This window comes from Mauremys reevesii, linkage group 4 (genome assembly GCF_016161935.1).
Source record: "Mauremys reevesii isolate NIE-2019 linkage group 4, ASM1616193v1, whole genome shotgun sequence".
Taxonomy (NCBI): domain Eukaryota; kingdom Metazoa; phylum Chordata; order Testudines; family Geoemydidae; genus Mauremys; species Mauremys reevesii.
This window is the reverse complement of record NC_052626.1, coordinates 80,433,232-80,577,410: the sequence shown is the minus strand read 5'-3', so window position 1 is coordinate 80,577,410 and position 144,179 is coordinate 80,433,232. Positions and strand designations below refer to the sequence as shown.

The window sequence follows — 144,179 nt, the reverse complement described above, 5'->3', positions numbered from 1 at the left end:
AGGCCGCCTCACTACACGAGTCTGGTGAGCTGGCAAATTAGCCCGGTGAGGCAGGAAACAGTCAGGAGCTCAGGCCCTCAGGCAGGGGCTGAGCCAACAGTTCAGTAATTTAAGCCCAGGCTCCTGGGCCTGAGCGTCGGGGCGAGGGGGAGACTGCCACCCGTGAGTGGGGTGGCAGGGGGGACGCAGGCCCGCCCACTCCTCTGCGTCCCAGCCCGGGGCCCTAACAGCGGCAGGCAGCCTGCTGCTGTGTCAGTGGGGATCCTGGCCGCAACACACTGACATTGGCTCTGGGTGTGCTGCAGCCAGACTAGGGTCGGCTGCCCCCGGGCTACTTCCGTCCTCCCCCTCTACCGGTACCTCTGTCTCGGCGGCGTCTTCCGCAGCGTCCTACACAATGGGCTCCTCAGGATACTGAGCGAGGGGTAAACTGGGCAGCTCCTCGGGGTCCCTTTGTACCGGCCGGCCTAGGGGCTCTTCCAGTGCCTGGTCGGCGTCCAGGCTCCGCAGGTACGGCCAGTCCTTGGGTCGGTCGCAGGCGGCCGGAGTCTCCCCAGCGGGAGCTAGGGCACCAGCATCTGGCCTCTCCGGTGGCCAGGCTGCTTCTGAGCCCTGGGGCTGGGCTTTTATACTTCCTGCCCTGCGCTGTGACCTCTGAGGGGCGGGTGAAGGCTCCAGTGACTCCACCCACTTTGGCGTCCGTAAGGGCTCGTCCCTTGCTGGGGCGGCTGGGAGCCAGGCCGCCTCACTACACAGGGTAAGAGAGTAGTTTAGACTCTGGGCCTAATCAATCCCTGGAGTTCCAAGGATTGTCTGTTATGGGCTTTTCTTGCTCTTTCTTCTGAAGCATCTAGTGTTGGTCACTCTCAGAGACAGGACATTGGATTAGATGGACCACTGGCCTGGTTGGCAGTTCCTATAGTTGTATATTCCTCCCTGCTGAAACACCCCACAAAGCCCCAAATTACTATAATATGTTGTCCCTGGGGATGCCATTCAAATACTCTCAAGCTTGAGTCACTGCATGCTTCACTAACTCGTTTTTTGAGTGGGCTGAGCTGTTACAAATATACAAAACCACTGTTCTACTCTGGCTACATGTGATGGGCACTAATTAAGGAAAAAACATGCAATGTGTTTAAAATTTCCCCATCTTTGAGTAATTTCCCATTCTAAATAGAGGGAGATTCTTCATTAGCATCAAATAACACTGTGTAGTAAGTACTAATTGCCTCTCCATCCAAATACAGTCTACAAAGCTCTCCAGATACGGTCTCTCTCCTCATGGTCTGTCCTGTCACCTGTGATCTGCTATTTCACGCTAGCTGTGAGTTTCTGGGAGTTCCAGGAGCTGTGTCAAGGCATTTTCAAGGGGGAGAGACATCTGTGGAAATTGCCCTCTTTTATACTCTCTCATACCTTAAGCTTGGTGAGCTTGTAAGCACAAAGAACAGGAGTACTTGTGGCACACTGTTCTTTTTGCAGATACAGACTAACACGGCTGCTACTCTGAAACTTGTAAGCACAGCTTCTCTCTTTGATCAGGAGTTAGTTCAATATCAGCTATCTTTGCATCAGGGTCTGAGGAACTTCTATACTGGCTCTTAATTTTAATAGGCTTATACTTTGTTTATGTTATAGTTTTGCTGAGGTGGTTAGGTTATTTTCTACTGCCTAGAAGGGGTCCCATGTTTCTGCCTCACCCTGCCCCCCATACTCTATGAGTAGGCACCACCATAACAGAAGGTAGCATAGGTGTGTTGGGGGTTAAATCCTAGCTGAAGTCTCTGAGCCCAAGCCGAGACAATCCAGTGCTGAGCCTAGACAGACTTAGATCCTTAAAATAGGACTGGGCTACTACTCCAAAGGAAGGAGGGAGGGAAAGTCAGGTAGGTGGTGGTTGGCCACAAGTTGGGCAGGAGAAGCTCTGGATATAGAAGTGCCATCAAAGGCTTATTTTGGCAGATTTGGGCAGATTTTCATGGTGGTGGCAGAAGGCACATCCCTGACACAAGGGCCTCCCCCCACCAAATTTCAAGTCCCTAGCATGAGGTCACTAGAGTTTCTGAAAGAAAAGGTCATCGGATTTTTTTTTAAAATGGGCAAAACAATATATTTCCCCCTAGACATGTTTTCAGAAACAGCTGAACCATTTTGGCTGAAATTATATATAAAATCAGCTGGAGGCATAGTCCCTGTAAGCAAAATTTCAGCCCAGGTGATTTAAATTTGTTAAAGTTAGAAGTACCTATAATAAGCTCCTCGTGAGTCAGCAGATGGGAATAACTTTCTAGTAGAGCTGTACAAATAGTTAATTTTTCAAATTGCTGAATGAGCCAAAAAAAATTTTTTAGAAGAATTGATGTGGATGAACCTTAAACAAAAATGTTTTGAACTTTTCACCAACAAAATAAAAAATAAAAAGAAAGAAAAACAATTAATGTCTGGGTGAATGAACCACTTTCTTTCATTTCAGGTTGACAATTTATTTCATCTTTTATCTTTTTTTAAAATGAAATTATAACAAAACCTGAAATGAAAAGTCATTTTGTATCAAAAATATTTTGTTTTGAAAATATCAAAATGAAATATTTTGGTGTTTTTCTTTCTCCCCTCTCCCCGAATAATGTGGTGAATTGACAGAAATTTGCAAAATGTTTCAGCCTAAATCTTCCTTCCCTCCACCAATCTGCCCTTCCTGCCATAGGGTAAATTCTTTTGTTTCATGATTTAGAGTATTGGACATGAATCAAGCCAATTTTGCATCCTTTCAAAAGGACAGATATATTATTTGACATTTGCAGGGAACATATTTTAACTATTAGCTGAAGACTGTTTATAACATTTTCCATTCCCCTTTAAAAACTCTTCAGAGTTCTCTGGCTTTTTCTTCCCCTTTTTTAAAAAAAAAATCATCTAGAAATACTGGGGTGGAGTTTCTGATTGAAGAGAGGATAAAAGACTTATAGTGGGCTGGAACATTCAGAGAGGGGAGCTGAGCCAGAGTTTCTCTCTCCTGCTGTAGATGCTGTTTCTAAATGGCAGGCAAAAAAAAACAAAAAAAAAAACCCTTGAAACTATTCCAGATTTTAGTATTTCTGCTAGCTGCCAATGTTCCCTTTGAATTGTCTGAAGTAATTTCAAGGGGGGAGCTGCACAATCTTAAAACTAGGAAAGTCAAAAAGCAGCACCAGAAAGCTGGGGTTTATTGCACAATTGTTTTAATCCCCCTCTTTCCTGTACTCGTGTGGAAATCTTTTGCTTCTTTTCCCCCATCCCTTTCACTTTTGCTGTCTCCCTCTCACCCACTTATTCCTCTTTCCCTTTCTCTCTCTTCCTCCTTCCTATCCCCTCTATTTTTATTGTTCACATTAAACAGTAAATTGGGTTGTGGTGTGACTGTGCCATAATTTGCAAGCCAGGAGGCTGCCTCTTTAAAAACCCATTAAGGCCCTATATAGAATTTTCAGGGGTTTATATTCCGTTCCATCACATCCACACAAAGATGTATGCCAAATCTATATTTTCATACCCAGGAGTTAAAAAAAAAATCAGACTGGGGGGGTGGGGAGAATGAACAATGGTCTATTTGTGTTTTCACAGCTGAGGACCACACACTTCATGGCGGGTATTTCAGGATCTGCTTCTCCAGGATTGGGTGCACAATAATAAAACTGTAAGAAATTCAGAAGCTCGAGTGCTGCATGAGAAATGGAAGGACAAAGAAGTCCTTTTAATGCTATCGTTCCCAGCATCCCTGAGAGAGAAAATAAATTACTATCTGTAGCCTACTCTCAGAGGCTGAGAAACGGGGAATGTTTTCTTTGTAACCCAATGCTACATGCTAAGGTGAATGGAAGTCCACAGCCCCTCTATCTCTGCTCCCTATTTTCCTTGTCAGGTTCTGCTGGAATTAGTGAATCCTTAGACAGCAATGAAGTGCTCTTCAGAGGAATTCACAGTATGGATATTTGAAACATCTTGCTGAGAGAGATCCATCATTTCACTGCAAGAATTTATTAGGGCAAAATCTTCAAATTTATCATACCTTAGAATTCTAAAAGACGTAGTTTCATAGACCTTGGGTTATCCATGAACGCAGAAGCTATTCGGAAATGGTTTAAAATACCTGATTCCCGCAGATACAAAATTCTCTCTTCCACATGGTTTTGGTCTGGTTGCTTGGGAAAAAAAAAAAGATTTTTTGTTTTGATCTAGGGCATAGCTACCATATATTGTAGTGTTGTTATTTATTTGCATTGCAGGTCTGTGTTTGTAGAGCGGCTAGCAAAATGGGGTTCTGAACTAGGGCTCCTAGGCACTATGTAGGTACGAATAATAATTATAGTCAAGGCCTCAGTCATGGATCAGGAAGCCGTTTTACTGAGTGCTGTGCAGAAAAAGGTATTTCCTGTCCCATCTAAGTATAAGACAAGAGACAACTTGTGACTGCAACAGACAGAAAGGGAGGAACACAAGGTAACAATGAGACAGTACTGGTTGGGATGAAAAACATGGTAACTGTATGTCTTGATTTAACTGTAGTACCATGATGCTGTTAAATTGTGAATCTGGCAGTGGACAAAATACCTACATTGCCTTTAGGTAATGTAGTTCATTTCATTTATGTTTATTTTGATCTCAATACTTTGTTTAGTTCTGGGAATCCCATACCAGGTATTGATAAACTGGAAGAAGCCAGAGAAGGGCACCAAAATAATTAAGGGGCTGGAAGGATTGACTTAGGCAGAAAGATTAAAAGAGATAACTATATATAGTTTGGGGAAGTGATGATTAAGAAGGAGTCATGATAACAGTCTGCAAATATTTGAAGGGTGTAAACGCCAAGAAGGAAGAGGAATTATTTAGTGTGGTGCACTGAGGTAATAGGATGAAATTAATTAAGGGAAACTTTCCTAAGAGTTAGATCCATCAGGCTGTGAAATGGTGTTCAAAGGGATATTCCATTGCTTTGGACTTTAAAAAACTAGACTGGACGAGTGACTAAGGAAGGCATTGCTAGGACCAATGGGATGGATAATCTACTGGAATATTCTGTTCTATTTAGGTTCCTACATCACACCAGTTACCTTGGTACCTAAGTGTCAGGTCTTTCTATTTCTTACTTCTATGTTAATGCTCTCAAGCGGTGCAACAACTGTACATGTGAGATGAAGACCTCTTGGAGGGACTGCTTCTAGAGATGAATGTAATTCAGCCTTTATGATCTTTCAGTCCTGGATGTTTCTGTCAAACACACTTACTCTACACTGCATGAATTTACCATATCACCCAAGGGACACACAAAAATATTTTTAAAAGAAAAGTCTTCAATTCTCACTAAACACTTCCCAAGCTTCATCTTTCTGGAAAAGGCAGAGTTTGCAGGGTGAGGAAAGTGGAGAGAGTTCAACCACAAATTATTGGGCTCAATAGTATTTACTACAGTAGTAGGGATGGAAAAATCCCCACCACTGCAGGAATCACCAGCTGAACTCCTATGATTTGTATTTTCCAGGGCATATAAGTAGATAATAATAGTGGTTCCTTCCTACCTTAAACCCTTTGAACTAGTGAAATGCTGTCTCTTTTAGAAAACATCTGGCTTGCAATACCCAAATTACTGCACTATCAAAAGCAGAGGAAATCAGTTGATGAGCTGACAGTGTGATGCTCTTGCTGCTGTTAATTATTTAAATCACAAGCAGAAAGGTGTCTGTTCTAAGATGTTAACTGATGTATTGGTCTAATAATTTATAAACTCATTTAATGCTTTTCCCCCTTCTCGTCTGATTTTACCCATCATCTCCCTCATTTTAGGAAAGTCACCCTGTGGCACCTTGTCACAAATACACATGGATAATGGAATGGCTGCCTCTTCTATCCCAGTGTGTATGACTTCTATAGGAGGTGTCTGAAGAAGAGGGCCACCCCAGACCAAGCTATCTATCACAGCTTTGACATAGTTCTCTTGGCTTGTGCAGGCATTTGCATTAGAATTTGGAGACTGCCCATGCCTTAGTTTCAGAGTGAATGACATATCTGGGATGGCCAGGTATGCCTGGAATTTTGATGTGTGAACTGGTATCTAAGAATGCAAAGCATTTAGAAAAAGTTAGAATGCAAAGATTGTTGCTCTATAAAAAAAAAATCTTCAATGGATTATTTCCATTCAATCCATGTAAGAAAAAGCTTTGGGACCGCATCAGATCCTGCATCAGTGCAGGAACGGGACCTGCATTATTAGCCATATTTGAGCTTTGCTTTTGGGGCCATTGAGACTGTACAAAGGAAAGTAATGATCAGAACATGCAGGAGGGAGTAGGCTAGGTAGAGAGAATTGACATGGTCACGTTGAGTGGGAGATGCAGGTGGGAGCGTAGAAGAAGGGCGTTCACCCTCATCTGAAAGATATTGCCATTGCACATACCTTAATACAGGCAGAGAGGAAGAGGCTTGTTTTGTTCCAGGCTATTGGCAGGGATGCATTTAATCTTGGTGGTAATGTAAATAGCTAGCAGCCCTACTGAGACTATCCAGTTTGGTTTGAAGTTTTACAGAGAAAAAGCCACCAAAAGCCACTAGAACAATTTTCATTTTGTGATTATTTCATGGTCCAGAAATGTAGTTTGTCATGAAATTTTCATGACAAGTCTATAGTCTCTATGATGAGATGAGAAATTTTGAAATTTCTGGTGTTTTTAAATACAAATTGATTTCCACTGCAAAGAAATCTCTCTCTCTATATATATCTCAAAATAGGAACACTCTAATGAAAAAGGACTTATTTACATTCAAAAATTCAAAATTTTATAAGAAGTGGGTAGTGACTGTTGATTTGGAAAATTGGACCATTTTGACCAGTATCAAATAGGAAACTCAAAATACATGAAACTTGTGAATACATGAGGAACTCCAATAGTTTTACACTTACAAATCATGCCTGCTCTCTTAGCCTGCATCTGCACAGCAGAAGGATTCAGTCATACCCACAGCTCTAGCAATCCAGTACTGTGTGGTACAATTGAAAAGTTCATCTTTTATCTCCTCCAAATTTCTCAGATGGGGAAGAACCCCCTGTTTCATAGGACCTTTTGTTGCTCTCCACCCCTCCATCTGTCCCCACCCAGTGCCCAGATTCGACTCATGTGACTGTACATTTATACTCTCAATCCGTCTCCACACTAAGTAGATTCATGTTACATGCATCTGCTTTTAAACACTGGTTCAGCTAATATGGATTAAACACTCTTTGCTTGGTCTGTGTTTATCAGATGGACCATGTAACACGAGATTTAGTAAAAAAACAATGTTAGATTCTTCTGTCAACTACACTGATGTCAATCTGGAATAAATGTTTGGACTTCAATAAAGTTACTCTGGATTTACACTAGAGAGAAGAATTTGGCCTCCAGTTTCCAGTCTAGGTTCTTACGTATCTGTTAAACTAAGGCTATATCTGCACTACAATCTTAAGTCAACCTATGTTAGGTTGACTTACAGCCATCGCCTTAATTACTGTGGTGGCTGGTGACCACACTACCCTCCTTCTGTCGGCAGTGTGCGTCCTCACCAGGAGCACTTCCACTGACTGAAGAGGGGCAGTGTGGGGAACTGAGAGCCAAGACTCTCAGATCTGTGCAGCTCCCCATGGGGAGCCCAGTTCCCCCCTACCCCCAAACTTCTCACCTCTGCACTCCCAGCCGGGAGCAGGTGGGAAGCCACCGAAGGCTTCTTGCCTTTCTGTTCCCCACTGGGAACAGGGAGGCAGCCACACAGGTCTTCTTGTCTCCGGAGTCCGGTTGGCTGCCGTGCTCCCAGAAAGGAGCAAGGGCCCTGTGGAGCAGCAGGGCTTCCAGTGAGGATTGAGGAGCCTGGGCAGCTGCCCAAGCTGGCAGCCTGGCTTGGAGTGGAGACCTGGCTGCAGCCTGGCTTCTGAGCCAGGAAATTGACAAGAATGACAGACAACAGCTGATGTATCTACACAGACACTGCATCACCCTAACTAAACCGATATAAGCCCTACGACTCTCTTTGAGGTGGTTTTATTATTATGTCAGCATAGCATGGGAGTTACACTGGTTGGAAGAGCATTTCAGCATGTACACCATCACTGTTCTGTTGACAAAAACTAGTAAAGTAGGGAAGGCCTAGCTTAAGTAAAACAGCTTCTAGTCTAGATCCATGCACAGAACAGGATCGACATGCAGTGTTCTTAAACATCCTTACCAGGCTAGGCACACTTCACCTGTGTTAGCTGAAATCATTTTAAACAGAAACGTTGGGGAACTGGGGTACTCAGAACCTATAACCAGATCTGAATTTCAGAACTTGTCCCATCTCACTAATGGGCTGAACTACCCATCACATGCAAACATTTCCCACATCTGAACAACCTTGATTATTATTTTGGGGGTGGGGGGTGAGGAGGGGTGTCATAGGGATGGCCAATCGCAGCACATCAGCCCTGTCTCTAGTGGATACTGAGTAATTCTTATTATTTTGGACACATATTAATAGCAGCATAATATTGGAATTCCAACTAGGATAATACATTAAATATAAGAAGCAGAATGGCCTTCAGGTACTGCCAAGATAGACTGTACTGCAACGAGGGAACAAGAGACATAAAGCTTTATTTTCCCTTGTGAACTCCTTGAGTCACCTAGTTCCATGTAGCCAGTGCTGTGTGCTGTTCTCACTGGCTATTTTCAGCTGGGAACCATTTCTTCAGTCTGCCTCTTTGATAAGAGAGACTGAAAATAAATTGAACTGTTATTAGATAGTATGAGCTCCCTCTGAATAAAATTAGACCACCTGGCCTGCACGAGCAAGGGAAATGAATGCTACCTGTGGCTCAAGAAATAGTTAAGATTCAAAGCTTTCAAGAAGAAAAAAATATATATTGCTGGGGTTACGGGCCCTAATCCTGTGGAGGTTGAAAGGATTGCACTGTTGTCTCAGCACCTGATACAGCTGGCACCTCATTTGCTCCTACACAGAAATAAAACTAGGTTTTATTTGATATAAAGACTATGGAAAGTAGCAGAGCTCAGAAGAAAGGAAAGACAGAGCACCTGGAGCACCCTTTGTCACATAATCCATGTGTGACTCCCTTGGTGTTTGCTCTTGAGATGGGGAGTATCAATTCTTTGGTACTATCCAACATTTCTTCGACGTCCTTCCACCAGTACTTCATGTGGAAGGGGCTCAATGGGCTTTTTTTGGGGGGGTGGGAGGGAGAAGTAGGAGAGTTGCTGTATTGTGTGGCACTGTCCTCTGTGGAGCCACTGGATTGCTGTGTGGGAATCTGGGAGAGTGTTAATACAACTCCGGTGCATCAACTGAGCAGCTGCAGGAGGATCCAGCCTACAGTGGCATGATGTCTGTTGGGGTGCAGGTGCAGTGGATGGAGAGCCATTCATATATGGTGAGATATCCTTCCCTGCTCATTCCAGTGATTTGGTAGGCCTTACCTTCTGGAAATTCTACAGGGCCCCAAGCTCCTGTCACTAAGTGATATTCTGAGAGAGTGCCTTTCTCCCCTCCCTTGGGTTTCTTTATGGAGGCAGGGTAGAAGCAATGTGGTCCCAAATAATTTTCTTTCCTCTCCTATGATCCTCTCTCACCTTGCAGTATTACTAGGGCCCTACCAAAGTCATAGTCCATTTTGGTCAACTTCACGGCCATAGCATTTTAAAAATAATAAATTTCATTATTTCAGCTATTTAAATCTGAAGTTTCACAGTGTTGGAATTGTAGAAGTCCTGACCCAAAAAAGAGTTGGGGGATGTGACACTCTGTACCTTGGGGAAACACCCAGCACCCCCATGTTCATCCTTGTGAAATGACTGTGTGGTATCCAATGGAGAGTTTGTCATGTTGGGGGATTTTGGAAGGCTCATGATGCACTGAGAATTGTTGTTATAGTGATGTTATAGTAATTGTTACAGTAATGGTATAGGTTATAATTTCATGTATATAGTTATGAGGCTGAAAAAGTATCCTCATGGCTTAAAATAAGTCCAGGCAAAAACTCTCCAAGAGCAGAGAGGCAGTTCACACCTCATCAGGGCAGGTATGAGACAAACCCAGCCCAGCCTCACAGCAACAAAAGAATCTGTTGGACTCTCGAGTGAGTCACCTGCCCACTTCCTTTGGCCAGTTTGAGACTGCGATGAGGTAAGGCTTACCTGATTCTGAAGGGGGGAGGGCAAAGCCAAGAGGGAAGAAAGGACACGATAAAAGGGAGAGACGTTTGCCATGTTCTCTCTCTCTCTCTTCCACCTACATCTACAGGCACCACCACGCTAAGCGATTGAAGTGCTGATCAAAGGGGAGAGCCTGGCTGAAGAGCAACCAGCCAGCCTGTGGTGAGAAGCATCTAAGTTTGTAAAGGCATTGAAAGTGTTAAGATCAGCTTAGAATGCATTTTGCTTTTATTTCATTTGACCAAATCCGACTTGTTATGCTTTGATTTATAATCACTTAAAATCTATCTGTATAGTTAATAAATCTGTTTATTCTACCTGAAGCAGTGCATTTGGTTTGAAGTGTGACAGAGACTCCCCTTGCGATAACAAGCCTGGTGCATATCAATTTCTTTGCAAGCTTGTACGAGTTCATCAATTTAACAATGTCCAGCGGGCATAACTGGACAATGCAAGACAGAGGTTCATAGAGTTGTGTCTGGGACTGGAGATATTGTCTAGTGTCATTTGGTTGCACAATCCAAGGAGCAGCTTACATGCCAGAGGCTGTGCATGAATAGCCAAGGAGTGGGGGTTCTCACAGCAGAGCAGGGTAAGGCTGGCTCCCAGAGTCAAGGATTGGAGTGACCTTGAAGATCACTGGTCTGGATAACACCAGAAGGGAACGTCACGGGGGGGGGGGGGTTGCAAGGTTATTGTAGGGGTAGGGTTGTGGTACTGCTACCCTTACTTCTGTGCTGCTCTGGCAGAAGCGCTGCCTTCAGAGCTGGGCAGCTGGAGAGCAGTGGCTGCTGGCTGGGATCCCAGCTCTGAAGGCAGAGCCACCACCAGTAGCAGCACAGAAGAAAGGATGGCATGGTATGGTATTGTCACCCTTACTTCTGTGCTGCTGCCTGCAGAGCTGGGCCCTCAGTCAGTAGCCAGCACTTTCCAGCCACCCAGCTCTGAATGCAGCAGCACAAAAGTAAGAGAGGTATGGTATGGTATTGCCACCCTACTTCCACACTACTGCTGGCAGGGTGCTGCCTTCAGAGCTAGGTGCCCTGCCAACTGCTGCTGCTCTCCGGCCTCCCAGCTCTGAAGGCAGTGCAGAAGTAAGGGTGGCAATATTGTGCTCCCCCCTAAAATAACCTTGCAACCCCCACAAGCCATTTTTGGGTCAGGACCCCCACTTTGAGAAACACTGGTCTCCCTCATGAAATCTGTATCGTATAGGGTAAAAGCACACAAAAGACCAGATTTCACGATCTGTGACGTGTTTTTCATGGCAGTGAATTTGGTAGGGGCCTAAGTATTACAAACCACAAAGACCCTTAGCCATGCAAACAGGAAGTCCAAACTATGAAAGCTCTTTGTCCAAGATACGAGACCTCTTTGTGAGATCCCACAAAACATACACACACAGAGCAAAACAAACCATTAGAATTTTCTCCTCAAGTGCATAATGCATATGTTTAACATTTCTTACAAGAAATTTTGAGTGGATGCAACAATAGAAGAGAACAAGCAAGAAAAGGACTAAAGAAGAGAGAAGGAAGGGGAGGGAAACTGGAATTGAATGGAAATGAGTCAAAGAGGAAATGTTTTGGTTAAAAAGATCCCTGTTAGGGCTGAATGGCTGAATTATGTGTGTCACAAGTGGCTTGTTGTATGGGTTCACTTTAATAGCAGGCAGACCACTGCTGATCTACATTACCTTCATCTAAACACATGTGCCTTGGAGCATTTGGCAAAGGGACAAAAGATTAAGAGCTGTTGTTAGGCTAGTCTGCTCCAGTGATGTTTTAATAAAATGTTAGCATTTGGTTTAAAGTTGCTTTCTCCAATCCCCTGGGTAAATTGTGATAAAATCTGCCCTAATCTATTTCATAGCAAACAACATTGAATTGGAGGGGAGAAGGATAAGCTAGTTAAACATTTGTACTTTAAAGGCTCTTTATTTTATAGTATAATCTACCATTTACTAGGACAGCTAAAACACTGAACTGTTTGTGTACTAGAGCAGGGCCCCAATCACAAAAGCACTACAGAAATGACTAGAACCCAATCCCATTTAGGGTTTGTATGCATGGTGGGGTAATGCACTCTACAGGGGTGTGATTTTTTTAAAGGGCACTAATGTGTTACACATGAATTGGTCCATATAGACCCTGTTGGTGCACTTAGAAACAGCACTATATTAAAGTGCGCTAGAGAACCTTTAGTGCACACTAGCAGGGTCTACACAGACCAATTTATGTGCAATACATGAATGCACGTTAGAAATCACATACCCATAGAGCACATTACACCATCATCTTTAATATGTAGCTCCTCTCTAAGAGTCTAGACCTGGAGGAGATTCTGAAAAGATAAACATCAATAGTGATAGTCTGGAACTAACACTCCAGATTCAAATTAAATAATAAACAAGAGTTTTGAAAGGAATATAAATTTCAGGGATTAGGCCAACTTCTATGCGGTTAGGAGGAAACATTCCCTGGGGACAGGTTATCCCTATAACTGTGACTTGAAGGCTTTTTTGCACCTTTCTCTCAAGCAGCTGATATTGGCCATTGCTGGAGAAGGGACGCTGAACTAGATGGATTTTGAATCTGATGCAATCTGGCTATTCCCATGTTCCTAACCTCTGAGAAATTTGGAGAAGTGTCATGAGAGGAGTGTACACTGCAGGTCCCCCTAGCTGGAGCATAAACTGTAGGAATAATTTTGAGGCAAATTGTCTGTACTTGAGTCTGGCAGTCACAGCTTTATCTCTAGTTTGACTCTTTCTTCATCTTTATGGGATATTTGCAGGGAATGAAAATAATATGGCAAATCTGTACTATTAAGAAGCTGTCTGCCAATTTTTCTTCTGTTATACCAGTGCGAGAACAACAGAAATATTCCATTAAATTTAATTTAAAAAATCCAATAGTAAGATAAAACAAAATCAATTAAACCGGAAAACAAAAAAATTGTTCTGTGTTGTTAGCAATGCAAACACTGCACCATTGGGCTAGTGCAGGAGAATCAGGAACTGAAACTGACTAGAAACGGAAAGTTGACTTCAATAGACTTTCAGTGGGGTTTCTGAAACGAGAATTGGACCCAGGTGTTAATTGTAGCCTACTGGATTCTTGAGCAACCACTGGCAGTTGTTAATAAGATGCTACAATAATGCTACACTTTGAAATCTGCTAATGGAGAGTTTATGGGCATCACTTTAGCTGAAGATGTGAACATAAGATTGTTCATAAAAATGATACCATAAGCATTTTATAGACATTTCTTATATACACAGACGTTGTGGTCAGAAAATTAACACTGAACAAAATCAGTCAGTGTGACACATTAAATAGATTAAAAACTGGCTAATTGATAGATCTCAAAGGAACTATAAATGGAGAATCATCAACTAATAAGGATTTTTGTAGTGGGGACTTGTCTTGATGCTGTTCAAGATCTTTATCAGTGATCTATTGGTAAAGTTTACAGGTGATTCAAAGTTTGATGGAGTGGTAAATAGTGATAAGTACATGTCAGTTTTGCATAACAACCTGTATCACATGGTAAACTCAGCTCATTTAATCAATGTGTTTTAATATAGCCAAGTACAAGGTAAAACATCTAGGAACAAAGAATGTAGATCACACTTACGGGATGGGGACTATGTTCTGGAAAGAGCAGCCTCTGAAATGGGCTAGGTGTTATGGTGTATAAACAACTGAACATAGCTCCCAATATGGAGGTGATATTACCGCTATATTAGAGCTGATTGATGATTTTTCGTTAAAATGTTTGGGGTTTTTTGCATGCAGTTACATCAAAATATGGGAAAATTTAGATTCTGCTATTTTTGTTTTGTTTTATTTTTCCTTCAGATCAACTCACGGTAAAACATTCTGGGTTTTCAAACCAAATTGAATGTTTCCTTTTGGGTCAGTTCAACATTAATCTGTGTCCATCTGAGCTGCCATGGTGTTTCGTGGGTGTTGTAGTTCTGGTGCCTTATACCCCCATTCTCCTCTCTAGGCTGGCTCTCCGGTTGTACTACATTCCCCATGATGCACCATGTTTTTCCCTCTTGCTGAGTCACAGTGGTGTATCATGGGATGATGCACTCCATCTTTGAGATGGCTGAGAAACACTTTTGCAGCTATACTGACTTATGGGATCTAATGTCTGATTTGCCTGGTAGATTCTGAGACTGAATGACATATACAACTTGGAAGTATTATCATAACTACTGTGTTATAATGTCAGTATTTGCACGGAGAGGGTATAATTTGCAATTCAGGACTTTGCCCTGCATCATTAGTCATGAAAGTTTTTCCATTGGCTTGAATAGAAACAGGATCAAGCCCTTAGTGTTTTTTTAGGATTTGGCTAATTTAAACTGCTGCTAACATGTAATGCACCAGATACCAACTTGGATAGTGTTCAACTGAACTTTATATCCAAGACATATTTCCTTTAGAAATCAAAAGACACAGGAGAGAAGGTGCCTGGAGTTTTGTAACCAAATGATGAATAGACTAGACCAGTGGAGATTGTTCCCTACATATTCTGGCTAGACATGCAGTTGTGGTGGACCTCATGCTTTGTTTTCAGGAGCTGTATGAAGCAAGGGAGTTTCCTGCTTGAGCAATTGACAGGAGCTATATTGAGCTTTCTCCTAAAAGTTGCGGTCTAATGGTTAGAGCAAGGAGTCTGTGTGGTGGGGAAGCACTCCTCTGTTCTGTTCCTGTTTCTGCTGCTGACTAATTCCATACCTTGTGCAAGCCAATTCATGTCTCAGTGTCTCAGTTTTCCCAACTGTAATATGGGAATAATATCATATACTGCAAAGGGGTATTGTGAGGCTAAATGCTTTAGTATTTGCTGAGTGCTTTGAGATCTTTAGTTGAAAGTTTCTGTGGCATTGTAAGGTAGTATTCTCTGTTAGAAGTCACTCTCAGGTTTTATGCACAGCAGCTGCTGGTTTTTCTACTTTACATTGTAGCTAGGGCAGAGAAAATATAATCTTATCGATAACATATTTGATTTTCTAGTTGAGTACCTTAGAGACTCACTTAAGCAGACATGATCGCAAACACAAGGTCTGCGCCATGTTTTCATACTAAATTGTGGCAAGGAAACACACCACTTTTCTCCCAAATCTTGTACAGGAACCTACCCTGTAACATGCCAACAGCCTGCTTTTTGAATTACTGAGCATACACAAGTCTATGTGTACCTTACGCCACCACAATTCCCCATTGTAACTTTCACAAAGCAACCTCATTTCATTATTTCCTTATTTCATTTCATTCTTCAGGTTCAATTGTCTATAATAAACCCAGACTTTCATTTGACTATCTTTGATTTTCACTGTTGCTGACCTATAGTGATTAAACACGTCTCTATGAATTTATTCTTACCACATATCTCTCAGAAAAACAGCTGGGAGTAGTTGATAGAGTTGAAATGTGATCTATTCATCTTTACATCCCCAAATGCATAGGAGAGGGAGATGATAATTGATTGGTTATTTTACTCATAACTGCTATAGTAAAATTCAGTAATATAGTAATCCTCCCTCGCTGCTTATCTGGAATAGCCTTTCCTTCCAGGTTTTACCATGGAGGCTGTTAGTGGCATGGCATCACTCCATGCATTTTGCTTTTGTTGATATCACCAGTGTGAGTTTCAGTTGAGTTAATAATTAATGCCACCCTCAGAGTAAACTCTAAAATATGCATCTAATAATTGATGGAGCTTGTATCCAAAAATATGTAAAGGGACACTGGCCAGTTTCCATATATCTATCAAAGTCCCTATCTATGTTACAGATATCACTTTTAATTATTAACAATTGAAAGAATTTGAAAAAAAACCCAAACGATTTTACTTTTCACAGGTGCTTCTGTTTTTTGCTTCTTGGATTCTACTTAACCTGGAATATAAGAACAGACTTCCTGAGTTCAGTCTTTTATAGTTGATTTCACTTTCAGTTTCTTATACATGGAGTCAAGGCTGCAATACTTTATTTGCAAACACTGAAATGGGATGTTTAATTCCTCTTTACTTTAAAAATGTTTCTCTTGGAATTAGAAATATCAATAAATGGAAATATTATATGGGTCTTTAGGTTTTGTAAAAACTTTTTCCTGTACTAAAATGAACTGAGAGTTTCTTATTAAAGATGGTCTGAAAAACAGCATTGATTATGCCAAGACCTAGCAACAATATTCAATATCTCTCCTGCAATAAGTGATGTTGCCACTACTTGTCACAGGAGAAATACAGAAACTGTGAAATCAAACGTGAGTAAAAATGATTTTATTCTGTTATTTTAAAATGCAAATGCACAGGGCAAAATTGTCATTTGAAGTCGATGGAGTGACAAAGGAGAATGTGATGCATTGCAGCTGAAGTGACAAAGGAGAATGTGATGTATTGTCTATTCCTTGTTTATTACTTAAAGACTTTATTAGCTAATTAAATTTTAGAAACATCTTTTCAGTTCATCTTACAAAGAGAAATATATTATTTAACTCCTAATCTAAATGTTCTTCTGGGGAACTGCGAGCGTGCGTATCATCTGTCTGATTACAATAATGTGTAGCAAAACATAATGGAAAAAGGAACAGTAGCCAAATACAATATAAGAACCACTCAGATGCGGTAATTCAGATGTTCCCACCAGAGAGAACTAATGCTTTTTTGGGTAACAGAAATACTTTGTGATTAAAGCCACATAGTGGTTCTGGGTTGTAGGGGCCCAAATGAATGTGTTTCTGGTTTCTGACCTTGAGAATTCCACTCTGAGATTTGGATTTCTGCAAAACTCAGAGTGAAACTGTTTCCAGACCACTGAGTTATATCTCAGAGTACATAGCTCAGTGAGGGGGGAGGGATAGGTCAGTGGTTTGAGCATTGGCCTGCTAAACCCAGGGTTGTGAGTTTAATCCTTGAGGAGGTCACTTAGGGATCTGGGGCAAAAAATTGGTCCTGCTAGTAAAGGCAGGGGGCTGGACTTGATGACCTTTCAAGGTCCCTTCCAGTTCTAGGAAATTGGTATATCTCCTATTATTGCCTTTTAGCCACATTAAGGTGCCGTTCTTTTTGCAGATACAGACTAGAGACTAACAAATTTATTTGAGCATAAGTTTTCGTGGGCTACAGCCCACTTCATCAGATGCATAGTCTGGAACATACAGCAAGAAGATATTTCTACATACAGAGAACATGAAAAGGTGGAAATAGCCATACCAACTGTAAGAGGCCCATCAATTGAGAGAAACTATCATCAGCAGGAGAAAAAAACCTTTTTGAAGTGATAATCGAGATGACCCATAGAAGATGTGAGGATACCTAACATGGGGAAATAGATTCAATTAGTGTAAAGGCCCAACCATTCCCAGTCTCTGTTCAAACCTAAGTTAATTGTATCTAATTTAAATAAATGTGTTAGTCTCTAAGGTGCCACAAGTACTCCTGTTCTTTTTGAGTTACATCTGGTTTCTATGTGAAGCTAATTGAAACTGGCCTCAGGTATACTCAGAAAATTTAAGAATATTAATGAAGCTTTTGGTGAACCTAGTTGATAATGAGAGGTGAAATCTGACAAGCCTCATGTGGTTTGAGTTCCAGAGAGATGTGGGCTCAAATTGTACAGTATGGATCAAAGATGAGATCTGAACAAACCCAAACGATCAGTATTCTGAACTGGTCAATGCACAATTAAAAGCCAGCTGTGGATCTCATTCCAAACTCCCGGGATTTGAATTCAGTCTCCTCAGCCAGATTAATCTCTAGTTTCAAGTTTTCTAATGAAAGATTCCACAGCTCAATTTGTTGACTTGGATTCTAGCCACAGCAACTTTGTGACCAAAGTTCACTCAAGAGAAGGAGTGGAGCGTTAGATAGTGCTGTAAAGCTGTTCTGCTGTCTGCAGAGTGCCTGTCTTAGACATTGTGGACTCCAAAGTTACATCCTTTCTTCATAAATGATTTGGAAAGATGCATGATGATTACAATGTAAAGATGATCCCAAGATGGAAAGTCTGAATCTGTACTTTAGGTATGGTCCATTATAAAGATAGGACATATTTGTGAAATCCAGATCTGAATTTGAATGTCAAATACCTCCAAAGTTCATTTTGGATCCAGAGGTGAGGTTTGGGCTTATTTCCAATCCTGAGAACTAGTAACTGCTCTTCTGAGAATTGTTACCTGTTTGGTGTATGTGTAGAAAGAGTTAATGAGACTTGTACATAGCAAAAGAGCTTTTGAATGAAAACAGACATCTGCTATAGTAATTCAGGACACAATGCACTTTCTAAAGGAAAACAATACTATAAGATCAGCATCTGTTCGAAGCCCACAGCCCTTCAGTATTGTTCTTGTCCCACCATGCTCAGGGACTCGGTACCTCCCTTGCTTTGCTGAGGTGCTCTTACTTGACACAAATTAATGTTGTATTTCCCCCCACACACTTCAGCCCCCCACTCCCTCCCATGTCCATTTTTTTCATTTGCTATTGGGATTTTTACCAGCCTATTTTTTTAAGTGAACATGAGCAAAGCTCCAAGTGGCACCAGTGGCACTGAGTCCTGAGTGCGTTACCCAGTGTTTACTCCGTCATTGCTTAGGAAAACTGCCAGTTATGTCAATGGGAGTTTTGACAGAGAAAAGTCAGAGTAAAGGATGTGATCCAGTGAGGATTTTCTTGAATGAATGAGAAATGAATAAGACTTCAGGATCTTGACCGCTGGCATCATTTAGAACTTGGCTCAAATAAGGAAAAAATGAATAAAGATCTGAGGTATGGCTTCCCTTTTTTATTTAAATGGGTGGCATTGATTATGTAACTCCCACCTAATATGTTTCCTTTTTGCTGCACATTTTTTGTGTGTGGATGACCAGAGGTCTGAGTGTACAAAAGCCAAGCAAAATTCCAATGAACATGTGAGAGCTTCCTCAAATCCTTTTAACAAAGCACAGTACACACTTAAGCAGATGTTTTTAAAGCCATAAAGTGCTATGTACACAGATATGAATTTCCAAAGCAATGCAGCATAGCTATAGAAATGAGTTCACTGACCCTGGAAATGCAGAATGGGTCCGTATTCTATTTTTCTCTGTGCTTTTCCTAGTCCAATGTTGTAAACATTTCAAGCTGTGTATCCTCCACCACTTCCCTGGGGAAGACTATTCCACAGTTTGACAGATCCAACTGTTAGGAAATGTTCCTTGATTTTGGGCAAAATCTAGCCCTCCTTTCTCGTGTGTAGTTCCATCCAGGCTAATGGGACTGCACGCATAAGTAAAGTGAGCAAGATAGTGCCCATTGAGTCTATAGTTTCTTTTGTCCATCTCATCCTATTAGTTGTTAAGAAGGGGAGAATTAAGGAAGACTTTTCAGCACTAACTGACCTACTTATTCATCTCTGATCTCAGTGGAATACTAATAGGCAGCTGTACTGCTCCAGCCAATTGAGCAAGAAAGAATCAATAATTATGCATTTTTAATTGAATCTATTCCAACTGGAAATTCCCTTTGGGGAATCATTTTGTTTGCACTACATAGATTAATACCTGGACATTGTGACTCTTTCCGAGTCAAGCAATTGATTCTTAAGAAACTTTTGCTCATTGATTGGAACCAATATGACTTTCTTTCATAATATGGCTTTCTTTCTGTGAGTTTCTTTCTTACAAAATTAATTTGAATGTTATACAGATAAAAACAATGAGCAAGAAACGTTTTCTTACAATAGACACAATTCAGCCTGTAAGTGAGCATTGAAAAGTTATTTAAACACAGCATTCTTAAGAAAGAGAGAGAGAGAGTGTGAACCTGACATGACAGATGTGTAATCACATTGCTTAATGCACTACTGGAAGATGCTCATATACCGGTAATGAGGATGACATAAGGACCAGCATAGAATAGAATGGGGGGGAATGTCAAAAGAATTTAAAATAATGTGGGTAAGTGCTGAGGCAATTGAGTGTCTGCTGGGTTACTTGATGTTCCATTATGCAGGGCTCTGTGGTCCCCTTCTCTCTAAGGCATTGAGAAGAGCAAATAAAAATAAAAGAAAAAGCCTCAAAGGTCACAGAAGTGGGGAATGGAGCCAATGTCACATGGTACCTCTAAGCCCTTCAGTTCCAATTCTGTGTAGATGTGCAGACATCTTGGCAGAGCTGGCAGATAGCAGCCCAAACAGAACAGCTTTTCTTATAAGCTGGTAGATATCTTGGACCAAACTAGTGCTGCACCTGGCAGTACTATGTCTGTCTCTTCACCAGCACTCCAGTAGGAGGTGGGGTTAATTCACAGACAGAGATGCCAAAGGATCTCTTAGTAGTAGGGCTGTTAAGGAAGAAGAGGCAACTGGTACACTGCAAGAATGAGTTGGTCTTTCCCTGTGGATCCATGGGGCTTGGAGACAGCATCCCTGTTCCTTCCTACCTCAGGGATAATTTGTGTAATACAATCCAAGGTTCATTTCATACCTTTCTTGAACTTTCTGTCCCACTCCTGCAGTTTTGATCACATCAGGGGAAAATGCAACCTACACTGATTTACCTGCATGCAGAATAGATGGGCAGTTGCAACATACTTTAATCAGGGATATATGAGCAAGATGTTATTATATTCCAATAGCTAGAGCCATAGTCACCTTAGATGCCAAAGAAATGGAAAATGCTGATTAAATAGATTGTCATTCTCCAAATAAACCATAAAGCATGCTAAACTATGGGTAATCCAGTCTCATGCTTCAGGCCATAAACTGATACTTGCAGGGGTACCTACTGCCATGTACAGTACTATCAAACTGGTCAGGTTGTTCTAGTAGGAGAGTTTTGCATTTTTCTGAACTAACAGGCAGAATTCCAGACCTGAGGGACAGTTTCTCACAGCTGGTATGGCAATTCTTATACTCTTTTCTTCTCCTTTGACTTAATCCTCTGTAGACCGAAAGGTACAGAGAGATAACTATTTGATATGGCCATAAGTAAAGAATAACACTTCTTGCACTATTTGGTCACTAGCGGGCCAAACACTAGCTCTGATATCTATTTATTCATCTGGGATATGTACATAATGCCTATCACTATGGTGATTTCTTTTGATACTCAGCACGTGGTATTATTCATAATGAACACAGTCATTAATAATGACTGTGCAGAAGCCAAGAATAACTGAAGCTCTGAAATATCCAATATATACTTGATGAGCTGGTGTCACAAGGCATTGCTGACTGTGCAGTGACACAAGCAGATATGCTCAGCAGATAATCTGATGGAACATAATGTACTCAGCAGTGCCTTGACCCACAAGTTTGTTTGTAACAAACTGTGTAGGCATTGTGAGCATTAGCATGCAATAAGCCTAGATTGCTTTGCAGCTGCCAATTCAGCAGAGGGAATGGATGGCTCTGGGCAGCATTAACATAAGAACATAAGAATGGCCATATTAGGTCAGGCCAATGGTCCACCCAGCCCAGTATCCTGTCTTCTGACAGTGGCCAATGCCAGGTGCTTCAGAGGGAATTAACAGAACAGGGCAATTATTGAGTGATCCATTCCCTGTCATCCACTCCTGGCTTCTGGCAGTCAGAGGCTTAGGGACACCCAGAGGATGGGGTTACATCTCTGATCATGTAACAGCCATTGATAGACCTATCTTCCATGAACTTATCTAATTCATTTTTGACCTCAGTTATAGTTTTGGCAAAGAATTCTGCAGGGTTACTCTGCTCTGTGTGTTGTGTGAAGAAATACTTCCTTTTGTTTGTTTTAAACCTGCTGCCTACTAATTTCACTCGGTGACCCCTGGTTCTTGTGTTATATGAATGGGGTAAATGTTTCCTTATTGATTTTCTCCACCGCATTCATGATTTTATAGACCTCTATGATATACCCCCTCAGTCAACTCTTTTCTAAGCTGAATAGTCCCAGTCTTTTTAATCTCTCTTCATATGGAAGCTGTTCCATGCCCCAGGTAATTTATGTTGCCCTTTTCTGTACTTTTTCCCAATTCTAATGTATTTTTTTGAGATGGGGTGACCAGAACTGTATGCAGTACTCAAGTACTCAGGGCTTTATAGGGTGGCATTATGATGTCTTATTATGTACTCCTTTCTCAATAGTTCCTAACATTCTGTTAACTGTTTTGACTGCTGCTGCAAATTGAGCAGATGTTTTCAGAGAATTATCCATGACAACTCCAAAATCTCTTTTAGTGATAATAGCTAATTTAGACCCCATCATTTTGTATGTATAGTTGGGATGATGTTTTCCAAAGTGAATTATTTTGCATTTATAAACACTGAATTTCATCTGCCATTTTGTTATCCAGTCATCCAGTTTAGTGAGATCCCTTTTTAACTCTTCTCTATCTGCTTTGGACTTAACTATCTTGAGTAATTTTGTATCCCCCACAAACTTGGCCACTTCACTATGTACCACTTCTTTCAGATCATTTATGAGTATGCTGAATGGCACAGATGTCAGTACAGATCCTTGGGGGACCCTGCTGTTTACCTCTTTCCAGTCTGAAAACTGACCAGTTAGTCCTACCCTTTGTTTCCTATCTTTTAATCGGTTACTGATACACGAGAGGACCTTCCCTCTTATTCCATGGCTGCTTATGAGCGTTTGGTGAGGGATCTTGCCAAAGGCTTTCTGAAAGTCCACATATAGTATATCCATTGGCTCCTCCTTGTCCACATGGTTGTTAACCCTCCCTCTCAGAAAATTCTAATAGAGTGGTGAGGCATAATTTCCTTTTACAAAAACTATATTGACCCCTCCCCAACAAATCATGTTCACTATGTGTCTGATAAGTCTGTTATTTATTGTCGTTTCAACCAGTTTGCCTGGTACTGAAGTTGTGCTTACTGGCCTGTAATTGTCAAGATCACTCTGGAGCCTTTTTTAAAGATTGGAGGATAGATAACCAAATGCCAGTCATCTGACACAGAAGCTGATTTAAGTGATAGGTTACATACCACAGTTAGTAGTTCTGCAATTTCATATTTGAGTTCCTTCAGAACTCTTGGGTGAATGACTTATTACTGCTTCATCTATTGATTCAATTTACTTCAGTAAAAAGTCTTTCAAGTAAAGCATACATGGGCCCTCATATCCCTCAGAAGGAAAATTGGGCCCACATTTTTTCTAGAAAATCTAATTTCAAAATTAATGAAAGTTTCAAACAGGTGTTTTGAAGATTTCATTAGGAATATTTTCCCTGTTTACATATTTTACATATGGCATTGATGTGAAATCAATGACTATATGGGAAACAGGGCTGTTAAGGGGGCTGTGGGCAGGGCAAGGAATTTGAGACTCAAAAATGTTGTGATATCAAAAGTGTATATTCATCCTCAGTAAAGTGTACTGAGGGAACTGAGGAGAAGTATAATGATCCTGCAAGTGGGTGCAGCTTCTATACTTTCCTCAGGAAAGCCAAATTCTGCTTCTACTGGAGTCAGTGGCATTTTTATCATAGATTTTAGAGGGACCAGAACCCGCCCAGTTATTTAGCTCTCCAGTCTCCACAGTACTGTGAGAATTTAATAGGCTAACCCCCCTAGTGGTTTACCTCTCTGGTAATCCTGAAATCACATCAACTTGACTTCCCCCTCCCATTTGCAAATACTCCTCCGTTCACTAGTGCCAATTCCCTTCTTCTGCTCCCTCCTGGTTTAGTGCTCTGTCCCACCTCCTAGTTGCTAGGGTCTGCGTCTTACTCCTCAAATAAATCCTGATTGACCCCACCTTCCAGATTTCAGAACATTTGGAGCTAAATCCACAGAGGGATTTAGGTGCTTAACTGCCATTTTAGGGGCCTAAGTCCAAAATGTAGATCCTAAAACCCCCACTCAGCAGCTGCCTAACCCTGTAGGTACCTAAGGTGCCTAAGTTTCCACTGATAAAGTCTCTTAGGTACCTAAGAATCTGATGATGGGCATGCGCACAGCCACCTAAGTTCTGATGCCCAGCTCATGCCTAAACTCTGGCAGGATCCTCAGACTCAGCATTACCTCACCTATCCTACCTGTGGGGGCCCGACCCAGTAAGCTGGCTCAGAGGCTGCCTTAGAACTCACCTACTGGATTGGTCCCTGCAGAAAACATGGTGGCAGTGGTGCACATTTTATATCCTGTAGTCCACTGGTTAGAGCATGCACCCAGGCTGTGGAAGGTTTGGCTTATAACCCTCCTCTCTCTGTGAGGTTCAAGGACTTGAACCCTTATTTCCCACATGAGCCCATCTAACCACTGGCCAGTCGGGTATTCTGGGGTGGATTTCTCAATCTCTCCTGCTGAAACTGTATTTTGAATGAAATACTTAAATATTCATTGGGCTATTAGAGCGCAAGAGCATGTGAGACTGACTCTACAGCCCCATTGTTAAGGCACTTTCTGGGGATGTGGGAGATTCAGGTTCAAGTCCCTGCTCCAATGAATAGTTTATACAAAGTTGAATAGCTTCAGGAAGAGACACTGAGAATGGCTTGCCATAGTAGACCTCCTAACACAGTGGTTCAAGTACTCCCCTGTGAAGTGGGAGATATAGGTTCAAGTCCCTGTTCCTCTGACAGTGAAAATTTAAAACTGGGCAAGTGCTGTGACCACCAGGCCATTAGATAGAAGGAGGTTGTTACTACAACTTCCTTATTTTTTTGTGTGAGACAGGGATGACCTGCTTTAGGTACCTAAATCCAGGAGTGGGCTCTCAGCTATGAACCCCAAATGGAGCTAGGCACCTAACTCCCTTTGAGAGGTGGAGCCTAGGTCACACCCCTCTCCTTAGCATTCCCTACTGGCTAGCTTGGCTGCTCCCCACTCAGCATGCTGGCTTCCGTGAATCCCATTTGCAGGTGCCTGATTCTCCCCATGCATTGTACAGGGAGCCTGGATGCCTTACTGCATTTCAGCAGGCAGCAGGAAGCCTCAAGTTAGGTGTTGCAGTGTTGAGCCTCAGTCTCCTTTGTGGCTCTAGCACTTGGTTTCTGGGTACCACTGCAGGGAAATGCTAGTGTGTGGTGTTGTAAGAGTCAAGGAACTTCTTGTGTTATGGTTCTGAGTCCAAGTCATGTGTAGGGTTAAAGGGCCTCATTTCTTGGCCACGTTTTCTGAGATATAGTTCTAAAAATGAGTCTGTTATGACCAGCTTTAGGGATCAACTCTTCATTCCATTTGTAAGATGGTGGGAATCAAGGAATATATTAATGGCCTGGTCAAATAACTCTCTGCATCTCAAGACATCAGACAGCAGACAACCTGAGGGATTATGTAAAGCAAAATGAAATAGACATTAAAGATAATAACAGCTCTAATTTATTTCATTGCTCATATGCTTCTTGTTGGCTGTTTCTTGTAATAAAAGTTAATGCCTTTTTTGGACATGCATGGGAAAAAAAGAATGGAAGAGTACCCAACCGACCATTAAATAAATGTTCTTTAACTTGTCATGTTACCATCTTGCGTATAGTCTCTTCAGTTAAGCATAGTTGAACCTGAACAGAAAGTGAATGGGAGAACTGAGAGGGATAACTATAGGTGTCCTGTCTCTACTGTCTTGCATTTTGTGTAGTCATTTACAGTAGTTCAAAGTCACTTAAAATGAGTTTTGTACTCATTTTGCACAGGTGTAAATGGTTACACAAGACTGTAGAAAATTATCAGGCTGGAGCATTGTAAAAAATGGTACTGGTCATTCAGAAGACAGCACGAAGGTCCTGTTTCAGTAAAATTCTTAAATATGTAAACAACTTTAAACACCCCATTGAAATCAATGGGAACTGCTAACACACTTAGCAAAGCATGTGCTTAAGTAACTTGCTAAACTGGGGCCTCAGTCAGTTATGCCTGAGTTTGGTCTCTGGGGCACTGTGCTGCTGGAAGTTCTCTCACTAGAGTGAAAAACAAGATCCTGAATGTTTTGGCTCATTAAAGATTTGATGGCACTTTTTGCAAGCATAGGCTTGTTAGCCCTAGTGTCCTGGACGAACTCTCTTTTATTATGGCTAAGGTTTTAAAGATCAGATGCCAAAAGTTAGGCTTCTAAATCTTCATTAAGGCATCTAAAGAAATGACCTGATTTTCGTAAGTGCTGAACAATCAGCAGCACTCATTGAGATCAATAGGAGCTGCGGGAAGTTCAGCATTTTGGAAAAGCAGGTCACCGATATGTATCCCTCAATAGCTTTGAATCGAGATGGTGTTATTTACTTTTCTGTCTGTCTACCTACCTACCTTAGATACTTGTGTTATCCCGATTACTGTAGTATCAGAGCACCTCTAACCTTTTAATCCTAGAATAATAGAAATGTATGTCTGGAAGGAACCTTGGGAAGGAATCAAGTCTAGTCCCCTGCTCTGAAGCAAGATGAAATAAACCTAGACCATCCCTGAGAGGTGTTTGTCCAACTTCATCTTAAAAACCTCCAGTGATGGGGATTCTACAACATTTCCTTGGAAGCATATTCCAGAGCTTGACATTTTCCCTAATATCTAAACTAAGTATTCCTTGCTGCAGATTAAGCCCATTCCTTTTTGTCCTTCAGTGGAGAACAATTGATCACCACCCTTTTTATAATAGGTCTTAACATACTTGCAGACTGTTATCAGGTCCCCCCTCAGTCTTCTTTTTTCAAGACAAAACATGCCCAGTTTTTTTTAACCTTTCCTCAGTGATCGGGTTTTCTGAACCTTTTATCACTTTGGTTGTTCTCCTCCTGACTCTCTCCAATTTGTCCACATCTTTCCTAAAATGTGGCACCCAGAACTGGACACATTACGCTAGCTGGGGCCCTCACCAGTACTGAGTGGAGAGGGACAATTGCCTTGCATGTCTTGCATACCACACTCCTGTTAATGCACCCAAGAATATTAGGCTTTTCCACAACTGCATCACACTGTTGACTCTCATTCAATTTATGATCCACTAGAACCACCAGATCCTTTTTGGCAGTACTACCACCTAGTCAGTTATTACCCATTTTGTAGTGTGCATTTGATTTTTCCATCCTGGGTGTAGTACTTTGCAGCTGTCTTTATTGAATTTTGTCTTGTTGATTTCAGACCAATTCTGCAATTTATCAAGGTTGTTTTGAATTCTAATCCTGTCCTCCAAAGTGCTAGCAACACCTCCAAACTTGGTTCCATCTGCAAATTTTATAAGCATACTCACCACTCCAGAGAAACTAAATGACTTGCCCAGGGTCACCCACGAAGTCTGTGGCAGAGTAGGAAATTGCACTCCAGTGTCCCAAGTCCCAGTCTAGTACCCCATCCTCGCTCTCTGTCACTACATAACACTAACCACTTATTTCATTTTACCCTAAAGGCGGTTCATTTTAACAGCATTCCCTCCTTATGGCTTAAAAGGTAAATATGGCTCTTTGGGCTCATTAAAGATGCAAGACTTTATAGTAAACCGTTGGATCAAATTCAGAACCAAGTTACCACAGAGCTATGCCAAGAAGTCATGACCACTTACAGTAGGTCTGAATTTGGACGATAATGACCGAGTCCTGCTGGAAACCTTCTAAGACTCCCTTGCTCACACATAGTTGGGGTTTTGTTTGTTTTTTTTTTATAAATGGTAGGTGTTTTGTAAAGTTGCTAGATATAGACATATATATCAGAACTCAAGGCATCTAAGTCTTCTTGTGTAGGCTTCATTCTTCCTTTCTTTATACATAAAAATAGAACCAGATGCAGAAAAAGAAACCTGAGATCAGTGACAAAGATTGTTGTCTTTTGTTACTTTTTTGTAATTAGTGGTCTTTATAGAACCTGACTTCATGGTGGTTTAAAACCAAAATGGAAATCATATTTTCAGCGTCATCTCTCCCTTTAGGGTACAATAATCATCCAGCACTAATTGGGTGACAATTCCAGGCTGCAGGACAACAATGGAGCAACACTTCCTTTGGGGATATTTTAAAACAACTGCCCTAAAAAACAATTTGCCGTTTACTGTACTCCAAGTCCTTTCAATTTGCTGGGCCTCACATTTCCCTTAAGAGGATGTTTTGGAATTTCTATAAGTTGAAACTAAGTCATGTCTAAACACAAAAACAAAAACAAACAAGCAAAAAAACAACCCTAACAAACTATCTAACTTTTAATTAAGCTCTGCTGCCTCTCATCTGAGGTGCAATTTCTTGACTATAATAGAATGATTGGACTGCCAAATACTTGGCAAGGTTATTTATTCCTTTCTTTCACTTGTCATGTAGCTACATGCAGAGAAAAGACACGATTGGGCTAGGTAAAGGTTGTGAAAATGTGTTTGTTCATCTGGAAACTGGAGGGTTTATTTTTAAACCCTTCAGTTGAATTTTGGTTCTATTTCAAAAGCTTTTAAAAATATATTTAGGCAAACAGGTTTGTTATTTAAATAACATTTCAAGAAACTAATTCGTACTATTTATCCAAATAAGTAGATGGTGAAATTGTTTGCAGAAGCTTATGGATTAATGTGACTACTCCTAATCATTGGGTTTAAATGTGTGCTACGCCTCATCAAGGCTCATCTGTCAGCCTTGTATCTGAATTGGGACTGTGACTGAAATCAGGTAATTACATTCTATCTTGATTTACCCTCTCCCTCATGTTCAGTTTGAGGGGAAACATTTCCTCCCTTATTTGTTACAGTCACAGCAATGGTCATCCGGGATGCGAAAGTTGGAGTGTTCTTGATTTAACAGAGATGACAGGCTGGGTGCTTTTTGTGAGGGGCCTGAGACTTTGGAATTTGCTCCCAATCTAAGTCTGTTGATCTTTAGGGCATGCTACAAAACTTTCCACGAGGAAGGGCCTACCTAAGAGCTGGCGTGGGTGGATGGGGGAGTCTGAGAGGCTGGGTAGCGGCTGTCATGAAGGGTTTTTTTTCCTTTGCTGGGTGAGAGAATTGCTGTGTTAGCATGTTTTCCTTAATTGATGTGTATTTCCTAAGATCTCTCAAAGAGGCCTAAACCTTTTGTATAGGCTTGTTTTAAGTATACAATGAAATAAATAAAATTATAATAAACAAAAATACAGCTATTGAGCAGTGAAAGTCAAGAGAGGATTTTGCCCAGTGTAGTATATTGGTTTCTATGTATATTTAATGACAACCCTGGATTTGTACACTCCCAGTATTTGGGAAAGTTTGGCTCTAAATCTAGATTGGGACAGAAAATATTATATTGCCTCTATATAAATTCATGGTACGCCCACATCTTGAATACTGTGTGCAGATCTGGTTGCCCCATCTCAAAAAAGATATACTGGAATTGGAAAAGGTACAGAAAAGGTCAACAAAAATGATTAGGGGTATGGAACAGCTTCCATACGAGGAGAGATTAATAAGCTTGCTGCTGAGTTTAGTTCCTTAAGTCTAGATGATCCAGAACTGTGGACCCACTTGAGCAGTAGCCTGAGGGACTTCCTTGCACTGCATGGGCCACAGCAAGTGAAAAACTTCATGTTCCCCAAAGACAATGAAAATAGAAGTTTCCATCCAACACATTACTGGTGTGAAATCCCCAATGGCGACAAGGTGGAGAGGCCATGGCTTATGTACTCAAAAACCCAGAATGCTGCATACTGTTTTTGTTGCAAATTCTTCCAGTCTAATGTTCCAGCCACATTAGGTTCTACAGGAACAAAGGACTGGAAAAATCTAGCTAGAAATCTAGCATGCCATGAGAAGGCAGCAAATCACCAGAGAGCATTCCATAGGTGGAAAGAGCTTGAGATGAGACTAAGGTTAAAGGCCAGCATAGATGATCAGCATCAAGAGAAGATTGCATCAGAGTCTCTTTACTGGCAAAATGTTCTGAAAAGGCTTGTTGCTATTGTGAGAATGCTTGCTACCCAAAACCTAGCACTGCATGGCACTTCAGATCAGCTGTATGTGCCAAACAATGGAAACATCCTTAAAATTGTGGAGCTGATGACTGAATTTGATGCTGTATTCCAGGAGCGTCTAAGAAGAGTCACCACCCAAGAAATGTACACACACCACTACCTTGGAAAAACAATTCAAAATGAGATCATACAGTTACTAGCAACAAAAGTCAAACAGAAGATTGTGGCAGATCTGAAGTCAGCAAGATATTACTGTTATTCTGGACTGCACACCTGACATCAGCCATATGGAACAAATGACTTTAATAGTGCATTTTGTAGTAACAACAGAACCTAGTGAAAATGTCCCTGCAATGGTGACTGTCAGAGAGCATTTTCTAGAATTTATTGATATTGATGATACTACAGGAGCTGGTATGACAAATGTGCTTCTTAAAAAGCTGGATAGCTCAGTGGTTTGAGCATTGGCCTGCTAAACCCAGGGTTGTAAACTCACTCCTTGAGGGGGCCACTTAGGGGTCTGGGGCAAAAATCAGTACTTGGTCCTGCTAGTGAAGGCAGGGGGCTGGAGTCAATGACCTTTCAAGGTCCTTTTCAGTTCTAGGAGATAGGTATATCTCCAATTATGATTACAATACACAGCCAACCTGTGGAACTCCTTGCCAGAGGATGTTGTGAAGGTCAAGACTATAACAGGGTTAAAAAAAGAACAAGATAAGTTCATGGAGGATAGGTCCATCAATGGCTGTTAGCCAGGATGGGAAGGGATGGTGTCTCTAGCCTGTTTGCCAGAAGCTGGATGGGCAACAGGGGATGGATCACTTGATGATTACCTGTTCTGTTTATTCCCTCTGAAGAACCTGGCATTGGCCACTATTGGAAGGCAGGATTCTGGGCTTTGGTCTGACCCAGTATGGCCATTCTTATGTTCTTATTGGGATCTGAACGTTATGACCATCTCTATAATGGGGCCAAAGCAAAATCCTGGGTTTGTATACCCCAAATGTTGGGTAGGTCCATTTCTAGATCTTAATATTGTAGCTTGAGCTCTCTTGTTCCACTCTGAAACCTGAATTCTTTGCAAAATCAGTCTTAGGGTTGCAGACCTATTATATTCTGACCAGAATTATCCTCAAACCTGGGAGAAAGATGCCCATTTTTGAATGTTTGAATCCATATTTTCTCTCATACAAACACTCACAATTACTCATACATCAAGTATTATTCATACCCAATCACTCATGTATCAGCCCTTCTAGAAACAGCGGCGTTAGCTAACCTGACTGAAATGCATGCATTGTGTGTGCTTCCATATTTCATGTTAGCCATGAATAGTATGTCATTTCCCCCCACTCTTTTTACACTGAGCCCTGCATCAAGGAGTCTATTTTTCCTATCACTGGAAAGGAATATCTCTTCCCAAGGTCAATGGGAATTACTTTTATCCTGTGAAAGAAGAACAGGGCCCCAAGTTTTCACATTTCAAGGGTGGGAGGCCAAAAAAATGCTGTATACAGTATGGCATGACTAAGCCTTAGAAAGCTGTGAACACAGATAGGCATTCTCAGCATTCATTTGAAGGGCAATCTGCAAAGCACCGGCATTGTAAGGGATTACCCTTGTCTACCTAGAATTAAGTTTTGAGAAGCAGAGAGCAGGCTAGGTATGTCTCCATACACAGCAATGGACCTTCCTATACATCAACATTTCTGACAAGGGAGAAAATAGAGGAGGGGGCATTATATAGTCGATCTGAGTTTGTCAGCATAGGGAGGCACCGAAAGATTCTTTGGTCCCATTAAAATACTGCCAGCGAGGAAGAAATTTTCATAGTCTTAATATTTGGAAATGGAGGACCACAGCAGTTCTGATGTATTGGATTAAAGTTTTTTAAATCCTGTGGCATGTTCTTCTATGAAATGTTTTAGGAAATACACCATCCCACCCATGTGACTTCAGGCTCCAAAATTGTTGTTACCCAGCATATGCATGGCATCAGAAAAGTTTGGCCTTTGCTCCCGAAATGTTCTGTCTGCACTGAGAGTAATGAAGAAAATGTGAAGTTAGTGTGACAGTGAGATGTACTGAGGCTAGGGAGGACTGCATGCCTTTGATTGAACATACTGTGGTTGAGAATCTGTTTTATGCCAGCTTCTGTTCTTTTACAAGTCCTGTGGATAAATGGGAGGCTTCAGACAGACTCCAGACCTGCTGCTTTCTCTTAGTCTTGTTACAACCGAGCACTGAATCAGTGTATGGCTAGAAAGTGGAAAATGTTTGTCAAAGTGCCTGATCCGGCAGGGTGCTGATTGCATGGCACAGCTCTGCATATACTGTCACATAGGTGCCGACTCCATGGGTACTTCAGGGCTGGAGCACCCATGGAAAAAATCAGCAGGTTCTTAGCACCCAACAGCAGCCAAGCTCCCCCACAACTCCCTCCCCAGGGCCTCCCATCTGCTGGTGACCCCGCCGATCAACTCCTCAGGTCAGCAGTTCCGCAGCGTGCAGGAGGCACTGGGAGGGAGTGGGAGGAGTGGGAATGGGATTCACTTGGGGGAGAGGGCGGGAAGAGGCTGGGTGGAGGGTGGAGCCTTGGGGGAAGGGGTGGAGTGGGGGTGGGCCCTGGGGCTGAGCAGGGGTTGAACACCCCTGGGGAAAATTGGAAGCCGGCACCTGTATAGTGTCAGCCCATTAAGGGAAAGGGATTGGAGAAAGGAGGGTATGGCTCAATTAGCAATTCACTTTCCCATTTTTGAGCACAAAAAAGAAGAAAGAGCATCAATAGCAAATCCAGTAAATGCATGTTTCAAATATTCTTCATTTTTGCCCTAGTACTTGGTCAAATACCAATAACCCCTTGCTCTTCAGAGACCATAAAACAAAATCTGGAGGAATGTAAAGGATGCCATGTCCATGAGATGGTAAATGGTGTGACAGGTGTCCATTTCAGAGGCTAGGCAGGATAAAAGCAAAGTCCTCTTTTCCCAAAGACCTATGTGGCCCATCTATCCTTCCAAGGAAAACAAGCAAACTACAAGTATCAGCGGGTAGCCATGTTAGTCTGTATCCACAAAAACAACAAGGAGTCTGGTGGCACCTTAAAGACTAACAGATTTATTTGGGCATAAGCTTTCATGGGTAAAAAATCTCACTTCTTCAAATGCATGGAGCAAACTACAGACTGCCTCAGTACTTGGCTACACATAATGATGTTCCTGATCAGCTGGTCCTGACCAACTCAATGTGGGAACACTCTTATTCTGGAAAAAAGAGTGCCTTGTTCCTATTTAGCTTAACCTACTCCAATTAAATTAAACAGGACCTTTTTAAATTAAAGAGTGACCACACACAGAGCTGGTCAGGTCCAGCTATTGAACTTTAAATTCATACCCTACCTTAATCTGAATTAACTTTCAAGTGTAGACAAGCCTTCAGATTCAGCTGGGCTATAATCTAATTGCTTTCATTGTATTTCAGCATCAACACTGTGAGACTGGAAATCCTCATTGTCTGTGGTAAGAGCTCTGAAGAGCTGGTGCAATTACTGCTCAGGTTTGACAGGTTTCAGCTCTGGTGGCATTTGAGGTGTGGCATACTCTTAAGTGAATCACAGCATCACAGACATTACAGCTGGAAAGACCTATTAGATCATCTTGTCCATACTTCTGTAGGTATAGCGTTATTCCCTGAAGTATGTTTTCTAGTGTATTGAGAGGCTGTCCCACAATTTAATTGACTTCATTGGTAGGAAGATCTTCCTGATGATCAACCTAGATTTTTCCTTTCTATGAGTCTCTAAAAAATCCCCCCACAGTCTTGGGGAAAGACACAAAAAAACATTTCTCATTACTTAGCACATGGCAAAGCCAAAATCCAGTACTGAATAGGCTGAAGTTATAGCAACTCAAGCTGTGATCTTGTCAGGTCTTATAAATGAAGCAGAGGCAGGCCTGGTCCACACTTCAATGGAAGACCTCCCTGGAAAGCCACTGGTAATGCAGGGAAGGGTATTTGGGACTCAGGACTTGATTCTGCAAGTTGCTGTTCACACTGCCCCAACTGTGACAAAGTCTGTGGATCCCAGATAGGTCTCATTAGTCAGCTGTGGGGCCACCAGAAATAACCAGCTATCATTTTATTGGAAGACCATTATCATTGAACTCTGAGGGATCACCAACGACTCTAACCCCAACCCAGCAAGCCACTTAAGCATGTATTTGGACTATTCACATACGTAAATGCTCAGGGATGGAATGCTTAGCACTTAGAAAGTGTCTGTCTTCCTCCTTCATTAGAACTGATCCAACAGCTCAGCACGTTGGAAAGGATAATGTACTAACGGAGGAGAGGTGTTTAAGTGAGACGTCTAGGCTGTGATCATTAAAAAAGTCCCCTTCCATTTTGCACAAGGGTGGGGGTGTTTGTTAACCTAGAGTCTTGGTCACATTCCAACTCAGGTAATTGCATACAGACTATATAAAACTGTATTGTATAATAATAGGAGATATATCTATCTCTTAGAACTGGAAGGGACCTTGAAAGGTCATTGAGTCCAGCCCCCTGCCTTCACTAGCAAGACCAAGTACTGATTTTTGCCCTAGATCCCTAAGTGGTCGCTTTAAGGATTGAACTCACAACCCTGGGCTTAGCAGGCCAATGCTCAAACCACTGAGCTATTCCTCCCCCATATAATTGTGTACTAACAATTGCAGAAGTTATTCTTTGCTTCTCCCCCTAAAACGGTGTTGTGTCAAGCATCTGCCACACTCCATGCTAGATGTGGCTGCATGTCAGTAGTAGATGAGTAATCTCGCTTTACACAGAGTCTGGGATCCTTTAGGATGAACAAACCTATATTTTTCTTATTTCTTTAGGTGTATATAGCACTGTAAAATAGGTAAAATGGAAAGAAAATATAGCACAATGGCTACCTGGAATACCTGATAGTAAGAATGGAATTCACTGGCTTGAAACCTGGATAAGCTGGAATAGCCACAGCATAATTGTGTTTCTGGATGCATGTTACAGGCACTTGTACCAACAGACTTCCCGAAAGATTCTCTTCCCATCATCTTAAAACTCCCCACCCTGCTTCTCACCTAAATGACAGCCAAAGGGTTAAGACATGCCATCTATCGTGTGGGATTTTGTACCCTTGGGGTTCATTCCTGCACTGTCACGCTTTCCATGTGTTCTGCTAAGGCAGTTATAGAATATCACTGGACTCCTGCTAACAGAATTTGGTGCACAATTGCCATATTTTGAAGCTGTGTGGCTAGCTCTGGGCTTCCTGGCTGAGATAAGCTTGTGGGCACTAGGCAGTGCTGCTAACCGTAGCTCACTAGTGTCAAAGAATGATTCGCCTCCTCTCTCAGAAAGGGCCCTATGAATAAGTAGTTTAACCCTATCCTGTTTTGTTCCAGGGGTCCTTAATCCATTTTGAATGGTCTGTTTTTCATGCTTTTAGAGAGCATCTTCCATTATCTAGACTATGGCATATAGAGTTCATTGTAGCACCAGAACTGATAGATTAAGAGGACTGTTTTTTTTCCCCTCAGGGAGACTTTTCGTTAAATTCATACAGTAATTACATAAAGCAATCAGGGTGGCAACATGGTTAAATAAAGCAGGCTGGGTGGAGTATGATATGCCAACTTAATCTTTTTGTATGTATAAAGGTCTTTATTCTAACGTCTTCCTCAATGTAGGGAGAGAGATTTTCTAAAAGACAGTGACTGCAGATAAACTTCAGGGATATCTTTGATTACTCTTTTCAAATCCCTTAGTATTTTACAGAGACCACTTGAAGTGATTCTCACACAATATTTTTTGAAAAGTTGACTCAGACCTGGATCATTTCTTGTACATTCAGCATGGATAGGCTGCAGCTTTAATTTCCTGAGGAGTTTTACTAAAACTAGATTTGACATGTTCAAAATGCTTTACAAACCTGAACTATTTAATCCTCCCCACACCTCAGTGAAATAGTTACAACAGGTAAGTAGCATTATTCAAGTAGAACAAATAACAGTAACTTATTAATCGCCACGTTCCACCTCTTTTTCTGCAAATGAAACGTTCATAAGCAGATTGTAAATTTTTCAGGCACCCATTATTCATCTGTAAATTTATTAGCAAATATTTTCCTCCATACTAATAGCTCACAAGTAGTGGGTTGGAGAAAAAAAAAGATATTCAACCATCTCTGTTCCCCATGTTGTATTGCTTAGCTATCTAGGTCACATGATACTGGTTTTGTTCCCTGCTTGGATGATTTACATTATTAACCAACAGGTTTTTTTGTTTTATTTTTTACAACTCAATAAAAAATGAAATTTACTTGATGGTTGTTGGATCATAGCATTTCCTTTCTGTGTGTATATCTGCTGAATGCCTGTAAGCTCAAATGTCTGTAAAAAGCAATTGACTAGAGATGCATTTTCAAATTTAACTTAATAGTCATAGGAAATATTTTCACTTGTTGCTCTGCTATAATTATTATCCCTGTTTACAGGAGGGCACCCGAGACTGACTTATCCAAGGCCTTGCAGAGAGTTGATGCCAAAGCAGAAACTGGAACTCCAGCGTTCCTGGTTCCTATTCTTGTGCCGTCCATTGTAGATCTGGAACTTACCCTTCAAATTCAAACTAAATTTTAAAAGGGTTCTGCTGTCCCAGAGAACTAAGAAAATGATAAGACAGGTAAAATATAAGCTTCAGCTACTATTGGCCCTTGAGAAGGACACTTACTATAACGGTGCATTGAAAGTGAATGAGGTATAGTATGTGGCTGAACTCTTTCCCATCATGGTATCATATTGCACAATGAGGTGCATTATGAGTGTTTTCTTCTCTCTCTGAAGTATCTGGCACTGGCTATTGTTTAAGGCAGGACCTTGGACTAGAGAGATCATTGATGTGTTCTGATGTGGCAATTCCTGTTTCTAAGATTAGGTCCTCATCTTATGATAGCATTCAACTCTTCCTGATCCCGCACCTATTTCTCTACCGTCTACAAAATTATGTGCAAAACTGTGGAAATTCCCTCCACCCGCATAATTGCATGTCCCTTGTTTTTCTGCCCACCCACCCAATTTAACAAAACACTGTCTTTAGAGACATCCACAATTATGCAGTTTTGTCTGATTACACAGTGAAAAAACTTCACCCATCAACCATGTTTATTTTCTCCCAGCAATTTCCGCATCAAATGTTACAAATAAAATGATGATTTTCTCACTGTCATCATTGCAATTTGCAAACGCAGACTTGGCTATAAGAATCAGGTTGGGTTCTTTCCATTTTGTGTATCATCTCCAATAATAACAGATGGGCCCCCAGCAACATTTCTGCAGGCTCACTGCCTTCTAGCTGAGTTTTTGGAGACACCAGTGCAGTCCCATTGCCCTCAGTGGGTTTTCAGAGGTGTAAATGATTAAAGCTTAGTAAACAATCTCTCATTGTTCCACAAGAAGGAATAGAATCCAGCTCACTCAATCTTAGCCGTGTTAACTCTGCAGGGCTAATAGGAATAAAAATCAGGAAAACCCTATTATCACTAGAGTCAGCAGATCTGACTCTGAAAATGCAAACGAAGCTGTTCTGGTGCGGAAGCAGCAGCAATGCACTCTGATAGTGGATAGCAAAATGGATTAGGACTCAGGAGACCCAGTGCTGCTGGCCTGCTGCATGACCACACGCAAATTACTTCATCTCCTTCATCAGTTGCCCCATCTGAAAACAAGGATAATGATGCTGCTCTCTTTTGTCAAGCACTGTAAATCTCCTGAGGAAAAGTGCTATATAAGAGCTAGGGATTATTATTATTCTCAGAGGAGAACCAGACTTAACACAAGAAGGCAGGCATATTTCCTCACATTAATTTACTTGGTAAAACATAACTCTTCCAATCCGGTAGTCTCTGACTGTGCTTCCCCCATATGCTGTCTGTTACATACAATGCACACGCCTGCACCTTCCGTCCCAATTCCCGCATGGAACCAGCTATTACCTTGGGCCGGATCAGATGATAAACAGTCACATAAAAAAGAATCTGGCACATCAGAAAAAGGCAGGCTAATAAACAGGGACAAGTTTTTAAAGTGCTTGTACACAAATGCCAGAAGTCTAAATAATAAGATGGGTGAACTAGAGTGCTTTGTGATAAAGGAGGATATAGATATAATAGGCATCACAGAAACCTGATGGACTGAGAGCAACCAATGGGACACAATCATTCCGGGGTACAAAATATATTGGAAGGACAGAACAGGTCGTGCAGGGGGAGGAGTGGCACTATATGTGAAAGAAAGTGTAGATTCAAATGAAGTAAAAATCGTAAGCGAATCCACATGTTCCATAGAGTCTCTATGGATAGAAATTTCATGCTCTAGTAAAAATATAACATTAGGGATCTATTATCGACCATCTGACCAGGACAGTAATAGTGATGATGAAATGCTAAGGGAAATTAGAGAGGCAAAATTAAGAACACAATAATAGTGGGGGATTTCAATTGTCCCCATATTGACTGGGAACATTTCACTTCAGGACGAAATGCAGAGATAAAATTTCTCGATACTTTAAATGACTGCTTCATGGAGCAGCTGGTACGGGAACCCACAAGGGGAGAGGCAACTCTAGATTTAATCCTGAGTGGAGCGCAGGAGCTGGTCCAAGAGGTAACTATAGCAGGACCGCTTGGAAATAGTGACCATAATACAATAGCATTCAACATCCCTGTGGTGGGAAGAACACAACTGCCCAACACTGTGGCATTTAATTTCAAAAGGGGGAACTATACAAAAATGAGGGGGTTAGTTAGACAAAAGTTAAAAGGTACAGTGACTAAAGTGAAATCCCTGCAAGTTTCATGGGCCCTTTTTAAAGACACCATAATAGAGGCCCAACTTCAATGTATACCCCAAATTAAGAAAAACAGTAAAAGAACTAAAAAAGAGCCACCATGGCTTAACAACCATGTAAAAGAAGCAGTGAGAGATAAAAAGACTACCTTTAAAAAGTCAAATCCTAGTGAGGCAAATACAAAGGAGCACAAACACTGCCAACTTAAGTGCAAGAGTGTAATAAGAAAAGCCAAAGAGGAGTTTGAAGAACGGCTAGCCAAAAACTCCAAAGGTAATAACAAAATGTTTTTTAAGTACATCAGAAGCAGGAAGCCTGCTAAACAACCAGTGGGGCCCCTTGATGATCAAAATACAAAAGGAGCGCTTAAAGACGATAAAGTCATTGCGGAGAAACTAAATGGATTCTTTGCTTCAGTCTTCATGGCTGAGGATGTTAGGAAGATTCCCAAACCTGAGCTGGCTTTTGTAGGTGACAAATCTGAGGAACTGTCACAGATTGAAGTGTCACTAGAGGAGGTTTTGGAATTAATTGATAAACTCAACATTAACAAGTCACCGGGACCAGATGGCATTCACCCAAGAGTTCTGAAAGAACTCAAATGTGAAGTTGCAGAACTATTAACTAAGGTTTATAACCTGTCCTTTAAATCAGCTTCGGTACCCAATGACTGGAAGTTAGCTAATGTAACGCCAATATTTAAAAAGGGCTCTAGGGGTGATCCCGGCAATTACAGACCGGTAAGTCTAACGTCGGTACCGGGCAAATTAGTTGAAACAATAGTAAAGAATAAAATTGTCAGACACATAGAAAAACATAAACTCTTGAGCAATAGTCAACATGGTTTCTGTAAAGGGAAATCGTGTCTTACTAATCTATTAGAATTCTTTTAAGGGGTCAACAAACATGTGGACAAGGGGGATCCGGTGGACATAGTGTACTTGGATTTCCAGAAAGCCTTTGACAAGGTCCCTCACCAAAGGCTCTTACGTAAATTAAGCTGTCATGGGATAAAAGGGAAGGTCCTTTCATGGATTGAGAACTGGTTAAAGGACAGGGAACAAAGGGTAGGAATTAATGGTAAATTCTCAGAATGGACAGGGGTAACTAGTGGTGTTCTCCAAGGGTCAGTCCTCGGACCAATCCTATTCAATTTATTCATAAATGATCTGGAGAAAGGGGTAAACAGTGAGGTGGCCAAGTTTGCAGATGATACCAAACTTCTCAAGATAGTTAAGACCAAAGCAGATTGTGAAGAACTTCAAAAAGATCTCACAAAACTAAGTGATTGGGCAACAAAATGGCAAATGAAATTTAATGTGTATAAATGTAAAGTAATGCACATTGGAAAAAATAACCCCAACTATACATACAACATGATGGGGGCTAATTTAGCTACAACGAGTCAGGAAAAAGATCTTGGCGTCATCGTGGATAGTTCTCTGAAGATGTCCACGCAGTGTGCAGAGGCGGTCAAAAAAGCAAACAGGATGTTAGGAATCATTAAAAAGGGGATAGAGAATAAGACTGAGAATATATTATTGCCCTTATATAAATCCATGGTATGCCCACATCTCGAATACTGTGTACAGATGTGGTCTCCTCACCTCAAAAAAGATATTCTAGCACTAGAAAAGGTTCAGAAAAGGGCAACTAAAATGATTAGGGGTTTAGAGAAGGTCCCATACGAGGAAAGATTAAAGAGGCTAAGACTCTTCAGCTTGGAAAAGAGAAGACTAAGGGGGGACATGATAGAGGTATATAAAATCATGAGTGATGTTGAGAAAGTGGATAAGGAAAAGTTATTTACTTATTCCCATAATACAAGAACTAGGGGTCACCAAATGAAATTAATAGGCAGCAGGTTTAAAACAAATACAAGGAAGTTCTTCTTCACGCAGCGCACAGTCAACTTGTGGAACTCCTTACCTGAGGAGGTTGTGAAGGCTAGGACTATAACAATGTTTAAAAGGGGACTGGATAAATTCATGGTGGCTAAGTCCATAAATGGCTATTAGTCAGAATGGGTAAGAATGGTGTCCCTAGCCTCTGTTCGTCAGAGGATGGAGATGGATGGCAGGAGAGAGATCACTTGATCATTGCCTGTTAGATTCACTCCTGCTGGGGCACCTGGCATTGGCCACTATCGGTAGACAGATACTGGGCTAGATGGACCTTTGGTCTGACCCGGTACGGCCTTTCTTATGTTCTTATGTTCTTATGTTCACTGAAAACAAACATGCCTTTAATGGTCTCTATAAATATCATGCTTTTCATCCATATTTACTCTGCACGGGGGTGACATACTGATTGTTAGATACAGGTTGGCAGCCAAACTGCTATTGTGCCTGTTTATATACAGACTATGTATGGTTTAATAGGTTGTTTGTTAATGGAAAGGAAGTACTTGAAAATTCATTCTTGCGTGTTTGTATTTGGTATACAGCACAAATGTTGCTGTATCAGTAACAGGGGCAGCACACATCCAGCATGTTACTGTGCAAACAGTAACTGTCACAGAGATGAATCCAACATGATTTTGGCTTCTACTTTTTTAAAGTAGTAACATATTTTGTATTTATCACTGGCTCTGAATCTGACCATGCAATGCCACTCCTATTCCCACACAGACAAAGAAAAATGTTCATGCAACAGATGAGCCATGCACAATGCATGTGACTGGACAAAACCCCACATTTGCCCCAAAACCTGGATGAACATCTGGCCTGATCCAAATCCCATTTAAATCAATGGAAAGACTCCCTTTGACTTCCAAGGGCTTTGGATCAGGCCCATACTGGGCAACTGAGGACAAAAAACACCTATTTGCACATGCAGCTAGCATTTTGCATATGCAAATGTAGAGTTTTACTCATGCAGCAGGAATGTGTGCATTTGTTTGGCTCACACATTGTGCTAGGACTGCGTAAGTTTGGCCCAACCATTCAAATACACAGTGCACAAAGGAGGAAGGGTAGATGAGATGAGAGACAGGACAGAGAGGTCTGGGATCAGGGAAAGAGTATGAGATGCGGGGGATGAGGGGGAGGAAGAAAGAAGGGGAGGTAAATGGGTGAGGGCTGGATAGACTGTGGATGAGGGAGAGAGGAAGGTCTCAGAGGAGAGGAATAGAAGGGAAGTAAAGGTACAGATGGAAGGAGAGAGAGAAGAGCAACAGAATAAGACACATTGAGAGAGAGAGAGAGAGACCCATATGTGCATGTTCTACCTATTACTAAGCTGGAAAGGAAAGAGAGACAAGAGGACTGTGGCAGCTTATACCCTGAGACATACATTTTCAGGTTCTCATTACTCCACATCAGGCTTTCCTGAGGTGGCAGAGGGAATGATTCCAACTACCTACAGAGAGAGCTTATTCCTCCCCTTCCCCCCAAACTCCACATAATGTTGGCTCGGTTAATAACTAATGCATTCAATATGCCTATGCACACACACATCTGGCTTGTGACTGCATCTCTTGTGTGCTCTGTGTGGATCTCCCACTATGCTCCCCTGTCTCAAACACACATGTAGGAAGCGGTAGATGGTGGGGAGATTATAAAGGGGGATGGGCAATCTGACTACTTCTCTGTGCAGTGCTTCAGGCTATATGGGCTGGCCAGGGACCAAAAGCTTTGATTAAACATTAGCTTAAGGAAACTGGTGGAGGCACGTGTTCTAAAGTAGATGGGCGTTGTAAAGTGTCCTTGACAATAGATTTGAATATCTGAGACCATTGTGGTCTTTGCTCTGTTCTAACTCGTGGTTGAGAGAATTGAGGCAAAGCAGCAACGCAGACTGAGAGCTGAGGAGGCTGAACATGAAGGTACCATTCTAGGTTGCTTTTCTTTTTAGAAGTAAACTGGGGGGAGGGAGGGCATTGTTCATCTTCCTAATTCTCTGCAGGACACGGGCTGTAAATTACATCTGGGAACAAAAGGTTGATGAGAGTAGAATCGGATGCCCAGCTTCCAAAGAGAGTGCTTTGCCCTCAAGCCAAAAAAGCAGACTCTGTTATCCCCTCCCTGTCAGCTCCTGGAGCCCAAGGAAAGGTGTACTCCAGCAGTGTTTGCTACAATGAAACTTTAGGACCATTTCCATTATAAAACCTTGTTTCAGGATTAGCCATGACAATTAAAGCTAGGCTGAAATTTAGCAAACAAGATTTCAGAGTGGGAACAGAGAAGCAAAACAGATTAAACAGAGGATCCCAGTGCACACCCCCCTGTGATTATAGGTAAGGGTAAAAAAAGGTTTTGAAAATGAAACCATCTTACTCTGAATCACAGGACATCTTACCGTAAGCTAAGGTTCAGTTAAAAATTTTGCACTGCAACCCACTTAAACAATGTTATTATTCTACTTTGAATAAAGTTTCACTGTATTCAGGATTACTCAAAGAGGGTTCTATTGTGCGTCTACACCGTGTGTGTGTGTGGTTGGGAAATTATTTTTATTCCCACAAAAAAGTCAACAAATATTTTTTCTTTGAAATATTTTTAGGTTTTGGTGCTAAGTGAAAAATTTTATGTTAAAACTGAAAAATTTTTGGCTTTCAAAATTTCATTTTTTTCAACAAAATCTCTATTTTTTTAACAGAAAAGAATTTTGTTGTTGCAAACATTTGTTTCATGGGGAAATTATTTCCCATAAATAAAGTCCACTTTGATTTTTATTTGACAAACTGTAATATACACATTAAGATATACATCCTTATATGCATATAAACACAAATACCATGGTAAAATCCTGGCCCCATTGAAGTCAATGGGACTTTTGCCATTGACTACAATGGGACCAGAATTTCACGCTATAAGAGGATCCCAGTGCACATATCTTTTTTATACTGCTGTAAGTCACATACACAGTTTTACTAGAGGTCAAAAATATATGCAGAATCCATAATAATGGTTTTATCAGCATGAATTGGTGATGGCTACATTACTATGAATGATGAAACAAAGAATGAATTATTCAGGTACTTGAATGAATGGTAAAACTTCTATAGTACTTGGTACCATTTTGCATTCTATACCATATTCCAGATGTTTTACAGAAAAACCATTTTAGAAAAGTTTAACATTTTTAGTTGTGTCATTTTTTGATGTTTTTCTGTCTTTGTAGCCAAGTTCTTTGAGTGCCATGAATCCAGCTGTACAGAGGAGAGATAGAGTAAAAAAATTCTAAGAAATATATTTTAGAAACCTCTAATATTTGCATATAGAAATATCCTTTTGGTACCTAATAATTTCATGGGACCAAATTCTCAATTCTGGGGGAGGGATAGCTCAGTGGTTTGAGCATTGGCCTGCTAAACCCAGGGTTGTAAGTTCAATCCTTGAGGGGGCCACTTAGGGATCTGGGGCAAAAATTGGTCCTGCTAGTGAAGGCAGGGGGCTGGACTCAAGGTCCTTTCCAGTTCTAGGAGATTGGCATATCTCCAATTATAAAGTTTATAAAGGTAAATCAGTGAAGTGCCATCAAAGTCAATGGCATTATACTGATTTATATCAGTTGAGGATCTGGCCCAGGGTTTTTATGTGCCTATGTCATGGCGCTGTCTCAGGTTAAACACAAGTGCTGCATGTTCCACTAAAACGGTAGGCAATTCGTTTCGCCAATGTCATAAAGCTTCCTTTTCTAGCCCTCTAGCATTGTGAACCCTAAATCTGAGCTAAATTGTGATCAACCTATGCCTCAGGCCAATGTATTTTGGGGGGAGAAATTCCACATTTGGGTTGAAAAGAAGGAAATAGTTTTGTGCCAGGTATTGTTTAACAGCAACTGTTTGAAGCTGCTTAATAGTTTGGAATGTTAGAATAAGTCCCAGGGAGATGAATTAGTGGGCAGAGGGCAGGTGAGGTGGAAAAAAGTACATACTAAATGCAATTTATCGCCTGGCTCTGCAGTTTATCACATGAGGTGACATCCATGTGATAAATTGCATTTATCATGTACCTCTGACTGCCTCTCTTGAACTATGCACTAATCCATCTATGCACCTGGACTACTTATAACATTCCAAATCCCTGTACAGTCCCATACAACAATCTACCAAAGAAATATTTTCCAACCAAACCCCACCCCAGTGTGGAATTTTCCCCAAAATTACGCTATTCCGAGCTGCAGGATAGACAATATTCAGTCCTAGATGAGTGATGGGTTTGAGATCTGTTGTCTTGGGACCCACAGAGGCTAGAAGTGGAAGCTTTATTCCAATAGAAAGCCAAGAATTCCCATTTCCAGGGGGAAAAGGCTTTTGAGAAAGATCCTCAACCACTGTAAATTGGCATAGTTTCTATGAAGTCAATGGAACTCTCCATTTTACAGCAGCTGAAGAGCTGGCTTTTTGTTTCTAACTCTGGTTGGGCCTTAAAACAATGATGTTTTATGTATAAAAACAGATGTTTCATGTAGTTTTTTAGAGTTTTTACAAAATTAGTTATATGTTTTCCTTCCAATGAGTGAAGTCCAATTTAGACACATAGGGCCAAATTTTTGAAAATCCCACTAGGTGTCTATATCCTAGAACACCTAAACCTTTGATAATCTGGCCCATAGGCCAAAGGCAGTCTAGCTTTGCAAGTGGAGAAATACAGGATAGAATACACTCACAATAGGCTATAAGCCTATGAACAATACACATTTTCTTTTGAAACAATAAGGAGCAGAGAGGTTATTTTACCTCTGCATTTGATACTAGTGCAACCTCTGCTGGAATACTGTGACCAGGTCTGGTGTCCCCATTCGAAAAGGATGTTGATAAATTGGAGAGTGCTCAGAGAAGAGCCACGGGAATGATTAAAAAATTAGAAAACATGCCTAAACAAAGAGAAATCAATATATCCACACAGTGAAATATGTTTAAAGTATAACTTTGAAGTTGTAAGATCCATAAGAAACAAAACTCTGCATGATATGAGGAAAGGCTTCCATTTTGACCATGTCCCATTAGATATTCTAGAGCTGTTGCTAAAATTGGGGCTAGCTGAGGAAGGGGCAGCTAGCCAACTTTTTGTTTGTTTTATTAGAAATGTTTACAAAAGCAGTCACTGCTCTCAGTAGATTCATTGTGTCTGCATTGTGAATACTCCCAGAACCTAACTTCACTCTGGATTTTCTATTTCATATAATGGAATTAGATAATCGAAAGACTTATTAGATGATCCAGTTTCATTGTCTCTCACCATCCTGGCCTAATCCAGTGCTTTATAATACATTTCCTAGGGATTTGTCCAATCTAGTTTGAAAGGTGCCCCAGATTGGGACCTTCCATCACTTTCCTTTGGAGACCATTTAAGAGTGTCCTTGAACCCTCCTCTATTTGCCAATTGAGAACTTGCTGTTCCCCTGTATGTGAAAGCACTGGGTCTCCTGCTAAGTTTTACAGGCACATCCTGAAACACAGTGTGTTGTTTCCCAAATCACATTAAAAAGAGAAAGTCCTGAAATTTCCTTTGTTCTGTAAAGATTTAGTGCCTGTGGCTGGGAGAACCTGTGCTCTGCACTTTTCCATTGTTTGTCTTATGCAAAACTAAAAATGTATATAAAAGATCTTTAATGTGTGTAACAGATGGTTCAACAGTATCAATAGTAAAATGATATAGAAACTTTAATCTCTAGGTTGCTCACTGAAATCTAGCCCTGATCAATCATAGAATTGTAGGACAGGAAGGGAGCTCGGGAGGTCTTCTAGTCCAGTCCCCTACACTCAAATATTATCAAAAGTGACTGAAAGCCATTGCCATCTCCTTGTTGTTAAAGGTTGATGTGTAATGGTCATTGTGGTCTCTGCCCAGTGCCGAGTAAAGTGATGACTACTTCATGTGAGCCACCACTATAACACATCAGATGGGAGATGGAGCTATGGCTGGACTGTGCAGCATGAACAGGAGAGGGCAGGATGGTGGTAGCTTACACGTTCAGTGCCCATGTTGTACCCTCCCTTGCATAAACATTCATTGGCACCTTTCAACTGCATTAAATTAACATAAAACCCCACACTGCAATGAGTATATGCACATATAGAAAATAGAAAGTGTCAGACTTTCACTGACTCTTCCATTGTCTTTTGGTAATAAAGTCCTTCCCCCTTACACCATAAAAATAAGGAATCATTGGTTTCAACCCAGCTCCCAGTGAGTGTCTGATGTCTCTGACACAAAACAACCCACCATTATAACTGGCACTATTTACTTCTCTTGTTGGCGATGTCTGCAGAGAGGCCACGAATTGAATGGGCCATGGAGAGTGAGCTGTACGCTCATACTTACTGCAGTGGTGGTGTCTCCAGATCAGAACAGAAGCATGTTGGCAGAAGGTAAGTGTGAAGGAAATCTAATCTACCTGTGCTTCACCTGGACACCATACCCCTGTGCTGTCACTCTAGTGCTTTTTCAGCAGTGCTAAATTCATTGGAAAATGAGGGAGAGAAAATGGAAAGAGAAAAATGTCATTTAGAAATGTTCGGAGCGTTGAGGATGTTTGGGTGGGTTTCTAAAACTCAGATATTTTATGTTCTCCTGCCTCTTATAATAAAGAGGTTTTTAAACAGGCTAAGGGAGTGGATGCTGATAAGTCAGTCAGCTAACTCGTGAGATGTTGCAGAAACTTTCCAACGAAGAAGCAGTAATATTATACTCATGAGTAAAAGTTTTGGTGCCTCTTTAAAACCCTGCTGGAGCTGCTTACTCAGTAGCTTCCCCTCACCCCCTCCTCTTGCTCTGTCTAGTTTTGTTTCAATATGGGTGTGACTTTTGGTTCAGCTCCCCCTCCCTGTTATGTCACTGCTTCAATTTCTTTAGAATCTGAATAAAAACTGCAGCAAACTTCAGAGCTCATTGATTGCAGGCTGAACTAGGCTTTTTTCATTTGTGCACCCTTCAAGGATCTCCTTAGTTTTGGCAAAGTAACTCTGAAGAAACAATGAGCAGGTTCTTGTTGTGTGCAACTTTTGGATTATGCTTGCTGCAGCTTTGTCTAGCAGAGACACGTAAGTAGTGTATGAATGAAAAGTCTAAAGTTTGCTAATAAGTTATGCTTCAGACAGCAGCTGCTAGCCAACCAGCCTGCTTCTCACACTAGCGCATTTTTGAGTAAAGTTTTATTATCTGTAAGTTATTTTCCAGTGAAAATCATACCAAATTATACTTGTGCTGTTTTTCTTTTTACATGCAAGAAAAAAGAGTGTATGTTAAGCACAGCTACAAAAACTTGAGAAGTTAACTGTAGTTAATCAAAATTAAGTTTAAACTGAGAACTGAAGTACCATAGGCAACTGATCTTCAGCAGAACTGTTCTAAATTAAACTGTAGAAACTGCTGTTGTTTATTTATTTTGCTATACCAATGTTGTAAAGCAGACAGTTGGGGGGGGGGGGGAACCCAACCCTCCTGGCATACAATAGCTGTATTATTAGGTTCACACAAGCTGAACTAAAGGCTAATGAATACCGGGTTGGGATGCAAAAACTAGGACAGGCATGCTGAAAAGAAACTTAACTGCTATGAACTGTGACTGAAATCTGGAAGGGGTTTTATGTCCATGGTGCTTTTTTCTGACCTATCTCTAAAGCTTTCTTTTGGGGTTAACTGGGGAGGGTTTGGAGCAAACCAAGGAGTTTGATGGAGATGAGCAAGCCGCTTTTGTATACTTTTATAGTGTGACTACCAATACCAGAATAAATAACTTCTTTCAGAAATAAAAGCACTCCATTTTTAAAAATCTGAAAATCAGATGCCCAGGAAGACAAAATGACCTTAAAATTTGAGGTGGTGTAGGCACAACTGTGTTTGGGGGAAATAGCTGTGCCTTTAACAGAGTCCCATTGTAACAGAAATTGCCTTGAGTTGGTTTGGAGGGAAACAATTATCCTTCCACCTTGGTTTTCTACTAGCCAGTTCTTGGTAATCTAACAAAATCCATTTGTCATAGACACTGTCACCTCGGTGCTTTTATGTTTACCTCTTGTTTACTCGAGCACCAATAAATGGCTCCAGTTGTGCAGATCAGTGAATGGGTGTGTCAGAATGAACAATTCCAGACACATCAGTGATAGCCGGAGAAGCCTTATGCATTGCCTTCTGAAATATTTTTCCCGTTATACTAAGTGTACATTTCATACTAAAATCAAAGACTTGGATAATTCATTTAGGCTCAGGTAGAAGGACTGGAGGCTTGTCTGAGGTATATCTGAGGCGAGGCTAGAACTTCGACTTTGATTTAGCATGTGTATATACTGTATAATGATTAAGATGATTTGGTTATCCTTTGCTCAATTAATTTATCCTTTTATGAACTGCCAAAAGTGCCATAAATAAACACAATCTGCACTTACTCTGGGGATAACACTTTTTCTGTGAGAGAGAGAGAGAGAGAAGAAAACCCCATAATCTAGTCCTCAGTGCAGTTAGGAAACACATGTCAAGCTTCACGTATGCCCCACAGGAAAGTTTCCTTAGAGGCTTAGCAGGGTATTAGTTTATAGCTACAGTATATTTTACTTGGTATGCAGTGCATTCCAACCTGCCTTTGTAGTCATTAATGATTTTAAAACTGCAGCCGATTTTTTTATAGCATCCTTCTTACAGTACATCACAAAATACTAGCAGTTATATTTGGAACATATTTAAAAGAAAGGACCTGAAGTGCAAAATTCAGATTTGGTCCCAATTTTGAATTCTTCTAAAGTTTGGAAATGTTTGAATCTCAAATTTTGGTTCAAACCGATCTCTGATACTCTAGTTTGCTTACCAGGTCTCAGTTGCAGGCTGGGTAGGTTTCACTCATTCAGTTGGGAAGTGATGATGACAATGATTAATATTTAAGCAGAGTTAGGACTTGTTTAAACAAAGTTGTTCCTGCTTAAGAAATCCCAATTAACTCCACGAATGGATACTTTTATTCTGGAACAACAGTGTCAGCACATGGAGTTATTCAGGAAAAACTGTTGCACTTTAAATTACCATAATCTGTGTCAACTCTTAAGTGTAGACAAGCTCTTAGAGTCAAGGCATGGGGCCTGCAAATATGGTAGCTAATGGAAAGATCAGGATCAATGGACACCGATTGCTGTCTTCAGATTAGAGCCCAATTCTAGAGCCCAGGAGGTAGGTAAGAGGACATCCTATCTGGAGACTCCCTCCACCCCCACCACAAAACCTATATAAGCCAATTGCCTCCAAACTCTTTGCATCTAGTTGGGTAGCATAAGTGTGAATGGTGACAGAATATGACCCTAAACTGGAAGAAGATGGAGTGGTACCAGAGATCTAAGATGCAAAGAAAAAGGAGAGCTGGGAATGTCATTGAGAGAGAGAGAGGCAGAATGCCCATCTGCATAGAAGTGGTGGCCAAAGTTGCACCACAAGAGGAGGTGAAAAGAAAGGGATACTATAATTTATCAATCAGTCAAAGAGAGAAAGGGATCCTACCTGCCATTTAGGCTATATAACTCTAATGCAAAACTGTACATAAAACAATTCAAACAAGCCCGTTGTGCTAGTTTATTTCAGGAAGGATGTAACATTGTATACCTTGGCTAGTCTCCCAAAGCTCTCAGTAACTAGATTTTAATAAAGATTGTCTTGAGCTGCCATTGTCGTTTAATGGAAAGGGTACAAATCTGCCCTTAGGCTCTCTGTGCCAAGCCAACAGACCGCAGTTGCGGATATACCAAGGGAGCGGGAGTGAGGCTTAAATGAGGGCAGCTGGGGGTGGGAGAGAATGGCATCACAGTGCTGAAAACCCTTTAAGCTAAGCTCTCTTACACACATGGTGTGTTGTTGCATGTAGTGTTGTTGAAGCAACTCATCATTTCAGCTAAGATTAAGTGAAGGATCAGAACCATATCTGAGATATGTCTTCGCCTGTGGGACTATGCCCTGCACTCTTAAGGACCTGGACTTGAAACATTATTATTATTATTTCTGCTGCTATTTATATTGCACCACAAATGGACACAGGGTTCTTCAGTAGTTAGAGTTGCCAAACAATGCTCATAATCCTTGTGCAGAAGAGCTTAGAGACCATACAGAACGATAAGGTGTAGGCTGTCGTGCTGCCATTCCAGCGAGATTGCTTTGTGGAACAGATCGGTTCTCGGGCCTATTTTCAAGGAGAAAAGGGACGTGGGTTGTTGTCCTTACTTGGATAACTGCAAAGATGTTTCAAATTTAAAGGGAAGCATGGAAGACACCAAGAAGGTGAAAAGGAGATGAAGGGAGTAGTCAAGAGGGACGCTTGGATGACATGTAAGGAGTATTGTAAAAGGTGACTATGGACCGAGAGATAGGGTGCAGGTATGGAGCTCTTTGAATGAGAAGAGAAGTCTGACATTTATTTATATGGGAAGAATAGAGGAAACTAATGGGGAGGTAGAAGAATTGGGAAGCTGTTGTCAGAAAAGCAGTAAAATAAGATGGATAAGAGGGATGAGAAGTAGAGTCCAGAGAGAAGAGAGGTTTCAGTAATACAGCTGGGATATAGCTAGAGCATAGTTTACAGATTTGACAGTAGGGTTAAAGAGAAAGAAATAAATTTTGTAGACACTGTAGAGCAGGGGTGGCCAACCTGTGGCTCTGGAGCCACATGCGGCTCTTCAGAAGTTAATATGCAGCTCCTTGTATAGGCACCAACTCCGGGGCTGGAACTACAGGCGCCAACTTTCCAATGGGCCAGGGGGTGCTCACTGCTCAACTCCTGGCTCTGCCACAGGTGCTGGGAGGGGAAGGTGCTGATCAGTGGGGCTGCCAGTGGGCAGGAGGTGCTGGGAGCGGGGGCAGGGGGGAGCTGATGGAGGGGCTACTGATGTATTATTGTGACTCTTTGGCAATGTACATTGGTAAATTCTGGCTCCTTCTCAGGCACAGTTTGTCCACCCCGCTGTAGAGGATTTGGTGAAGGTCTGGATATGAGCAGATTCACAGACAAAAATTAGGCAGTAGAAAATGGTAGTGTTGTTGCCAGAGAAGAGATGGTTTGATAGAAACATAGTTTAGTTTTGAACATATTAAGCTTCAGGAAACATCAGAGAAAGAGGCAGACTAAACAGAGGTGGGGAAAAGAAATCGTCATCAGAGAAGTGATGCCCATGATTTTGAAAAAGATGGAATCTAAAGGGACAAGGACTCTGACAGTTTTTTAGCAGCCCTTTTCCATTCCAACTACTGTACTCTTGTATATTTGGTGTTTCTGGCTGTGAGAGTGAATGATCCTTTCAAAATACAGAGTATAATCAAATTTTCATAATTGTCTACTGTGTAATGTAATTTGACAGAGAGGATAATAATGGAACAGGCACTGCCCGCTGTAATATTCTTACCTAAATTGAAAAAGAATGCAACAGTGCATTGGCCCGACAAATCAATACCAGTCAAAGTTTGGATTGGCTACAAGAAACAGTGAAGTTCCCTATTGTGGCTTTGATCAAGCAGTAACATTATCTGTATAGTGCCTTTAATGGCAACAATAGCCCACAATTTTCAAAGATCAGTGCTGCCGGTCTGAAAAATAGTTCAGATATAAGCGCTACAAATCTCTTAACGCCAGTTAGTAAACAAGAACATACTACTAGCCTTAATCAAATACTCGTGTTAGTTTTAACACTGGAATTCATGTAGTAGATCCACTTAGGGTGACCAGATGTCCCATTTTTAAAGGAACAGTCATGCTTTTCGGGGAATTTTTCTTATATAGGCGCCTATTACCCTCCCCCCCCTCCCGTTTTTTCACAGTTGCTATCTGGTCACTCTAGATCCACTGAAGTTTAAATTTAATCTTGAAAGTCAACAAAAGTCAGGGTTGAATTATTAATGGGAATTGGAGAGAGGATATGGAGTTTTTCATCACTAGCTCCCTGTTTTAAAAGGGGCCATCATTAGTACCTGGTATAATTCATCTCCTGTCCACTAATTTTTTTGCCTTTAATCACAAAATCATCCTTCTTCCCTAATACATTTGGTGGTTTTCAGGCCATTCTTTATGGATTATTGGCAATTGACATCACCAGTCTTTTTGGTATAATTGATAATCATTTCTCAGGCAAATCCAGCAGTTCACTGGACTGTTAAATCACAATTGCCTGTCACTCATAAAGAAGCAATAATCCCTGCAAAGAAAGCCTTACTGCCTCCATTAAGTTGGTATCTAATTCATAATGGCTACCATGGCTGTTGTTACAATCCCGGTAGCAAAGCAGTGAGTGTCAAATCTAAGTGCTTTTCAGTTCCTTACCCTTCAAACCACAAACTATCTCCCCTGCAGTGGTATCAGCTAAAACAGTAGCAGCTGGCTGTGATTTTCCTGTGCTGGAGCTGACCCCACCCAAAGCACGGAAGGGGAATTTCCGCATATGAATGAATCAGAGAAGAGTAACAAGAAATGACAAAGAGAAGGGGGTTTCTTAGAGGAGTTTCTCTCTCAAATTGAAACTCCAGCTAATTCCAATGCATTTGGTCGATGTGTAGTTCCATGACTTGGTCCCGGCGCAGGCGCCGGCCATTGTTGTCTTCTGTTCTCTCTCTCTCTGTCGCGATTTCTTGTGTGGCAAATGGAGCCCGCTGCTGAGGACTCTGCTGGATGAGTGTCACCAGCACAACACGTTAAAGCACTGAGTGGTGTCACATACATCATGGAAAGTCTGGGGGACGGAGCAGTGGCTGCAGAACTTTCGTATGAGAAAAGCCACTTTCATGGGACTGGATGTTTGCAAGGCAATTAATCGCATCCTGCTAAGAAAAGACCGTGACTCTGGGGGCGTGCAGGACATTGTGATGGATGGCTTTGCAATGGGTCCTAACTGTGGGAGGGAGCGATAGATGGGACGCATATTCCTATTCTGCCCCCACCTGGCATCCCAGCTGTTGTGGATCACAGCGTTTCATTGATTTTTACACAGGCTGGCCTGAAAGGTGCATGATGCATCTTCTGAACAGTGGCCTGCTGTTCAAGAGATGCAGGCAGTTTTTTTTTCACACAGGGAGATCACAGTAGGGGATGTCGAAATGCCCACTGTGATCCTTGCCACCGAGGTTCAAGTCCTGGAGGCTGAATATGCACAGCCAGAGAGCAGGAGAGAGAGAGGCCACAGGCAGCTTCAAGGATTAGGGATGGAGGGAGGAGGAATTTGAGGAGGGCCAAAGCCAATGTTTAATGTGCTGCCTTTTGGGAGTGAATTGCACTGCTACACTGTTATTCTATTATCCATAATAATAATATGATTTGCAGTGCCTTGTTCTTTCACTCTGCTATATAATAAACTTTTTTCAAAAAGCCAATTGTTTTTTTGAAAAAAAAAAAGACAGACAGACAGACACACAACATCATTAACACACAAGGGCAAGGGTGTGGGTTGGTGAACTGTGTACAGTCAAGTTTTTGCATATGCCATGTCTGGATTGCTGTTTAATGAATCCTGCACTTCAGGGTGCATATACTGCATGTGATGGGGGTTGAATGGTGACTCTATAGACTCCGCTGGCGCTCCAGGATTTCTTTTCTCTCTGCAGAGTGCTGAAGAGAAGTTTTTTTTGCATGTCCTCCTCTCTTTTTTTTTTTTTTTTTTTTTTTTGAAAGCCTGTGTGATGTGATCTGGGCAGTCAGTCAGGGTCACAGTACACACACACACAACAACACAACAACACACGCAGCATTATATCCACTATCTCCAGACATGAATTGTTACACTGAGAGGAGTTCTCACTTGCAAGTTCTCACTTGCATTCTTTATCAAAAAGGAAAACACAACAGAAGCCACGAAATGGTGCTAGAGGGGTTGTGTGAAGAGCAGATGCAGGGTGATCTTATCTCCCTATCTCTTCATAAGAGTCTCCCAACATTTTTCACAGGACTTAATCCTGGAAGCATCCAACCCCTTCCTCTCCAGAAACATTTCCACCCAGAAAATAAATGTCCCCCAGCCCCTGCCAGAAGTGTCCATCGTTACCTGGGATTGCAGTGGGCTTTCACCCTGCATTGTAGTGCGTCCGTTGATGGCCCTATCCAGCATGTCCCTTGATATCTGCTCAACTGATGAGTCCTGCAATTCACCTTGCTCCATGCCTGCTGCTTCGTTTGCGCGTGGATGCATACCTGTAACCTGTAACTGATTAACTGATTGCACTCCACACCTGGCTGCAGCAAACAGGAAGGAGATTTACCTGAGGCAAGAGCAGTAGAGTGCAAAACTGATGTGCAGAGGCTGAACAGGAATCTGGGATAGCCTTATTCCCTGGAGGACAGGTAAAGCGCTGGTGAGTTGGTTTCCCTTCTAATGATGTTTGCATCAGTATTTAGAGTCTGTGGGTAGTATTAACAAGGGAATTGAACTCTCTTATGCACCCAAGAGATGCAGATCATATCCTTGGGGTTTTCCAATCAGCCTGCATTACAACGCCAGTTATGTTGTACAATGCAATGCAGCTTATTTGTGTACATCTTTTATCCGCTGTGTCACAAAGCAAAAAAGATGGGATTAAAACAAGTTAAAGGGCGGGTCTCATTTAATTATTCACACTGAAGCTGAAGCAATCACACTAATTCAAAGTAAAAATCACAGGGAAGACCTGCATTTTTAATATATCCACAGCTGGAAAGTATATAGGTTGGCTTTTTTTTTTTACTCATGACAGAACTCATCTCAGTGGGCTTGGAATCTCTGTGATCATTGGAACTCCATGCACTACCAAACCACTGTTGCACACTAATACACTGTGCTGTGTGTTTGCAAAAATAATATCAAGCTGTGGTAAAACTTCCATATCTGTTGCTGCAAATAAAGCTGTTAAAAAAGCAGCTTACGATGGGTATATAAAAGGATTCCACTGTGGTGCACGCTGACAGCTGACTTGGAAAAGAATATTGAACAGTGGTGGTCAACTACACTAGTGGTTCTCAACCAGAGGTGTGTGTACCCCTGGTGGGTATGCAGAGGTCTTTCAGGGGGTATGCCAACTCATCTAGATCAGTGTTTCTCAACCTGGGAAGGTTGTGGGAAGTTTTTTTGAGGGGAAGGGGGGCGTTGCAAGTGCAGGCTGACGTTAGGGAGTGGAAAACAGGGCAATTGTCTATGGCCCCATGCTGCAGGGGGGGCTGTTAAGCTAAATTACATGCTTCAGCCCCGGGTGGCAGGGCTCAGGCTTCAAACTCCTGAAAGGTTTACAGTAGTCTGGAAAGGTTGAGAACCACTGAACTACACCATTAATGTCTGGTTTTGTAAATATTAAAATTGCCTCAGATGCAGAATAAATTACTGTCAAGTGCCTGTTTTGGGAGACGGGTATAGGTTTCACTTTGGGGAGCTGCTGACTGAGTGGACCCCAATGGGAAATGCATTCTTGGTACTGGATTTCCATGGAGTATTTTTGTGTTATTGGATGGGTGCCTTTAAATCAATAGGGTGTGGCATGTGTGGGTGGATGTGCTAAGTACGTTCCTACAGTGTATTCCCATTCAGCAGTGAGATATTTCCAGGCACTTGGGGATGCTTAGAATGTGACCTGTAATTGAATAGAACCCTGATATCCTTTTTGTGAATGTAATGATAATGTTTAGGGCTTTTCATCTGCAGATCTCAAAGCACTTTACACAGATGGGTAAGCATTAATAGCCATCATTTGCCAATGGGAACATTGTGGTTACAGAGGTGTGAAGTGACATGGCGACTTAGGGCTTGGCTACACTTGAGAGTTGCAGCGCTGGTGGAGGCTTTCCAGCGCTGCAACTTAGTAACTGTCCACACCTGCAAGGCACATCCAGTGCTGCAACTCCCTGGCTGCAGTGCTGGCCGTACACCTAGTCTGCTTGAGGTGTAACGAGTGCAGCGTTGGTGATGCAGCGCTGCTCGTCAGGTGTGGCCACACACCAGCGCTGTTATTGGCCTCCAGGGTATTAGGAGATATCCCAGAATGCTTTTAACTAAATTACTCTCTTTGTTTTGTTGTGAACTCGGGGCTCCGGGAGCTGCTTATCTAAAAAACAAACACAGCTCCTGTTTGCTGTGATCAATCTGTTTGCTTTTGAGTGTTTGCTTTTGATGAGAGAAACAGCGGGGGCGGGGCGGAAAAAGGGAGTCTGTTGGAGCAGCTGCTTATCTGATCTGCAGGCTGTTTGCAGTTAAGAGTAAGGGGTCGGGAAAATTTTCTGATTTTGCAAGGCAGGGAGCTGAAACACAGTGTCGGCTCCAAAAATCCACTCTCTCTCCCCCGCTCCCTGTCACACTACATCCCACGCCCCTCTTTTGAAAAGCATGTTGCTGCCACTTGAACACTGGGATAGCTGCCCATAATGCATCACTCCCAACAGCGCTGCAAATGCTGCAAATGTGGCCACACTGCAGCGCTGGTAGCTGTGAGTGTGGCCACACACCAGTGCTTTCCCTACACAGCTGTACGCCCAGCGCTGCAACTCTCAAGTGTAGCCAAGCCCTTAGTGTCAGTCAGGAACAGAGCCTAAGTCTCCTGACTCACATTCCAGGCTTCCACCTACTAGATGAAGTTGCCATATTGGGAATATGAATAGTTAACAGGGTGGGTTCAAGGGAAAGTGTCATTATGCAACCTTTAGAGGGAAACAATTCATTAACAGTGAACACAGCGAAGGTGTGGCTTGGTTGCCTTTCCCTTTCATCTTCCTTTCCCATTTCACTTTCACTCACTTTTCTATTCCTTCTCATCCTCTTCCCACTAGATAGCTACTGTTAATTTTTCTGTCCCTTCCCTTTCTCGTGATTTACCTGGCCAGTTATGGAATATATAGAGTACTTTAATGTTCCTGTGTTTTGCTGAAGCTTCTTCAAATTTTCAATAACTGTTTTTCTTATTCACCATTCATTAATGTTTCTTATGCATGAATTGTAATTATAGGAATAAAGAAAATATTTTAACAGGGAAAGAGACTATATAGATTGTGAAGTCAATTCAGATTAATTTCCTCTGCAGCAAATTTGTATGAAACCACACTTTGAATGAAGCTTTTGTCCCTTCTGTTGACATTGCTGTCCAATTTCCTGTTTCATTGCATAAATGATATCTGCACATAATCCTAAAACCTTTCAGCTATTACCATTCGCTATCATTTGATTTTTCTTAAGCAGAAGTGGACCCAGGTTGCAGTTTCCTAAAAGTGTTCAGATCCAAGGTTTTGATTCAGATTTGTCATTTTTCTTAACTAGGGATGTTCAAAACTATTTGAACAAAATAAGAGTGGACCCAAACCTTTGCCCCAAATTGATGTTAAAAAAATCAGTCTTAAAATTGATTTAAAATAATATTTTTAATCATTTATGGTTTTTTATTTTTCATTGTAGTCCAGAGGATAATTCCTAGAATGTTACTATGTAGCAGCTACTTATATTGTTTGGTACTCATGGATTTTCATGGGTAAATGACATTAAAATATCAATGCCTCCCCAAGCATATTAAAAATTGAAAACCTTGTCCCTCCTAGACTGCAAACCACCATTGCACGGGCCTCATTAGTCTCAGTTTGTGGAAACATCTATCTTTAACTTCCATTGCTTCTTCAGAGTAACTTGCAGGTGCAGTTGGTATTCCGTTTAACCAATTGCTTTGTATGTGATGATCCCAGAAGTCTGCTTCCTTTACATTTCTTATTTCCATCATCTTCATTAGGTTTTCCTCTTTTGTTCATTTTCCCTCTCCCTGGTATCTGGTTGAAGCAATCTGCTAGACTCTGTAGGTTCCTATCTGTCTAAATAGTTACCAGAGGGTTAAATCCAATTTATCTAAATTTGTTCAGTACTCTGGTCATCTTCAGAAGAAATAAAAATCTAGCTCACCAATTACTCTCAAGAAATAGGCCTTGGGGGACACTTGAATGAAAGGAAACTTTACAGGAGCAAATATGTTCTAGTTCTGGACTATATTTTTGTCCCTCACAACAAATATTTCTGTTCCTTTTAATTTCAGCCACTCTGTCCATGTAGCTCTGACTTGCGTCCATGTGTTTTTTAACCATACCAATGTCATTCTGGGATCCTGGCTCCCAGTGATTTCATGAGAATGGTACTAATGAAATGTCTCTGTCTGCTAGGGCAAGAAAGATCAGAGTCATTCTGGACACCTTTGGATAAGTGATAATCTGAACACTTTCAATTTTAGTGGAGGAAAAAAGATCCTTGCATGAAATGAATTCTTCAATCTCTGACTTCATATGTGCTACCAAACTGTAATAATGCCTCTCTTCATAGCCAGGGCTCAGCCATTTCATTTTCTAATCTGCAGAGAATAACTTTCTGGAAGTTACAATTAACCACCAGAGGAGTGCAGTGACCCTTTTAGGTGAAAAAGACATCCAGTGCTGTTGAAGAAGAAATCCTTGCCCTCTACTTAATGACTTAATGAGCTGGAGAGCCACTTGCTCATTGAGTGGAGAAACAATCACAGCAGAACATCCTTTGTGCTTTTGTGACATGTGTGTTGTGACAGCATCATCCTGCACTGAATCCAGCATCATGATGACAATAATGGAATCCTTTGTCAGCATGTTGCACCATGCTGATTTTTGTATCTCCCTGCAGTTCTCTCTTTTCCCTGTAGCCCCATTCAGTCTATGCTTGGTGGGATGGGAGATAATCCTAGCATCTCTGATCTATTTTATTAGTGTGTTCCCCACCTGACAAGCTTCAGATGTGTTGTGTAGGAGTAATATGAGTCATGTTCTCCATGAGACCAGGCAGTCAGAGGAATGCCACACATATTTAAGGATTCCAGGAGAGCTGCATGGAGGGCCCTACAACACATGCAGCTGTTGGCCACAAGTTGAGTAACACTGCTATTAAGTCTCTTCACAGCATCCCAGGGCTACTGAATGTAGCAGGCCATTCTCTTTTTTTAGTCTGGAATGATTCAGTATATGGATTGAGGCAGAAGGCCTGCTCCCCTTCCATCCATGAAGAGGCATGCTCCAGGACTTAGAGGTTGTCCACATTCAATATGTTTATAACAGAGTGAGAGAGACTGTGTCCAGTTTGCAGCTGTCTCATTAGTAGTCTTGTTCTCTATTAACCTTTGACTGAGAGTACAGTTTTACCTATATAGTTCATACCACAGGGGGTTGGGGTTTCCTTTTTGAACAAAGTCTTTGTTATGTTCAATGAGTATTCACTTGGAGTCAGTGCTGTAGTGGTAATTGTATGTACGGTCCACTCTCAATGACATGTACTACGATGGAGCATTGTGCTGCCATGATCTAGTGGCAATCCCAATGATCTTCAAGCACAGCATCTCTTCTTTTGCAAACCATTGCATCTCAGAGCAACCTCCCCTCACTGTGCAAGCAATTCGGAAACTGGAATCCATCTTTCTGTCTACTTATACATTATTATGGTGCCTGTCAATATAGAATATAAGCAAGAGCGGCTTTCCCAGCGGCTGCTAAGTGGGCACACACTTGGGATAAGTTAATATTAACTTTATACAATAATATTTGCTGATATTGCCAAATAGATGTCATCTAACCATATCTCCCAAGGTAAATGGGCTGGAGAGCTCTAGCAGTGTGCTAATAAAAGAGCTGATGGTGAACTAACACACCCTCAGTATATCCTATTACACCCAGAAAATGTAAACTGTACACTAAGATGTGCATGATCTGTACTTAGCTACACCTGTCTCAACCCTCCCTGGAACTATACATCTGAAGGAAAAACTCAGATGCCTGTACTTTCTCAACAGACACAATATGATGTCTGCTCAGAAATGGCTGGAGTATATGATGCAACTGCTGAGATGATCCAGTCTGGAGTCAGCATTTGGATGCTTTCTCTTTTTTTCTAGCATTATAGGTGGTTCTGTGTAACTATTACATCATTTGAGCTAGAAGGGAAACTCTGACACAATAGCAGGGTGGGGACCATGCTGTAGGTGAATAAAGTACCAAGGAGCTTGGAATTTCATCATTTAAGTATACGCATATCATTATGTAACACAACACAGATGAGCCTAGACAATGAGAAGCAAATGAATTAAACTGCTGGCACATCATAATCCCTAGCTCTCTCTCTCACTCTCTTTCTTTCTCTCTCTCTCGTGCTCTCTCTATATATAATGGCTTTCTATTAGTAGGACTCAAAATACTTCACAAAGCAGATCAGTATCATGATCCCCGTTTTACAGGTGGGGAGACAGAGTCACAGAGAGGGGAAGTGACTTGCCCAACGTCACCCAGCAGGCCAGTGTCAGAGCCAGGAATAGGACTCAGGTCTCCTGAGTCCCAGTCTAGTGCTTTATCCACTTGACCTACTTCTTTTGCCTGTTTTCATGAGGGACAACAGTTATGAATTCATATAGCAGCTGTTTCCGAAATTTGAGGAGGCCATGAGCAAACCTCCTCCTAATGCTGTAGAAGTCAACAATAGCACATAGGGCCAGGGATGTTTTCTGGAATGTGGTGTCTTAAAAAAATTCAAACTAGGAAGGAATCCAGGAAAAAGATCTATATTAAATAGATCTATATAACCTATCCTTGGCCTGATTATGCAACCCTCGGGTGAGTAAGTGCCCACCAATGTAAGTAAAACATTTTTCAAAAGCAAGGGAAGTGCAAGCCGACATTCAGAAGCAACCTTACAATTACAAGCTACTGGTTGCAGACCAGCACTTGAAGTGTTAGCAATATCAGCCAGCTAAGTTATTAACAGACTTTATCACTCACACTGTGGGAGTTCAGATTAAGCTCAGTTTATCAGCATTGCGGCAAACTCTCATCTACCGACTGACTCACACAGGAAGTTCAGGTTGAACTTCTGCAAGATGATTCATTAACCCCTGAACAACAGCTTTTTTTTTTTAACCAAGAGAAAGGAATATACTCAAGACAAAGAGCCCCCTACAAACAACAATAACCATGGTAACACATGGCTATGCCAAGGTGAGACAAGGTGGGGTTGGTGAGGTAATATCTTTTATTGGACCAACTTCCGTTGGTGAAAGAGACAAGCTTTTGTCTGAGACAGACTTTCAACATATGCCATTTCCTGGTGGATAGACAAATCTTTCCCATCTACAGTTACTGATCTTGGATCCTCTGGATTGATTGTTGTACTCTGGATTAGCTGTTTATGTAGTTCCGACAAGATGTCTCTAGTTTCTGTGAAGAACTTGCCCTTGCTTTGCAAGACCATGACAGGATCTCGTCACTTCCCTTTTCAGACTCCTTCACTGACTTTCTCTCCCCTTCAGCATCAACGTGAAACTTCTTGTCCTCACCTTTGAAGCTCTTTGTAACTGTGTCTGACTGCACTCTGCTCAGTTCCTCCTTCCCCCCCCCAAATCTCTTGAGTCCGTCTAAACCTCTCACCTAACGACTCTCTTCCTTGACTTACTTTTAACTTCATGCTTTTTTCCTATTTCATCCTCCTTTACTTCTGGAATGCCTTCCCTCTCCTCACCTTCCAAGTGATAATCTTCTCTTCCTTCAAATCTCTACTGAAAACGCTACTTGTTTGCAATAGCCTATCAGGAGGACCAGTTTGCTTTGAGCAAAAAACCCCCCACCTTCTGCTCCCTCAGTATATGAAACCCATTTTTTGTCTCATTTGAACTCTGGTCTCTTGATCTCAGCCTATCTTTTGTACTGCATTGAGCACATTGTTAGCACTCACTAAATGACACATTATAATAATGGATGGTCCAAGATCAATTACTTTGTTTGCCCATTGACCATTCTGAACTAACATTTCTGTCAATGGTTAGCATTCAGGAACCCCTATCAGTGGTTGGGGTTGAATTTTCTTGCAACATTCATTCTGTGAAACAAGAATTAAGAAGAAACAAGCTTAAGAATGATACATACAGTAATCACACATTTGTATTTGGAATAAGAGTGCTGCTGGTGATTTGCCACTCTGATGGTATGTTGCTCTGTAGCTGAGGATTGCTACATGTAGGGTTAGTAACATCTGGTGATTTTCTTAGTGAAGGTTTTTTATTCCTGATTCAGCTAATCTATTTCATTATTTAACAGTTGAGAAGAAGGGGTGAGTATCAACAGAGGGAAAATTACTTTTTTTTAACAAGGCCAATTCAGTCATGGTGCTAATAGTGGCCCGTTTTCAACAGATACTCACCCCTTCTTGTCAACTATTGGGAATGGCCCACATCCTCCCTAATTGAATTGGCCTTGTTAGCACTGACCCCCACCTTGGTAAGGCAACTCCCATCTTTTCATGTGTTGTATATTTATACCTGCCTACCGTATTTTCCACTCCATGCATCTGATGAAGTGGGTTCTAGCCCACGAAAGCTTATGCCCAAATACATTTGTTAGTCTCTAAGGTGTCACAAGGACTCTTCATTGTTTTTAGATGAAATTGGTTGATCCTAGCGCTTCCAAGGGATAACAGTGGTTCTCTGTTTACTGATTCCTATGTTTGAAGCAAATAGTACATACTCTTGCAATAGTTTCAGTGTTTGTTTACATTTGTACATGGCCAAAACAAAATTTCCTGTGCTTTCCTGGATATTTCAATGCCAATGTCCTTCAAGGACAAGCATTTCCCAAAATTTAAGCAGAATATTGTCATCCTAGAGATTCTTGAGGATATGAAGAGTCAGAGAGGGTAGCACTTTGTTACTACAGCAATTCCTGATTACTTTGATCCATGTTTAAAACATGGATTGCATCAGTCTTAGTTCTCTTTTTTCACTTCCACATTAGCTGAGAATCTTGACTTAATTTCCCTTTCAATTGGTAAGAAGTCAATTTAACTTAAACTTTATTAACTTTTCCAATATTTTAAAAAATTAAAAAAAACACCCAAATTGTATAATGATTCCTGCATATTGTAGATGGGCAGAGGGTGTGACGGGGCTCTGTACTACTACAGCAAACCTGTACTGCTGTAGGGTCCCATAAGAATTTTTCCACTGACCTCAGTGAACTCTGGATGAGGCCTTTATTCATCAAACTGAGCTAATACACATTATGTGAGTTTCTTTACTCTATAATGCCTTTTCCGTGACTTTCTATAATTTTAAGTCCATCAAAACCAGCTGAATTCAAATTAAGCCTTTTAGGCTTCTGAAAACCAAGTTTGTTTTTAAGCTCTTCTATAGTTAGTTTCATGCTCCATCAGCAGGCAACATTGAAATGTGTATTTCATAAGTTTCATTTTTAAGTGCTATGCAGTGTGCTTCCAGTTGTCCTAAAGAAATATCACTGTTTCCTTCCCCAAATTCACATGTTCACATGACTCAGCACCTCAAATATCTTGGCTTGTTGTGGTGAGAAGCAGCTTGACTTTCAGCCCAGGCTTCATTTTTGTGACTGCAATGGCTTGTAGGTACATCTGGAAATGAATCTTAGCTTTTCCCCAGGCTCCTTTAAGACTGTCTGTGAGCTTGCGCTGTGAGGGGGCTTCTGACCTTTTCCATGATGTGCGCCTTGGGAAAATGCTGTCTTCCCTCCAGTATCCCGTTTGCTTATTTTGTCTTCTATGTCCAGCATTCCTGATCTCTGCAAAGTTGCCATTCCTGGTAACATGTGTTGTTAACAACAACCAGACTACTAAATTGTTTAGCAGAATTTATTTCCCCAAATCAGAGGACTCAAAGTAAGCAGAGCTTCTCAGCATTATGCTACATAGACAGCTAACTGCCTGCTGCTGGCCAGTGACTTAGCTAGGCAATTCCCTTTAGTTCCATATCAGAACTGAGCTGATGCAAGCTGAATCCTGCACCCCATAGCCACATAATACTCATGAGAGTCCCTACAATAACAACCCAGTGTGCACAGTCCAGCGTTCATAAGTAGACTTTAATAACAAGCCAGCAAGTCTGAGAAAACCTACAATAACAAATCAGGGTGAGTATACCATAGTTCACAAGCAACCCCACAAAAAGAAAACTGCGTAGGTAGCCCAGTGCTCAAGTCAGTGTTCTCACAATAACAAACCAGTTTGTGCAACCCAGCAGTCTTGAGTATCTGTGGGGTAATAAACAAGCTTGCAAAGATCTGTGGTCTTGAGCAACCTTATAGTAACAAATCGGTGCACGCATGGAAAGAAGGGTAACTGTTTTGGTAAGAAGAAAGGTAGTGGTTTTACGTCTCAAGCTTTGAAGGAACAAAAGTAATAGTGAGGCGGAAAATGTTTTTTAAAGACTTGCTGATAACTTGCTTGTTTCTCATTTTAAGACAGTATCAAGGTGATATTTTTTCCCTTCCTCAGGTTTTGATAACATTCATTTCTGGGAAGCCAGGCTTTAAACCATTAAAGGTTGCAGGGCTGAGGTGCCTGGCCATAAATTGATCCAGTAATTTATTGGACTTGTAGCTTCTCAAGTACACAAATAAAGCCATGCTTATTCCTCCTGTGTATTCTGTACGAGACAGGAATTCAGATGTCGCCATACCTATATCAATGGCACATTCAACCTAGTATTCTGCCTCTGACACCTCTGAATCTCCTAACCACAACACATAATTCAGCAGGCCAGTGGTACAATATTATACAACAGAGAAGAATAAATTATATTTTGATCCTAGTAGGATCATAAACCCTAATGGCATAGATATTTTAGTATACAATTTAATATTTTTGAATGATAAATGATTATTTGATTCTGAAGTGAAATTTTTTCCTCATATTAAAAAAAATCCATAAGGGTGAAAATTCACAAGAACTCCAGACCCCAACACACTTCAACTTCTGGAATGTTTGGATCGGAATCTGGAGTGTATCTCTCACACGCAACAAATACAATGCTGAATCTAATTATTCAACTTGGCAGTTCAATCTAGCTCTCAATGAAATCATTTGGTGACTTCTATGAGAGCTGTAGCAGGCCCTAAGTCAGGGCTTCCAGTTGTGAACTTGGGCGCTCCAATTGATCCTTTGGCAACTAAATTAGATCACTGAGCAGATGAAGCAAAAGAACCAGATTCAATTTCAGTGGATAATTCTGTAGTAGATTACAAGAAAATGGTACAAAATGAGTTTTGATTTTGTCTTTATTTTCCAGACACTTGAAAATAGGAGAGAGAGAATTAGTCTATCCATGGTGGACAAACTGTGTTTGGAATGAAAAATCTTAAAATAGATCTACTGTTTTGGGGGATGCTCTCTCTTCCTGCCATTACTTGTTAGTAGGAGGTCGGAATGGGTTGCTTGTCTTTTGGCATGTCTTCCTTTGTCGGGCAAAGTCTAAGAAGTCTTGCTCTACTTAGCATCAGAGGCGCCGACTTCCTGAGTTCTCGGGGGGTGCTTGACCCCCGCTCAGCCCCAGGCTCTGCACTCCTTCCCCCAAGTCCCCACCCCCACCTCTTCTTGCCCCTGCTCCATCTCGCCTCTTCCTGCCCCTGCTCCACCCCACTTCTTCCTGCCCCGTTCCACCCCCTCCCCTTCTCTTCCTGCCCATGCTGGCTCACTCCTCCCTCTCCCCCTCAAGTGCCTCCTGCTGAACAGCTGATCACTGGCAGGTGGGAGGCGTTGCGGGAGAGGAGGGCTGATAGATGGGGCTGCTGGTGGGTGCTGAGAACCCACTAATTTTTTTCCATCCCATGGAGTCGGTGCCTATGCTCAGTATAGTTATTACCTTAATGTTGTGTGAGTCTATGTTAATTTGCTGGTTTTCAGAATGTTTAAAAAGCTTCTTGTGGTTTCCTTTGTTGTTCTTTGTGGTAAAACAGCTCTAATGTTAAAGTCAACAGACGCTTTTTATTTTATTTTTTATTTTTTTACTGTTGAGCATTGCCTGGTTTTCCTTAATAAACTTTCCAATTAATCCAGTTTAAAACAGGGAGAATGGTTATTAGAGTTTCATGTAATACTGGGAGAAAAAGATGGAGTAACTAATTTATTCTATTGATTCTAGTTTGCAAATTATCCATTATCAGATCATGATTTTTAAAAAATTATTATGCCAAATTACTGCAAATAAATCTTAGTCTCATCAACTTGAAGCACTCTGCAAGTATTTGGAATTCATAATCTGTGCCACTTTAATTGGACATGTGGATCACATGTCTCACATGGCATGATTTGCTTATCTGACTGAATGAGCATAACTCTTTGGTTTCTCATGCGATCAACTTATGATTTGCATGGAAAGTGGTGCAAACACAATAAAAGAGGATTTGTTTTAAAGTTCAAACAAGCACTGACATATTTTGCGCCCGCCTTCCTCCCTCCCCCCCATTCCTTCCCAGTTATTCACCCCACTCTAGTTTCATGTAAATATCTTCACTGGGACTGCATGTAATTAACACCAACAAATGTGACCTCCCTTATTCTACCTTTGGGATTACAATGATGTTTCTTTCCTCACACCTTTGGGTTTTTCTAGTGCAGGGGGTCGGCAACCTTTCAGCAGTGCTGTGCCGAGTCTTCCTGTATACACTCTAATTTAAGGCTTCACGTGCCGGTAATACATTTTAATGTTTTTTAGAAGGCCTCTCTATAAGTCTATAATATATAACCAAACTACTGTTATATGTAAAGTAAACAAGGTTTTCAAAATGTTTCAGAAGCTTTATTTAAAATTAAATTAAAATGCAGATCTTATTAGTTTAGTGTGATCCTTGCCCTTGCTTTTCCTTGCTGAGTTTTCCAGTGTCTGGTGGCACGTATTTAGATACTTTAAGCTGCACACAGGCTTCTGAGTTATCAGTTGATAACTGGCTGGAACACCGGATTGGCAGCTGAGGTTAGTGGAGCAAGCGGCTGGTAGGGCTGAGCAGGGCTGGAGACCTGGACCCTGTCTGGCAGGGGGCCTGCACTGCGGCGGGGACCCCGGCTGGCAAGGGGCCAGCAGCCAGAACCCCAGAGCGGCAGCGGGCTGAGTGGGTCAGCCTGCCCAGCTCTGGAGTTTCAGGGGGGGGCTGAGTGTCTCCGCCAGCCCCCCTCTGGGGTTTCAGCCACTGGCTCCTGCCAGCAGGGATCTCAGGCCACTGCTGTCCTGGGGTTCCTTCACCCAGGCCAGCAGTGGGTGCTGAGTGGGACCGGCTGCGGGACCCCAGCTGGCAAGGGGCCAGCAGCGGGAACTCCAGAGCAGTGGCAGGCTGAGTGGCTCAGCCCACCCCGCTCTGGGGTTTAGGCCACTGGCTCCTGCCAGCCGGGGTCTCAGCCCGCTGCCAGCCTGGGGTTCCTTCCCCCAGGCCAGCAGCGGGTGCTGAGTAGGACCCTGGCTGGCAAGGGGCCAGCAGCGGGAACCCCAGAGCGGCAGCGGGCTGAGCAGCTCAGCCCTCCACCGCTCTGGGGTTTGGCCACCAGCTCCTGCCAGATGGAGTCTCAGCCCGTTGCCACCTGGGGGAAGGAACCCCAGGCCAGCAGTGGGCACTGAGTGGGACTGGCGGTGGGACCCCGGCTGGCAGGAGCCGGTGGTGGAAACCCCAGAGCGTGGGGGGGCTGCGCGGCTCAGCCCGCCGCTGCTCTGGGGTTTCAGCTGCCGGTTCCTGCCAGCTGGGGTCACAGCCCGCTGCCAGCCTGGGGTTCCTTCCCACAGGCCAGCAGCGGGTGCTGAGTGGGACTGGCGGCGGGACTGAGTGGGACTGGCCAGGGGCCAGCAATGGGAACCCCCAGAGCAGCGGCGGGCTGAACGGCTCAGCCCGCCCCGTGTGCCATCAAAAATCTGCTCACGTGCCACCTTTGTCACACGTGCCGAAGGTCGCAGACCCCTGTTCTAGTGTCAACATTAGTGATTATGTTTTGCTCACCTCAAGATGGCATATCACATAGTTGTCTAATTCTAGAATGATGATTTCTCTGCCTGAGCTTTTTGATTTTCCGTTGAAGTATTTGGCTCTGCTGCACAGCTGTACCACATTCTGATACAGGCTGAAGACTGTCATTCTGCTTTTGGGTGAAGCAATTGAAAATAAGATAATATTTAATGTAGAAAGCAAGGAAGTTAAACATGAGTTATGACACTGTATAGACTATCTCCGGATGTTTACCACAACAACTGTTGCCAAGCAGATAAACCATGGTTGGAAGTTCCATTAGCAGCATTTTTTTCTGCAGCAGCTGCTGAGGAATGAAATAAATGGCTTGTTCTGACTTGTACTTTCACAGTGAGTCTAGCCTGCTTGGTTTAATGATATTCAGTTTATTCCTATTTTTAATAAAACTAATTTAATAGTCATGAAAGTTGCCAAACTAAGGGGCTGAAGCTTTCTATCTACCTGCAGAACAGATGCAGAAACAAAGGCTTTGGAAGCTGGTGGGCAGATTCCCCAGCAAGGGCAGATCAGATAGTCACATGATCAAGTCTCATTCCACATTCTCTTCCTCGAGGTGGGATTATTAAAAATCAAAGTATACAAAAGGCTCAAAATAATGCAAAACAATGTATTTTTTGCTTTTGCTTTCTTCCTTCCCCTACAACACAGACCTTCTTCGATAACACCCTATCAAGGACCATCCATTCCCCATCTAGCTTCTGCCTTCTCCTGCTACTATTTGAAAGACAGCTCTATTTATAGCAGGTGCTGCTTGCAACATTCAGTCATATGACCAATATCACATGATCCCTGAATTCAGTCCCCTCAGTTTTAAAGGGTCAGGCCAGGGTGCAGAGATAAGAACATGAGAATGGCCATACTGGGTCCATCTAGCCCAGTATCCTTCAGAGGTAATGAACAGAACAGGGCAATTATCGAATGATCCATCCGCTGTCATTCAGTCCCAGCTTTTGGCATTTGCAGGTTTAGGACACCTGGAGCACAGGGTAGAGACCCTGACCATCTTGGTTAATAGCCACTGATGGACCTATCCTCCATGAACGTGTCTAATTCTTTTTTGAAGCCAGTTATAGTTTTGGCCTTCATAACATCCCCTGGCAATGAGTTCCATAGGCTGACTGTACATTGTATGAAGAAGTACTCCTTTATGTTTGTTTTAAGCCTGCTGCCTTTAATTATTTTGGGTGACCACTGATTCTTATGTTATGTGAAGGGGTAGATAACACTTCCCTATTCACTTGCTCTACAACATTCATGATTTTATAGACCTCTACCATATTCCCCTTAGTTGTCTCTTTTCTAAGATGAACGTTGCCAGTCTTTTTAATCTCTCCTCATATGGAAGCTCTTGCATACTCCAGTCATTTTTGTTGCCCTTCTCTGTACCTTTTCCAATTCTAATATATTGTTTTTGAGATGGGACTACCAGAACTGCATGCAATATTCAAGGTGTGGGTGTATACCATGGATTTATATAGTGGCATTATTATATTTTCTGTTCTTACTATCACTTTCACAATGGCTCCTAACATTCTGTCAGCTTTTTTGACTGCCAGTGCGCACTGAGCAGATGTTTTCAGAAAACTATCCACTGTGACTCCAAGATCTGCTTCTTGACCCCATAATTTTGGAAGTATAGTTGGGATTATTTTTTCTAATGTGCATTACTTTGCACTTGTCAACAGTGAATTTCATCTGCCGTTTTATTCTCTAGTCTCCCTGTTTTGTGAGAACACTTTGTAACTCTTTGCAGTCAGCTTTAGACTTCACTATCTTGAATGATTTAGTATAATCTGCAAACTTTGCCATCTCCCTTAGCCCTTTTCCAGATCACTTATGAATATGTTGAACAACATAGGTTCTGGTACAGATCTTTGGGGACCCTGCTATTTTCCTCTTTCTAGTGTGAAAATTGACACTTATTCCTACCCTTTGTTTCCTATCTTTGAACCAGTTTCTGATCCATGAGAGAACCTTCCCTCTTATTCCATGACTGCCTACTTTCTTAAGAGCCTTTGGTTTGGTACCCTATCAAAGGCTTTCTGAAAGTCCAGGTAGATTATATCAACTGGATCACGCTTGTCCACATGGTTGTTAACTCCTTCAAAGAATTCTAATAGATTGGTGAGGTATAATTTCCCTTTGCAAAAGCCATGTTCACATTTCCCCAACATATTGTGTTTGTCTATGTCTCTGATAATTCTGTCCTTTATTATAATTTCAACTAATTTGCCTGGTACTGAAGGCTTACTGGTCTGGAAGTGCCAGGATTGCTCTTAAAAAATTAACATTACATTAGCTGTCCTTCAGTCATCTGGTACAAAGGCTGATTTAAGTGATAGGTTACATACCACAGTTAGTAGTTCTGCAATTTCATATGAGTTCCTTTGGAACTCTTGGGTGAATATCATCTGGTTCTGGTGAGTTATTTACTGTTTAATTTATCAATTTATTCAAAAACTTCCTGTATTGACACCTCAGTCTGGAATAATTCCTCAGATCTGTCACCTAAGAAGAACGGCTCAGGTGTGGGAATCTCCCTCACATCCTCAAATGCAAGAATTCATTTAGTTTCTTTGCAATGGCTTTGTCTTCCTTGCATGCTCCTTTAGCACCTTGATTGTCCAGTACTGTGACCCCACTGATGGTTTGGCAAGCTTTGGATAAAAAATTTGCTGTTAGTTTTTGCTTCTTTTACTATTTGCTATTCATATTCTTTTTTGGTCTGCCTAATTATACTTTTACACGTGAGTTGACCTGCAATTTTTAAAGGAGGCCTTTTTTGTCTCTACCTGCCTCTTTTACAATTCTGTTTAGCCATACTTGCATTTTTTTGTCCTTTTACTGTTTTTTTTTTATTTGGTGTATGCATATAGTTGAGGCTCTATTATGGAGTTTTTAAATAGTTTCCATGCAGCTTACAAGCATTTCGCTCTTTTGACTGTTCCTTTTAATTTCCATTTAACAAGCTTCCTCATTTTTGTGTAGTTCTTCTTTTTGAAGTTAAACGGTATTGTGTTGGGTTTCTTTGGTATTCCCCTCCCCTGCTACAAGGATGTTAAATATAATTACATTATGGTCACTGTTATTGAGTGGTTCAGCTATATTCACCTCTTGGACCAGACCCTGTGCTCCACTTACATGCATGTGCTCCAAGATCAGTGCCCTGGTACAGGCAGGGCTGCATGGGAAATGATTTTCCTGTCTCTTGAGAATTTTTGAGATATTGAAACATTTTCCCATTGCAAATGGGACAAAAAGTTGAAATCCAAAAAAATTTCACAAAATAATTATCTGATAACAATTTCAGCTCAGGTCAATTAAAATGTTTCATTTTGATTTTGACCTTTATTTTTAAACCTTTTGTTAGTATACATTAGCAAAAATTTCTAATCCAAAAGTAGTTTTGAACTGAGCAGCTACTTATATTGTTTGGTACTCATAGATTTTCATGGGTAAATGACATTAAAATATGTCCCTCGGCCCGCGCCGCTTCCATCAGCTCCCATTGGCCTGGAGCAGCGAACCGCGGCCCATGGGAACTGCGATCGGCTGGACCTGAGGACAGGGCCGGTAAACAAACCGGCCTGACCTGCCAGGGGCTTTCCCTACACAAGCGGCGACCCCAGTTTGAGAAACACTGCTCTGTAGGCAAGTATGAAGATATGGTCCCCGCCTTAATGAGTTGCAGTTTAAGTGTAATCTTGCAGTCTTCTTGGGTTAGTAAACTATATCACTGATGGTGCTGTTAAAAGATGGTCTTTCTGATCACACAAAGAAGGACTGAACTTCTTGTTTCTTGGCGCACATATTTCACCACTTTAAAGTGCTGATTTAGCAAAGCACTTATGCACCGACTTAACTTTAAGCAGACAAATAATCCTTTCTTATCCCTCTTAAACAATGCATTTTAGTGTGTGCTTAAAATGTATTAGGATTTATGCAAGTGGTTTAAACATGTGTTTTAAGTGCTTTGATGAATCAGGGCCTAACTCAGGCCTTAGGTAAATTTGACACTCTTGTACTATTTTGGGGATACCACTACTGTACTATGCCAGTCATTAACTGAGTCACAAATATTTGTGAAAGGTGTATATCATCATAATAACAACACTGCACTGATATACTCCCTTTATTAACATTAAGCCTTACAACATCCCTTTGAATTATGTTCATATTATTATCCCTGACTTTTGTATGGGAAAACTGGGAGAGAAGTTAAATCACTTATCAAACACACAGTAAGTTAATGGTAGAGGTATGGGAATAGAACACAGAACTCCTACCTCCATGTCCTCTTCACTGTCCTCTAGGTACATTTTGGTTTTTTGGCAATAATATGTAAATATTATTATTACTTTTTATGGGGTTTTTAAGTGAGTGCAATGCTGATGAAAGTTGACAGATATACAATCCTGGAGTTGAAGATCTCTGTTTTTCTTCAAATATCACAGTGATGGGAGCAATATAAATATAAACAGAATAGAATAGCTACAGACTAGGTGCAGCATAGATAACAACAGTGAAACTTCCCACATATTACCCTATTAATGTGCCCATGTTGTCTTCTGGAAGGCATCTCTTGGAGTCAGTTGGTGTTTCAATTTTGTATCAGCCTTGTAGTGACTAATGAAAAAGGTGTCACTTGTGGTGAAGCTGAATGCTTACATGGACACCAGTCCACCAGGAGCTAGATGTAGAATGCCAACTCACTTCATATAGGCCTCTCTGAGTCCTACAATGGACTGAACCAGTGACCTAGAGATGAAAGCCTCTTTAGGCCTACCCAAGGCACCTTTAATTAGTTGAACTGAAGGTACTGAATCTATGAAGGGTTTCACTATAAAAAACGTTCTTTGAATTTGTTCCCCTTTTAATTCCGCTCTGCCCCATTGTAGATGAGCGACTGGGATACTGGGAAACACAGGGGTTTTTTTCTATTGTTGTTCTGAATGACAGTTTAATTACTGAACATAGATATGAATGCCAAACTGTTCACACAAACAAAGCAGATTATATTTGATACATTTTTAGTGCCTGCTTCTTTGATGTGTCCTTGTTAAATTATTGTGGGTTCTGCAGAATTTGACTTTTTAATTTTGATCAGAATTTATTCATCCTAATAAATTATTTCATTCATCCCAGTGTAGTGTTCCCACTTTCTTTGGCCACGAAGCCTCAAAGGGTGTCAGTGTTGGTGTGGTTTAAAAATGTGGACTCTTGTCTACTACTAACTGTCCTTAGATTAATGACTCACTTTGCATAACCTGACAGTTATCAGATATTTTTCACGCACTACTGAACTGGGCTTTATTCCAGCCTCTGACATAGAGGTGGAAGCCTCTGTATTCTATTACAAAGTCTATTACAGTTGGCTGAGTGATACATTCCTCTAGTGCATATGTTTTGATAATATAATTTAAAGAAATACTGGGTTACTCAGGAAATAATAGCAGAAAAGAGTCTTGTGGCACCTTATAGACTAACAGACGTTTTGGAGCATGAGCTTTCGTGGGTGAATACCCACTTCGTCGGATGCATGTAGTGGAAATCTTCAGGAAATAAAAAGGTAGATGAAATGTCATGATGTGGCCTTGCCTTAACTCCACATCTCAGTCTTTCTGCATCCTAGTGTATTAATAATTACTGAATGATAGCATTGTTCGTTCAAATTCTGCAGGAAGACAAAACTAGCTGACTTTAGAACATCTTAGTGTTTGCATTCTAATAATTCTTTGATTTTTTTTCTTAAACATCTAATCCATCCAAATAACATGAGATCCTGACTTCCAATGGCATTTCCACCAGGTAGGTGTGAAATAACCATTTTAATTCCATAAATGGTTCTCTAGAGTATTCTGACATTTTATATATCCTTGAAAAATATAAACACAAATTAGAGATGAGCTTGAACTGAGAGCTCAGCTCCGAATCCCGAAAACTCTGGAGAATTTTGAATCTCGTTTGGCCCCAGTTCTATAACTGGCTGTAGGGAAACCCTGGTTACAATAAAATTGAGGAAGTCTGAACATGGATCCAAAACCCCACTTTGCATTTTAAGTCCTCCACTAGTGCATGTGCAAATAAATGCAAATACTTGAAATACAAATGCAAAAGTTGACCCAGTGCATATTCCTCCTAGAATATGAGAACAAAACAAAATGATGTAGGGTACTATGACAGAAATGAAAACAGTTATTCTTGTAAGGATTTTGTATTTTTTTAACTAAAGAGATGATATTTGAACATGTGCAGACCTGCATGCAATGAAAGAACGCAATCAGCACAAGGCCTGTTTAATAACCAAGGACAACGTTTGTAGCAATAAAATGTGACTCCTCTTGAAGTGTGTAGAAAGAAAATCATTTGTGCTATCAAAACCATTGCTTCATGTCTTCTCACAGTCTTCATTCATCACGTCCTGGTTACCTATCAATCATCTTGAACCACAAACCCAAAAAAGAAAATCCCCAAGAGAACAGCTAGCTGAGCACTTCCTGAATCCCCATGGCAACAAACATCGTGGTTTTACTGAGCAGACTTCCTGAAGACCTTGAGTGTCTAAACACCGTTTCACTTCAAGGTTTTCTGTGAAGTGACGCAAAGTTTCTGCAAATGGTTCCTGCTTCCATGGTCTGCAATTATCAGCACAGTGTTTTACAGTATTAAACAATATCCTTGCTGAATATTACACTGATAGGAAATGTATCTTGAATAGTAAAAGCAGAGAAAAAATAAAACTCCTAAAGGGTGATTAATAGTCCTTATGGAAAAGAGACTACACTTGCATGAGTAAGTGCTCACTTGCATGAGTAAGTGCTACTCACTGTGAGTAAGGGTTGCGAAAACAGGCTAAAATGTAAGATTGAACTTGGTTTGATAGTTGACCGCCACTAAAAAGCTTGTGGTGCCAATGCCTTGGCGGTATCTCAAATCATGAAAGGGCAGAGCTCCCCAGCCTAGCTCCTTAGCCCAGCTTAGATCACTATGGTGGGCACTAGATAACAGTGTGTGCTTGCGGCTTTGGTTAAAGAGGTTCAGCTCTCACTACAGGCAATTGGTCCAGAAGATGAGCAAGCAAGGCAGCTGCTATGTGAAAGGAACAAGGCTGAATCAGATATAAGTCTTGACAAGGTGTGCTGACATATGGGGTGACAGGAGTGGTTTGGATTGGGATGGGGGGTAAGATCAGGAGAGGAGGGCTGATCAGGGAAGAATTTGCAGCTGCTTTCTCAATTCCTCTGGGTGACAAGCAGGAAGGGGAGAGAAACAGAAGACAAAGGCTCTCAGGAAAGGCAGGGAGAAGAGTGTGTGTGTGTGTGTGTGTGTGTGTGTGTGTGTGAATGTTTTCCATGCTCATTAAATCAGAAACATCCTTGGGGCATTCCATGTCTTCAAGTTGAGTCACCAAAGTCTCGTGGTTCGGGTAAGATTAATGTTGATGACAATTAAGGCATGTTGTGTAATTTTTGCCTCTTTTAAGAACGATTATTAAACAATATCGTCTTTCAGTTATAGCACATCACATGGGTGTCAGGGAAAGAACATGGCCATGCCAGATCTGGTATTGATTCTGATCTCAATGTAAGTGGTTTTAGAATCAGACCCTTTGAGTGTTCAGGCAAGCTGAAAGTGTTAAAAGTAGTTTGATGCACAGCATGTTGGTTGGGTGGAAGTGGGCCATAACTGAGGGCAAAATTCTTTCTTGGCATCACTCTGGTAAAGTCAATAGAGTGTTACTAACAAAGAATTTGACCCCAAAACTCTGGATCTGAACAGCCCTGAACTTTGGGGAAGGTGGAATATGGATTTAGATTTGGGTCTGGACTTGGCAGTCCAGGCACTTCTTTAGTTCACAAGTAAACTGGAATCTTTCTCACCATTAAAGAAAGAAAAAGTCGCTGTGTTGGTTTAATTTAGAGCCTACATTTTATTTTCAATAGGGTTTTACGGAGTCTAGTACGAATAGAAACATTTTTATGAAATCAATTATTCGCTACATAAAGGACAGCATTGTCTAGAGATTAGGGTTTAGAATTGTAGAACAGGACCTGCTGAGCTCTATTTCTGATCCAGCCACTGACTTTCTGTGTAGCTTTGGGCAAGCTTTTGTGTCTCCATTTTCCCATTTGTAAAATGGTGATAATAATATCCTCACAAAGGTGTTAAGATAAGTTAATGCTTGTACAATACTGCAAATGTAAAGCATTATGTGAGTGCTAAGTATTGTTTGTTTCATGCATAGTGTCTCCTGGGGAGAGATGTCTGCAATGTTAAGTAAAGTTGGTCTTCCCAACTGCTGTAACAGCATATAGAAGAGATATAGCAAAAGTAATATGGATTCCATTATGGGAAAGTTCTTTAGAATTTGATAGGGATGAAAACAGTCCTGCAAATACACACACAAGTAACTTTAGACAAGTGAATAGTCCCACTGAGTTGAACTGTGTAGTTGTTTGCAGGATCAGGGTCAAAGGGTTTCCAATTGGAATGAAATGAGTAGAGTGTTTAGCAAAATTAGGTTCCAAACATAACTGGGGCTTCTGGGTTCTACTATAATGTAAATAATAATAATCTGAAACAATACATTAGCCCAAATTTGCTCACATCTTGGCCAAGGTTCACTCTAAAGAGCCGTGACTTTACTCATAGATTTAAGGTCAGAAGAGACCATTATGGTCATCCAGTCTGACCTCCTGCACAATGCAGGCCACAGAATCTCACCCACCCACTCCTGTAACAAACCTCTAACCTATGTCTGAGTTATTGAAGTCCTCAAATCATGGTTTAAAGACCTCAAGGTGCAGAGAATCCTCCAGCAAGTGACCCATGCCCCATGCTGCAGAGGAAGGTGAAAAACCTCCAGGGCTTCTGCCAATCTTCCCTGGAAGAAAATTCCTTCCCGACCCCAAATATGGCGATGAGTTAAACCCTGAGCATGTGGGCAAGACTCACCAGCCAGCACCCAGGAAAGAATTCTCTGTAATAACTCAGATCCCACCCCATCTAACATCCCATCACAGACCATTGGGCCTATTTACCTTCTAATAATCAAAGATCAATTAATTGCCAACATTAGGCTATCCCATCATACCATCCCCTCCATAAACTTATCAAGCTTAGTCTTGAAGCCAGATATGTCTTTTGCCCCCACTACTCCCCTTGGAAGGCTGTTCCAGAACTTCACTCCTCTAATGGTTAGAAACCTTCGTCTAATTTCAAGTCTAAACTTCCTAGTGTCCAGTTTATAGCAATTTGTTCTTGTGTCCACATTGGTACTAAGCTTAAATAATTCCTCTCCCTCCCTGGTATTTATCCCTCTGATATATTTATAAAAAGCAATCATATCTCCCTTTAGCCTTCTTTTGGTTAGGCTAAACAAGCCAAGCTCTCTGAGTCTCCTTTCATATCACAGGTTTTCCATTCCTCGGATCATCCTAGTAGCCCTTCTCTGTACCTGTTCCAGTTTGAATTCATCCTTCTTAAACATGGGAGACCAGAACTGCCCACAGTATTCCAGATGAGGTCTCACAAGTGCCTTGTATAACGGTACTAACACCTCCTTATCTTTACTGGAAATACCTCGCCCAATGCATCCTAAAACCGCATTCTAAAATGGCATCCCCTCTTGTTGGTTCTTCAACTACTTGGTGAAGGAATCCATCAGCTATCGCATCAGAAAAATCTGAGCCCTATTACTATTACTAGCACTTGTCCTCCATTCTATATCTGGGAAGTTAAAGTCTCCCATGATCACAAATTCCCATTAGTGTTTACTTCATTCAAAACATTAAAGAGGGCTCTATCCGTATCCAAATCAGATCCCGGTGGTCTGTAGCACACCCCAAGCACTATCTCAGGGGAGGCTCTAGTAGCTTTCTTTCCAAATGTGATTTTTGCCCAGACAGACTCTGTCTTATCCATTCCATCACTTCTGATTTCTTTACAGTCTACCTCATCATTGATATACAATGCTACTCCACCACCTTTGCCTTTATTTCTGTCTTTCCTAAACAGGACGTACCCTTCAATACTTGTACTCCAGTCGTGACTACTATTCCACCATGTTTCTGTTATCCCTATAATATCCGGTTTCACTTCCTGCACCAGTAGCTCTAGTTCCTCCATTTTACGCAACATTACAGTGAAGCTAAGCTGAGTTTTAGGTTTGTAACACAACCCAAAACCAGGCAAGTTTTATGTGATTTCTGATTTTTTTAGTGAAAGTTTCCTACCGCCCCAGAAATAAGTCCAAAGTTAATAACTAGTTCCAAAATTGCCAGATTTGTTACTCTTCATCTCCCTAATAGTTCTCTAGGATATAATAGCCCATTTTATTAATGAATCTTAGACTTAATGAATATGTATTATTTACAGATTTAGCTAGCTCATTTGTGCAGGAGACAACTATAATTTGGCAGCTTGTGCGATAACCCCGCGAATGCGTTATCAAGTTTTGAATCTGGAGCCCTCAGAGCCAAAGCTCCATTAGCTGACTGCGATAGTAGACTGTTGGCTTCTATGTGGGCCAGTCACTAAAGGGAGATGCAACACACACTTTGTGTTACACCTACATCCTAAGAGCTCAAGGGGTAAAGTGGCAAGCAGTGCCACTTTCCCTGATCACGCTGAAGGAGGCATTTTTCAATCGAGCGGGGTGCATGGCTATGGCCACATCTCTTGTTTTTTGCTAGCATCAGGAATCAGTGCTGCAGACCACTTGGGGAGGCTTTATGCCTGTTTCTGCACTCTGTAGGAGTAATGCCTCTGACTACCACTGCTAACACAGCCCACCAGCGTCTCCCCTCCCAGCATAATTCAGGTGCCTTGAGCCATGCTAGAAAAACGTACTTGCTTCTTCTCCCAGTCTGCATCATATACAACCTCTTATTCTTGGCATCAAAGGCCACACATCATGGCTACCATTAAAGCTGGTTGCAGAAACTTACATGGAATCACTTTCTGTCAGAGAATGCAGTCCGTCAAAGTTGAAACAATGCAAAATCCTGTCGATTTTGCCAATATTTCATTTTTGAGAAAAACTGATAAAAATGTTCTGACCGTGTCAAAATGTCTTGTTTTGATGTTTTTAGAGCAAAAATTGTTTTGCGATGAAGACAGGTGTCAAAATCTCAAAATCCTTCACCCAATGGAACTGCAGTTCTCCACATAGCTCTAGCTGCCATTTTGTTCTTTCAAGGTTGCTCTAGCCAGGGGCGGCTCTAGAAAATAGGCTGCCCCAGGCAGCGCGGTGTGCTGCGCCGCCCTTCCTCGGTCCCGCGGCGGGTCCCCTCTTCCCGCGGCTCCGGTTGAGCTCCCGCGGCAGGTCCACCGGAGCCCCGGGACGAGCGGACCTGCCGCAGGCATGACTGCGGGAGCTCCACCGGAGCCGCGGGAACAGCGGACCTCCCGCGGGCACGGCTGCGGACGGTTCGTGGGTCCGGCGGCTCCGCTTGAGCTGCCGCAGTCATGCCTGCGGGAGGTCCAGCCGAGCCGCGGGACGAGCGCCCCCTCCGCAGTCATGCCTGCGGCAGGTCCGGTCGTCCGCGGCTCCGGTGGACCTCCCGCAGGCATGACTGCGGCAGGTCCACCGGCCCAGCCTGCCGCCCTCTAGATTTGGCCGCCCTAGGCAACAGCTTGGTTTGCTGGTGCCTAGAGCCGCCCCTGGCTCTAGCCAAGCTGAATAACTTCTCCCACTCTGATCGTTGTGCCTCCTTCTAGGTGGGCGCCTAAAGTCAGAGCTGCTTCCTGACTAGTCTGCCATTCCGCCAATCACCCCCTCCTGCTTCAGGTCTAACTGAAGAAACCACAATGTCTTGTTTTTATAAATCACATCCTTCCTTTCTCTACCCCCTCCTAGCTCCAGGATTTGGCCCTAAATTTATACATGAGATGAAACATGTAATACCTGGTGCAATGTTTGCTACAATGATTTACTCCCACTGCCTTGGTAGTAAGTGTTTTCAGGATTGAGCCCATAGATTCTAAACTCCTTAGGTCAGGGACATTGTCAGTGTCACGTACATTTATGGTGCAGTTACTCTTGTATAAATAATAAAAATCCTTTTACATACATACAGTCTGAGTCTGATTTACTGTTCCATTTGCTTATTTGTTTCCAACTTCCATATGGGAAGAAATATTTTATGTGGTTTACAACAGTGGTGATTTATGCAGTACCCTTTGATTACTATAATTTATTTTGATGTGTGTGTTTATAGAATAACGTTGGCTGTTTAGCTCATGGCAAAAGATGGGAGTTAAAGGAGAATGACTGCAGATATATCCAGAAGAGGTGTCTATACAAATGTTTAGGGATTGCATTCTGGAGCTCATAGGAGAGAGATTATTATGTGGTACCTTTTAGTTTGTAGGCACCAGAGGGAAACGACATTGCAATGTGTGCAGGAGATTGGATCTGTTTTAGCTTTGATGCATGTTGGAACTCCTACTAATGTTAATATGAGTCATGCCCCGCACTTCGCTGGGAAGAATAAACTGAGTTTTTGCATGATCTGGGATTGTCATTTTAGTCTGGGGCTGCAGTCAAGTTTCCTCTTGAGGGAAGGGTGGGGTCAGAGCTGAATTAATTATTTTTTGCTTTGAAGTATATTGAGTCTTTCCCCACCTTCCAGAGCTGTTACTTTTTTTCCACACTGTCAAAAAAGCAGTTCATTGTATGTTTGCTTTCTTCTTCCCCTCACTCCTTTTGTGGTTTGTCTATGGGTATTCTTCGGATCATACAGTCTTTTCCCCACTTTACCATCCATACCTCGAAGCCTCTAACTTTCCAAGCCAAAGAGGAATGGAGAGGTGTTGTCTTTGGAGCCTCTCTAATGTTATGCCTTTCACCAGCTGATATAGTCTCTACAGCACAATTTGAGGCACTTCCCTCCCTTATGAGCTGAATGTGCTACTTTTTCAGTGTTCCCAGGTCCAATGCCAGAGGTATGAACAAGGCTTTTAGAAATGGATGCCTAAAGTTAGGGTCCTAAATCCATATTTATGGACCTAAATAAGTGGCCTGATTTTCAAAAGTCCTACCTCTGAAGTCAGTGGGAAGTCAATAATAGGGGAGGCTGAGTGCCTGTAGGAGAGATTTATATTTGTTTGAATTTTTTTATTTTTGTTTATTGTGCAGTTAGGCTTTCAGACATTTAGATCAAATTTAGAGGTGAGTCTAAAGGTTTGTCTACATGAGAAAGTTAGCGTGCAGCACACTAAGTTGTGAATTTTAAGTGCACTAGCTAATTCACACTAAGTCCCCTTGCGGACACTCTTGCTGTGCATTAAAGGGATATCTATATTTGGAGCTAGGGCTGCGATTCCCAGTTCATGTAGATACACTCACTCTAGCTCCAACTGAGAGAGTGCGTTAAAAATAGTAGTGGCCTGGGCAATGGCAAGTGGTGGTGCTGGCTAGCCACCCTGAATGGAAACCCACCTGTACCACCTGGGTAAGTGTTCAGAGCAGCTAGCCTATGCCAACTCTATCCCTGCATGAGCTGCTGGACCCACACTACTATTTTTAGCATGTTAGCTTGATGAGCGCTAGTGCAGATATGTATACATGCTCTGGGAATCATACCCCAGCTCCAAGTGTAGACATAGCCTAGGAGTGCTTTTGTATATTTTAGCTTAACACATTGATGAAGTTCATTAATTAAACAGCACAATGGTATTCTTAGTGAGTAGCGAGAGTGTCCACATGGGGAGCTAGGCTTACACTGGCTACTGCAGCCTTTTTCCTGTCTAGACAAGCCCTAAATGACCCTCATGTCAGACTAGGTTGATATAACTTAAGTGCTGAGAGTCTGGAAGAAGACTTACATTGCACCAGGACTCACTCCTGACTTTGGCCCATTTGAGTTGTCACATAACAGTGGCACCTAGATTTTTAAATAATACATAATTGTTGTTGAAAAATTACTTAGCTGTAGCCAAATGTAGTGCTTTTCATGGGCAAAGCGCGTTATGATATCATTACATTTTTAACATCCAGCATTCTTTACAATGTTAGTTACATTGTTGTGTTGTATACTGACATTGATATAGTGGTTCACAGTAGAAAAAGGTACTTCACACTTCCCCACAGAGCTGTTGACCATATCTCTGAAACGAATGTCCATATACTGGCACTAGAAAAGGTTCAGAAAAGGGCAACTAAAATGATTAGGGGTTTGGAATGGGTCCCATATGAGGAGAGATTAAAGAGGCTAGGACTTTTCAGCTTGGAAAAGAGGAGACTAAGGGGGGATATGATAGAGGTATATAAAATCATGAGTGATGTGGAGAAAGTGGATAAGGAAAAGTTATTTACTTATTCCCATAATACAAGAATTAGGGGTCACCAAATGAAATTAATAGGCAGCAGGTTTAAAACAAATACAAGTAAGTTCTTCTTCACTCAGCGCACAGTCAACTTGTGGAACTCCTTACCTGAGGAGGTTCTGAAGGCTAGGACTATAACAGCGTTTAAAAGAGAACTGGATAAATTCATGGTGGTTAAGTCCCTTAATTGCTATTAGCCAGGATGGGTAAGGAATGGTGTCCCTAGCCTCTGTTTGTCAGAGGATGGAGATGGATGGCAGGCGAGAGATCACTTGATCATTGCCTGTTAGGTCCACTCCCTCTGGGGCACCTGGCATTGGCCACTGTCGGTAGACAGGATACTGGGCTAGATGGATCTTTGGTCTGACCTGGTACGGCCGTTCTTATGTTAATGTCTACGTGTCTTGTCGTGCTCTTGAGCGTTCCACAACGCTTGCTGTCACCGCCTTCCTGACCGTTGAGCCAGGTTTCCTCAGTCAGCCGGATCCAGCCTACGCTGAATTAGGTGTATTCCAACCATTCCTAGCTGGCTGTATGGTTCCTTAGAGCACATCTGTGAGGGTATATTTAGCAGCTCAGTGCTTTTATAGTTAGAAATACTGTTGCACACGGCTTACTTGCTTTCTACATCAGCTGTGGCATATGACATCAACCTAGTCTAACTAGTCTGCCCTGACCTAATACATGCCAAAAGGAACCTATTGCTTGTGCTGATGCTGAAATAGTATCAGATGTTAGTTCTGCTTTGATGTATGTTTTCATGAAAAATTTTAAACCCTGAAACAAACAGAATGAGATCATTTAATACTGTATATTTCAGAAATGGTCAGATTATGACCATTTTCACCTTTTCTTGTTTTTTTTCCTTTATGAGGTGCTTAGATGTAAGCAGATTTAAAATGGACCTGGATGGTTGGACACGATTTCCTTAGATATAGGAGTATGGCTGCAAAGACTCAAACAGTGCGCTTTCTATATACTTTATACCAATGTCAATGGAGAACCACTTAATTATGACAGTGGTGAATCTGGTGCATGTTGTACAAAAACTAGAGAAATCTGCAAAACTGCATTTTTGAATGTGGTACATATTTATTAACAGGTTAGTTGCGAACTACAGCAGTTTGGAAAATTTCATTGACGAATGTTTACAGTGAACCCAAAACTTTTCCAAACAGATGTGTTTCTAAAATATCTTGGCAATCTGTCCCATTAGATCTTCTGCACCAATTTGTTATTGATTATGATGATTTTTTTTTGCATGTTCCCAAAAGTGCTAGGCACTTCACAGAAACACTATACTATTGTTCTTGGACATTAATGTGGTGTTTGAGCAAAAAGGATCTGAGTGTAGTTTGGAAAAACAGATTTATTGTGCAAGCCTTCTCCCCTAATGAACTGGCAGATGTTGATGGTTCTCTGTAACTTCATTGTACTTGGAAATTAAATTTTGCTAGGGTTTCAGTGAAAGAGCAAGTATTATCATTGTAATAATTTCTTTTTTTTTATCAACAGAATTTAATATAAGTTGCAGATATGGAGGAGTTTTCCATGTTGAGAAAAATCGTCGCTACAGTCTCACACGAGATGAGGCAGTTGAACTCTGCAAAGCTCTCAATAGTACCCTGCCAACAATGGACCAGATGGAGAAAGCTCACAATTTAGGATTTGAAACTTGCAGGTAAGGAAATTATAAAGAAGATAATATATAGTGAATATGCATAGCTGTCTGTCTGTCCATCCATGACGATGTGGTGTGCCAACTGCAATTACTTTTAAATAGCTATCATTAGATGGTCACATCACCTGTGAGTAGAAAAGCATGACTGAATTGTAGTTGTAAATGAAAGTATCATATTCAAGCAGGTGTATTTCTAGTGGGATCCTGCAGGGATTGGCTCTTGGCCTTACACTATTTAAATTTTTATCAATGCCCTGGAAGAAAACATAAAATCATTATTGATAAAATTTGCAGATGACACAAGGATTGGGGAAATAGTAAATAATGAAGTGGGCAAGTCATTGATTCAGAGTGATATGGATTACTGGGTGCAAGCAAACAATACGTATTTCAATACAGCCAAATGTAAAGTCCTACATCTAGAAATAAAGAATTCAGGCCATACTTATAGGATGGGGAACTCCCTTCTGGGAAGCAGTGGATCATGGTGGGGATAATCAGTTGAACATGATCTCCAAGTGTGGCACTGTGGCAAAAAGGGCTAATGTATTCCTTGGATATATAAAGGGGTGAAATATTGAGTAATAGATTATATTACCTCTGTATTTGACACTGGTGTGACTGCTACTGGAATACTCTGTCCAGTTCTGATGTGGACAATTCAAGAAGGATGTTGAAAAATTGGAGACTGTTCAGTGAAAAATTGAATGAATGATTAAAGGATTGGAAAACATGCCTTATAGTGATAGACGCAAGGAACTTGATCTATTTATCTTATCACGAGACGGTTAAAGGGTGACTTGATTACAGTCTATAAGTACCTACATGGGGAACAAATATTTGATAATAAAGGAATCTTCAGTCTAGCAGACAAAGCTATAACAAGAGGAAACAGCTGGATGTTGAATCTAGACAAATTCAGATGAAGATAATTAACCATTGGGACAATCGGCCAAAGGTTGTGGAGGATTCGCCATCATAGGAAATTTAAAAATCAGGATTGGATGCTTTTCTAAAAGATATGCTCTAGTTCAAACAGGCCTTCCTGGCCATATAATCTATGACTCTATGAATTATGCAGCAAAGAGTCCTGTGGCACTTTATAGACTAACAGATGTATTGGAGCAGGAGGTTTCGTGGGTGAATACCCACTTCGTCGGATGCATGTCCATGAATTATGCAGGTTGTTCCAAACAAGCAGCTGTAGAAAGGAGACAAGATTCAAGTGCAGCAAGTGCAGAGGGGATTCATTGTCAAGCAATATAGACTCATAGCAATAAAACTCTTATTTAAATCAAATGGATCAACTAACTTCAGTGGGATTTCAACTTTAGTAGGAAGTGAGTAGGGATTTCAGGATTCATCCTGTAGGTTATTGGGGTAGAAAGCTCAGTGAGCATCTCTTCAACTTTTTAAATGTTGCCAGCTTGTACTTTTTATCAGCCCTCTAAAGAGACTCTTAATATTTATCAAAAGAAAAATTAAATCAAATGACACTGTTTAAAGTTATTACATGTGAAGGTAGAATTGTCTGTTGTAAATTTGAATCAAGGCTGTTTTGTTTTTCTCAGTCCTTTAACTGTTTTAATTTTCTTCCCTTTGCATGTGCAAATTCATGAGAAATTGGTAAAATTGCTTTCACGTTGGTGTAGTATTGACAAAATCATATCTATGGAAAGTGATTAGTTTAATTAGTATCAAAATAATTAAATTAGTTCATGTTTGTGCAGTGCTTTGAAAATGTTCAGTGTGATGCAGTATTAATATCACACACTGCTACTATTAATTGCAAATGCATTGGCAGGCAATCTTTGAAGATCTCCTGCAGCCCTAGTTTCCCTTACACCAGGACTGTGCCCTGTGCTCATTCACTGTTATAAATCAGAACAATATGTGTGCCTCTGCAGTAGGAGAATGATGCTAGCCATATTGCCAGGGAATATCAAGCAAAAATTCCCCATTGCGAGTGTTACATAACAATCTCCCAAGTGAAGTGGAGGGATGATTTAAAATGCTGCCAAATGAAAGACTAGTCAGAGGCATAGTCCTGCAGTGGTAGGAAAAGTATTGAATGATCGAATAAGCATTTTCTATCTCTAACTTTTGACTCTCATGCACTGGATAGAGTCTCTTATAGGTAAGGTGAGAAGAAAATGGTAAAGAACTTTAAGTGTAAAAGAAATAGAGGGAACTCTTTTTCACATTGGAGGAGAGCTGTGGTTTTGCTTTCACTGCATTTTCCCCCCTTATCCATAAACCTAGAAGAGGACAGATATGGAATTTGAGATATTTTTTAATAATTTGTTGGTGCTGTCTATTTGTATTCCTTTGGCACAGTACCATAAATCCAACTGTGTGGGCCTGAGTGGGAGACAAAAGGAAGAACTAATACATTAGATATATATATTTGTCAAAGCACACAAGGAGTAGAGAGTGAACATGAATGAGTCAGCAGGCTATAATACAAGAAAGATTTTTATTATAACCTGCCAATATGGTAGTCTTAGCAATAGGATACAGGATCTAGGACTAATACAAAATATGGCTGTGCCAGTGAAGTAATCTATTGTTCCACCCATATTAGAGATTTAAAATTTCAAATATCATTGCCATGATTTGATCCAGGTGGATGTGAATCATGGATGTGGACTGTAACAGCACTTGGGGAACCACAACTGAGACAGAGTCCAAGCAGCGAACATACCATGCCTGCCCCTCCCTGATAAGTAGCAGCTCTTAAAACAATCCCCAAACCCTAGGGCTCTTTAACATTTTATCACCACTCTCATCTAAATAGATTTCAGGGAAACCAATACCTTCACAGGAGTTAGTCATTTGATATGAGATTGCAAAATAGTAATAACTTGTCACATAATTTTGTTAACCACAAGCTCACGTGAAATTTCAGCCTGATTTATCGGCCCCATACTCAATGGCAGCATTATTTGCAACACATATTATCCAGGAGGATATTAAGTATTTTAGCTAACATTCTGTAGGTGAAATATTGTTACATTTGAACACTTTATTAAAGTTTTGCACTTCGCAGAGACTGGCATGTTATAAATCATCGCTGCACATCTTTGCTCATGATCTCCATCCATTCTTCAGATTTGTGGCATGCAATTCCAATGCAAAATGGTACTGAGCAGTTTATTAGGCTAAAAGTAGTGAAAATGTAGCTCAATGAAAGAAAACCAGAGCCTTGATCCTCTGTGTTTTATAATACACATCCCAATTGAATGAGAAGTGTTTACCCTTTTTATTCTTCATTTCATTGCATCCCCATGCAGACCAGTTGTCTCATCTAATAATTCACATTGCATTGCAATGGTTCTTAGTTCAGCGATTACATGCAGAATGATATTGGAGGTGGTTGCTGGTGATGTTAATGTGGATGTAAAAAAGGAGTAATCTCCATGACCAGATTTGGGATTATTTTTATTCTATGATATGAAATGCTTTGTCTCCTATTTGGTGGTATTGGAAGTCTGAGGAAAGAATCTGTTGTATGCTGTGATACGTAACATGGTGTTTGTCAGCCACTGAACATGGGGGTCAGAACTGGTGGTTGACATATCAAGGGTCAAAGACAGAGTCAGGAAACAAGCAGGGGAGCAGGGCCAGAGAAAGGAGGAACAAGGCTGGCACAGGAGCGATTGCAGCTGCAGTCAGCGATCTTCTGGTGCAGCTGGGCTTAAGAACATGCCTCCTGGTTCTCCTCAGTCAGTTGGGCAGGTTGATCAACCAGCCAGTTCTGCTGTAGTTGTGTTCAATAGTCAGCCTGGAGACCGAGCTAGCCGGCTCAGCTGCACACCTTCATTCCTGACAGTATTGTTCACTCTCTGTTCTTCACAGGTATGGTTACATAGAAGACAAAATTGTAATCCCACGAATCAAGCCATATTTTCTTTGTGCAGCAAATAACACTGGAATTTACATACTCACTTCAAATATAACAGACCGGTATGATACATATTGTTATAATGCATCGGGTAGGTATTGGCTGTACTGTGTAAGTGAAAATGGATATATTTAACAGTAACATATGCTCTCTCTCCTTTAGGTAGCTTGAACCAGAGCTTCCATATTAAATTGTATGTGCATTGTGGTCTTGTTTTCGCATTTGAAGATAGAACACATTTTGCCAGTCAATGGAGTTGCACCTGCTGATGCTATCAGTGACTTTGGCCCATTGTATTTTGAACTAAACAATTTTCTGAGTTCATATTTAACTTATGACTCTAAACCTCAGGAATTGTCATTTTAGTAGGGAAATGCCAAAAGTATGGATCCAAAGGACACAGAATTGTTGAATGTGATGATTTCTATTCCTCACATTCTTTTACTCACATGTTTTTAGAGCTAATAATAGTGAAATTTACAATCACTGAAAGATCGGGGACCCTGAAGACTCTTAGCTTGCTTCCTCCACTTGCATGAGGCCTCTGGGAAGCATAAATTCAGGTGTTGCTTAGCTACATTAGTATTGTAGGTTCAGAGGCAGGCCACTTCTTCTGTGGAGTTCTTCCATTTATGGAGTTACATTTTTTAATAATAATTTTAAATGTTTCTGATTTTGTTTATTTTTCTGTGCCACATGAGGGCCAAAAAGGACCCCTGCAAAATTAAAATTTTCAGAATCAAATTGTCAGGGAACTGTGGATAATTTTGCTCAATGTTTGTGCTGCAATAACTGGGCACAGGAAATGTGTGAAGAATAAGAGACTGGCTTGACTGAGTTGCCTAGATTTTGTTAAATTAATTGGTCATATTCAGAGCGGTATAAATAGAGGCAACCCATAAAAATCCTTAGGCCATATTCAATGGTGATTTAAATAGTGGTGACATTTTGAAATTACCATTTGCTTTGACATAGAATATCTGAAGCTTCATTCCACTCTCTGGAACTCAAGGGGCTTAATCCTGGGTTGGGGTAGAAAGACGCAAAGGGCTCTGAGCTACCAGCTCTGATACTGGAGCTGTTGGAGAGAGTCAAACTGGACCATAGAAGAGTTCTAATTTATATTGATTGGAATGGTCCCTAAAGGACTGTTCTGCCAGCCAAGGATTAGCTTCTTCTACCCCCATAACGTCTCCTAAGTGCTCTACCCCAGAATGCCCTCAGTACAGAGGAATCATCCAATTCCTGCCTTTGGGGGCAGCTGGAGTGGCAAAATGGGGACTCGTCCTGGGTTGAGGATCTGACTCAAATTGAGAACACAGAGTAATTTTGTGAAATTTGATTAAAATACAGCAATTTTGTCCTTTTTTAAAATGTTTACAAAATTCTTAGTTCTCAAAGCCACTTTCAGACGAGACCCCCAAGAAACTTTTCTAACAAGTGGTTGATAACACTCTGAATCTAATAAATAGGGCAGAAAAGAGTGAATTTTTCTCACCACCTTTTGTCAAATTAACTAATTAATTTCTTCTGTCCCCACCTCCTTTCAGAAACCAGGGAAAAAGCATGTGAACCAATCATAAGACTAGATGTTTCTGGGCATGATAATCAAAGCCAAATAGGTAATGTATTGTGTAAGTGAATGATTTAGCATTGATTGCATTTTCAGCTACCAGGTTTCTCTTCTGTATATAAGTAATGCAAATGTTCAATATCATGCTAAACATAAGAGAAGCAAGTCCAGAGATAGTAATATACTGCAAATGAAGCAATCAGACCTCCATCTGCCACCCAGCATTAGGCTATATGTGACAGCATTTATCTTGAGGTGGTATGAGCGTAGTAAATTCTCCATATTGACACTAGATTGTTTTTAATAAATAGAGGACTGATATTTGCTTCTTTGATGAGAGAGCTTTGTTTAAGCCTTCTATGTCCTATGGTTATTATGTACCCTCCACATCATGCCAAAGCCTGCTAGCCTGGCGAGGAACTAGGGATGGAACTGGACTCTCAGGATGAAATCCTGGCCTCATTGGAGTCAATGGGAGTTTTATCATTGATTTCAATGGTACCAAGATTTCACCCTGAAAGTTAATCCAGACTTTGGCCCACTTACCAGACTGGGCCCATTATGGTGATGCATACACAAATTAGAACTGCCATAGACAGATCAGTGAAGGATAAAACAGACAGACAGAAAACAAATTGGTTGAGATCAGGTGTGACTACAACTGTGGCCATAGCCCTTTAGCCTCACTCCACAACTCCCAACATTCACGATGTAAGCCTCAGACATTTCAACTGATCTTTCTCCTTCCAACAGTCATAGATAATGCAGATGGCTCACGTTACACTGATGGTGTGAAACACACTGACCCAACTCCAGTTACAGATGATAATCATGTGGGTAGTGGGTCAGTACACGACGGAGATGTAACAAACCCCACCATCATCGGATCTCACATAACTGGTGCCTCATCTTATGGCTATATAACCCCAGATGCACTGTCAACAGATTATTCTTCTGGGTCGGGCAGAAAGGAAGATCATCCCACAAGTACCAGTAAGAATAATGGATTATATACTATTGTAGCTTAACGTGTCCTCTGAAAATAACTGGATGAAAACATTGCACTTTGATTCCATTCTTAGAATGCTAAGGGGCATCACTGATGGACACAGTGTGTCTTGGGGAATCAAAATCTGCAAAGGCTTTGTAACCACTATAGTCATGGAAAAGAGAGAGCACAATCTCTGCCCCATATTCCTGGGGCTCTTGAGAAAGAATTGGATGGGAAAAAGTTGTGCGTCTTTGTGATCATAGAAAATTTTCACTTTCTAGAGACATTTCATAATAACATGACAGTGTAAAGCAATCACACATCAAAAAAATCTGGTTTTCTTCCTCCAGAAATAATTTCACAGTGTGGTGCGATAATAGATGTTTCTAAGAGCCTGGTGTTGCACCTACTGAAATCAATGGGAATATTATGGTTGATTTCACTGGGAGAAGGATCAGGCTCAGTGAAATCTAGCAAACCATTATTTCTATAACAAATGAAAAGTTACAGTTGATTCACCCTTCATCACACAGATGATATTGCAACATCCTTCAATGGCAAGTGGGGTGAAGATTCAACTATTATTTCACTGATAACTGATGGTGTTCCTGGAAAAGACAGTGATCATCCTCGCAAAGGACAGCATCCCACAAGTACTAGTAAGGCTAATGAATTGTAATAACTTTGCCAAATGCAGACTGTATTTAACCTACTCTCTTATTCTGGCAGGATATTATGGTAAGTAGCCAGGTACTTATCTTCAGCATTGGAACAACATTTCAGAACACAGCTTTCTGGGGTAGTTAAATCAGAAATGAGACCTACAGTATGATGGCAGTCACTGGTGATCAGAAGGGACAAGTGGAGAGGTTTGCCTTGTAACCTGCGTTTAAAGTTAAGAAGTGATTCGTGGACTCTTTGGTGCATATCTCTCATGTTCCATTTCATCACACTTATTCACCCTATACCAAGTAACATCATTTAATTTGTTTTGGGCTGCAGGTACCTCTGTGCATCATCACTTGAAGACACTGTATATGAGAATTAGAAGTGCAATTTCTGCCCCTTTATGCAGAATATGTGTGCTTTGATACTTGGTTCATCAGTGTGTGGTTTTAACTCATTCATGGCTGTGAAGTAGGCAGCACAGATCAAAATCCTGACTTAACTCACAAAGGAGGTACTTTGAGGCAGTGACAGAGTTAAGGTTGGAGGTGTCATCCTGCTTGTGCACTGCATATAGGAATAGATTTTATTTCCAAGTGCTTGTTGTAATTTGCAGCATGACCACAAGGGTTCTGTGCTTACCAGGCTTCTTGGGCTTTGGGATACTTGAAGAGACATTAGGATACTTGAAGAGACCTTTCCTCTAGTATTCAGTAGAATTCTGTTTCCTGCCCTCCTCCTGAATAACTATGCTAAAGTTTGTAAAAATCAGCTCCCTGTGATATCTTCCTCCAACATCCAGTGCACCTGTGCACCATGGGGTAGGATCTTATCAGTAGTGGGACAGCAACATTAAGTAAAAGCAACTTAATTTTTTTTTAAATGGGGCTTTAAATGTATTTGAAGGAATTCTTCATTTTAAAGTTTTGGGATTTTTCTTTCGTGTTAAGAAAGTTAGGAACCATTAGGAAAGGGTATCAGAGGGGTAGCCGTGTTCGTCTGGATCTGTAAAAGCAGCAAAGAGTCCTGTGGCACCTTATAGACTAACAGATGTTTTGGAGCATGAGCTTTCGTGGGTGGCCACTATATGCATCCGACGAAGTGAGTATTCACCCATGAAAGCTCCAAAACATCTGTTAGTCTATAAGGTGCCACAGGACTCTTTGCTGCTTTTATTAGGAAAGGGATAGATAATAAGACAATAAATGCCATAATGCCACTATATAAAGCCATGGTACGCCCACACCTTGAATACTACATGCAGTTTTGGTTGCCACTTCTCAAAAAAGATATATTAGAATGGGAAAAGGCACAGAGAAGGGTAACAAAAATTATTAGGGGTATGGAACAGCTTCCATATGAGGAGAGATTAAAAAGACTGGGATTGTTCAGCTTGGAAAAGAGATGACTAAAGGGGATATGACAGAGTTCTATAAAATCATAAATGGTGTGGAGAAAGTGAATAGGGGAGTGTTATTTACCCCTTCACATAACACAAGAACCCAATGAAATTAAAGGCAGCAGGTTTAAAACCAACAAAGGGAAGTACAACTTCACACAGTGCACTGTCAAACCTGTATAGGGTGACCAGATGTCCCGATAAAATTGGGACTGTCCCGATATTTAACTCTTTGTCCTACATCCCAACCAATGTACGATCAGGATGCCATTTTCCCCAATATTGTAGGGTTGCCAGGCATCCGGTTGGTGCGGGGCTGGCAGGCTCCCTACCTGTCTCCACACAGCTCCCCAGAAGCAGCAACATCTCCCTCTGGCTCCTAGTTATAGGGAAGGCCTGGGGGACTCTGCATGCTGTCCCCACCATGAGCAGAGGCTCTGCAACTCCCATTGGCCAGGAACTGTGGCCAATGGGATTTGCGGGGGCAGCATCTGCAGGTAGAGGCAGCAGTAGCATGTAGAGTTGCCTGGCCTTGCCTCTGTCTAGGACCCAGAGGGAGATGTTGCCACTTCCGGGGAGCCGCCCAAGGTAAGCGCCACCTGGAGCCTGCACCCCCTCCCACTGGGGGCTGGAGCCGGGGCCAGGCACCCCTGACACGGGGCTGGGGCTGCTTGGGTCAGCTGGCCTGGGGTTCCTCTGGCGTGGGGAGGGGGGTGGCTTGGAGTTTCAGCCACGGAGGAGGCGGGGGAGCTCAGAGCTTCTGCCGCAGGAGGTGGGACCTTGTGTAGGCAGGGGCGGGATTACAGGGCTAGCCTCCATGAAGTGTGGGGGAGTCCACCCTCTGCCCATGCTCCCCCATGTGTCTCAATATTTTATTCTTGCGATCTGGTCACCCTACACCTCTGGAACTCATTGCCAGGAGATGTTGTGAATACCAGAAGTATATCTGGGTTCAGAAAAGAATAAATTCATGGAGGATAGGTCCATCAGTGGCTATTACCCAAGATGGTCAGGGATGCAACCCCATGCTCTGAGTGTTCATAAACTGCCTGACTGCCAGATGCTGGGACTGGATGACAGGGGATGGCTCATTCGATAATTGCCTGTGCTGTTCATTCCCTCTGAAGCATCTGACATTGGCCACTGTCAGAAGACAGGATGCTGGGCTTACTGGACCACTGGTCTGACCCAGTGTGGCCATTTGTATGGTCTTATGTGTGCTTGGAAGGATATAGATGTTTCTGGAAGGAGAAACGAATGTGGTGTAGGAGTTTCTTGTTGAAATTCCTAAGACTTTTTCCACTTGGCTTTATCCAGTTTTATGGAATAGAAGAAATCAATTCAACTCTGGACTCATCATTAAGGTTTCTTTGTTCACATACAGTCAAACTACACTTGAGTTGATCAAGCTCGAGAGTAGACGGCGGGTACAGAGTATACCCTAAACCCAAGATACATAATCATGAATTAGCTTATTAACATACTTATATTGAATACTATTTGTTAATATGTTGTATCGTATATTTTTTGATTGATACACTCATTTTTATAATTGATCCCGGTGCAGATCATGAATTGTCCAAGAGCTGCAAAGTATGCTAGTAAGCAAAGCTGCAGCTACAAGCTTATCACATATTACTCTTCTTACAATTTCTTTATCTACTAACTACATATTATTGACAAGGCCACCTGTGAGTTTATGCTTTGTCCATTGTTAACCTCTGTTTCCTTACCTCTCTTTCTTCATTCCTTCTTGCATTGTTCATGCAAGGCTGACATTTCTAATGCTTTTTGTGGTAAACATTGGACTGGTGGAGAAAGAAAATAATAGAATGATTTCTTTCTACCATCTCTTGCTTCACATTGATGCCAATGGAACGTAAAGTTAAGCATATGTTTAAGAGGTTTGCTGGACAGGAATAAACGGATGAAGGAGGCCCTGATCGCCATAGGTGTGGCAGATATTTCCCCAGTCACTCAGGTAATATAGCTGAGTTAGAAGAATAAGATTCCTGATAGTGGCATTAAAAGCTTTATGAAGAGGGGGAGGCTCCTTGTGTAAACAAATGTGCCCTTCTGCCTGAGAAAATGTGAAAGAGGTTCACACCTTATGGATATCCTCAGATGGAGACATAAAAGATCAATAATATTCAAAATAAGAAACATGACAGTTAATTTTCTAGTTGTAGGTTTGGATGTGGAGCAAGACTTTCTCTACAGCGTGGCTTCTGGAAACCTTAGTCTTGCTAGAGCCTAGTAGGGGGAAAAACAGTTCCAAAATGGCATAAAATGTTGCCTTGTTTTGCAATTTTGTTGTCTGGTTGTTTCTACTGGGATTTCTTTCTTCTTGATTTCCTCTTTCTTTGAATGAATAGTTCTGTGCTGTTGCAAAATCTGTGTATAATCTTGGACAGGGGCTTTGTGATGGACGTTTGGTTTTCTTTTCCTTAATTGTTTATGAAATGCATTGACACTTGAGGCTGATGTCTTGCTTGTGTTCTCACACTCCTCCTTCACTGGCATGACAAAGTTTTGGGGTGAAAGTTAGAGTGGAGTGAAGTTTCAATGAATAAAACGATTTAAAAAATTCAACAAGTTTGTGCGCATGTATGTGAAAATATGTTGCTATTTCTTGATCAGCTGTAGTGTGAAAATATTGGCAGGATTGCCTAGAAATATAAGGTGATGCAGTAACTCTCCAGGTAAATCGGCTGTGGGTATGTCACTTGTGGATGTTCCTGACAGGAACTATTATCCATTGTTCAACAGCATCTTCTTTAACTCAGAGCAAGGCATTGTGTGAATTATACCAGCAAGGATTTCAATTTACTGCATCACAAACTAGCAAAACCAATTTCAAAATAAATTGTTAGATTTATGCTATCTATCTCCCTGAATGATTTTCTCCCAGATAATTCTGTGACATGGGAAAAATGACAGGTACAGAAGACAAATCTAAGGATTACCTCCCATTATGTAGTAATCAGATCATGCAGACACTCAGGCTTATTCCGTAACCATGATTTAGGGACCCAGGGCAGGATCTCACTGATTGGTAAGTAAATAACACTGCTTAGGGTAAACAAAATGGGATCAGATTTATTCCCATTAGGAGTTTAGCCCCAGAGAGAGCCAAAATATAGTTCTTAGGTAGGATGGGAAAATCGTAGCCTAGATATCACAGTGGCTGTATAGATACATGAGAAAGAGAGAAAAGAACTTCAAAGAGCTAGCCACTAATTCTGCATCAGTTTAACTAATCTGAAGGCTCAAACCCCTACAGTTATATATGGGTAACAAGTTACACTCTAGCTCTTCCAAGTGGATCTTTACAATGCATTTGAAATAGCCAGTTGGTGCTGCTACTTGGCCTGCCATTATTGCTGCTATTTCCTCATCTATTGCTGCAGCTGCATTGCACATTATCACTGGGATGTCCTCCATCAGTTTCACAACGCTGACCTCAGGATGTTGTGAATGAATGGATGAGGGAAAAAACAGTGATAGTGTTGAATAGAACAGAGGGACCTGTCTACTGTCCTCTTTCTTTACCCTTTACACAAGAGAAAGAAAATGGTCTGGTGTAAGAGGAGCAAAGAGGTGAACATATTGTGAGTAGTGGCTCATTAAATAAAATGTTGGTAATTCATCCAGCCATCATCACAGCAGATGAGGACTCCCTACATGGGGCACATCATGAAAACTCTACTCAAGGTCAACAAATTCCTGGATTTATTCCTTTGCAGCGGCACTTGACAGATCACAAAGAAGAGCATCCCACCACTGTTACGAAGGGTAATACATTATAACAATTTTATCTAATGTACTTCCTATAAGATCTGTTAAGTAATTGGTGGAAAGGAACCTGGCAGACAACCAGCTTTTCTCCTGCTCAGTGAGTTTACCATCTATTCCCAGGTTTTATTTCCCATTGACCAGACTCTGAAAGGAACAAAGCATCCACAGCACTATACTGAAGACATTCTCCCCCCACGCCCCCATTTTCTCTCTCCAAGCCTAGCTGCACCTTTTGCTGGATCCTTTAGGGAAGTCATACTCTCCCTGTGGATGTGCCAGGGTATCAGGATATCCAGGTTCTGCAGGTTCCGTGCCATTACTGATCTCTGAGTTAGAAAGTCCAGTGATTGCTGCTACTGATTTTTTGCTTCCACTTTGTGCTCCTGTAGCTTCTTCCTTCTTCTTTGTTCACAGTATTTCCCACGAAATCATGTCACTGAACAAAAGCAGCTTATCGAGTGCTGGTATGATGGTAGGCTTTCTTGTATATAAAAGAAAGCCTTAACTATCAACTGATTGCTAAACTAAACAAATCGTTGAGGTCTGTTGTTAAAACAAAAAGTAAAGGTGAGAATTATGCTTTGTGTTGGTACTAAGTCAGAGGAAAAGTTTAAAGGAAATTAGCATATTACAACAGATGAGACTCATATGATAATGCTGCTGCTGCTGAACACTCAGTACAAGAGCCACTAAAACCTAGGTTCTTTCATGAATGGGACAACAATGAGGACAATGATTATTAGTGAGGATAGTGATTAATTGTCCATTTATCTCCTTTACTTCATTTAAGCTCTATAGATATAGCTTAGTTAAGAGTAGCATTGGGATGCCATTCACAAAATTAACCGTATTTGGAAAGATGACATGTAATGGATGATGGCATTTCTGGTGATGCTGTGCCATTGCAAGACCATGACTTTATGTGGCACTAATTTCACGAATGGCATTAGCAACATATTGACTCCTGTGATCGCTCAGGAATGGGAACAGGGAATGAACATCCCCGCTCTATACCTGGATTTCAGGTTTTAAAAAGCATTAACTTTTCTGAATTTGTTGAGTCCACTACTATAGTGCACCATTTACATAATTTTAAAGAAATATATCAAGTAATTATCTCCTCTGTGAAATTATGTGTTCTTCATCTGAACTTGAAATGGGAGATGGGATGTTCACTAGATCTCTTCAGATCTTTATATGTTTTCTTATATTTTCTTATTGTCTGAGGTTATGGACATCAGATTTAATGAATAATTAGGGCTTATGATTTTAGGATTTCACTGATAAATGCTGATAAAACATGCCCAATGCAATCAATCAACACGGAGCTGTAATGCATCCTACAGGGGTGTGATTGGTCCATGTAGACCGTGCTGGTGCTCAATAAAGGTTCTCTAGGTGCTTTAACATAGTGCTGTTTGAAATAGTACCACATTAAAACACACTAGGGAAAACCTTACAAGGCGATTACTCATTACAGTATATACAAAGAAAGAGCCCCAAAACATCCTAAATTTTGGACATCTACATGAAACTACATGAAACCAAAAAGAAAATAATTAAACCATGATAAACAGAAGCCCTATGAATAGAGTTAGTAATTAGTAGAAATGGGCCTCAGGACAAACCCCAGATCTCAACCCCCTGTACATTGGTGACACATGATTCCAAGAACAGATCCAAATCTGAATGCCCTGGTTTTCCCCTCTCTCAATACTGGGATGAACCAAACGCTGCATACCTCAACACACCTGCTCTTTGAGGAAGTAGGGATCTGTAGCTACACGGTGCCACTCAAGCCTGTATCTCATGGCTATTTGGGTGATAATCCTTAGCACTGACAATGAAGAGCATTAGGAAAGATAAGCATTTTCATATGAATTTATGTGATCTCTTACTTAAGAGACTATTGGTTGCTAAGTGTCCATGTGGGTAGCATCACATGAAAGTAAGGTCAATAACTTATAAAATAAGATGTGTGGGTTTTTTTAATGTTGATTGCATTATTAAAGTTGATTTTGCTGGTGTGCATGTGCAGAAAGGTTTTCTCTCTGTCTTTGGCATTCTAAAACTTGATTAGTACATGATAGGAGACAAACATCTAATATTACTAGAGACCAAATTCCACTGTCCTTTCTCAGTTTTTACCAAGATAGATTTTTCCCTGAGGACATGAATGCAGAATTTGACCCTAAAATCTTACTTTGCTTTGGCAGTTTGTTTGCTTAACTTCTGGGTGTTTCTGGTGGGAATTCCCCTGCTTCATCTCTCTTTTGGCAATTGACTTTGTGCCCATTGCCAATATCCTAGTCAACCACTAAATTCATCGTCTGGCCAGGGGCTTTCGTTCTACTTATACTTATTGTTTATATAATAAATTAATTAAAGGCTCATGTCCTTTTAACATTCAATGTAATACTGACATTATTATAGGCAAATGCTGATTCAATTAAAATCAAAACTTTAGTGGAAAAGCTGTGGTGGTAGTGGTGCTTCTTGTGATTTTTGTTAAGAACATGTCTGCAGTTCAAAAAGAAATAAAGAACAAGAAGAAACAACAAATGAAGAATAAAAATGAGAAGTAACAACAATGGCTCCATTACTGTAGAGCAGGGTTCTGTTTTTTTTATATCGGATGAGATTTTATTTTGCTGCATCATAAATTAGATGAAGAAGTTGACCCCAATTCCAAATTGTTCGGAACAATCTTTTCCCAGATAATTATATGATGTAGAAAGAATGTCACAAGCGAGTAAACTATTGGTCACATCCATTACACTGCAACCAGATCATGCAATCTCTGCAGATTCAATGTCATTCCTTAGCTATGATTTGGAACCATAAGCAAGTCAGTCACAATGCTCAGAGAACTTTCCCTTTAGAAGCTCACACAGAGACATTTCCAGCACACATCTTTGAGATAGGGATTGAGGAATTTATAGCCTGGATAGCACATGTTCCTTTGCAAGTGCATAAGAAAGACACACATGGCTAGACATCTTAAAGACACATGGACAGGGAACTCCCCACTAACAAAATATGCACTTCACTAATTTGCTCCTTGTGATATGTAGAATAAACAGTTACTCTCCTGTGCTCCCAAGTGGCTCTTTACAACATGATGGAAATGACGAGTTTATGCTGCTACTTGGTCTTTTGCTGCATCTACTTCCTCTTCTGTTACTGCTGCTGCTTTGCTTATTATCACTGGGATGCTGTCCATCAAATTTACATCTTCTGATCCCAAGACAATGTGTATGGATGGATGAGAAAAGAACAGTGGTAATGGTAAACAAAACTGATGGTCTTCTCTGCTATCCTCCTCTTTCTTCACAATATTCACCAAAGAAGGACAAAGACTGTGGGTTTGACCATAGGGGGACAATCAGGAAGGTTAATCCAAGATAACTAAAGGAGTGAATTTAAAGTGGATTAGTTAAATTGCATTAAACCCTTGTGTGGATATTCCCATTCAGAACTAATGTGGCCTTAATTTGGTTTAGCTTAATTTATTTAAAGTGAATTAAACTAAACCAAATTAAGGCACTTTAATTCTGAATGAGTGTCTGCACATCAGTGATTCAATGTAATTAATTCACCTTACATTCACACCTTTAATTAATTTGTCTTAATTTTCCCTAGTCTCCCCCATGTAGAGAAGCTCTGAGTGTCAAAAGAGCAAAAGTTGAAAATAATAATGGGGTGGTCACATAGCAAATAATTCAGTAACCCATCCTCATAGCAGAAGAAGATTCACACGATGGGGCAAATCATGGAAACTCAACTCGAGATCATTGGATTCTTGGATTTATTCCTTGGACATGGCACTCTACAGATCACAAGGAAGAGCGTCCCACCTCTGCCAGTAAGGGTAAAACCTTACAACAATTATAGCTAATGTCCTTCATACAGAGTAACTTGCTAACACTGATAAACAGCAGCACGTCAAAATAAACTCTCCATTGATAGGATTTGGCAGCTAATCACCTTTGCCCATGTTATCTGAATTGTCCATTTATTCCCAAATTCTGTTTCCAATGGGCAAGATCCTGAGAGGTGCTGAGCACATGTAACGTCCCACTGAATACATTCTTCATCATTTTTCTCGCTCTGTTAGTCCCATTTTCTCACACATAAATTAAATAAGTCCCAGCAGGATGGCTAGGCTTATTGTAAAAACAATAGATAAGAATTATACCTTTGGTGGCTAAATAAATAAAAAGTTCTTAGTATATTTAACTTCACGGTGACAGATATAGACTCACAGGAAGATGGTGCAGCTGGTGAAGACTCAGTGTAAGATTTATTAAAACCTGGATTTTTTCCTGCAGGGGATAACTCTGATGATAAGGAACAGCAACCGCGTCATACTAGTAAGCATAATAATTGATGATCCTTCAATATAATGAGTTTTATTTTAAGTCTATAGATATAGCTCAGTAAAAAGCCACACTGGAATTATGGCACTATCCTTGGAAGGATGACATATGCCAGCTGGTCAGCCTTTCAACTGATGGTTTGTCATTCTAGATCAGGTGATTATGTGTGCCACTGATTCCAGAGATGGCATAAGCAGCATGATGACATATATGGTTGCTCAGAATAGGGAACAGGGAAAAGATTTTCTTGCTCTACTGCAGGGTTTTCATTTTGGAAAAACCTTGTATTCAGAGTTTCAAAACTTTTCTGACCTTGTTGCATTTAGCTTTACTGGTGCATCATTAACGACATTTTAAAGAAACTCTCAAAAATATTTCTCATAAAACCTCATTGTGCTTCCTTAGTGTGACCTGAAGTGGGAGACAGGGTGTTCACCAGATTTCTACAGACACAGCAGGCATTTCCTTTATCTCTGAGTTTATGACCACTTGATTTCATGACTAATGTAGTTAAGAGAGGTGGGAACCATCCAGACCCCCAGATCTGAACACCTGTTTGGTGAAATTTGATTTCAGAGTGGGTTTTAAATCTGAGCTTCATGGCTGACTTTTATCTGAATCATCAGCCTACCCAGAAGCTGTGTTCCAAACTTCCCCAGACTTTGCTGGAGGTCAGATCTGAAATCAAGCACATTTTGACTCAATATCCATGAACAGACTATGATACCATATTAGATTTTCTGGCTCTGAGAGTAGCAATATATTCTTGGAGCAAAAACTCAGTAATATATCAGGTAAGGCAAATGTGATTTTTCTTTATTGTTATGTTAATACATTATCAGTGTGGCTTTTGCTGAGGTAGGATTATGTGGAAACTGTAAACTCTCCCTCTGTGTACAGATCTCTGGCAACACAAATATTTAGAAGATGGAAAATATATTTTAAATACATTAGGGTATTTCAGATGTTTTTGTTTTCTTGAATTTACTGGTGTTTGTGGTGATATTTTCTCTGGCTAAACCTCAGTTCTAGCAGATGGCTTTATGCCCGTTGCCTATACTCTAGTTCAGCATGGTATATATTCTCTGGGCAGGGACTTTTGTTTTCCTTGCACTGGTAGTGCATTGTGGCTTCATCCTGCTCTCATAGATATGGCATGTTACTCTTGCTACTTGACCTGCCATTGTTGCTGCTAGTCCTTTTGCTGCATCCATTTCCTTTTCGGTTGTCGCAGTTGCTTTGCCCATTAGTGCTGGGATGTGCTCCATCAATCTCACTCCTCCTGATCTCAGGTTGATGTGACTGAATTGATGATGGGAAAAAAATGAACAAAACACCAGGTGCTTCTGGCTGTCATCTTCTTTCTCTACTATGTAGAAAGGGAAAAGACACAGATGTTGTATAAGAAGATCAAAAGGTGAAAAAAAGTATTGGAAGTGGTGGGTCAGTATATAAGTTGTTCAATGATTGATTCATCCAACATCGCAGCATACGAGGACTCTCATCATGGAAACTCTATTCAAGGCCAACAGATGCCTGGATTTATTCCTTCATGGCAGCACTCTGCAGATCACAAGGAAGAGCATCCCTCCACTGCTGGCCAGGGTAATCCATTATAATCATTTTATCTTATGTGCTCCATCTACTGCCTGTTGACAAACTTGAGCAAAAGTGGAGCTCCAAAGGGCAAACTCTTTGATGGCAAAAGGCTATTAATCAGCTTTTCTCATCCTATTTGTGTTTTTTATTATTACTAACTCTATATGGAATCCCCTCTTGTTGGAAGTTTTTAAGAACAGGCTAGACAAACACCTGTCAGGGATGGGTGTACGTAGTCTTACCTAAGCACATTGAGATGGACTAGATGACCTCTTGAGGTCCCTTCCAACCCTACATTTTTATGATTCTATATTCTATGGCCAGATCCTGAGAGGATGCCGAACACTTGTAACTCCTTAATGTAGGTCCTCAGCATCTCTCAGGATTTATCCCAGTATGAACAACCCAAACTTTATCTACACTTTTATGCAATCACTCATCAGAATTAATATGGTGAATTTGGAGTTCACCAATAAAGGGAATACTCAAAAGGGGATGACTCATAGATGAATGTGATATCTCGGCACCATAAACAATTTTCTTTATTAGCTTGTTTCTGGCTGGGTGAAGAAATATTTTGTTAGTGGATGACTTAAATAAGTGAACAGATTTAGTCTGGTATTTATTATATTTTTCCTGCTGAATCATACAGGCAAAGAGAGAGGAAATTTTGTACTTGGTCTGCATGATGGGTTTATTTTTTTTCATTCTCTGTTATTATTGAAGATATTTTAGTCATGGATTTGTCCCTTCCAAGCTATTCTCTCCTCCTTCTTGATCCTACAATTAAATCTGCATAATCCTATACATATGACAACTGTCATGACTATCTCTTGCCACAAATTCATCTTTATTTCAGAGGATCAAATCTAAGGAGGCATTACTTTGACTTTCTTTGCTAGTAGAATACAGTAATTTCTGCTATTGTGAATCCTTGACCATTATTCAGGGATCATTTCCAGCAAATCACATCTTCTGAAAGAAAATGTGATATCAATAGATATTTTTTCTGCAATTTCTTCCTCCCAAGCCCCCTCAGATTTCTTCCAGTAAAAGTGTAAAATCTGTTGTAAAAACAAGAAGAGATGAAGATATAATTGTCTGGGTGCTGGCTCATTATCCGAAAGTTCATGTCAGGTTTAACATCATCACAGCAGATGAGGACTCACAGGAGAATATTACACGTGGTGAAGATTCTAGGCAAAGTCACCTAAACCGTGGTTCTCTTCCTGAAGGAGACAACAATGAGGCGAAGGACGGACATCCCACAAGCACCTGTAAGGATACTGAATTATAATCCGCTTTGTTAATTGATCTTATATAACTCTTTAAAACTTGAAACTCATAAAAACAGCACTAAGCACCACATTTTTCTATAATAAGCATCGGACCAAATCCTAAGGATCTTATTCTATTTTTTCTCAGACAAAAATTTTCTCAGGCAAAAATTGACTTATTTTATACGTCCCCACCCTTGAAAAGATGTCAAAGCCCTCTTGCAAAGTACTTCTGGAGCAGAAGTGTCATTCCTAGAGAGATGACTTTGTGCAGTGCTTAGTCCAGAAGTGGCAATGGCAACACAATGACATTTAGGGTTTCTTATATTGGCAAACAGGGAGTAAAATTGGCACGCAGAGAGTAAACTTCTTTTTACCTGAGTTGACATTTTTAAAGCCCTATGTTCAGAGTTCCATAGCTTTTCTGAACTTGTTTCGTCCATCTCTGTTGTGCACCATTTGTAACATTTTAAAGATGGAACTATCAAATGATTTCTTCTGTAAAACACTGTCACCATTTTTGAGAAAGTACTTCTGCAGAAGAGAGTTAAATTCACCACTTCTCCATAGATGCAGGAGGTATTTATCTTAACCGTTGATCTTTATTAGTGCCATATTTTCTGAGTAATGTGACTAGCCTGGTGGTATAAATCTCAACTGTAATTAAACGGTGTATGAGTAAGGTGAGTTTCTCCACTGAAATCAGTGACACTTCCTGCTTCTGAAGCTATGTCTTTTGCTGAGTGTTGCTGAGAAAGCCCGTGGCACAGTGTTTAACTCATTTCTAGCTGTGAGAGGGGCAATAGCAGGTGAACATTGCAATAAGCATCTTGCACACAAGTGTGTTTGCAAGAAACTGGTTTTATTTTCTGGCCTCAATCACATGATATAGGTCAAGTTTACATAGCAGGGGTGGGAATGCCCTGAGTCCACTGCTTAATGTTCTGAGTGGGATGGAATGCATAAAAAAATCTTTGTTTAAAGTCAGATACTGTTCAAACTTTTTTTAATTTTTTTTTTTAAATACTGAGTTTGATTTTACTGGCATAGAGTTGTGTGTGTGGAGATGTGTGTGTGTCCAGTTTTGCAACCTGGTCTTTGACAACATAACTTAAAGGGAGAAAATTATCTAAAAGAACTAAAGGCCAGATCTTGCAGTCCTTACCGAAGTCAGGGGCATCTCGCATAAAGACTGCAGTATTTGGCTTTAAAAGTTTAACTTTGGGGTTTTTTTTTCTTCGTTTCTTGCTGTTTTGCGGTGGGAATCTTTGTGACTTCATCTGTCTTTGAGCTGATGGGTTTGTGTACAGCACTCTTCACACATACTGTGTGTTCTCTGGGTTTCCTTGCACTAATCTTTTACAACATGCATTGATGCCAGATGCTCCAACCTTTATCTTGTACTCATATTCATTTCAATATTGTCATGTTTATTGGCCAGTTCCTCTTCCCATTTAATTCAGTGCTGAATTTCTATTGATTTCAAAGGGAGCAGGATTAGACCCTTTGTTTTTTGATGCAAGTGTGCACAAATTTTTAACTTCTGTATGTAAGGCTGATATATTGGTACTGTAGTAATTTTGGACTTTTTCCTGACAAGTATATCTCTGTCATCCAGTAGTGATGGTGCAGTGTTTCTGCTATACTTGCAAGGTTTTCATTTCATTATGTGATAAACTAACTAGAAAAAATATGGGATATATTTTGAATTTTTTCACATTGCAGAATATATACTCTCCTGTCTGTTTGTTGGAATTGGTTAGTTGTAATTACAAACCAGTAAGTGAAATGCCACTGTGACTTATAGTGATCTAGTTTTTGAAAGCAGTACAGTTTCAGTGTCATTAACAAAAGATGAGTTAGAGGAACAATCAAATAACAGAAAGGTTGCTGCTATTTGGTCTGCCACTGCTGCTTTTGTAACTTCCTTTGTTCTTTCTACTTTGCTCTGTATTACTGGGAGAAATTCCAGAAAATTCACATTTCCTGATACCAGGATTATGTGAGTGGATGGATGAGAAAACCAGTGATACAGTTGAACAAAACAGAGGATCATCTCTATTTACCTCTTGTTTCTCCACTATAAACACTAGTAAAAGACAAAGACCAGGTGTAGAGAACAGCAACGAATGGGAATCATATAAGTAAAGGCTCATCAGTGAAGTGCTCTACATTGATTTAACTATTGTCCTAACAGCTGTGGATCGCCACCATTACACACATCATGAAACCACCACCCAAGCAAAACCATTTCCCCCCACATGGTGGCATTCTGTAAATTCCAAGGAACAGCACCTGACAACTGCTAGTAACGGTAAAGAATTTATATCATTTCACCTAAGCAGCTTTGTTTAAAGTCTGTTGCTAATGCTGAGTTGAAGGCAGCATGGAAGTGTAAACCCTGCATATTATATAAAGTGGCAGCCAAACAGCCTTTCTGATACTGTGTTGGCTTCTTATGTGTTCCCTATTTCTGTTTCCATTAAGAATAACTCCCTCTTTTACATTCACTATGTATTCACCAGAACTAATCTGTTGAGTCTTGAGGTCCTAATCTAGTGCATTTTTATATAGCATGTGCAAAGGGCAAAGCTTATTGGAAAAACACAAGTGAAAACATGGTTATGAGATAGCTAGCTGCTGCAGTGATAAAAACATTTAAAATGTTAATAATAATAAATATCTTGGCTTTAGAATGTAGTTTATTTTAAAAGCATAGGTGGCATATCTGTAGCAACATAAACCGTTGTTTCTTACTGAGAGAATATATTCTGTTGGTAGCATCACAGGATTAGAATAACAAATATGATTATGTTTACAACTACGAATTATGTGAAAGGATTTCTTAAGATTTCTTAATTGGAACTGTTACATTGAAATAGAGAATATATATATTAAATGTACTGTCCATTATTTGCCTTGATTTCCTAAGTTAATTTTTTAAATGAAGGTATTCTTCCACCAAGCCTGGATTCTCCATTGGCTTGATCCTACACTGAAGTCACCATAATCCTATACTTGTTACGTCAATGTCAGAGCAGGATTAAATTCAAGGATGAATATATGGGTTATACGAATTAAAAATCCTTGATCAGTCACAACTAATTTTTAGCATAAGCCAAGATCTATTAGGCTTTGTTGACAAAGAGCCACACGCAGAACAAGTAGGGCTCTCAGTGACATCTGGGATTGTATATTGATAAAGAAACTTTTCTGGTTGAATGACCTCAGCCATCTCTCAGAGTGATAGGCTTCTACCTACTTTGACTTCCATTGTTAGCATGATGCTTTCTCCTATTGTGGCTTATTGCTGGAGGAGTTTGTAGTGAGTTCATGCCTGGTGAACAAAACCTGTGATATTAATGGATGTTTTGTAAAAAAAAAATTATGTGTGCAGAAGCTATTTCTGTGCATAAAAAAGAAAGGTACCCAATGTTTCTTCTCCTCTTATTAGACATGTACCATTACAAATGAGACCATTGTAAATGGCAGGAGAAATACAAATGAAACTGATATGGGTAATAGTTCGGCAAATGAAAAGTTCACAGTACATTTAACATCATCACAACAGATGTGAACTCACATGACGATGATGCAGATGATGAAGATTCAGCTGAAGAGCCTTTAAAACCAATAGTGTTTCCTGGATGGGACATGAATGATGTCAAGAACGAGTATCCTCCAAGTACTAGTAAAGAAACTGAAATATATATATATGTTTTACTCTATATGGCCTATTCTTTATAAATATATTGCAGAAAGAGCGGTACTGTTTTCAGTAGAATTCAACTCTGGAAAGAGGTCCTTTGAAAGGAATCCACCTGAAAAACATTTCTAGTGCTGCAAAGTCAGGACAAATTATTATTTGTAGAATGAATAGTGGCCATCGTTGCTCAGAATTGGGAACAAGATGGAACATCTGCATTCTACATATGGGTTTCATAAAAATAATACTGTGTCCAGAGAAGTACAATATTCTGAAGAGGTCCTGAAGTCTGCACAGTTACTGTAGAATTATATGATTTCTACTGATGTGCATACTTGATTGGCATTAGAGATCAAATGGGAGCGGAGTGATTTCCAGTAATTTACATGATGCTCTGTATGAAAAATTATTTCCTTTTCTAAATGTTCATGAGATCTGTATGGAATAATGATAGTTTATGTCTTGCTATTGGAAGACAATATTTTATGCATGGCATCAACTAGAGGAAAAGTTCAATAACTTTTACTAAAAAGTGTTTGTTTCTGAAGTGGATTTTGCTGATGCGTGTGTGTGTGTGTGTGTGTGTGTGTGTGTGTGTGTGTGTGTGTGTGTGTGTGTGTGTGTGTGTGTGTGTGTGCAGCATGGCTCTTGCTATAGGCCTGGTCTTTGGTAACATCAGCTGCATCAGTATCTCCCTGGAGAAAAAAGCTAAATTAACAGACTCAGTTTTCTTGTGGGACATTTTTTCCCTTTCTCTTATCTGGATGGTTTTTTGTTTGCTTGGTTGGTTGGGTTTTTTTGTTTTTGTCTCTGTTGCTTCATCTGTTCCTGTGCCAGTGTTTGGGTGCCTGTTCCATATATTGGCCCAACTCTGCTTTTAGTCACACTTACGCAGCCCAATGCAGACTACATGGACTTCTGAGGCGTTTGCAAGGACATGTAATTGATCTGGGCCACTATAGCTGAGCATTGTGTATATTGTTGGGACTGGGACTATTGTTTTTTCTTGCAACTAATCAGTTACCAAACGCGCTGATACCGGAGTTTCATGTCTTTAACCCACACTCATATTCAGCTTATTGGCATGAGCATATTTATGGGTGAAAGTGTTGATGGATTTTAACTTTGCAAGGAAAAGGTGGCTCAGCACATAAAAAAGATCACCAGTGATTTAATCATTGTCATAGCAGCTGTGAAGCCCGTTCATGAGGAAACCTCCACCCAACCTCAATGGAATCAATTTGCTGACTCTTGGTGGTGGTGGTCCCACCCTGGCCACAAGGAACAGCAGCCTACTCAGGAAACAGGGGGTAAAGATCTTTACTATTAAATCATGTGTTTTGTCTACAGTCTGAATAAATAGCAGCACAGAAATACCAGCTTCACAAGAATATCCAGTCACCATGAATTTGTATTTCTGATAGCATATAAGTTCTCTCTTTAATCTTAAATTGTGTTTTGAATGGAAAAATACACACCCTATCCTTGGCTATCACCTGTCATATTAGCCAGATGACCCTGGAAGACTTGGTCTTGGCTATGAAGTAGTCATATCTTAAAAGCAAGGAATTCTATATAAATTAAAGTGATATTTGGACTTCAGAAGTTCTCTTCTTGACACTGTTTGTGACATGCCTGTGATGATTTTTTAGCTTATTTCTAGCTGAAAGGGTAAACATTTTGTTCATTGCTTGAACAAAGAAACAGAAATTGTCTTTTTCAAAATGTACATTGCAGTAAAGGATATAATGTGTTTTTATATTTAGACTTTCACCGTGAAGATGATTTGGAAAGAAGAGAACATTTATAAATGTACTTGAACTGTATTTTTCTGGGACCCTTTGTTATTCAAGATAAAACTCTTTTGTCCTATCACCTCCACTGTAACCCAAGAGATTTAGGCCTTGCTAAAAACAACACTATATACATTCCTTTAACTTTTATTGACATCGTTCATAGTTCCAGAAACAACTGGCTGTGTTGGTTTTATGTCATCAATTATCCCTGATTTTACAGGAGCATTTACATGCTCTTGATTAGTTTTTACTCCCATAATCCCATTTCTTGTAGAACACATTGCCTTCCGCTGCTTGGCCAATTGTAGGGGGTAATAATCTACATTCAGAACATTGTAGTTGCTAAGGGAAAGTCTGATGTTACTGAGTGGTTTGCCAGATTGAAAAACGGATGTTTTGTGCATGAGAAAGAAAGCCCTGTCCACTTTGCTACATTTCTTTAAGATGAAAGCGCTGACAGTAAAGACAGGAAAAACATAAATCTGAAAATGACGGGGATGATGGTTCAGCAAATGGAAACTTCATAGTACATTTAACATCATTATAACAGATCTCAGCTCACATGATGATGGTGCAGATGGTGAAGACTCAACACAGTATCCCTTAACACCAGTAATTTCCCTTGGAGGGGACAACAGTGATGACAAGGAACAGCACTCTCCAAGTAGCAGTAAGGATAATGAAATAATATCTATTCTTTGCTGTACCACAAATTTAGGCCACAAACCAGCAAAGCACTTATGCACATGCTTAACTTTTAATATGTGCTTAAGTCCCAGGGAATTCAGTGGGAGTAGTCACCCTCTTGAAGTTCAATATATGCTTAAATGCTTACTTGACCAGAAATGGGATTGCCCACATGTGTAAGGTTGAGAACATGTTTAAGTGCTTTACTGAACAGGGGTATTAGATATACTATACTACAGAGTAGACCTCCTGCAAAAGAACATGCCATGGAAAGATGTCCTGTGTCACTTGAACAGCATTGCTGGTGCTCCAGTGTCACTGGAGGGCAAAAGACTTTTTTTGTGGCATGTTTAGCTGCCACTCTTCAAAATAATGTTTAGAGCTGTAACATTTCTGCTCTGCATCTGTCTTCATTGAAACAATTACCTGTGGTCAGAGTTGTGAACATCTTGTGAAGCTAATGGTCCATTCCAATTCTCCTTTTAGGACATTTTAAAGAAGAACAATGAAATAGTTACGTCTCTTGTGAAAATGTCAGTGTTTCACAGTGTAAGATGAACAGATGCTGACGATATCCATGGTTAACATGATTAGTTAGAAGTTAATAGACTAGTGTTACAGAGAACATAAGAACTATATGTGATCACCTGCATCAACAACCATTTCCCCCTTCAAAGTTTCCATAAGGCATTCATGACAGCAAGCTAATTTATTTCTTACTGTGCAAGGACAGCATTGTGTGGGTGGTAGCTGGTGGAAGAAAAGTTCAACAACATTATTTTTAAAATGTATTATCTACTTTAATAGTCTTATTATAGTTGGGCTGTTCTTGTAAGACAAAGGTTCTTGCTACACAGACAGATCTTGGGAATATGTGGCTTCTGTCCCATGAAGGGAAAACAATTCTAAACTAACTCCGTTTCCTTTGGGATTTTTCTTGCCTTAAGATCTGGAATTTCCTTTTGCTTCATATCTCTGTGTTCCCATGTTTGGTGTGTGTTCCACAAGGTTGGCCAACTCTGCTCTCGCTCTCACCCATGCAATTTGTGTGGGCTTCTTTGGTATTCTATGATGATTTCACAGGCATGCAAGTACCTGGGCTATAGGAATTGAGCATTTTGGCCTTAAATTTCAAAAGTGACTAGTAATGTGAGGTTTCTCCATTTTTTCAGTGCCAGATTTCTGATACCTTAAAGCAACCTGATTTTCAGAAAGTGCTGAGCACTTGTCCATGCAAACCAGCCCCCTGTAAATTGATACCCAAACTCACTAGACCCTTTTGAAAATTTAGGTCATTATATCTTTTTCTGGACAGACTATTCTCTTTTCTTATACTAGTCTTTACTCATGAATTGATGCCAGTTCTGCGCACACATTCATTTTATTATTGGCATGATTCCACTTTCAGGTGAAGGTGTTTGTAGATGTCAGCTTTGTTGTATGGTTTTGGTGCTGTTACTCATTGAATTTTTCTAGCATTATCTCTCTGTGGTTCAACAACTGCACCTTTAACAGGAAACGTGGGACGTGCCATACTTATAATGTATTTTACTAAGCACTGTAATGAGATCAAATTACATTTTCCCTCTCTATGTTCCTGAATTGGCTAACTGCCTAATTCTCTAATATAGCAAAAGGGATACAATTACAGTTATGTGGATCAATGTAAGAAAGTTCTTTAAGTTCATTGGCTACAGTCAAACCTCAATTAAAGGTGCAAGTTGTTGCTTCTGCCTGTTCAGTTACTGCTGCTGCTTTTCCTCTGAAGACCATGGTACTCTGTAGCAAGAACATACCTTCCAGTACCCGGATGACGTGGAAGAAGTGGATTAGAAAATCCATTAACCTATCAACAAACCAGAGTTCCTGCTTGACTCTTCTCCAGTTTCCTTGCAATCTGTATAGTTGTAAAAGAGATATATTGGGTATAGAAAAGAACAGAAGCTGACTATATTGTGGGTAGTGGCTGAGCCAGTAAAAAAATCACAAATGATCGAACCATTGTCCTAACAGCTGTGACCTCGCATCATGGTGCACATGAGGAAACTTCCACCCAACATGAGGGGAATCCATCCCCTGACATTTGGTGGGGGTCCACTACAGATAACAAGGAGCAGCATCCAACCACAGCAACTAACGGTAAATAATATGTCTTTTTAACTACTAGAGTTTGATTAAGATCATCCAATAAGTTAAATAATAAGTCACTTTACAATTCCAATAATGGCCTATTGATGTCTGGTGGCTGTTAAACAGCCTTCTTAATGCTCCATAAGGGAGAATAATACTTATTCCTTCAGATTCTACTCTCTTAGAGCAGGACTGTATCTGGAAGGCACAAGTCCACATAGGGAAAGAGTGAAGTGACACTGCCCCAATGAGAACACCTGAGTAGTCCCTTCCTGATGAGGTGCATGCCCACTGCTATTCCCGTGCTCTTGATTTAGAAATCTCTCCTTAGCACATCAGTTGTTCACTCCCAGAAACTCTGCAAGTTTTGTGTTCAGTTAACCAGGATTCTATTCTCTTTTTTATTTTGACCCCCATGGTTAGCAGCACACAATGTTTTTTGTCTTAATGGCCCCTTGGTCTGTTATAGATGGGAAAAATTACAGAAATCTCATGCCTGCTAAATAGAATCATGATGTCAACAGATGTCATAATGACCTGAAAACCCAGGGCTTGCTGAGGGTGAGATGACTTTCACTTATTGTGTCATGTCAAAATTACATTGTGGGTTCTTCAGGGAAGGGAGCACTGTTTTATGAGTTTTTGGCACATTTTGGGGTGCTCAAAATTAATGCTATAAATAAGATAAACAATAATAATCATCATCATAAACAGCAATAGATTTTCTTCCACAAAGAATTATATAATATTAGGGTTAGAAGGTCATCTAGTCCAACCCCCTGCTCAAAACAGGACCAATCCCCAGACAGATTTTTGCCCCAGATCCCTAAATGGCCCCCTCAAGGATTGAGCTTGCAGCCCTGGGTTCAGGATGCCAATGCTCAAGCCATTGAGATATCCCTCCCCCCCCAAGGTATTGCTTGCCATGTTCTTTCTTCTTTACTAAATAAATCTCTAAAAAAAGCATAGCCTATTATAAAGGCAAGAAAGAGTAAAGATGAGAATTATTTGAGTGATGATGGTGGTGGGTCAGCAAATGAAAAGTTTACAGGAGGTTTAACATCACTGCAACAGATAAGGATTCACAAGAAAATGAAACAGATGATGAAGATTTACTACAAGATCCATTACACTCTGGATGGGACACAAATGATGACACGGAACCGCACTCTCCAGTTACCAGTAAGAGTAATGAATTCTAATAGTTTTATCTAACTTACTATATTTAAAGCAAAATGACATACCTCAGTAAAGAGTGGCATCTGGTGCCATTTGCACAAGTGAGCAAATATGTCACATAGCTCAGATAGCTCAGAAATCTGTCAGGGGCCACCAGAAATGCAGCTATAGTCCATCAGTGTTTATGGAATAAAGGGATGAAACATCCCTGCTGTAAACCTGCGTATTCAGTTATCTACTGTGCAATATTTACAACAATGTAATGATCATCTATCACATAATTAGTTCTCCTGTACTCTCAGTACTTTATGCCATAAACTAGGAGATGAAGCTTCTTTTTGACTGGGAGAAGACAGGATAGTATAGGTGTTGAAAATAAAAAGCTCAATTATGGTTATCGGTAAATAGTTTTGTTTATTTTAAAGATTGTATCAATATTTATGTTTCTGAACTTGGTTTGGGTGTGTGGAGAGACTTTCTTTTTTAAACAGGGGATTTCATTAGGAATTCAATAAAGAATGCCTAATGGAAAACTCAGTTTGCTTTGGGATTTTGGTTCTCTTCTCTGGCCTGAGTTTTGGGAGTTTCTGGTGGTGGTGGTGTTATTGTTGTTGTTATTATTTTATTTGGCTTCATCTCTCTCTGTGCTGACTACTTATTATATCCTTACTATGCCATCTGCCTTCTGTGATTTCAGTGGTGGTTGAAAAATGTTGTCCCATTGCAACTAAGGGCTGTAATTAGTCTCTGATCACCTTGCATTAACCATTTATAAACTGCATTAATACCAGAGGTCTCTGTCCTTATCTTGTGCTCAGATTCCTCCTACTTTTGGTATTGAACTATTGGTAGATTTTAACTGTTTTGGCTAACGTTGGTGGTGGCATGTTACTTACAGACTTTTTATTGACTGCACAGCTCTCTGGCTCAACAACAGAAAGTTTCACACTAATCTGGGCACAGTCTTAGCACTTGGCAAGGATGCATTATACCAATTCAAATCCTTCATGTTATTTGATGCAGCATCATCCTTCAAACTTGAGTTAGAGGGCCAAGTTGTTACAACTGCTGTATTAGGTATGTCCAGGGCTGGCTCTAGCGTTTTTGCTGCCCCAAGCGGCAAAAAAGAAAAAAAAAAGCTGTGATTGGCGGCACTTCGGGGGCAGCTCCACTGCCGCCGCTTTCGAAGAGCTGGACGTGCCGCTCCCTTCCATGGGCCGCCCGAGGCACCTGCTTGCTGCGCTGGTGCCTGGAGCCGGCCCTGGGCTCTGCCACTGTTTCGGCTATGGTTTATTCTTCTGTTGCTATTGTTTTTCCCAATATCACTGGGAAACTTCATAGCAAGATAACAGCTCCTGAACAGTAGTGTGATGTAAATGGATGGATAAGAAAACTAGTGATACTACAGTAAAATCTATGCATCCATCTTTAATGCTCTTCTTCTACACTATGTATATCCATAATATATTACTGATGTATAGGAAAGAAAAGCAAATGGCTAATCAAGTGTGGATGGTGGCTCAGCAAATATACATATCCCCATTGAGACATCCATTGTCCTAGCAGCTGCGGATTCCCGACATGCTGCAGTTCTGAAAACCTCCACACCATATACCTGGAATCCTTCATTTAACTGTTGGTGGTCCAATACAGATCACAAGAAGCAGGGTCTCACCACTGCCAGCAGGGGTAAAGAATTTAAATAATTTCATATAAAACTGAGCTTTATGATGGAATTCCTGGAAGTACAAGAACTACACTGATGTTATGGGGCAGCCAATCAACATTCCCAATGCTTATCAGAGTGCCTGGTATTTTCCTACTGCCTACTTCTAATGGACATAAGCACCTCTATATCATGTGGGTTATACCCATTTGGGTTAGAATCTAATCTAATCTAATCTAATCTAATCTATCCACCTTTCCCCATATCCCTGGGATACTGTATGCCTCTTGAACACTTGTGTAATGCCCTAAGTGGATTTCCACATGTAAAAATCAGCTACCATGTTGAAAAAAATCCTCTTACATCTCCATTATCAAACATCTGATGTAAAATCAATAAAAACAAATGGTGAGAAAAATGTGGTTGGTGGCTCAGAAAACAAAGTATTTGCAATTATCCAAACAAATATGGGCTGTCCATCACCACCGATATTCTTCTCAGCCAAATCCTGAACAATTAAGAAAATCTTGTTGGTTAGGATTAAACCAGAGGGCACCTTTTACTCTTTTCTTCTATCCATTGCACATACATAACTAACAGCTTGTTGCAGAAATAACTGGGACAGGCGTTCAGAATAATGTGGATGGCAGCTCAGCAAATTTTAAATTCACAATCTATTTCAAACATACTCTAAACAGCTGTGGATTCCCATGGTGATCCTAAGCGTATAGAATCAACCCAAGATCCTTTGTTACATAATGTTTATTTTGGAATGGACAAAGATGAGGACAAGTATCCCACAAACACTACTGTGGATAGTGTGAAGCCTGCACTTTTCCCTGCAAAGGAAAGAGATCATTCTTCTTCAAGTGTGACTGTGAATAATGAAATAGGACGCAACACATATACTCCTACAGGTATGTGAAAGAGACTTTTGCCAGAGTAAGGACTGACTATCAACAGATTAAAGACCTAAGCACTTGGTCCATTAGTAGCAGAGACGCTGTTAGTTTCACATTCAGATCCTTATACTATAAGATGTTATTTAAAGTTTATTGCTAAATTTGAGTGAGGGAAGTACTCAGATTCATTAGCAGAATTTTGGCCTCTAGAATCGGGTTTTGAATTGGCCTATTTGGTGTTCCTGGTGGTGCTATGCCAACTCTTGGCATATGTCTTTCAGTAACAGTAACTTCAGAGTCTGAAAATTCTTACAGGTGTTCAGAAAAGAGAGTAGAGGGAAATGTTACTGCCTAATGCCTGAGAGTCTGGAAAAACTCCACGTTCTGTGTTCTTAGATACAACTGAACCTATTTGGGTTGTGGCTTTTATACACTCTTTCAAAAATTTGATTGATGAATTTCAAAAAGCTAATTCTCAAGATAATTTGGTGTCAGAATCTCAGCTACAGTGTCAATAGAAAAGTAACCACCAGGTCCTATGTTGTAAGTGTATACCTAGTCCCTTATTCCATCACCACTGTTATTAACTTAGAAGCAATAACCAAATGAATGTCAACGGTCATCAAAAAGGAGGCACTTTCTGCATCTCTCAATATGTTCCCCTTCCTCAGAAACAGTTTATTTGGCTAATTATACATGAAATGCCCATCATCTGATAGCTTGTTCTAGGCTGTGAGGAGGTCGGCATCATATGGATGGCATCAAGTGAAACAGTGTGCATTTGATAATACTTTAAATATGGAGTTGTGTGCTATATTTTTTATTGTATTATTTCAGTTAGTTTTAATTATTGAAGGTTGTATGTTTGGAAAATGCCTCTTCTATGGGGTCTTGATTGCTGACAACATTGTGCTGGCTTAGAGAATGAAGTGAGAAAAAAAATCTAAAATAACCAAAAATACACACTTTGCTGTGTGATTTGTTTTTGTGCTGCTTTCTTGACTCAAGGTTTTGCTTGATGGGATCTTTTGTTCTTGGAATTTCTCTGATGTGGTTTTCCTGTTTATTTCTTTCTGTTGCTGATTGGGTACCTAACTGCATCCGGTGCAGCGGACTTTTATTTTTCAGTGGAAATGATTTACAAAATGGCTTTGTAAAGTGCCTTCTACTTTTATTCTGCAAGCACATTAAACTTGCTGTTGCAAGTGAAATTGCTGGTGGTTTATAATTTTGGAGGATAAAATTGATATGGTGGCGGTACTTGTGGACTTTTCTGGGTGCTTTTCTCTGTAGATCAAGAATGGCATGCTTAATAAAGTGTAGGACACTTTCCATATTGCTTCAAGGGTTGGTTTATTTGTCTGTATCATCAACTACGAATAAAACTAGACTTTCAAATCTTCCCTCTTTTCCCACAATGCCTCAGCAAAATAACCTCTTTGTGTAGCACAAATATGAGCACCTGTATGATAGTGAAACCGGTACAAAGAAAAATCAGAAAGTTGTTGGCCACATCAACTTTTACGGATCCATGTCAGGGTCCTGTAAATATATGATTGAGATGAAGGTGATACTGTAGAACAATAAATAGGGCTTTACTCCTATAAGGTGCATTAAAGAGACAAGAACTGAAAGTAAAGATAACGGTGTAAGTGGTTCTGCAGATATTAAGTTCAAAATTGATTCAACCATTTTTATAGCAGTTGTGGTCTCCAATGAAGATGCCAAAAATGAAGACGCAACCCAAGATCCTTTGTTGCATAATGTTTATCTTGGTGTGGACAAAGATGAGGACAAGTATCCCATAAACACTACTGTGGATAGTGTGAAGCCTGCACATTTCCCTGTAAAGGAAAGAGATCATTCTTCTTCAAGTGTGACTGTGAATAATGAAATAGAACGCAACACATATACTCCTACAGGTATCAGTAAGAATAATGAACTATAATCATTTTATCTGCTTGTAGGCCAAACTCTGGGCCCAGATTCTCAGCTGATGCTAATTGGCATAGCTTCATTGACCATGATGGAGTGATGCAAGTTCACACCAGTTGAGGGTCTAGTCCCTACTGTCCATTATTGCAAAGTGAACTTTTTTTCCAAAGAGACTTTTGCCAGAGTAAGGACTGACTATCAACAGATTAAAGACCTAAGCACTTGGTCCATTAGTAGCAGAGACGCTGTTAGTTTCACATTCAGATCCTTATACTATAAGATGTTATTTAAAGTTTATTGCTAAATTTGAGTGAGGGAAGTACTCAGGTTCATTAGCAGAATTTTGGCCTCTAGAATCGGGTTTTGAATTGGCCTATTTGGTGTTCCTGGTGGTGCTATGCCAATTCTTGGCATATGTCTTTCAGTAACAGTAACTTCAGAGTCTGAAAATTCTTACAGGTGTTCAGAAAAGAGAGTAGAGGGAAAAGTTACTGCCTAACGTCTGGGAGACTGAAAAAACACCACGTTCTGTGTTCTTAGATACAACTGAACCTATTTGGGTTGTGGCTTTTGTATACTTTTTCGAAAATTTGATTGATGAATTTCAAAAAGCTAATTCTCAAGATAATTCAGTGTCAGAATCCCAGCTGCAGTGTCAATAGAAAAGTAACCACCAGGTCCTATGTTGTGAGTGTATACCTAGTCCCTTATTCTATCACCACTATTATTAGCTTGGAAGCAATAACCAAATGAATCTCAAGGATCATCAAAAAGGAAGCACTTTCTGCATCTCTCAATATGTTCCCCTTCCTCAGAAATGGTTTCTTTGGCTAATTATACATGAAATGCCCATCATCTGATAGCTTGTTCTAGGCTGTGAGAAGGTTGGCATCATATGGATGGCATCAAGTGAAACAGTGTGCATATGATAATACTTTAAAGATGGAGTTGTGTGCTATATTTGTAATGTATTATTACAGTTAGCTTTAATTATTGAAGGTTGTATGTTTGGAAAATGCCTCTTCTATAGGGTCTTGATTGCTAACAACATTGTGCTGGCTTATAGAGTGAAGTGAGAAAAAAAATCTAAAATAACCAAAAATACACACTTTGCTGTGTGATTTGTTTGTGTGCTGCTTTCTTGGCTCAAAGTTATGCTTGATGGGATCTTTTGTTGTTGGAATTTCTCTGTGTGATTTTCCTGCTTATTTCTTTCTGCTGCTTATTCGGTACTTAACTTTATCCAGTGCAGCGGACTTTTATTTTTCAGTGGAAATGATTTACAAAATGTCTTTGTAAAGTGCCTTTTACTTTTATTCTGCCATCACATTGAATTTGCTGTTCCAATCATGTTTTCTAGTGAAATTGTTGGAGTTTTATAATTTTGGAGGATAAAATTGATATGGTGGTGGTACTCATGGACTTTTCTGGGTGCTTTTCTCTGTAGTTCAACAATAGCATGCTTAATAAGGTGTGGGGCACTTTCTCTATTGCCTCAATAATTGGTTAATTTGTCTGTATCGTCAACTATGAATAAAACTTTGATGTAGATTTTCAAATCTTCCCTCTTTTCCCACAATGCCTCAGCAAAATAACCTCTTTGTGTAGCACAAATATGAGCACCTGTATGATAGTGAAACCGGTACAAAGAAAAATCAGAAAGTTGTTGGCCACATCCACTTTTATGGACCCATGTCAGGGTCCTGTAAATGTATGATTGAGATGGTGGTGATACTGTAGAACAATAAATAGGGCTTTACTCCTCTAAGATGCATTAAAGAAACAAGAACTGAAAGTAAAGGTAACAATGTAAGTGGTTCTGCAGATATTAAGTTCAAAATTGATTCAGCCATTTTCATATCAGTTGTGGTCTCCAATGAAGGTGCCAAAAATGAAGACCCAACCCAAGATCCACTGCTGAATGGGGCTCATCCTGGATGGAGCGATAAAGTCAAGTATTCTACAAATACTACTAGGAATGATGTACTATCTGGAGTTATTCCTTCACATGGAAGTGAACATTCAACTACAGGTATCAGTAATTAAGTGAGATCTTGAGAATGCTTTTTCTCTGGCATTAAATATTATTTCTGTTTAATGAACTCAGAGGCTAAAGGCCAATATGTTTATTAGGTGAGGATACTGTGTTACTCCAAAGTGAACAGGAAGCATTGTTTAGGTGTTGCTACACGGTAATTAAATAGTTCTGAGTTATAATTAGGTTTAAAGTACAGATGGGTCTGAACTGCAGAGTTTGGAAGGTTTCAGATACATTGCTCCATTTCATTCCATTAAAGAGAGACACCCAAATCCACAAAGTTTGGATCCAGAACCAACCCTCTGTTTCTATTTATTCACTGTTTTAGGGACAGTTGGTACCAGATAAGCACTATATTTTTATGGGGATTTTGCAGAGCCTCCTCCTTCCCTCTCTTCCCCCATCTTACCAACTGGAAGTTTCGGGATTGATTGTGACTCACGCAGTCTGGCATACTGAGAGACTGTGCATGCTGCACCATCCATTTGGATGTACATGAGATGCCTCTAATATCCTGATAGCTTCCTTTTTGGTAGTGAGATAGTAAAGTTGCTTTTTTCTGGCAGTGAGGTATTATGTGGGTGGCATCAGGTTGGACAACTACTAGTACAATAAACTTTACAGTAAGGATTTGTGTGTCGAGGTTTTATTTTGTAAATATTTTAAAGCTGTTTTATTCTTAGATTTTAAGGCCAGAAAAGACTGTTATGAACATCTGCTCCTTCCTTCGGCATAACACAGGACATAGAATTTAGCTCAGTAATTCCTGCATCAATCCCATAATATCAGGGTAAATTAGTACAGCATTAGTCAGTGAAGTTTGTCTGAGTGTAAAACGGCCTTCTCTATGAGCATTCTCTATGCTTGCAATGTGGGCCTTGTTTAAGAATTGAAAGAATAAATACCACCGTCTCTAAATAAACAAATAAATAAAATCCACACTTTCTTGGGTTTATTTGGTGTACTTTTATCTTGCTGTCGCTTTGTGCTGATGGTTATTGCTTACTGCAAAGGGTTGTCTATATCTTTTCATCTTCTGATTATGGGCCCTTATTTAACCATGAGTGTTTCACTCATGGAATGCACTGATATCAAAGGCAATATTCTTAGACTGTGTTCTAAGTTATCCTAATCTTACATGCATCATGTTTGCCAGTGTGTTTTCTGAAAGGCTTTTAACTTTGAAGGGTAAATCTGGTGTGGTGGCAGTGTTTCAAGACATTTCTGACTGCATCTCCTATGTCTAAACAACAGCACCTTGAATAGTGAACAAGACAATTCATTTACTGTGTCAGCTGACATTTTAATACAGCACAGAATATCAATACAAATATATTTTTCAGCTTCAAATGTATATACACAAGTACACCAAATATCGAACCATAGTATCCTATCCCATTCTCACAAACAAAGGCAACTTTCTCTGCAGCTTGAGGTCTTTAAACGACAATTTGAGGACTTCAATAACTCAGACATAGGTTAGGGTTTTGTTACAGGAGTGGGTGGGTGAGATTCTGTGGCCTGCATTGTGCAGGAGGTCAGACTAGATGATCATAATAGTCCCTTCTGACTTTAAAGTCTATGAGTCTATGAACTTACCTGGAGCCAAATCTATAATTATTCAGAGAAGTAGAGTAAATGGTGGATTCTCTGTAACTTGAAGTCTTTAAATCAAGATTTCATAGAATCATAGAATCCTAGACTTTAAGGTCAGAATGGACCATTATGATCATCTAGTCTGACCTCCTGCACAATGCAGGCCACAGAATCTCACCCACTCACCCACTCCTGTATCAAACTGTGTCTGAGCCATTGAAGTCCTCAAATCATGATTTAAAGATTTCAAGATGCAGAGAATCTTCCAGCAAATGACCCGTGCCTCACACTGCAGAGGAAGGTGAAAATCCCCAGGGCCTCTGCCAATCTGCCCTGGAAGAAAATTCCTTCCTGACCTCAAATATGGTGATCGGCTAAACCCTGAGCATGTGGGCAAGACTCACCAGCCAGACCCCCAGGAAAGAATTCTCTGTAATAACTCAGATTTGAGGACTTCAGTAACTCAGCCAGAGTTTATGGGCCAATTACAGTTATGGGTGGGTGAGGTCCTGTTGGCTGTGATGGGCAGGAGTTGGTCCTCTCTGGCATTAGAGTCTATGAGGTACTATCTAAAAAAAATTATAATTTCCACCTGTATGAATCCAGAAGCCACAGACTCTGCCCATTAATTGGCATCTATCAAAGATGAGTGAGAGAGGTACAAGTTGTTGCTGTTACTTGTTCTGTCACTGCTGCAACTATGACCTTTTCTGCTATTGCCATCTTTCATTGGGACAATCTCCAACAACCTTAAAGCTTGTTACTTGTATTGTTGTAGCACTTACAGCCCCCAATCCCTCCCTAGTTTAAAGTCTATTGATAAATCTCAGTTTTGCATGGAATCATCAGGTCAAAACTTCCAGGTTTTTTTGGATTATTTTGATTATTCAGTTGATTATATTGTCATCTTTTCTTCTGGGGTTTTAAAGGTGTTGGTATTTTCTCTGGTTTCTCTGTGCTTGCAGAATAGAATAAAACAGGACTAACAAATATTAGCACTAATAATTATTCACCTGAAAATCCCCACTGGACATTTATTACTTGCTATTCATTTGAAAGTTTCTGTGATCCACCCTGGAAACAGAACACCATGTGATTTATAGCTATTGATTATTGACGAATTTTTTTGTGTTATGTGGTTTGATATTCACAAACATTTCATAGATCCATAGACTTTAAGGCCAGAAAAGACCATCATGATCATCTTGTTTGACCTCCTGAACATCGCAGGCCACAGAACTTCATCCATCCAATCCTGTAATAGACCCATAACCTCTGGCTACATTACTGAAGTCCTCAAATCATGATTTAAAAACTTAAAGTTATAAAGAATCTACTGTTTACTCTATTTTAAACCAAAAGTGACCCGTGCCCCATGCTGCAGAGGAAGGTGAAAAACTCTTGGAGTCACTGCCAATCTGACCTGAGGGAAAATTTCTTCCTGACCCCAAATATGGTGATCAGTTAAACCCTGAGCATATCAACAAAACAAACTGTAATCTGAATAGGATTAGTTCAAACAATTCAGATAATACTTACAAATAACTCATATATTTGAGAAAATTGAAATGAAATGGCCTGTCTCAATTATCAGAATCTGCCTTTCTGGAGACAAGCACTGTAATGTATATAAAGCACTGAAATCCTCCAAAAAGAAAATTATTCTTCCCTGCCATACTTGTGATTCAGTCTTCATGCCATGTAACTGAGATCAAACTGAGTTACAAAGGCAAGCTGATGCTGCTATTTCTTCTCTTCTCACTGTTGCTTTTACCTCTGTTTTCAGAGGATTTCTGTTGAAAACATTGCCCCTGAACAGGAACATGGCCAGTGATAATGTTATAGAAAATAGAAAGTCCTCTCTGCTTTTCTGTTCTTATGCTCTAAAGCACCAATTCAGCAAACACTTAAGAACATTCTTAACTTTGAATATGTGAGTAGTTGCACATGATGACGTGTTTGGTGCAACACCACCTAAATACAGCAGGAATATCAAATTAAATATTGCCGATTTCATTCCATCATTTTCTTATATGTTGTTATGTGCCCTTTATGTTACAGAAGCAGGTTTGCTCCCACCCATGGTCAGACTCTACTTGTCTGGAGGGAGTATAACTAAATGAAACAGTGAAATCTTGAAAGAGAAAATTAATAGTTGTAAATGAGACATAATCCTCATTCTGAGTGTCTGATCAAACCTGAATTATGGGACCAAATTCTTGCAGCTTCTTTGTTGTTCTTGCTTCTGTGCCCATTTTCACTGCGTTTATGGTCAGCCAACGCACAGTCTTGAAAAATAGTACAGTGCTGGTAAAAAGATTTAGAAAACTACTAATGTGTCTTGAGTCAGAAGAAGTGTGAATTTAAGTTCTGTTGATGTCTGTTGATGTCTGAACTGAGATAATAAAGAGGAGCAAAACCTTTATGCCCTTTCTATGCTACTGAGTGTAGTAGCTATATGAAAGGACAAGGCCTGTTGTACAGAGAACTGAAGAAGAGAATAATATAAAGAGTGGTTCTGTGTGTATTAATTTCACAATTGCTTCACCACCATCATAATAGCTATGGTCTCCAATGGTGAGGCCAAACATGAAGACTCAACCCAAGATCCACTACTGCATACCGTTCATCCTGGTTGGAGCAATGCAGAGAAGTATCCCACAAATGTCACTAGGGATGATGTGCTGCCTGGAATTATTCCTCCAAGTGAAAATGATCAGGAAAAGGAATCTTCTCATACAGGTACCAGAAAGAATAATTAATTATGCGTGAGAATTTCAAAAGCACTCGGCATTGACCTAAATCTGCTCTCATTGAAATCAGTAGGAGTTTTACTATTTATTTTGACAGGAGAAGAATTTGACCAATGCTGAATACTTTTCAAAATCCCACCCTATACTCCATTTACTCCCTATTTGGAAGGAATAACACTACTTCTACATCTGTGTAATTTCATTATGATACTCTATTGAAAGTCTATTGACAAAATTTGATTTAGAGTGGGACTGTGATCATTAGCATGGAATCTAAAATTTCCTAGGTTGTGATTTCTTGTTTGCATTTTTCTGAGCTGATGTATTGGGGTTTTCTCTGACTATGTTGATTAAAGCTTGCTGAATAATGAAAAGCAAGATTCACACGTAACGTATAGATAAAAGTGAAATCCCAAAAGAGAAAATTATTGGTCACTATCATATTAATGGTCAGTCCTCAAACTCAGTAACTGAGATAAGACTTGGATTACAGAGGCAACTTGCTGCTGCTATATCTTTTCTTGCTAAGACATCTATTTATGTTATCAGCATGGATAAGTTCAGCCAAATCATAGTGCCCAATCAGCCAGATGGTGTTGGTTAAAAGTTGAGAACACCGATGATAATGTGGAACAAAATAGAGGGTCTCTGATTTTCTTCTCCTACAAACTTAATACAGTAGAAATATAAAACTTAATGGCCAAATGTAGAGCTGAAGATGAGAATATTCTGCAAATATTAAGTTCATCTTCAACCATCATCATAAAAGTTGCCATTGCCAGTGATGGTGCCAAACGTGAAGACAAATGTGAAGACTCATCCCATAGTATACTCACCCATATGGATCCAGGATGGGACAGTAAAGACAAGTATCCCACAAATACCACTATGGATGATTAGCTACATAGTGAACATGAAGATGAATCTCATCACTCTCTGTGAAATGAGATATTATTTCTTCTGCACAGTTCTCAAATAAAATATTTCATAATAAGGTTTCACGATGTGAACCAAGGAGAATTTGCCAGATATCCATAGATAGTGCTAGATGTTTTAATAATTGCTATTCTCACTACTCTCTCTCTTCCTGGATATTGGCATGATGGAGTTTTTTTATTCTGATTCTCTGTATTAGATACTTATTAGAGACTCTTCTGCCACGAACAGTGGAAGTTTTGTTCTTTCATAAAGTATGCTTATTGAATGTCTTACTAATCATTTGACAGCGTGGTAATGGCAAACCCTCACATTTTTGTATCTTAACCTATTAACCTTTATATTTCATCAGTAAGTTTGTTTTAGTGCACTTACAATGCGGCAATACAAATCTGGAGAGGTGGTAGTGGTTTAGATGAGCTTTTTGAAGGCTTAACTTTTTCACTAGGAGGGTGGTGAAGCACTAGAATGGGTTACCTAGGGATGTGGTGGAATCTCCTTCCTTAGAGGTTTTTAAGGCCCGGCTTGACAAAGCCTTGGCTGGGATGCTTTAGTTGGGGATTGGTCCTGCTTTGAGCAGGGGGTTGGACTAGATGACCTCATAAGGTCCCTTCCAACTCTGATATTCTATGATTCTATGATTGTCCCTATGGCTCATCAACAATCTCTTTATAGCAGAGCACTATAAAGGGATCAGAGAATGAATTTTACATAATAATTAGAGTATCGTAAATTCTTCATTCCATCATATCATCTTATGTTGTGTGTGCCTTTTATGCCACTGAAACGTTCTAAGCAGTGTCACCTAAGGACTATCACAATACTGAATCAGTGAAATCTCAAAAGAGAAAATCATTGTCATACTAATTGGACATGGTTCCAATGTTCAGCATTTGTGATCAATCCTAAATTACAGGGTAAGATGTCACTGCTACTTGCTCTTAGTATTTTAACAGTCTTGCTTCTATGTCTATTGTCACTGGGACTCGTCTAAAGTAAACCGCAACCCTGAGAAATAGCAAGAGAGTATGGGTTGAAAAGCTGAGAAACCAGTGACAGCGTGAAAGAAAGCAGAAGGCCCTCTCTTCTAGTGCTCTAAATACAGTAGAAATGCAAAGGATTTGGGCCAAATGTAGAGCAAAGAACTGAAGATGAGAATAATGTGGATAGTCTTTTTGCAAATATCAAATTCACAGCTGATTCAACCATTGTCATAACAGCTGTTACCTCCAATGATGGTGCCATATATGAAGACTCAACCCATGATTCACTGCCTCCAGATAATCAACCAGGATGGGGCAGTGAAGACAAATATCCCACAAATACCTCCAGGGATTATGTCATACCTGGACTTATTCCTGAAAATGAAGATGAGTCTTATACAGATACCAGTAAGAATAAGGAATTATATTTATTTCACCACCCTGTGTGTAATGAGACATTATTTCTTCTGCATACAATTTATTCACTATTATACCTTGTTGGAAATCTAAATTCTCAGCACAGAGGTGCATTGGTGTGGTGACGGTGTTTTTGACCTTATTGCATGGAATCAGTTGAACAACAATTATTATATTTTAATTTTCTTCTCTCTTTTTTCCTGGGTCTGTATATTGAACTTTCCTTTGGCTTTTTCTGTGTGGTGACTAGAATGAATTGAATAGTGAAAATAAGATTAAAAAATGTATTTGTGAATCTGAGCCTTGAATTGAATTTGACGTATATTTTGCTTTCTCCTTATTCTGTAACAACCAGGCATTCCCCTAAACCAGGTATCAGAGGGGTAGCCGTGTTAGTCTGGATCTGTAAAAGCAGCAAAGAGTCCTGTGGCACCTTATAGACTAACAGACGTACTGGAGAATGAGCTTTCGTGGGTGAATACCCACTTCGTTGGATGCAGCTCATGCTCCAATACGTCTGTTAGTCTATAAGGTGCCACAGGACTCTCTGCTCCCTAAACCAGGGAAATCCCTAAATGTCTTGGCAGGTCAGGTTGCTAAATATATGTAGAAAATAGAGCCTGGTAATTCCAAAATCCCATTTTTTTATCCTATAGTACCAACAGCCTAAATATTTTCTGTCTCATTGTTGTGCTTTAATGACATTCTGATTTACGGAGATAAATTTGGTGAGGTGCTGTTGCATTTGTGAGCTTATCTGACTGCTTCTCCCATTTGCTGAGATCAGACCTGAGTTCCAGAGACAAGTAGATACTTCTGCTTTCCCTGCTCAGGCTTCCATGTCCATTATCATTAGGGTTCTGTTAAGCCACAGTAATCCAACAGTGTTGGTTAAAAAGATGAGAAATGTGGATCAAAAGCCTTCTGTGCTTCTCTCCTCTGATACTCTAAATACAGCAGAAATTTTAAAGAGCCAGGCCAGGCATAGAGGCAAACAGTGAAGATGAGACTAACATGGCTAGTGCTTTTGCAATTATTAAGTTCCCAATTGCTTCACCATCATTATAACAGCTGTGGTCTCCAATGATGGTGCCACACATGAAGACTCAACCCAAGATCCATTGTTGCACAGTGTTCATCCTGGCTGGGGCAATGAAGACAAGTATCTCACAGCTACCTCTAGGGATGATGTGCTACCTGGAATTATTCCTACAAGTGAAACTGAACATAAAAATGATTCTTCTCATACAGGTACCAGTAAGAACAATAAATTTTCGTCTTGTTACTTCTTTTTTTGGATGAAACAGTTTTAATTGTTATTTCACCATTTTTAATATGCTAAAGGTCTATTGATAACTCTTAGTAAGTTGTGGCATGTTATTGTACCTGATTGCAGGAAATCAGCTAATCAAAATTTTCAGTAATATTGTGAAATTATTTTTTATTTTAGTTTATTCTTGACTTGTTTCTTTTTGTGTTAAGAGTTTCTTCCTTGAGTTGTTGGATTGGTACATAATGAGCTTGCATGAGGGCTATTCTCCTTGTCTTCTTAGGTAATGCTAGGTGTCCTAATAATCATTCTTCTTGCGACTCTATCGTTTTGCAAGCTGTACAGCTTGGTGATGCCAAGTGCTCTCATTTTTGATCTTGCATTCCTGTTAATCTTTATACTATCATCTCTGAGTTTATGTTCTGGTGTGCTTGTAATTGGGGGATATAAATCTGGTGCGGTGATGGTGTTTTGGGTGAGATTTTCTGATGGCTTGTTCCTGTGGCTCACCAGTAACCCCTTTATAGAAGAGCACTGTCTAGAGGATCAGGGACAGGATTTTACAAAATAATTGCAATATCATAAATTTTCCATGCCATTCCATCAGACCTTCATACATTATGTGCGCCTTTTATGTCACTGAAGCCTGTTCTAAGCAGTATCACTTAAGGACAAGAACATAAAAGAAATTAGTGAAATTTCTAAAGAAAAAATAATTGTCATATTTATTGGACATAGTTCCAATGCTCGGCATCTGTAATCACTCCTGATCACTCCTGGCTGCTTCTTGCTCTTGGGTTTGTTTGTTTTGGGTTGTTTTATTTGGTGGTCTTGCTTCTGTGTCCATTGTCACTGAGACTCTTCTAAATTAAATCATAACCCTGAATAACAGCAAGGGGATGTTGGTTAAAATGTTGAGAAACCAGTGACAATGTGAAAGAATGCAGAAGGCTCTCTCTTCTTATGCTCTAAATACAATAAAAATGTAAAAGATCAAGGCCTGTTGTAGATACAACAGGACCAGAAGAGGAAAATAATGGTGGAGGTGGTTCTACAAATATTAAGTTTAAAATTGATTCAAGCATCATCATAACAGCAGTGGTCTCCAATGATGGTATCAAACATGAAGATTCAACTAAAGATCCACTGACACCTGGCATTCATCTTGGAGGGGATAATGAAGACAAATATCCCACAAACAATCCCATTGATAAACCTGGAGTTTTTTCTGACATTGAAAGTGGACATGGCAGAGGACCAGCTTCTACAGTCACCAGTAAGAACAGTGAATTACAATAATTTTGTCTAATCCTTCACCCCTTTTTTAATGTCTCCTGATATAAAGGTAAATTTGTAAAGTATTGGGGGAAATGTTATGATCCAAAAGTTTTTTCTTTTAATTGGAGTTTTGAAAGCTAGAAAATAGCCTCCTACCAATGTGCATGAAAGAGAAAGTGTTTTAATTGTAGAACTATGTGAAGTGGGATAATTTAAGATTAGTGTTTCCAGCAATCTTTCTTCTCAGAGAAGATGAGTAGCATTGCTTCCTTTCACCAACTCTGGGGATCCTCTCTAGAACATCAGAGAAACATCTGATTGCAATTGCTAGTGTTCCAGCGTCAAGCTGTGGAGATAGTATTTTCTATACTAACGGCTCAAAACACAGAACACTTTTGTTCCATCTTCCTGATCATTTTATTCTCTGTCATCCAATGGCAGTTATTTTGAATGCTAGCAAAGTAAAACTTAGTCCAACCAGCCCTCACCCCACCCTCCTGATATTATGAACGGAAAAGAATGGAAGAGAATTTCCAGTATGGCATTTCCGCCTGCCCCTTCTTCCCCCCCCCCCCCCCCGGAGTAATTTTGCTGTTAAGTAACTCATCAGTGATTATTGGCATCTATGGGTGCTAGGAAGCAATAGGCTTTTCATTTCTCAGCTGCTTCAGTTTTAAAAACTTGTTTCTGATAGAGCTCGTTTGTATAAAGAAATAACATGCATTGATCACAGTGTGAATGTTGTTGTTCCATGTTGTAACATGCAAGTAATTATATTTGAAAATTAAGAGGCTTTCCTGTATGCCCAAATGTACTTTTCATTTAAATTATCAACCCAGAGGCTAAGGTTTTCCTAAATGCTATCCCTTCTCAGTCATGCTGCGCCAAATTGTCTGTTGGTATAACTCCATAGAAGTCAATGCAGTCGTGCCAGCAGAGAATTTGTCCAACAATCTACAGCCATTTTTTGCACACAGCCAAAAATATGAACATGTGTTAATACCGCATCTCTCATCAAAGTATTTTTGAAGATAGTCATGAAACATTAATAGTTTAAAAGAGTTTGCATCAAATAAACTCTTTAATTTGATTTTGAAAGGAGCTTTGAATATGAAAAATGAGTTGGTTCTATGGTGGAGACACACTGATTTGGTTTCTGTAGTTTCTGGACTCTATCTGGGTTACATTAAATGTTCTAGATGTTACTCTCTTCCCACACCAGTTTTACACTGGCATAAATCCATTGGCTTTGGTGGAGGCAGTGTTATTTACATTGGTTTAAGTGAGATCAGAACCCAGCCCTCAGTCTTTTCAGATCTTAATGAACAACATGATACAAACTGAGCAAAATAAACCAGATCAAAACTGCCTTTAGAGGCCAAATTTTATAGAGCATAGATGCCTCAAGTATTATAAACGTAATAACTATATTTTATAAAATGCTATTTTATTTTTCTATTTGTAATATTTAAATGTGTAACTTTCAAAGGAGAACTCATGTCTCCCGACTTCCAGTCCCTCATTTTATTAGGCTGTCTCCCTAAATTACTGTGTGTACATTAGACACTGTGTAGAAATGTTTGGTTGCTTTTCTTTTTTGAATATGTAAAATCTGACAGAGCTGGAGCTGAGGTAACTTTCAAGGATCATCTGTTTAGATGCTTAGCAGAATCAAAGACATGATATTAGCGGAGCAACAGAGCTCACGAGACCCTCTTCCCAACATTTTCCTTGCTTTGGCATGCTGTGCGTCCATTTCTTTTAGTGCTGTGGCATCATAGCAAAGCAGAGAGACTGCTAGATCACAACTCTATCACAGTGGAAAATGTGTGCGCACATTGAGGGAGGGAAGGAAGGTCTTTTTTTCATGAGATGGGCCCTGCAAAGCATGAATGGGATGACAAAGAAAGTTCACTTCCCGTGTTAATAGAACATATTTAAAGGCTCATTCTGAAGAAATTCTTTTCTCAGTTTGCTATGCCTCATGTTTTGACTTGCTTTTCCTCTATAGTCATGTTCAGCTGTGGTCTGACATCATAAATATGACTGATCTTTTGCCCAAAAGCCACAGTGGGATAGTGAAACCATGCACTGAAGAAATCCAAATACATATTTGATTCTTCACAAAGAAATTTAAGTTGTCATTAAATGAACCTCACAGAGGTCCCTAGCACCCCTGTCTGTCTACTTCCTGCAAGTGTCTCCTACGGAGGGGATAATCTGGGCCTGTGATGTTAAGTTGCATAATTGAATCCTAAATGTTGTGAATATTTCTGTGGTGTTGATAATATAGTTCTAGACAGCTAAAATCTTTAGTAAATATCTGGGCTTCATTGCTATACAAAAGTTAGCGGTTCAGTTCAAAGGGGTTTTGTGGATGGAGCATCATGCTAGGGCCTCTGATCAGGTAACAATGTCTCTTGAAGTCTGTGGGTACACAATCCACCGTAATAGTTTAACCATCTTTGTCTGTTTTCTTGGAGATCAGCTCAGCTCCACCAGATGCTAAATTCAGTGCTCAGTTCTTGTTGTGGGCTATGAATTTCCCATGAGATAGCATGAAGTAGTCCATCAGACATAAATAAAAACATCTGGAGGTTTCATGAAGAGCCTGTTAACAGCAGAAGAAAAATGTGCTTCTTAGTTGTTTGTTTGCCAGCTATTATTAGGAAATGAGATCAGAGATTCTGGCCAGAGAGGAGCCGTGAAGTGCTTTGAAGGGTGAAGGGAAGTTTAAACTAGACAAGGGAGAATCTATGAGAAATTCAAAGGGTATATAGGTGTGTGTGGCGGGGTGGCTTGACTGGAAAAAGGCACCAACGTGAGGGTAGAGGAGGCCGAGACGTTACCATCCTCAAGAATTAAGTTGATCGGTGCACGGCCCAGCAAATGTTATTTAATGAGAAATAGGCCAGAGTGGGGGTATGTGGTTGAATTGCAGACCTAATCCAACTTCACAACTCAACTGTCTTCCAGAGGCTTCACTTCTGGAACATGAAACTTCTGAGAACTGTAACCATATCAGCAGCTAAACAGAGTGCCTAGGGTCTAGAAGGACCATTCAAAAAACCAACACCAACCGACATGGTGATGTCCTGGTTCAGCACGAAAGAGATACCTGCTCCAAGTATAACCCACTGGATCTATCTCTATAATGTAATCAGTTGATGTCACTATAGCAATGTTTGTGACCTTACAGACTGATTTTGGCTAACCAATACCAATGTAAAATCCGCATATAGCATGGATTATAAACTTACTCTGGTCAGTAAATTGCTATGTGGCTGACTCCATTTGATTTGTGAAATCATGGAACCACTTGGGTCCTAGTCAATCCAGTTCTTCTTTTGCTCCCCAGACAGAAGGCTTTGAGAGTGCTGAGAGGACAGCGTTCTTGGCCTGATTTGGAGAGAGTACCTCACACGTTGCTCAACAGCATACCCCCTGGTTGTTTAAGGGCAGGGTCTCATCCAATATAAGGCCAGAAAATAGTTGTTGTAGGTGCATGATGGTGATAAAAAGACAAAGGGATCTATCTGCAAGTGTGCAGAGGACAATCTTTCCATTAGGAATAACATTCTGATGTTTGAGACCTCTTCATGACAGTAGCTATCACAGTAAATGACAATTCTGTTTCATGAACATTTGAGGTTTCCAGATTTGTTTTTGTTCCATAGTGGAATGAAAACAAAACCTTTAGAAAGTTTTCATGAAACAAATTTGTGTTGAAACCTCCATTTTTGGATTTAAAAGATGAGGTTTTCAATTTCCCTCTGTCTCTCTTTCTCTCTCTCTCTCGGGAATTGACCAGACAGTCCTTCCTGAACCTCAGAAACCTTCCTGTCAAAAATTTCATCAAAATCAATACCTTTCTGCAAAACATTTTTATTTCGATGAAACAGCATTTTTGAGTGGAAATTTTCTGACCAGCTTCACATTTTAACCCATGAAACAGTAGCATGATAAAAAGTGAAAACTGCCCCAAAACAACAAGATGCTATTGTTGAGAAAAAGGAATCATATTATTCAAGATAACAAGGCCAGCCTTAGTTATACTGATTATGAACGTGTTTTGAAGATCTGTGGGCTGTGCAACATTTTTCTATGCTACTTTAGTATGAGATTTTGAAGTGCAAACGTCTTCTTTCTGGACTCAAGGTGAACTTTGTAGTCATATCATCCTTTTGTGAAAGGGCAAGTCTGTAGTCTATAGCTGCCTGTTAAATATCCTCTAGGCTTGTTGGTCATAATGGATGTTTTTGTTGTCTAGGTTCTACACGTAACAAACATGGTGGCAGAAGAGCAAATCCATCTGGACAGGTCACAGAACCAAACATAACTTCACAGCCAAGATCAGCCCAAATACCAGGTTGGTATCTCAAGCCATTGCCTTTGACAGTCTGATCACAGAATTAAAGAAATGGAGATGAAGAGGTTATTATAGGAGATCATAGGTAATCCACATTTCTGCCAATGCATTCAGTTCTTCAACTCTGAAGCAAAATATTCAGGACCCTTGGAAAGGTGAAAATAGAGATCTAGAGCACTGGGAGGTTCTGCATATGTCGCAGATGCTTCTACTATATTATCTACAATGTGTATGATTATGTGTTAGAAAGATATCATACCAGATTCTACCTCCATTGTATCGTGCCCGACACAATATCAATGGAAGTGATCCCATAAAAGTAGCTTCACTCTTGGGCCTAATTTTGCTCTCACTTACATTGGTTTATCTCCGTTGATTTACTCTCAATTTACACTTGGGTAAATGAATTCAGAATCAGGCTCAGAATTTACAGTTAGTGTCAGGTTCTCATGTAGTAGCTCTATGATGCAAAGTTTGGATTGTAAACAGTGTAGGGAAATGTATTAACTGGAAACAAACAAACAAAAAAGCCTTTCTCTATTGTTTCCAGATTTCTGCTGGTATGAGCCAGTTTTTCTGAAACCAGAAATGGAGGACAAAGTTGACCTCAAAATGTCCCTTTAAAGAAGGGGTGGGCAAACTTTTTGGCCTCAGGCCCACATCGAGTTTTGGAAACTGTATGGAGGGCTGGTTAGTGGAGGCTGTGCCTCCCCAAACAGCCAGGCGTGGCCCGGCGCTGCCCCCTATCCAATCCCCCCTGCTTCTCGCCCCGATGGCCACCCCTCCGGACTTCTGCCCCATCCAATCAATCCCTCCATTCCCTGCCAGCCCCCGCAGGGCCCCTGCCCCATCTACCCCCCCCATCCCCTGACAGCCCCCAGAACCTCAGTCCCTGACTGCCCCCCACCACCCAATCCAACCTCCCCCCCATTCTTGGCTGCCCCCCCGGGACTCCTGCCCTCATTCAACCCTGTTCCCTGCCCTCGGACCACCCCCACCCCCTGACCACCACCCCGAACTCCCCTGCCCTCTATCCAACCCCTCCACTCCCTGCCCCCTTACCACGCTGCCTGGAGCACCAGTGGCTGGCAGCGCTACAGCCACACTGCCCGGATGGAGCCAGCCACGCCACTGCGCAGCACAGAGCACCAGGTCAGGCCGGGCTCTGCAGCTGCGCTGCCCCAAGAGCTCGCAGCCGCCCAGAGCATTGTGCTGGCAGCGTGGCAAGCTGAGGCGGTGGAAGAGGGGGAACAGCAGGGGAGGGGCTGGGGGCGAGCCTCCTGGGCCAGGAGCTCAGGGGCCGGGCAGGAGGGTCCCACCTCTGCTTTAAAGGTTTAGGATCTGTTTAAATGGCAAAATGAAGAAAAATGTAGACCTTCCACTTTGCTTTTAAGTCACCTCTATTTGCATATTGTTTCAGATATCTCAAAACCAGGCCTCTCTCTCTCTCACTGAAGAAGTAAATGACTAATGCAAATCCTTTCCCCCGCTATAGGCCCAATCACTGTCTCACAGTATAGAGTTTCCACATGTTAACATTCAGCGACAGTTTCGTTTAATTTGACATTCAACATAATTAAATGTATTTCTCATTCACATGCTCAGTGTAACTATCAGTAATGTCTTAGCACAGTTTTACTTACACTCTTGTGTTAGCACCATATTATATTTACATTCTTGCATATTAAAGAAAACTCTGACAGTAATGGGAGAGGTGTATTGTAAACAACTGCAAAAGTGTCCAAGTTCCTGCTATTGTGTCAAACTGCAAATTAGAATAGAAGCTAAATTATTTCCCAATTCCACCCACAGAATGGCTGATCATAGTGGCTTCTCTTCTGGCACTGGCATTGATTCTGGCAGTCTGCATTGCTGTCAACAGTCGGAGCAGGTAAGGAAGCCCATTTCTAGCTTTGGTTAGAGGAGGTCATTGCTGGAGAACATGCTGCCTTGCTGTCTTTATTGTTGGGAGAGCTATGAAGCTTCTGGTAGCTTTGGAAAAGCACAGAGAAGAGTTTCTGCCAAAATGGCACTCTCTGTGAACAGCACACCTCTTCTTTTGTAATAAACAGTAGTTATCAGACATTGCTGAGGTTTGAGGCTCTGGTCCTGTGCTGAGCGCTGTGCAGTGAACCCTTGCACTTATGTGGAGCCCTATTGATATCAGTGGGTGAATGGGTCATTATTGTTGTTCGTTTTCACAGTAACAAAAACTGAACTTATGCATGGCAGAGTAAGGGAATAATTTCTCTCTGTGTTTTACATACTAATGGCCTGATCCTGCTTCCTCTGAGGTCAATGAAAGTTAATAATATGCTAGATGGATGTGAACAGAAGCACATACAGTAAATAACAAGGTGGTCCCCAGGTTAACTAAATATAAACCCACTGTGTGTGTTGCATAGGCCACAAGAGTACAATTACTCTGTGTGATAAGCTGTATACACCCCATCCAGAGGACTGTAGAGACAGGATTCACTGGCTCCCACTAGCTAAAGGAAGGGTCACAGCTGCCAATCCTGATAGCAGGAGTTTGCAGTGAGCCTAGCTGGATCAGCTGCAGAGAAGCAATTCCCCAGTCCCTCCAGCAGACTATAAAAGGGTTCTGCTGTGGGGCATTTGAAGCTGGTGCTGATGACTGGAGGAATGGCTCTTTAGTTAGAAGGCTGGAATTGAGGGAAGAATTGAATTGGGAGGGGGAGAAGGTGGTCCTTTGGATCTTGGCTGACATAAGCCACAGTTTTGACCTTTGCTTTAGGATTGGTTGAGGGAAACCCTGTAGTAAGCAAAGGGTTTAATTTAGCAGAAATCTTTTAAGTATTCAGAATATTCCTTGGCAGTGTCAAGTTCACTACTTTTCTTCCCTGTTCTCTTAGCTTATAGTGTCATTTCTACAGCACCTTCTGTATGAGGCTCTTTTACAAACATTAGGGAAAATATCCTCACAATACTACTGTGAGATAGATAAATGCTATTTGCCCCCATTTACAGATGGGGAAACTGAGGCACCAAAAGGTCACATGACTTACCCAAGTTTAACCAGGAAGTCTGTGGAAACCAGGTCTCCTTACTCAAAATCCTAAACACAAGACTGTCTTTCTTCTCTTATTAATAGCTGTTCTGAGGTTTACTATTATTTGTTGGTAACAGATTGCCACTTTTATTTTAAACTTGAACTTTCCATCAGTGCAAATATTCTCATACACTTTTGTCATAGTACACAATGGGCTACATTTAATTCCACTGGCCATCTTTAAAAGCAGTGATTCCCTCACCTCTGGTGCCTGCATGCCCAAGAAAGTGAGTGTTGCTTAAAAGGGAGGAGACAGAGCCAGGCTGGCCATTTAAATGTGATCTCCACTAGCAGCATACCATAGTGGAAATTAAAGCTGGAGAGAGGGAACCCTTGATTAGATCCTCCCCCAAATTAAAGCAGGCTTATGTGAAGCGGGGAAGTGCAAATTGGGTGAACTCAGACTGTGATTTGTGGGCCAGGTCCTCAGCTGATGTAAAATGATACTGTTCAAGTCAACAGAGGTGGTGCTGATTTACACTGGCTGAGGTTATGGACCTATGACTATATCCACATTAAGTGTGCTCCTTTGATAGTCTAGAGAAACTGCTACTCTAAACTATCAGTCACACAAGGTAAAACACACAAGAATCTACAACCTCCCTCTTGTTAGGTGATCTAGGAATTAGAGTGTGAATGTTATGGTTTATTGAATTGTATCACTCTGCTATGTCTACAAAGCTGAGTCTTCTTCTCCTCCCCGTTTCCCTCCACCCACAAATCACCATATAAACAGCCAGGTCCAGTCATGATCAAATACAGACAGATTCTGTCCAGAAATTAAACAATCTGGAAGTTATACATTATTAACTACTTTTTAAAATTGAAAACATATTTTTACTTTGAAATTCAGGGAGTTAAATTATACATACAGCATAATGCTAGGTGCGCGCGCGCACACACACACACCTGCTAATTTGTACTGACTAGGAGGCAAATTTTGTGAAGTAGGAGGTAGAGGTCTGCTCCAACACCCATTGAAGTGAAGGGGAATCTTTCCATTGACTTTAAGGGACACTGGATCAGGCCTTAAATTAATAAATTCAGGGTTGTTTTTTTTTAAAAACCATGGGTAACTTTTTGCTCATCTATTTGACAAGTGTAAATTAGTGTTAATTACTTACAGTAATTTATACTACCTAATAAGCATACTGTAGAATATTTTCTAAAAAATTATAAGTCTTAGAAATATGAAAATAGTAATTCATGATCTCACAATAGCAACTTTGTTGTGAGATCTTTGCTGAAAAGCAGGATGGAGTAAACTGAAGGTTTTGTGAGAGGGTTGTTAGGGAGTTAGAAAGTAGAATTTGGAAGGCTTTCACACACATTTTTAAATGACCAGCTAAGTTATAATGTGTTTCCAATACTTACTTGAACTTTAACCAACCAATCACATATAGTTTCATTCTCCTCATACAGAGTGGTCAGGAAGTATATATTTTAATGCTTCAGAATCCAATTTTCACAAGAAAACTTTGACTTGCCTAAAGCACCAAAATGTTTGACTGAGCCTCTTTAGTTGGGAGGTTTATGTGCCACAGAATGTCTTAGAAATTCCAACCAAAGTAGATCATTTTGATGAATAGGGAATAGCTTGATCTTATAATTTAAATTTTCCCTTTTTCACAATTCCTATCTGGGTTATATTTTGAAATAGTGTGACCCAAGGCCCAGCATGACTTGTGGAGCCCCAACAAAATGAATGAATATTTTATGTAAAGAATCCACCTTTCTAGTCTGAATAGCCTCTCCACAATATTCATGGATTGTGAATGGTCCTTCTGTCCACAATCCATGATGAAATGCAGCACATTTTAGATATCATTTTGGAAAGAAATTATGTTCTGCCTCATATCCCATGGAACCCCATTACTGTGTAGTATTTTCTCTATTGGTGTTGTGTGGGTGTAATTCAGGGCTGAATTTGCTCACATGTGTTGCATAATGTAAACATAGCAAATTGAGACAAGGTGGATCTGCTCTCAGTCACATTGGCTAAAACAGCTGTTGTATGTCTGTCTGGCAAAAAATATATATACTTGGATCAAACTAAAGATGGAGAAATAATTTAACTGCCAAATTAGTAGTTCAAATGGAATTCACTTAGCCAAAGCAGGAAGCATTTTAAAACACGTTTGCATAAACACTTTAGTTGTTTTCAAAGAATAGTGCTGCATGTGTATGTCTTTAATTAATTACATTTAACTATGCAACATAACCACAAAGCCAGTTTAACCAGCTCCCTGAGATATCCCTGAATGGTATAGAACCAGCACAGCTAGCGTCTATGCTACTTCTCCTCCTACAGCATAACACAGGGTGTGTTAGGGGGAAGCAGTGGCTGTTCCCACCCCCTTTTTCCAGAGTGCTGATGCATTATAATGCATGTCAGCTGACATATCAATCTCTTGGGGGCATAGTCAGCAGGTATAATTTGTAGCTGTACTAAGGCTGTTCAGAACTACATGAGGGATTGGTCAGCATAGAACCAGTCGCAGGATCAGAAAGCCTCAGATAACTTATTTGTGACCTCATCTATAGCTGTATCTAGGATGCAGCTGAGAATCTGAGGCATAATAGCTAAGCCCAGTCTTTATTTTCCATCCTCAATATAGCCTTTAACAAGCCAAACTGTTGATGATAGTATTGTGACCCCTTCCACAACTGTCCGCATAGTTCTAGTCCTGACACACTATAAAGAGAACAGAAGAGAAAAGTGATGAGAAAAGTGACCCTCTGGCACTCAGTCCATCTTACTCTTACCCTCTGGGATAACTGGAGATAGGTTGGAACCCTGGATCCAAATATTACCAGTTCCAAATGTTGAACCTTCAGACCTAGTTCTAAAAATAACTGAGCAACATATGAAGGATGGGATTTTCCAAAGAACTGTGTTCCCACTTAAGTCAATGGGAGCAGAATAAGGGCAGTGAAGGATACTTTTGGATATCCCACCTGAAAAACTTAATATATCCACTAAAGACAAAAGCTTTATGTATTATATTTGAGCTTTTCTCCATTGATAGACTCAAGTTTTATTTCCTTTGCCCCCTTTCTAGAAAATCTACTCTGTATATTGTGCTTCCCAGTTCCATAATCTCCATTTGTGTTGCTTATTTTTACTAGATGTGGGCAGAAGAAAAAGCTAGTGATTAACAATGGCAAAGGGTCAGTGTCAGACAAGAAGATGGGTGGACTGAATGGAGAAGCCAGCAAATCTCAAGAAATGGTGCACTTGATACATACAGAACAGCCAGATAATCGAACAGGATCATGTGATGAATTCCTGACCACAGACGAAACGAAAAATCAGCAAGAGGCTACCATGAAGACTGGGATGTAATTAGAGTTGGTTCATCTTGTAGATCGAGAGTTGGGGAAATCAAAATCACATGGAACTGGGCCTGGAACTCACAGATGCAATGTGCTACTGATGTCTTTTGAGCATAATTAAGCATACATTTTATTCTTTTTAATATTTTTAAAAATCAGGTCCAAATTTTAAAAAATTGACATTGCTTTCTGATATAAGCGCCTGAGACTTGCATAAATTTGGCAGTTCCCATTTCCTTCCTGGAAGACACTTATATGTAAGGAGGGATGTTAGTTGAAATCATATTTTCTCCAGTTGAGGCACCTTCACTAAGTGGATATACAGAAATATCTAGTCACTCCATCTCAAAGGCATTTATGATACTAAATTTACATAGTATGAGCATAAGTGAGGAATAAACATCTAGAGAGAAATAGAGTTAAAGAAAAAAAGGCTTCTGTAGAGTTTATATTACCCTAGAGTCTTTTAAAATCACCTTTCAGCCCTGCGGAGTTTGTCAGGTACATTCAGGATCTGCTGGTATAGGCAAACTGTGACATTTTAGATTACATCTTAGATTACAACTAGGGCTACAATGAGAGAACCCCAAAGGACAAAACTATTTATCTCTATTTTTTAAATGCCCATGGATATATAATGTCAATAATTTTTATTGGGGCAAGTGGGAAAAGACATGAAAACTTGAGCTGATACATAATAAACTTCTATTCTTTATTATCTTAACAATCTGTGCAGTTATCCTTCAGTTTCAAAACTGTCTGTTGCTGTTCCCCCCCATCAATCATATTTTGAGTATGTTCCCTACTTGTTAGTTAAGTTGACAAATAAATGCAGTGACCACAACTCAAAGACATATTTCAAAACCTAGCAGTAGGAAATGATCAAATAAGATGGCAATATTTTGTTTCTTGCAGAATAGGGCTCTATCTATCCCTGCTCTCAGATTTATCATAAGATGTTGAGCTTAGCACAACCTGTTTTTTCCCGTAATGGTTGCATGTTACACTATCTTGCTGATATTTTAACAGTCAAATTAAAATTATGTGATGTTCTCTTTTGGATTCTACTTCCACCATCTTTTTGTTTAAACTCTGATTATTAAAAATGCCAAGAGAAATATTGTTCACTTGTTGAAACAAGAAGTTGGAAAACTGCATAAAGATCAAAGAAAATGAAAGAAAACTATTCCAACAACATAAAATAGCTGCAGCTGCACTGACACATGCTTCCCTCCCCTTTGTACATCCCATTTATGTAAAGTATTTGTGTAAACTAAGATGGCGTGCAGTAACGTACACTGAATTGATTGTATATATTATCAGCAAGAAATCGAATTACCAGCAATAGTCTATCCAACTTCACTTTAATGAAAAATCTAAGTAAAAACAATTCATTATGTAATTATAATTAATGAGGACCCTATGCACCATGGGATGGGAACTGTTAAATGTTTAGTCAGTTAAGCAAAATAGTCCCATTCACTGACCATGGATCCTTAATGAACTGAGAAGAGCCCACTAGAGTCATTTATTTTAATTTCCTTTTTGAAGAAACTTCAGCAGTTAAAATTTCAGCTAGAATTGTCTAATATTGTGCTTTATTCATACCACTGTGCATGAAATTGCTGAGGTTGTGTTTCTCAATGTAGATCTTTAGCAGCTCTCCATAAGTGTTTAATGACATACTGTAACTCGGTAACATTCTCAGGCAGATTGCCATGGGTGAAATTCACCCTTGTGCAAGAGGGCCAGCAAAGCATGACTTAATTTGACTGCTTAAGTGGCATATGTGCTGGCCCACTGAACAGGGATGTTTCATATATAGAAAGTCACATGTTCGTGGGCTGTATTTGATCATACGCTTTGAAGTCAATGGAGTTATACCTGTTTACATCATCAGTAAATACGGTCCAATGTCAACATTCTCATCCCATCATGAACATACATAACTCACTTATGCTGTGGGATATTTGTTTCCTTCAGGCATTTTTCATTCCTGAAGTAGGTTTTGACAGTGTTTTCCATCAGCCATTGTAAATCGGAATGGTCTCTTGAAGGATGCATTTAAATGGGCACTGTGCATAAAATTTGATCAAAGCAGAGAGTCAGAACAAGGCCTATTCACCTCTTGAATCCTAGCTGAACATAGGGTCTCTACAAAGACCTCTTTAAGTACAGGCTTTGGCATGTTACACATTCGAATTCTTACTCTAAAGAGGAGTATACCTATTTAGATATTTAAAGGGGAAATCTGCCATTTCCTTCCCAGATTACTCAATTTTAGTATCTAATGGCAAGGACATCAAGACTTGACTTCTTTGGAGGTTTGCTTTTTTATTTTTTTGATAAGGTGGCATAAAATCTCTACTACAGAAGCAGTGCCATTATTTTATATATGCAAAAGTGATTCATATTAGATGTCATGTGCCACATGTGTAATTAATTTGCATTATAGTTTCAAAACTAGATTGTCATTTCATGCATATAACAATTGTTTGTACTGAGGTGGGGTTTTTATTGTTTGGGGACTTTTTTTGTTTATTACAGAGCACCCTTGATATATTTGTATATTTATTAACTGATTAATTAGAAGGAAGAAGGAATCATCTCAAAATTTTAACCAGAGACATGGAAAAAAAGTAAATTGAGCTTCCAAAAATAAATTTGATTCTAAATTAAGGGAAAAGATAAGACTGGCATTATTATAAGCTAGGGGTTTGGGTTTTTTTTTGTTTTGCTTTGTACCAGTGAGCCACAGGTCTATTTACATGGTTGTAAACCCTAGGCTACACCCAGCTGAAACTCCCTGTACTCTTGCATGCTTTACTAACATTGTGTGTGGGGTTTCCAAGCATTCATTCATCTGGGGAAAAAGCTCAGCTTGGCAGTTGAAATGGGTGGTTTGGCGTCTCTAGAAATTGGATGATGAGTCTAATTCTCATCTCACCTAGAGCTGAATCCTGTAAGATGCTGACCTCCCATTGAAGTCAGTGGCCGTTGAGGGGGCTCAGCACCTAATGGAATCAAGCCCTTACATCTGTGTCACACCACTAACTTAGAGCGATTTGGTGTGTGCATGGGCCCAAATATTTTTTGCTGGCACCACTTAATTTTCCAGTGAGACAGGTTTAAAAAGCAAAGTTTAGGGCAACCTTGTAAGCAGCATATGGTGTTCAATTACCTCAGACAATGCTGAAAATAAGAAATATAGCCAATACTTGAATTTACATGGAAAGGTTATCCAAAGCACCGAGTGTATGAAGAGTGAGAGGTGACTATAATCGCTCTCATTCTGATCAATGATTTCACCCATGTTTTCTGGATGATTTATAAAGAATGGTTTATTGAAGCAGAGAAGTGAGAAGGGTTACATTATGTTAAAACGCTTTATGGTAAGGGAGTGTTTTAAATATTTTCCACAACGTCTGTGGGAATCAGAATTCCAGTATGATATTTTTATGTTTTTTCTGGCATCTCAGGGATGTTTTTTGTGTGTAATTTGACAGTAACAAGAACCTACCCCTGTATTAAATAGCTTGGAAGGATTTAGCATGCTGATGGAGACTTCCAAAGAGATCATTACCAGGGCCCTGATTACCACAGAATAATGGAGCTGTGCAGAGACAGAGACTCCCCCCTTAATTAACCTTTCTATGGCTCCAGGAAAGTAACTATTTCCCTCTTAGAATTAGTTGTGAGACCCAGGAGACTTAGGGCTTGTCTACATTTATCAGGGATCAACACTGTGGCGATTGATTTAGCGGGTCTAGTGAAGACCCATTAAATTGACCACAGATCGCTCTCCTATTGACTCTGGTACTCCATCAGAATGAGAAGAGTAAGGGGAGTCGACAGGAGAGTGTCTCCCATCGACATAGTGCACTGTGGATCCCGCGGTATCTAAGC

The 144,179-nt window shown here is 40.5% G+C and overlaps 1 protein-coding gene and 1 long non-coding RNA gene across 10 annotated transcripts; one reads left to right on the top strand and one right to left on the bottom strand.

The window, feature by feature from the left end:
* Positions 1-42,597: 42,597 nt before the first annotated feature.
* On the top strand, positions 42,598-143,873 carry CD44 (CD44 molecule (Indian blood group)). 9 transcript variants are annotated; one of them, XM_039537168.1, is made up of 21 exons: positions 42,598-42,754; positions 47,149-47,248; positions 84,472-84,637; positions 88,496-88,632; positions 90,092-90,163; positions 90,868-91,107; positions 91,639-91,764; positions 106,421-106,537; positions 109,120-109,239; positions 110,276-110,395; positions 112,426-112,551; positions 113,617-113,724; positions 116,086-116,304; positions 120,089-120,256; positions 124,421-124,600; positions 126,768-126,938; positions 128,019-128,198; positions 129,314-129,493; positions 133,766-133,864; positions 135,677-135,755; positions 140,067-143,873. In XM_039537168.1, exons 1-21 carry the CDS (start codon positions 42,749-42,751, stop codon positions 140,281-140,283), a joined length of 2,931 nt encoding a protein of 976 aa, XP_039393102.1. In that variant the 5' UTR covers positions 42,598-42,748; the 3' UTR covers positions 140,284-143,873. The 9 variants fall into 9 exon arrangements, with proteins under 9 accessions (XP_039393102.1, XP_039393096.1, XP_039393094.1 ...); XM_039537162.1 differs by lacking the exons at positions 106,421-106,537; positions 109,120-109,239; positions 110,276-110,395; positions 116,086-116,304 and adding an exon at positions 117,990-118,211; XM_039537160.1 differs by lacking the exons at positions 106,421-106,537; positions 109,120-109,239; positions 110,276-110,395; positions 116,086-116,304 and adding an exon at positions 117,993-118,211 and having other exon boundaries at positions 90,092-90,175.
* On the bottom strand, positions 103,778-121,915 carry LOC120404488. Its single transcript, XR_005598015.1, has 6 exons — positions 121,862-121,915; positions 112,116-112,309; positions 110,839-110,891; positions 107,807-107,923; positions 104,116-104,221; positions 103,778-104,010 (listed from the first exon to the last, which is right to left on the bottom strand). It is a non-coding gene; the product is annotated as an uncharacterized LOC120404488 (long non-coding RNA).
* Positions 143,874-144,179: the final 306 nt, after the last annotated feature.

Bases quoted from the DNA above. Each gene is read 5' to 3' on its own strand.
- CD44 (XM_039537168.1), top strand. The intron at 120,257-124,420 runs GTATCAGTAATT...CCATCATAATAG, and splicing joins AAGTGAACATTCAACTACAG to CTATGGTCTCCAATGGTGAG. The intron at 124,601-126,767 runs GTACCAGAAAGA...TTGTCATAACAG, and splicing joins AAAGGAATCTTCTCATACAG to CTGTTACCTCCAATGATGGT.